General features: G+C 38.2%; 5 protein-coding genes and 1 pseudogene across 5 annotated transcripts; 4 read left to right on the forward strand and 2 right to left on the reverse strand.

Annotated features, from left to right (window-relative positions):
- Positions 1-6725: 6725 nt before the first annotated feature.
- On the forward strand, positions 6726-11676 carry LOC117289611. The gene is made up of 3 exons (XM_033770813.1): positions 6726-7214; positions 8828-8873; positions 10307-11676. Exons 1-3 carry the CDS (start codon positions 6891-6893, stop codon positions 11188-11190), a joined length of 1254 nt encoding a protein of 417 aa, XP_033626704.1. The 5' UTR covers positions 6726-6890; the 3' UTR covers positions 11191-11676.
- A 4738-nt stretch (positions 11677-16414) lies between these two features.
- LOC117288761 lies at positions 16415-43094 on the reverse strand (annotated as a pseudogene).
- An 8845-nt stretch (positions 43095-51939) lies between these two features.
- Positions 51940-68117, forward strand: LOC117288752 (cytochrome P450 3A31-like). Its single transcript, XM_033769580.1, has 13 exons — positions 51940-52080; positions 53185-53278; positions 54030-54082; positions 55078-55174; positions 60814-60930; positions 62714-62820; positions 63425-63573; positions 64042-64172; positions 64774-64893; positions 65587-65804; positions 66000-66137; positions 66284-66446; positions 67984-68117. The coding sequence occupies exons 1-13, from the start codon at positions 52028-52030 to the stop codon at positions 68074-68076; spliced, it is 1533 nt and encodes a 510-aa protein (XP_033625471.1). The 5' UTR covers positions 51940-52027; the 3' UTR covers positions 68077-68117.
- A 9520-nt stretch (positions 68118-77637) lies between these two features.
- LOC117288974 (C-type lectin domain family 18 member C-like) lies at positions 77638-97270 on the reverse strand. Its single transcript, XM_033769853.1, has 11 exons — positions 97100-97270; positions 94325-94582; positions 93871-93980; positions 93473-93564; positions 92561-92590; positions 89631-89756; positions 88948-88974; positions 87697-87819; positions 87015-87073; positions 80459-80565; positions 77638-77920 (listed from the first exon to the last, which is right to left on the reverse strand). Exons 1-11 carry the CDS (start codon positions 97268-97270, stop codon positions 77638-77640), a joined length of 1386 nt encoding a protein of 461 aa, XP_033625744.1.
- A 3920-nt stretch (positions 97271-101190) lies between these two features.
- Positions 101191-108934, forward strand: LOC117288978 (peptidase inhibitor 16-like). The gene is made up of 9 exons (XM_033769856.1): positions 101191-101202; positions 101579-101830; positions 102615-102724; positions 103380-103471; positions 104066-104098; positions 104870-104962; positions 106127-106234; positions 107987-108019; positions 108754-108934. The coding sequence occupies exons 1-9, from the start codon at positions 101191-101193 to the stop codon at positions 108765-108767; spliced, it is 747 nt and encodes a 248-aa protein (XP_033625747.1). The 3' UTR covers positions 108768-108934.
- A 7127-nt stretch (positions 108935-116061) lies between these two features.
- LOC117288979 lies at positions 116062-142961 on the forward strand. The gene is made up of 14 exons (XM_033769857.1): positions 116062-116301; positions 123901-124152; positions 127069-127178; positions 128697-128788; positions 129405-129434; positions 130276-130368; positions 131190-131306; positions 132158-132184; positions 133650-133943; positions 135293-135351; positions 135781-135890; positions 136227-136450; positions 137082-137310; positions 142757-142961. The coding sequence occupies exons 1-14, from the start codon at positions 116062-116064 to the stop codon at positions 142800-142802; spliced, it is 1923 nt and encodes a 640-aa protein (XP_033625748.1). The 3' UTR covers positions 142803-142961.
- Positions 142962-144179: the final 1218 nt, after the last annotated feature.

The raw sequence follows: 144179 nt of genomic DNA on the forward strand, positions 1-144179 counted from the left end.
GTAAAGGGGATGTGGGTTGTCAGACAAAATACAGTGGAACTTACTCATAAGTCTATTCTTAACTAATTCCTGAAGACCTCGGGAAAATAGAACGCTCCCGGGGATCACCTCGGGAGTCATAGTTTTAACCATATAGCACTCTAATCAGTCAATATTTGTATAATATGGGCCAGCCACTGCAAGTGATGGGGGACTAGCGCCCATGATGACGTCAGATGGCCGCTGGATGACGTCAATGCATAAGGTCTATAGGATGCGTCTGCCTAGTGCATTTTGCAACTGCGTTAAAACGCGCCATTAGCTGTCTTGTCAACAGCAATGCACCAATCAACAACAATGTTTGCGTTACGTTGCTAAAACCGTGTGCGTAAAACAGTTCACTCGTGGTTCCTACGTCACACTACTTGACAACCACAGAAACATTCGATTCATTGTGACGTCACAAGGTAAAAGTTTCGCGCTCTCACTCAAAAAGAACAAGTTGCCATGTGCGTGCAGCTGCATGCAATACATAAACACAACATGAAGCACATACTCTCTGTTCTTGTTTAAAACTTCGTGCGATAAACAGGGAATTTTTGTGCTACATTCTTCGAGTGTATCCAGCGAGATTTTTCTACGGAAGATTCTAAAAACTTAAAAAGCGAAAATGATTACAGTTCTACGATTAGCTGAGCAGCTTATGTCGGTGGAGTACCGGTAAGCTATTGTTTTAATTTATTCATTTAGTCGAGTTATATAGTGTTCTGTAAACATCAAATTTTGCCAAACGATTCCTGTATAGATTTACATACAGCTCATTATTTGTTTTATAACACCCCAAACATTTCTAAATACTGTACTATTATTATTAAGTTACAGACCTGAATGCTACAATCCACGGACGACGCGAATACAGATTGCAACCACTTTTACTGTGCTGCATGTAGTGTCGTGCAATCCGAAATGTTTACAGACTATTAATTTATCATCCTCGTACACGCAACGGACGTCTGGGTACTGCACGCCGTGTGCTAGTCTTCGGACTCGCGCATGGCAAACCGGCGCACTATCACACGGCCGTCGTCTGCAAAACTAAGACATGTCATGTGACGCGCTCTAAACCAGTGAGCAGGCAGAATACTTGCAAGGGGTGTTAAAGGACGCATTATAAACACCCTGGTGCGTCAAGCCACCATCCACACCATACAACATACAACATAATATATTACAGTTTTCGTGCCAGCTACGTGAATGTTTTCAACGGAAATAGTAATTTAACTTGTTTATGATGAACTTGTTCACAATTTTAATGAAATTTGGATATGTGTACACTTCTGAATGTTTCGTAATATTATGGATTAAAAATTTAGGCCCCAGCAACCTAAAGGTTTTGAAAAACTAAAAACACTTCTGCCGTTGACGGCGCGCGTTAAAGGACAATGCCGCTGACGTCATGTCTGTTGCTTTGTTATACCACCCACGCTGCAACAAACGGCTTTTACAAACTGGAGCTCCCGACTATGACGTTTTGAGAGTGGTTACGTAACGGGCTTTTCGCAAATCTCTCAGAAAAGCGCCGGATATGGGCATTCAAAATTATTCTTACAATTGAAATCTATATAATCATATGACTCGATTTCCTTACTCATTGAAAACATTTTAAGTGAAATTCAGCAATGTTCACGACTTGACATTTTCGTTCAAGCAGGTCTTTATAGGCAGTGGACAATATTGGTAGTTACTCTAAATATATTTAAATAATTATTAGCTTAAAATCTTACATGGTAATGAGTAATGGGGAGAGGTTGATAGTATAACACATTGTGAGAAACGGCTCCCTCTGAAGTAAGGTAGTTTTTGAGAAAGAAGTACATTTCCATGAATTTGGTTTTGAGACCTCAGATTTAGAATTTTAGGTCTCGAAATCAATCATCTGAAAGCACACAACATCGTGTGACAAGGGTGTTTTTTCTTTCATTATTATGTTATGCCTAGGCCTATGTTGAGATGCACCAATTTGAGAGGACTGGTCTTTGACAATTACCAATAGTGTCCAGTTTCTTGAGACGCCTTTTAGACGGAACTGAAACCTGATCATTTCTACTAACCGACCAGTCAATCAATGTCTCTCTGTGAGGCCTGGCCCATCTTTATAGAGCTGCTTAAGCACACGAAATGAGCTAAGCAAATACAAGTTATGCTGACCAGAATGAGGTTACCAACCAAAATGCCTTGTCACGTGCGCAACTTGTGACTGGCACCCTGCTTATTTTTGCTAAGCAGAGATTTAAGGCAGTATCTTCTGCTCTATGTTCTCTTAATGTAAAATAGTAAAAAACACCACTTTTCACATTTCGAGTTGTTCCTAAAATTGCTCTTTAAAAAGAGTGGTGGTTATTTCACTCTTTTAGAAGGGTTTCACACCAGGACAGAGGGAAATATCACTCACAAGAAGAACACTTTAGTCAATAACAGAGTGTAAGACCACCGAAAAGGAGTTGTCCCTCAAATAGCTCTTCACAGAGTAATTTTTTTTTGCATTTAGAGAGTGGGCCCTGATGAATTGGTTAACAGGTTAGTAGGAGGATGCGTCTGAGTGGGGACACACAAAGGAAAATAGTATTGGAAATTGATAAAAACACAAAGGAATGAATGGAATAATTAATGAGGACACACAAAGACAAGGGATTAAAATTTTGGGGACACACAAAGGAAAGGGATTAAGATTTTGGGGACACACAAAGGAAGACAAAAGGTTGAATGGAATATTTAATGAGGACACACAATGGAAGACTGAAGGAGAAGGGATTAAAATTTTGGGGACACACAAAGGAAAGGGATTAAGATTTTGGGGACACACAAAGGAAGACGAAAGGTTGAATGAAATATTTAATGAGGACACACAAAGGAAGACGGAAGGAGAAGGGATTACAATTTTGGGGACACACAAAGGAAGACGGAAGGTTGAATGAAATATTTAATGAGGACACAATAGGAAGATGGAGTTTCATCATACCTAAATTAAACGTAAACAGAACTATAGTATACAGGATTAAAATGATCCCCCCATCATAGGTAACTAACAGCTTAGTCAACTATATTGACCTTTTATTTTCTACCCTCACCTGAAAAAGGAAATATTCCATCTGTTGTTAATGTTTTATTTATTTTTTCAGCAGGACTCCTACGTGTCTTAAAACATTAATGCAGTTAAAGTAATCTTAGTAAATTCACTAAGTTCAACTGAAGTTATTAAATATAATAATATTTGATTTTATGTTATGTTACTTACACTTTTAGTGTTTAAAACCATTATGCAATTACACGTCGAATATAATGCGAGCTTATTACTGTATTTAGTTTGTATAAAACGAATTATCATTGGAATAAAAAAAAAACGAACCCCATAATTTGAGATTACCTACATGAAACGCGTACAGTAAATTTGATTCTTTATAATCGAATATTTGGATGTTACTTGTAAAGAAAATATTCCATCAGTTATTTACTCAGTAGGACTCCTACGTGTCTTAAAACATTAATGCAGTTAAAGTAATCTTAGTAAATTCACTAAGTTCAACTGAAGTTATAAAACATAATAACATTTGTTTTTATGTTATGTTACTTACACTTTTAGTGTTTAAAACCATTATGCAATTACACGTCGAATATGAAGCGAGCTTATTTCTGTATTTAGTTTTTATAAAACAAATTATCATTGGAATAAAAAAAACGAACTCCATAATTTGAGATTACCTACATGAAACGCGTACAGTAAATTCGATTCTTTATAATCAAATATTCGGATGTTACTTGAAAAGAAAATATTCCATCAGTTGTTAATTACTTTTTTCATTCAGTAGGACTCCTACGTGTCTTAAAACATTCATGCAGTTAAAGTTGTCCTAGTAAATTCACTAAGTTTAACTGAAGTCATATAATAGTATCGAGTGATAGGTAGACAAAATTAAGACAGTTTGGTTATTTCACTTTTCGGAAGATGTTGGGGGCTCTTAAAAGAACCGGTTGGTTTTGACGCGTACACATTCACCGTCTATTTGAAGATGACGAACTTTGTGATAGCCTTGATTCGTAATGCACTTGCTTTATCACTTTGTAGATGTAGGTCCTTTACATTTCTACGTCTTTTCTTGTTGCCATATGGTAATGTTCCCTTAGCCTGACAGGCCTTCTTCCTTCCCTCTCCACTTGGCTTTGATGACATGGTTGTATTCGGTTGTTCGCAAAGTTTGCAGAATGACGATTATCAAAAATATCTGGCCTTAAATACTTATCCCGTATGTAAATTACGATCCTACGAAGATTTTTAGTAATTGTGAGGGGAATTTTCCGCGGGCGGTATGATATTTAAACAGAGTGTGAAAGATTAAAATAATCCCCGTTATAGTAAAAATAATACATGTAATTTTTAGTATTTCATGCTGTTGTGTTTTCTCGACTTATGTATAACCTGTGTTATTGTTAATGGAACCCCTACGCTTAATCCTATTATGTACTGTTCTTATAGTTGCATCACTCTGAAGTCACTTCATCAATCTGTCCGTTTATATTGTTCTAAATTGGTTAATGTTTTATCAGTACTGTTTGAATCAAGGCCAGTTTTACTTTTCACCCAGTGTGGGCAATAAAGTTCTTATATAGAGTCTATTCTGTCGTAGTTAAAAAACGTAGAGTCAATTTGTGTTTTTGTTTGTCTGTGCGTGTCACCACAAGCTTTGGCTTTTCTGGTTATGCCCCCATTTCCAGTTCTCCTCCAGACTGTTCTTTGTTAGTGTTCTTTACTGTCGGAATGGAAGTAAACATATTGAAATGAAATTACCATGAGTAGGGCCTATACTGTGCTGACACACATTAGAGTAATAAGGGTCAAACCAAATGCACCTAATGATAAAATCCGAAATGGCCTATCGTTACCATGGCAGTCGTTTATTTGCTCATCTTGTTGCTTCTTTTTTAAATAGCACTTGTGTCCTTGAGCAAGACACTTAACCACAAGCGTTAGGCGTAGGGGTTCCATTAATAATAACACAGGTTATACATAAGTCGAGAAAACACAACAGCATGAAATACTAAAAATTACATGTATTATTTTTACTATAACGGGGATTATTTTAATCTTTCACACTCTGTTTAAATATCATATCGCCCGCGGAAAATTCCCCTCACAATTACTAAAAATCTTCGTAGGATCGTAATTTACATACAGGATAAGTATTTAAGGCCATATATTTTTGATAATCGTCATTCTGCAAATTTTGCGAACAACCGAATACAACCATGTCATCAAAGCCAAGTGGAGAGGGACGGAAGAAGGCCTGTCAGGCTAAGGGAACATTACCATATGGCAACAAGAAAAGACGTAGAAATGTAAAGGACCTACATCTACAAAGTGATAAAGCAAGTGCATCACGAATCAAGGCTATCACAAAGTTCATCATCTTCAAATAGACGTTGAATGTGTACGCGTCAAAACCAACCGGTTCTTTTAAGAGCCCCCAACATCTTCCAAAAAGAGAAATAACCAAACTGTCTTAATTTTGTCTACCTATCACTCGATACTATTATATGACTTCAGTTAAACTTCGTGAATTTACTAGGACAACTTTAACTGCATGAATGTTTTAAGACACGTAGGAGTCCTACTGAATGAAAAAAATAATTAACAACTGATGGAATATTTTCTTTTCAAGTAACATCAGAATATTCGATTATAAAGAATCGAATTTACTGTACGCGTTTCATGTAGGTAATCTCAAACTATGGGGTTCGTTTTTTTTTTATTCCAATGATAATTTGTTTTATAAAAACTAAATACAGATATAAGCTCGCATTATATTCGACGTGTAATTGCATAATGGTTTTAAACACTAAAAGTGTAAGTAACATAACATCAAATCAAATATTATTATATTTAATAACTTCAGTTGAACTTAGTGAATTTACTAAGATTACTTTAACTGCATTAATGTTTTAAGACACGTAGGAGTCCTGCTGAAAAAATAAATAAAACATTAACAACTGATGGAATATTTCCTTTTTCAGGTGAGGGTAGAAAATAATAGGTCAATATATAGTTGACTAAGCTGTTAGTTACCTATGATGGGGGGATTATTTTAATCCTGTATACTATAGTTCTGTTTACGTTTAATTTAGGTATGATGAAACTCCATCTTCCTATTGTGTGTCCTCATTAAATATTTCATTCAACCTTCCGTCTTCCTTTGTGTGTCCTCATTAAATATTTAATTCAACCTTCCGTCTTCCTTTGTGTGTCCCCAACATTTTAATCCCTTCTCCTTCCGTCTTCCTTTGTGTGTCCTGATTAAATATTTCATTCAACCTTTCGTCTTCTTTGTGTGTCCCCAAAATCTTAATCCCTTTCCTTTGTGTGTCCCCTAAATTTTAATCCCTTCTCCTTCCGTCTTCCAATGTGTGTCCTCATTAAATATTCCATTCAACCTTTCGTCTTCCTTTGTGTGTCCCCAAAATCTTAATCCCTTTCCTTTGTGTGTCCCCATCAGACGCATCCTTCTACTCAGGCTAAACCTTGCCGCATAGTGATCCAAGGCCCTATATAATGCACAATTAATGAGAGGGACAGATTGCGATCGTTAGCGAAGCTAATTATTATTGACAACACTCTTCGTCTTTTGGATTGGACGACAACATCCAATCGTCACTAGATCCATCAGAGATTTCACAGCGTTGTACGAGGGAGCATGGTGAAAATGAGATTCTTGTCCCACGCGATGTTCTCATGTTTCCTTACTTACATTTTTTGTGAAAACGGTTTTAAAGTTTACTAATAAACGCGACCATTCGAAAGTTGAATGCGATTGAATTTGCTTCTGAACAAACAATATTAAATAAACAATAACCAGTAGAAAATGAAGATGTTTTGCCTCATCATGTTATTGATCATGACCTGCCTTTCCTCCGGTGATGCTAAGCAATGCAAAGACGCAACCATCGCCTCCTCTCGAAGTCTGTACTTCAGTGGCGTGGCCAATCGGATCTTACACGGATATGGATACCGTAACTTGACGGGCATTTCGGCAATCAGCTGTGGCAATTTGTGCATGTCTGATACACGGTGTATGTCTATCAACTACTATGAGCGGGAAAAGCTGTGTGAGCTGAACGGGGCTACAGCGTCGCAACACCCGGGCGCGGTGACTGAGATGACTGGTAGCTACTACGGGTCGGAAGAGGTAAATGTTTCTTTTTAAACTCCTTCTGAAACATTCACTAGATACTTAGAATTTATTGACGAGCAGTGCAATGTGAAGAGCTCATAAATTTGGTTTAATATATTAAGCTGTTTTGTTCCATCATGCAAGAAGTTCATATAAAAGGCTGGTAAAATATCAACTTATCAACTTTATCAACTTATCAAGTTATCAACTTAGTATGACTAGTGATACTAGTCGAAACGTAAACGAAATGTACTGAAGTATTGGCTGTGTTATGTAGACAAATCGTTTGATAAGTTGTTTTGTTTAAATGTGTACGTTACGTCATCCACTCGTCTGTTTGTCCGTTTATCTTGTCCACAGGCTGATTGTTACAAGCCTCGGCTTACCAAATAGGCCTCCATACTGCTCATTTTATTTGACTTTATGATTCTTAAAGGCACTGTACACGTTTGGTAATTGTCAAAATGCAGTGGTCTCACTTGGTGTATCCCATCATAAGCATAAAATAACAAACCTGTGAAAATTTGGGCTCAATCGGTCATCGAAGTTGCGAGAAAATGATGAAAGAAAAAAACACCCTTGTTAGACGAATTTGTGTGCTTTCAGATAGGAATAAAAGACTTCTATAGCTAGAAGTCCTTTATTATTTTAGTGAGCAATTCCCATTGTCTCAAAAACTACGTTACTTCAGAGGGAGTCGTTTCCCCACAACGTTTTATACCATCAACAGCTCTCCAATGCTCGTCACCAAGTTGTTTTGAGTAATTACCAAACGTGTACCTTCCCTTTAAACTACTCTGTTCGCTATTCAATTCAATTGAACTTATATGTATTTCCACAAAACATTTCCACAATATTTCAGAACTACATTGTATATGCGTTCCAATGATGTGTTTTGGACAGTATGGAAATGAATGTCAATTGAATTGGAAATCTCAGTTATCGACAAGATTGTTGAATTATAGGCGCACCATATCGCGCCAATGTGCAAAAAGGCAAAGCGCAGAGCAAGATTTTGACCGGTTTGCATTTTAGTATTATGTAACCCGCTCTGTGAAAAGTGTCTGTGTCAGATGTTGACAATTAAAAAAAAAAGGAGATAGTAATATGCATGGCTGGAAAGAACTCACCAGCAATATTGCGTTGCTGAGTTACTCCCATTTGAAATTAGCCAGTATATCATTTTTTTGTTAAAAACGAATTACAAGCAAAGTGGTGTTTTCTCAACTACCATTTCGCGCAAAAGGATACAAAATTGATGTATTCATAGCTTTATTGCCTAAAAAATAAGTGTTCTAAAGGTTTAACATGCAAATATGAATCTAAAAAACAATAATAAAAAAATCGTTAACGCATTGGGCGACATCTGACTCATTTTCACAGAGTGAGCCACACAGTTAAAAGCAACAACACTGTGATGCTGATAACGGTACATTTTAAGTTTGTGCAACGTTGTTACAATTACATTATTAAATAATCATCATAAATAACCATCAACCTGTTATTTCTGATTTTTTTTTATATTATTAAACAATGTCGCGTTCAAAAGCTGGGTAAACCATCTTGGAGTTAGTGTCTCTATTTTTATTCAAAACAAATTAGGTTTTGATTTGTTTCATTTCTTGCAGCCAATTGTCTTCTGCCAGCTTCATATGAAAGGGGTAGGATCGGGAGGTAGGATAAAAAATCTTTTTGGTTTTATTTTAAAAGTATGTGAAAATATATTTTGTATGTACATTGTACACAAAAAAAAGAACCTGTAACCATAAGTCACGATACAAATTGATCGCAAAATGAGAGCGGGAATTGAAAATAATAGAGTTGTACGCCCCAATTTAAAGGGACACGTTGCCTTGCATCGGGCAAGTTGGTCAATGAAAAGCGTTTGAAATGCTTATGGGCAGAAACGTGTTTCAAAAGTAGAATTTAAGGATCCACACAATCATGCCTCAAAATTGCACCATTTTCCCCATGCGTCGTGAACTAAACACGGCACGCCAATTTGTGGAGTAAGAGTGTTTGACTCTTAAAAATTGCTGTCCGTGTTAGTTGGCAAAGTAAAATGAAAACCACGCAGTTTTAAGACATGTTTGTGTGGATAATTATGTTCCATTTTCAAAAAAAACATCCTTCCAACCATAATGCGCTTAATAAAAAACGGTACAATTTCACAAAGATTAACAATATTATTTGCAAACAAAAGTTTAACTTCAGGGTATACAAGTTACAACTACATGTAGGCCACAAAGACTATAGCAACTAAAGCACTGGTCCTGAATGAGGATGACTGACAGCAAGGTTTGGATACAAGATGTATAAGATTAGATGAGAGATGAGTGTAGATTGGGTAAGGACAGTCAATGGGGTGGGAGAGGGAACAGTAGGGAATTAGGAAAAGAGACAACACAGTTTAAGCTGGCCGGGATTAACAAAAAGTGTACTCAAACGCTTTTCATAGACGAACTCGCCCCGATTCAAGGCAACGTGTCCCTTTAAACAAAAACTCATTCATTTTTATCACACGCGTCATTCGTTTTCGTTTGCAGACGAATGCTCCTTTATTTTGTATCAGTATTCGTCGGTCATAAGGAGTAAGCCTCATTCACTTACTATTACAAATTTTAAGCATGATAAGCTAATTCCAACTAAGCAGACAAAATTGCCTAATACGTAAGCGTTTACTGGTAAGACATAAATTTACAACAATGCTTCTAGCTTGTACGTTGACGGTGGATTTACATTACACGGTTTATAGATAATGGTGGTAGACAGATTCCCTTCAAATCACTGGACACTATTGGTAAATACTCGTCCCAAAATAATTGTCAGCATAGCATAACAACTTCTTGGCGACAAGCACGGGAGAGTGGTTGACAGTATAAAACATTTTTAGAAACCCTGAAGTAACATTACTTTTGCGAAAGAGGTAATTTCTCACTCAAAATATTAATAAAATTCACGCCTGAATCCACACAAAGTGAGAATACTAGTCTTTGACAATTACCAAAGGTGATTTAAAGTGTATTGTATAGGATACATTACGTGTTGCCAATATTAAAAGGAAGTCTGATCACAAACTACAAGTTTATTTGATAATTTATCATCAGATATTCAAAGTCAAACAAACCCTGCATACCCTTACCACTCTATGGCTTCTTCTGGATGCGAGGCAGCCGGCTACCACCTCTGCCAACCGTGGGAGATTCAGCAGGCATTCCAGGCGGGCTACCGGTACGACTCGCCTGACGCTGACACAGGCTTCTGGTACGCCGTGCCCCTAGCTCTGACCACGTTGACTACCAACGGGGCCCTGTATCAAGACCTACCGGCTCCGACTGTCTCAACTGATACTTTCGCGGTCTCTGACCGTAATGGCATGATAGAATCTTGCGTTTCACTACAAGCTCACCTCTGCACCTTGGTCGAGCTGAAAGAGGCATTCTTAAGAGGATATCGTCAACCCTTTGAAAACTTCGGGATGTGGTTCGAGTTGCCCAACACCACCGCTCACATGAAAGTACAAGGTTGTGGATTGCCGACTGCAAGTTGCTACGCTGGTGTTGTGTCTGTATCTACTACCCAAACGGAAGCAACTCGTGTATTTTGCTGTCCGGAATGGAGTGCTGTGGATTCCCTTTCACTCTGCTGCCCCGGGCTGGTGAGCCTTCGAGACCCCATCGTCACCCAAGAGCGGCACGCTAAGGAAGACCGTGCGGGGATGGAGAGTGCCTGCTCTGCTCTAGGGGCTCACATCTGCACCCTAGCCGAGCTGAAAGAGGCTTACTTGAGTGGTTACCGCCAACCGGAGGGTGGTTGGTGGTACTACTCGGTCTCCAACAGAGAAGCTCAACTATTTGCGACTGGGTGTGGATACTACAGTAACGACGAATGCTACGAGGGTATCGTGGCAAACACACCGAGACCCGGTGATACTGCTCGGGTATTCTGTTGCCTTTCGACATCGGCGACATCGCAGATGTGTTCGAAATAATATTTTGACAAAGAAGGTGACAAAGAGGGCGCGTTGCCCTAAATAATAACACGTGACCATATTTCACGAATCTGCTTTAAATAATAGTTTATGCTTAACCAAATGAGGTAACCAGACAAAATAATAGTCACTGGTATTCTGCTCTACTTAAACTGCACCCTGTTTCCCAAAATGACGCCTCAATCTACCCTTTCATATGACGTCACGAGCCTTAAACAGTTCCCTCGGTGATAGACTTGATTCGAGTCCCTTTCTCGTGTGAGAGGCCCGTTAGCATATCGCACCAACTAGCAAACAAGCCGTGTAGCAGTGCACACTCCCTGTCAAAATATAGCTACAGTGGTCTAAGAATTTGTTAGTAGTAGTAGTAGTAGTGGTCCCGAGAATGGAACAGGTTGGGGAATCTAGAGCCTTACAAAACAATATAGTTTTCTGGCGATGGCACGAGATTTGGACTTGAGTCAAGTCTACCTCAGTGAGGACCATAATGGGTGCGTTCGATTAGCTTCCCCGGGTCGACCCCGGTGTGTGGCGGCGTTTTTTCCCAGGACGAACGTGGGTAATTGTCTGCACACGTTCGTCCTGGGAAAAAAACCGCCACACACCGGGGTCGACCCGGGGAAGCTAATCGAACGCACCCATAATTAAGACCCATCATTGGCCGAGAGTATTGCGCAGCGCGTAGTACCACGCGTACATTGCCATTTCGCCAGAAGACGATCAGATACTGATCGAAACGTCGAGTTGAAACCAACGGTTCAGAACCACCCCACCTCATTAGAGATAATCATTACATGGTGTTACCGCAAACCTTTCTATATCGTATTTCCGCCATGCAAAGTTTCAAATCCTACTTAACATTGCCATTGTTTCATACCAAAGACGGTGGCAAATGATGGGGGTCTATAAAAGTGCAGTTCGATGTTTACACGTAATATTAGTGGACCTTTTTTTCTGGAGCGCATATGGTGCAAACTTATCAATTTGCTTGAAAGGAAGTAACATTTCAAAGCTGAAACTGCCAATTGAGGCAGTGAATATGCAACATCATGCTACACAGAAATTTGAAAAACGTTTGGGAACACTTACTTACATGGCTATTTCGATTGCACAGTGATAAATAATTTGTTAAAATTGAGAAGGATATATTGATCTCTGAAAGATTTGTACTAGTTTAAAAAGTTCAAGTATTTTCTCGATGTTGTCAGTAGTTAAAATCAAGTTGCAATAATAAATTGGGTTATTAAAGTGGTTTTTCCCCAAGTGGAAAGGGTTTTTGTTTTTTTCATTTAATGAAAGATAACATTCAAATGTTATCTATATCTTGTTACACTTCATGCTATCTTTACAAGTTTCGAATTCTATTCACGAACTTACACTTTCTCGTCCATTTCCCGTAATAAAGAAACACAAAGAGACACTGTGAGGTTTGCTTTTATCGTGTTTTTGTTTGATGTCCATCTAGCATGGTAACCACAATTTATAATCTTTATATGTGGGAAGTTATGGCATTGAATCGCGCTCCAAGTAATGAATAACTAAAATAATGTTTTTATTTGATATCACGGGCTTTTACAGTATATAAACTTCAATTACTCAAAATTGATATTGTAGAAAGCATAACAACGAAGATTGTATAACGCCTAACATAATTGCCAAAGGCCTTGCCAGTCAGCCGATCTACTCAGTCCCAAACCATCATTAAAATTAATATGCCATGCTTTGGCCTTTTAGCTTAATACTCATTATTAACTTATTGCAGACACGAAGTTGTAGACGAGGATCGTTGATGGAAAACGTAAATATTACTAACACGACCTTAAAGGGACACGTTGCCTTGGATCGGTCGAGTTGGTTTATGAAAATTGCGTTTGTAACCGTTTGTTATGAAATGCATATTATGGTTAGAAAGATGTTTTAAAAGCAGAATAAGGCAACCCACACAATATTGTCTGGAAATCGCGTGGTTTTCCTTTAAGGTTGCAAACTAACACGGTCTGTCATTTTATGGTAGTCAAAAACTTGACAAAATGACGACCAGTGTTAAATCACAACGTATAAGGAAAACCATTAGGCATATTTGTGTGCATCATTATATTCTACTTTTAAAACATCTTTCTAACTATTCATAGACCAACTCGACAAATTCAAGGCACATTGTCCCTTTAACAAGGATCTTATTGTTTTCACCATACAACCAAAGTCTATAAGCATTACTGGTAAATTCATGTCAGTATAATTTTTCTCTTTTTGCTCTTTGCTAGCCTGAGCCAGTCTGTTTTTTCCTCGTTAAGGAAATCACTGCAACTAAAGCCCTGTTCGTATTGGACTTAATTTGGGTAAACTAACCGAGCCAATGGAACAGCCCAGGAAGTTTTCCTCCCAGGTAATTTACCCGACCCGAATGGGTAGTTTAACCGAGCTAAAGGTGCCCAGGAAGATTGACCAGGTCAGTTTAACCAAGCCAGAAAGTATAATGCGGACGCGACGACTCGGTTAAATCTCCCATCCGTCCGTGGCCCGAAGAAGCTGACATGTTTTGTCAAGGAAGAATAAGATTTGCGTGATTATCAAACTATTCTAAATCCAAGTGCGGACGTTGGGAAAGTTAACCCGTCGGAATGTTACCAAGCGTCATAAGTCTAATTTATTGGATGTTGGGGGTGGGGGGGGGGGGGGCATCCTAGGATTATTTTGTTGTGAAACATTGCCACGCCGTCGCTGTTCTTAATCCGAGTTAGGCACTTGACATTATTGGTAATTTCTCCAAATAGTTGTTGGCAATGGCATAACAAACTACTTGGTAGCGAACAATGTAGAACTGTTGATAGTATAACACATAGTGAGAAACAGTTCCCTCCGAAGTAACGTAGTTTTTGAGAAAGAGGTGATTTCTCACTCAAATAGTAAAAGGCTTATCTGAAAAACACAAAATAATACGGCCGGGTGTTTTATTCCTTCTTTATTCTTTTGAAAATTCGATGACCAATAAATGTGCCAAAATTTTCACAGGTTTGTTGTTTGATGCATAAATTGGGATAACCAAGTGAGAGTTCAGGTCTTTGACAATTTACCGAACACGTCCAGTGCCTTTGACAATCAACCATCCACTTCAATTAATCAATCAATCAATATTGGAGAGGTGATTGCTTAATGTCTACATTGATCAAGTCACACACCGATAACTCCTATAATGGATAACCTTCTATAAGTCAATGGAGCAAAAGGTTTTGCAATTAAAGTGTTGACCTTATGTTTCTAAGGACATCGTTTGATTAATTTAATGATCAATAATTGTTAAAAGTGCATTTTATTGGCCACCCCCCCCCCCCCCTGAGGTCGATACGGTCATGGCCTTGTATACTCTGAGCATGGAGGAAGGAACCATGCTCTGAGACAGATTCAAGCGTAATTTACACCCAAAATAAACGTCTGAACCAATTCGCTCAGCCCCAGCGGCCAGTCTACCCAGGACCGCTGGGATGGGCTAATCGCTTGCACAGATTCTTGTTCAGGAAGTACGTCATGCGTACAGTGCATATGGTGCAGTGTGAGTGTGATGCATGATGGGACTGCGCATTAAAAACCAATGACAGTGCATGATACGTTTGCCCATCCCAGCGCCTTTGGTTAAGGCGCTGGGGACGAGCGAGCTGAACCAATACTTTTACGAAAACATACTGAACCTTTTCGAAATCACGGCTTCGGTTCCAGATACGGCTCAGGTTATAGCTTGGCCCAGCGGTTGTTTTGCCAATTGCGGGTGCTTTTTGCAGTACGTGCTCATCAGGGCTTCAGACAAAAGAACGGAGCCTGGAGCCGAATCCAAAGCCAAAGCCGTGGATTTAACAAAGGGACGCTGACCATTGTGCGACACAGGGGAGGGGGGGGGGGGCGGTATTATTATTATTATTTTTTTTTTGGAGGGGGGGGGGTTCTAAGACTACAGACAACAATAATTTTGTGTTCAGTTATTGAAAACCTACATTATATGCAGATTATAAGCACTATTCTAAAATGTAAATATTTTGTTTTGTTTTGTGCTTTTGATTATGTCGTGTGTAAACATGGCGCAAAAACTAGCCAACTATTTTTGAGTTAAAAAAGACTAAAAGTAAACTTCACACAATAAATTGGAGATCAAACGCTATTTATTCTTAGCTTCTACAATTTAATATTGGTTAAGTTTACAAGTTAAAAAATAAAGCTAATGACTTTTAAGAGTCATATTTAAGATGCTGAAAAAATAAATCTTATATTTTTTAAAAATACAAAGTATATTGTTACTTTCTGATACAAAACAACCAAAAACAATTTTTAAAACATTCATCCCCTTACCCCGTACATTGACCACACTATTTTGAACTTTAAATTGTAAACATTTGAGTAACATTCATAGTGTTAGTAATATTATTTCTTATATGTGTGTGAACCATTTATTGTTCACTATAGGTTTTCTCGGTCGAATTCGGCAAATGAGCAGTCAGTTTCATTTCCATGCGTTCGAATTAAAGCTGTTTTGCCTTTCCAGTTGTTACTGCGTTTAAATTCAGAATTCAGCCATTTAGTTTCGTTTTGATTCGAGTCAAATTCCTTTAGCACTCCGTTCAATTTAGCGTATCGTCATTCGTTTGCGTGACACACACGCCTCAAGAAGCGTCTGTGAATTTGAATGCTGCTTTGATGAAGTGTTAAATTGAATTATTATTTTGTTAAATCGAATGACGCAACATTACATTTGAATAATCATAAAACGAAATCGAATGACCCTTTTCAGTTGCATTCGATTTCGCGCGAGGTTAAATTGGCTGCTCATTTGCCGAAATTGACCGAGAAAACCTATATTAAAGCCAATTAAAAACCTTGTTTTTAAAAAAACGTTTTAATCCAATCTAAATGTTTACTACAATAAAAATAACTTGAACAATGTGGTCACATTTGTTGAGATAAGACAAAGTATCTGAAGCAATTATCTGACATTAGTAACGTTTTCAAGATTCAAATTCAAGGGGATAAGAACAGACTATTTTTCAAATAGCACACTTCTTGGAAGTGAAACCAGTCTAAGACACTGGACACTATTGGTAATTGTCAAAGACTATATTCTCAGTTGCTGTTTCTCAACATATGCGTAAAGTAACAAACCTGAGAAAAATTTAGCTCAATCGGTCATCGAAGTTACGAGATTATACAGAAAGAAAAAAACACCCTTGTCACACGAAGTTGTGTGCTTTCAGATGCTTGACTTTCGAGACTTCAAATTCTTAATCTGAGGTCTCGAAATCAAATTCGTTGAAAATATCTTCTTTCTTGGAACTACTCCTGACAACTTCAGAGGGAGCTGTTTCTTAAAATGTTTTATACCATACTCTTTACCAAGTAAGTTTTTATGCTAATAATTATTTTGAGTATTTACCAATAGTGTCCAGTGCCTTTAAGAGTGACTGCTTAGTGCATGCCTTTCCTTTAAACGAGAAAACACCTAAACAAAATTGAATGTGAAAGAGAGATAAAAAAATAAAAAAAACGATTGGACGGACTAAAACAAAACATACTATGAATAATTTGTAATAAAACCACAGTGTATCTTTCATTAACATAAAGTTAAACTGTAATTATTATTAACCGCATGTATCTAAAAAAATAAATAAAAAAAACCCACATTTTTAAATAAGAAGCGTTACAAAAATATATTATTTCTTTTGCAGGGAACTATGTTTTTATCTCAGTCTTAAAAGTGTTTACTTTCTAGTAACAAAATAATAAGATTAAAAAACACAAAACAAAATTGTTTATTATAGGAAAATTAGGAATGTTATGACTCACGAAATATACGTTCTGTGCGTAAAAAATATCTGTACACTATCTGACTTTTTGGAAAGACATTTTCTTCAAGGTCTATTTCTAATAATACTCACACATTTGAAGAACATATCTGACAGTATTTTCTGATACACTCTAAATACTCTCAGTTCAGAACTGACACAGATTTTAGGCCAGTGGGGTCTGACCCACATTTGGGTCAATATGACCCGGAATGTTTTTTAGAAATGCCCCTTAAGATTGTAAAGCTGATGCAGCATCCGATAAGGACCAGGAACCTGGTCAATTCTGATCAGGAACCGAGTCGATTCTGACTAGGAACCGGTTAACTTCTGACCAAGAACCGGGTATATATTCTAAACTTGAACCGGAATTTAGGTTCTGATCCAGGAACCGGGTCAATTATGACCAGGTACCAGGTCCATTCTGACCAGAACCACGTTCATTTATGACCAGAAACCAGATAAATTGTGACCAGGAACAGGGTAAATTTTGACCGGGAACTGGGTCAATTCTGACCAAGAACCGGGTCAGTTATGACCAGGAACCGGGTCAATTCTGACCAGAAATCCGGTCAATTATACCACTTCTGACCATGAACTATGTAAATTATGACCAACAACCATGTCTCAGTTCAGACCAGAAACCGGGTGAATTCTAACAAGGAACAGAGTCGATCCTGACCAGGAACATTGTCAATTATGACCAGGAACCAGGTCAATTCTGACCCAGGAGTTTTTTTTAGATTGTATCAGATAAGGTGATGTTATCGCCAACTCGTCTCCACACACCCGACGATTCTTTGCCAATGAACACCAAACTTCTAGGCTACCGGGTCCATGCCAATGTTATCACGGCCAGTGTTGTTGTCTGGAAATAGTTTGGAATCAATTTTGTTATAGAATTATAGATTTACGAAACACACTAGGACAATAACATTCCTATTACATAGCTTCTAAACATGTACCAAGCATGTCGCTTAAGTATAGGAAAAACAATACCAAACAATGTTGTTAATATAATTGCAGACAGAAGCAGCTATGTTCACAGTGGCCCCTTTTTTTTTTCTTGTTTTTTTTTTATTACTCCTTCCCTACCTTTCACATGGTTCCCTCCATCTTAAAATCTAGACCGTGTTATGAGGAATATCAATTCCTACTTTTAGCTTCTCTGAACTTGTTTCGCATTATACCGTTTTTATTCTCGTAGCCCCTCTTTAGAATGCATTGTGGCTCTATGATATAGCTAGAATTGCACTGATATAGCCTAATTGTTTTGGGCAAGCTTGCAAAAAAAATATATAAAAAAAACATGATAATGCAATTGCCCTCCACTTTAAGATCTTAATTAGCAAATAAATGTCTACTTACTTGTCTTCTGAGTTTTCTTATCCGGTCCAATCTTCGACTTCTTTGAAACCCTAAAAGGTGACACAAAACAAAATTGTCAAATACTTTTCTAAAATATCATGTTTATAGTTTACTCTCGTTAATGTAAGTCCGCAATACCACTGTTTCATAGAGTCATACAGCAGACAATCCTTATTACAGTGAAAGGCGGGAACTTTCACCTCGATTTGGAGTTAAGTTTGTTTCGCTCAAAAAAGACTAACACAGACTGACTACCAGTCTCAAAAAACGCGAAACTGACACCACTCAGACATTATCACTCTTTTAGATTAAGAGAGTAACATTAAGAGAAGTTGTATGATTTTGTTTACTTACTTCATGCAAACAACAACAACCATAACGATGAAAGCCACCAGAACAACGACTGCTACAACGATAGCTATGATGACTGCAGTGGAGATACCCGTGGGGGCAGGCGCAGCGGTAGACGGTACCACCGTAGCGACGGGCTCCTCCTGACCAGCTTCTACTCCCTGAACAGACACGCTGACATTCAACGACGAAAGTGACATGGTCAGATTGTCCATGTTCTCCTCGATGGCTTCAAGTAGAACATCCTGGTCCAAATATGGCACTGGAACAGAAAATAAACGCGTTATGGCAATTCAAAGCACATAATATAATCATTTAGTTTGTGGGTGGGACAGTTTGGTTGCTTCAATTCAAATGTAGATATTAGCGAATCTAACCTGTGATGATTTCATTTCAAAAGACAAATTTGGTTACCCCCCCCCCCCCCCACCCTTAGATGTGTTAAATGATCCAGTGTATCATTGATATCAAGGACGGCTAAATCCCACTTTGATTTGCAAATAATTATGAAAAACGATGAAATACTTAAACTCACTACGGGCATGCAACTTTTCAGATGATGAGCTGATTTCTACCTTTTCTTTTCAAAACAGTGTCATAGAAAGTTGCAAAACACTGTACAAAACTGATAGGTATGAGATCGGCCATTCAGTTGTTTTTTCATCCTATTATAAAGTTGTCCGACTCTATGATTTCCAAAAGGGTTTCAAAGCAACCGAGCGATTCTTTCACCTGTTGCACGCTTTCGAATCGTATGCCGCCCTCCCCAGTCCAGCAAGGTTTCGGCTTCACGCCGTCTGCGTCCCGTCGACCCCGCACTGCACAGTTCCGTAGTAGCTGGCGGAGTGACCAAGAACATGACCAAGAAAGCATCGGAGTCACTCGAGTAGGGCTCGGGGTAACCGCTCGCCGTGACGGTGTGGGTTTCGTTCACATAAGACAACATATCAGCTCTGGTTTGATAAAGGTTAATATTCTGATATTACAACTTGGAAATTGTATATTTGGTTTGCGGTAACACCATGTGTGTATCTACTTGCCAGGTAGAGTTGTTCTTAGGGAACTGTCTTGCTTTATTCTACTGCCGTGGAGTAGATAATCGGAGATTCGGGAGACTTCTCAGTTCTGAAAAGAACTGTCCTGCTTTTTAACTATTACCAGGGCGGATGGTATAGAAATTAGACTGGACTACTACTTTAGCTTATAGGATCGTAATAACTGTACTGCCGCGGAGTCAATTCTGAATTGGTCTCAACGTTTCGACTAGCTTGCTCTTGTCATCGTCAGGAGACAGACGTCTGTCTCCTGACGATGACTAGAGCAAGCTAGTCATTACTTCTCTAACATTACTTGTTTTGTACGTTTTACAATGCGGAAATAAAAGTTCCAGTTGAAAAAAGTTACTTTCGTCATTCTTCCAAGTGTTACTTTTAGCAAATGACAGACATGATTACAGACTTACGTGTTTTTGGATCCCTCACCAGGACAGCAAAGTTCAAACCTATCATTACAGAATGACGTCACTATGTAGGCAATGAAGCGTATAAGATATGGCTCTATGTAGTCCCACTAAAAGTAAAAACAAGAGATGCGGGACTCGAATAAAGAGAAGGTCAAATTCAGTGTTCTTTTTAGTCCCCCATATTTTATTAGAATCCTTGTAGAAAAAAGTGACAAGTCACTAATCTCCCGTTAAAACGTTTTCAAAAGAGATTCATAGTTTGGTGCTGTTTTTATTATATATAAATACATGTAGCCTGCTTTGTATGTATTATTTTGTGCACGAAGTATAAACGAGTGATCATGTTTTTCACCCCCTAAAAAACCCGGACACAACCCCAGGACCTGCTCAGATCCCCCCCCCCCCTCTTGGGTGTGTGGAATATTCCAGATATGATATCAAGGATCCAATGATCGGAATAGCAGTTTGGCCAACATAGAGAAAACAGGTGTAAGTTGTCAGATGAAAAGGATGTACTTGTTAAAACCTCTTTCTCCATGGAGCATTCCCGGAATGCAGCCCGCCGTCATAACAAGGGGTAACAAACGCTGTCTTAACAACAAAAAATTGTCAGTAAATTCCACTCACATCATTGATATCGGCTAGAAGGATGACGATTACCCCGTACCGTGCTTGTTCCCGCTCATCTGCAGATTAAAACATTAACATAATGTTGTTAATACCACATTTTTTTTGTAGCAAAATAATTGTCCTTGTTTCTGAGTCACTATTCATGAATCACCTGAGAAAGAATTGAGTGCAATTTAAGAGATTTTTACAGCTTAAAATAAAAGTTGAGCAAAGCAAATAAACCCAATTCGATCTGCATCTTCCCTTCAAGATAACAAGTTTAGCATCGTTTACAAAATAATAGTTCCATAATGTTATAATGTTGTACCCTGTCCACATTTCTAATACCTTGTTCTTGTTATTATTCATTCCAAATTGTTATCTCTTCTATACTCTATTACACATCTGGACAAATTGACAATTGCCTCAGCGTCCCGTTTGTTGCGTCTGGTTTCGAACATTTTTGATAGAGTTGTTGTGAGCACCGGTCTCTTGGGAACACCTTTATTGTGTGTTCTTCTCATAAGTTTGGGAACATTTATAGACCGAAACTCGCCAGGGCGCAAGTGAGTCCAAAGGCAGCCACATCACAGCAATCAACTAACATCACAGGATACTCACGTTGGCAAGTGTCTCCTTGGTATTCGGATGCACATTGACATGCACACGATGATGAATCAAAGGTCCCACCATTTGAGCAAGTCAGGGACGGGCATGCGGTTGTTGGTGCTTGTGTCGTCAGAGCAGCTAATTAAGCACAATCGAAAAAAAGATGGGAACAAAATAGTAAACAGAATTTGTATGAGAAAAATAAAAAATAAACAAATAAAAAACAGCGTTCGCATCGAAACTTCGTACTTTTGAATAAAGATGTTCGTTTTTACTTTAGCTAGTTACGTGTTACTATAAGAAAGGTATTAAGGCAGTTGAGCGTTGGACATGGTCACCAGTCTGAAGAAGCTCCTAGCTTAGGAGTGAAACAGAATTAACTGAAAAATATATGCAAAGTAAAATGTCTTTATTTTTGGATTTGTAGAAACTAACCTCTCAATTCTTGATTATCAACAATCCAGAAAAACTTATACTTAATGAAATGCAGGCCTGATACTTCACTGAGGCAACGAGGGCAATAGGAGACTTTCCAACGCTAGGTGGCAGCAGACTTACCGGGTAAATGTCCATAGACCTTATTGCAGATAGCGATTTTGAACAACTGCGCATGTGCGCGCAAAGGACTGTGGGAAAAATTTGGCACCTCGCTCAAAAAAGTAAACAACGTTCAACGTTCGTACACGATCGATCGGTTTGCAAAATGGATGTGGCAGGAGTGAACGAGAAAGAGCTGATTGATAGAATAAATAGTTCTGGCATAGACGAACTAAGGTAATCTTTAGCTAGAGTGAATGTGCCAAGACACAGTAGTTAAAGACAAACTCCAAAGGCGACATTTTTTCGTGATAAAATTACTGTTTTTAGGTTTGCCCGTCTACGTCTGTAGGGCGTTGGAAGACTGACATTGACAAGGTCAATGGCGAAAAGTTGCAACACGGATCAGTGACCCTCCCGCAACCATCAGTCACCCTCGAAGGATCGGAAATAACAACCAAAACTTCCCACCAGTGACTCCGATTTGTGCTGATAAATACTTCGACAAAAGCATGGACGACCTCCATGACAAAAGTAAGACATTTTGTTCTGTTACAAAACAGAGAAACATTGCCAAGGTCATGATGATCGAGGACTGTCATGACTGTTTTACAAAAAATAAAAACGTTTCTTATTCCTGGTCTAGATAGAGTCTAGATATAGCTCTGTGGATAAAGCCCATCAATGGTTACATTGTCTTGATTCGATTGTTTCTGTAATTGTATGCCACTAATCAGCAATGACGTGGACGTAAATAGAATAGCTTGGTAGTTAGTTGTACATTTTTAAAACTTTATGTGGCAGATGATACTTTTTCCTTATTTCTCACACCATCAACTTTTTAGGTCTACCACTGATATGGTTCAAAATTACAGTGACCAAAAGTGACTAAGTAATTGTGGTTTATACTTATATTTATTAATATAAATCTATTTCTACCTCCATGGTTATACCGTAGATCATGACATGACAAGTACGACAAGGTTCTGGTGTAGGTCCTAGCATACTTCTAGTTTCTAGAACTTAGAAGTAGTCCTAGCATAAACATTTTTTATTCAAGGGTTCAGTTTATACAAGTTTGATGTACACGTATTGTACGAACATGATTCTGTGCATAATATAATTACATACTTTGTGCTTTGTTTTGTGCATGTATTACAAAAATGATACTTTTAGTACACTGTACCATAAAGCATCAAGTTGTAAGCTTTATTGTTAGACCCTACTGGTACTGTAATAATGGTATGTTTGTTATGTCTATAATTTTATCATATGATATGAGACTATGAGTTTTTGTAGTTTTGTAATTTGAAAAGCAAGGACTAGGTCACATGAGCGAAACCCTTCTTAAGGTAGGAATTTGAAAAAAGAATATAACTTCTTTTAAATTTTTGTTTTCAAATAAGTTTGATTTATTCAATAAAAAAAATAGATTCTGCATTGGGCATACTCAAAAAATAAATCCTTTTAGTTTTACTTGGAAATTGTCACCATTTAACTTTATTATTTTGGGGGCAACTATCCCAATTAATACATTTTTGGTTATGATAGACTAATAAAAAGCCATATTGAGAAGACTATTTATACAGTAACTCGCTTTTATATTCTTTATAAATAATCTATATTTGTACATCTGTTAAACCTGATTCTAAACTTATATACTGATAGGTCTCATTTTGTAGTTTAAGTGGGTGAAAAGTCATTTCAAACCTTGCCATCAAAGAAGAAGTATTGTGAGCACTTAAATGTGATTCTCTGCAAACTCTGCATCTTCAAAATTTGGATTTAAATTAACAAGTAAGTAGACTGGCACTGTGGTCAGGTGGTTCAGGGCCCACTAATAATGGGTTCAGTACTGCCAGAGGCAATTTGTTATGTATTAAGCTGTCTCATGACTTCACAAAGCCATTATTAAAACAATTGATATTTATTAAGCTGCAGCCACCTTTGGCAAACACGTCATGCATGTCAGAGTCCTTGTTCACAAAAGACTCTAGAAGAGGGGTCAGACTATCTGCTACACCCACAGGTTGGAATGGAATCTAAAGATGACAGTGCCATGATAAAACTGCAGCTATGTATAAAACCTATGACAAACTCTAGTTTGTGAATGCTACATCATGCATGTTGTGAATTTAACTCCTGGGGTTGGTGTGAAAACAATTGTTCACAATCTAACAAGCATCTGTAATTATTTGACCCATTTTATGGTGAGAGTTTAAAGGTTTCATTGATAACTGTGGGTACACATAATTTAACTCTTGCTGAAAATAAATCCAAACCTGTCACACTTTTTGTTCCATATATTTGTTTACAAACAATTTTTTATTTACAATTTCCATCCTTTAATTTTTTTTCTTCAAATATTTAAATTGGTAATATTAACTTTATAACACACTTGGTATTTTCATGGCCCCTTAAAACACTTACATTGCAGTTTACTTTACTCAATTATTATCTACCCTTGTTTGCCTCAGGTATTGTTCATGTTGACTGTACTGAGGCGGTTAACTACAACCCTCTAGATCTTTGCAATTGCAACCCTTGGTATTATTTAAATCTTTGCATTATGAAGTATTATTGTATGATTTAAGTAACCAGAATAAATGAAGCTTTAAACTCTTCAAGACAGTGGAAATGGACGTTTGGACAGTGGTGAGTGTTATTGTTTGTATTGTATTGTATTATTCTACTTTCTCTGAGAATTGTAGCCTACAACCGCAGGACGCCACGCACAGGCATATTAAGAAGCACTTGCGATACCTTTAGGTGTTTTCAAAGCCCAACAGCCGACAGAACGCTTGCGTCACAGTTCACTCTGCAATTAACATTTATCTTTTCATCGCCAATTTACGTGTCATCAGTCAAAAATGGCCTCAAGAGCATGAAGACACACATACACACACACAGCCTTTAGTCAATTCAGAAGATGGTCAATGAGCTCTCCTGCAGCAAAAGAAGTAGGATGTGGTTGGTCGAGTCCACAAAACAACAGTACAGATCACATCTTTGGAGTGAACACAGAACTGGGAGAATAACTGCTTCCAATATGAGTGCTGTCACGAAGCATGTTGATGCACAAGTAATTATCTGAAAGATAAAGCAGACAAAAACTAAGGGAATAAATGAGTGGTTACAAGTTCTTAAAAAGGCGTTTAAAACAGGCAGGGTCATGGTCGTTCAGCCCTTGTTCCTCTTTTACCTATCTTACTTGATGACCTGACATGTGTTGCATTTTAATGACTGAGACAATTTTCGGATGCACTGTGTGGTGTGTGCGTAGTTAGTCTTGGTGCAAGACGTTTCTTGTTTTGCTTTCATACCCAGCGCGGCCAACTCACAAACATCGCCCGTATCGGTGAAACATCTAGCACCAAGACCAGCACATATTATGCATAAACATATCCGAAAACAACCGGTTATAAACAGCTCCAGCTGGTCTTTACTTTATCACTCGTTAACTTTAAACACCCTGACCCCACGTGAAGCGCTTTCCACCACAACAGGAATGCAGATAGCGAAACTGATTGAGGCATTTATGAATGATCTTTTGCCTTGTAAATCATAACCAAACACTCTGCCCTGAAAGTCGGTCATGACTAATATGACTATGAGCTAATTAATGAGCAGTATCATTATCAGAATATTGATATTATATTCTGAATATAATATCAATATCTGTTATCTGTAAAAAATGTCGAGGAATATATAATTGAATAGGCCTATGTTTCTTTTTTAGTTTCTACCACCAATCACACATAAATCTAGCCTATACAATGCTCAAATTGTAGCCTACAGCTTGTTGGGTTTGACATGCTTGATGATTTAATCATGACCCGGTCATGATTAAATCATCAACAAGCTTTATTGATATTTTATTAAACTATTTTGTGTTCATTCAAAGTCAAAAGAACATGCATGGACCTACCTACGTATGTACGTACATGTACACTCCCTCGTTCTTCCGTTGAGTCGCAAAGCACACACACTGGTCCGATGGCATTATTGTCGTAGTTTTTTATATTGATAATACACATCTGACATGGCTAAATAAAGCATGGAGGTACACCCATTCGTGGGTGAAACTGTCTTCCGCCACAGAAGCATGACCGTCCACCACAAACAATGTCAATGTTTACAAACTTATTGTTTACAAAAAAACTTTGTAGAACACGTTACGTGACGACCGTATAACTGGAGGTGCCAAATATCTCCCACAATCCTTTGCGGGACGTCGGACTTTTGCTATCTGCAATAAGGTCTATTGTTTACATAGTTCTAAACGTGCGCACATGAGCGAGAACAATGGATTTTACCTGGTAAGTCTGCTGCCACCAAGCGTCCCAAAAGTCTCCCACTGTCTTCATTCCCCCCAGTTATAGCACTGGTGTTGAAATGCTCAAGTTCCAATTTACAAATTCCTCACAGGGTGCCCTTTACCGAGGAGAAAACGCATTGGTGCCCTTGCCCCTTTAAAGACAAAACATACAGGCCTGGAGATGGTACCTACTTTGACACGTGCTTCCCTGGTACCCGGATGAACATTGACACTCGCAGGACGATGTATCGAAAGTGCCACCGTTAGAGCAAGTTACTGATGGACAGTTGGTAGTAGTGGGTTGGGTGGTTGCCGCAACCGTAGTGGCAGCGTTCGTCTGTGCAGGACCTGCTGTTGACGGGTCTACTCTTTCACAGATGAAAATAAGAATCCATTAAATTTTAAACGCTTTGTAAACTGTAACACGTATGAACAAGCTATTCCTTATTCTGAATTGTTGATATTACACCATTAGTTTTATTATAATTTACTTGTCATCAAACATAAAAAAGGGAAACAAAAGAAGCAAACAGTACAACATACACCCACTCAGTAGCTCCCGAAGACATCACGACATAAATCTATATTTATTTATCAATTAATTTGTGTTATAGTGGACGTTCCCCGAGTTTGTTTTTGCAAAGAACTAAGGATCTAAAGAAGATTTGTGAACCTAACCATTATACTGATTTGTATTTTGACAGTTTAAATAAGGGAATCAATGTGTGGTGAAAAGGTTTTCAACTAGTGGTTTAATCCCAACGAGGCCTGGTTCTTGATAATTTTACCGAGACGAAGTCGAGGTAAATTATCAAGAACCAAGCCTCGGCGGGTTTCAACCACTAGTTGAAAACCGATTCAACACACTTTGATTCCCATTCATAAATACCTTTTCGGTCAAAAAACATTAACACTTATTGTCAAAAAGTAAAATAAATGCAAACATTATAATATTTGAATGATTTCTTTCAACACAACACCCCTCCAGCTATGAAATGGTATTAGGATCAGTCAAGGCCCTTGGGTAAACAACTCCTTATAAGGGAATTCTGTGCGCGTCGCGCGTATCGCGTGATGTGGCACAACTGTCTCGGCCGTTGCTCTCCACCAATAGGAATGAAGAAACTGTCTTATAAGCACAGGTGCAAACTCGTGTGTCACGCCTATGTTTCACAGTTTTTACTGGTCATAAACAAAGGTTTTTACACACCCACGTGACGCGATCTCCACCAATAGGAATAGCGAAACTATATGAGGTGTTTATGAATAAAGATTTATTCGCAGTTAGTAAAATCAAGGTTTTTGACTTGTTAACCCATCAAGAATAAGGGGAGAAAAAAATATGATTTGTTCATTACAAAATATAATGGAAAATATCTAAAGGCAGAAAACTCTCGCTAAATTTATTTTTATTAAATACATACCGCAGGAATATCCTGGATCTTGATCAGCTGTATATAAATACAAAAGACAAATTTAAAAATACTTATTATACAAAAAACATCAAATATACAATAGAACACAATACAATAATCTTTATTAGATCCCCAAAAGGGTAATTCAAATGCTCGCAAACAGTAAAAACATTCAAACAAAGATAAAACAAACGATGTGTAAACTCAGCCAACTTTGCTTTTGATGTGAGACAACAGGTTTAAGACAATATACAGAAAATAAATAGAAATGGAGGAATTTGTGTGCTTTCAGATAGGAATAAAGGACTTTACCTCTTTCTCAAAATCTATGTTACTTCAGAGGGAGCCGTTTCTCACAATGTTTTATACTATCAACAGCTCTCCGTGCTCGTTACCAAGTCAGTTTTTAAGTTACTATTTGTTTTGAGTAATTACCAAACGTGTACCTTCCCTTTAAACGATTCGGCTTTTGTTAGAAGTAATCAAACGTATGAACTCACCTTCGCATAGGTCACACAGTGCAGGGCAATTAGTCAGCACGTAGCTATGATCATCATCACACCAACTCTTGGGCCAGCCAGGAATTAGCTCCGCAGTAGTTGTGGGTGTTCTCACACACCGCTGAAATCGTACACAAAAATGTTACCACTGCAATTTAGATAAGGTGCCACAAAAGGTGTGTTGAGAGTAAAAACTACGGTGCGTTCGATTAGCCTCCCTGGGTCGACCCCAGTCTGTCCCCGGTGCGTTCGAACAGCTTTTGATGTCATTCCAGGGACTCACCCGGATCAGCCCCAAATGCCCTACTTGTGGAGTTGGTCACTAGGGGGGTGACCCGAGGTGCATGACGGTCACCACGAGAGGCCGAGTGTGATCGTTCGATTAGCGCATGGCAATTGGGCTCACCCGAGTGAGCACCGCGGGGTCGACCCAGGGAAACTATGCCGAACGCTCCCACTGTATGTAAAAACAATATTTGGAGTACCTATAAGCATAAGTTTTGTTCCCACTTTTTCACATGTATAACCTGAAACATGTTTAGCATTGTGTGTTTTTAAATCCTTTACGAGCAATTTTAGCAGGTGGCAAATTGATAAGCATGTTTATAATCTTAAACAGGTTTAAACAGAGGATGCAGCATTTGTGTTTAAACACTCAACGCTGTTTTTAGGCCGCTGTACCACAATCTGCCTAGGACTTTAAAAGGCAGTAGACACTATTGGTAATTACTCAAAATAATTATTAGTATAAAACCTTTCTTGGTGACGAGTAATGGGGAGAGGTTAATGGTATGAAACATTGTGAGAACCGACACTATCTGAAGTGCCATAGTTTTTGAGAAAGAAGTAATTTTCCACCAATTTGATTTCGAGACCTCAGATTTAGAACTTGAGGTCTCGAAATCAACCATCTAAACGCACACAACTTCGTGTGACAAAGGTGTTTTTTCTGTCATTGTTATCTCGCAACTTCGATGACCGATTGAGCTAAAATTTTCACAGGTTTGTTATATTATGCATATGTTGAGAAACATCAACTGTGAAGGCTAGTCTTTGACAATTACCAATAGTGTACACTGCCTTTAAAGATGTACAGAGTCAATAAACTCTTTATATTTGCAGCTATCTTTGATACCATATGCGACTTTAAATTATATGAAGTGGCTCAGAAGTACTGAGACCATAAAGAGACAGGTAAACATTATATTGAACATGTGAACGGTTGAAGAAACTATTTTGTTCCCTCTAAGTATTTCATAACCTCGAAATACTATTAAGTTCCCTCGTGGGGATGAAATACCATTCCCAGGGGACGGAATATAAATTCGAGGGAACAAAATAACTTACTATTTCATGGGAACAAAATACTGTTTCAAATGTATGGGCAAACAAATGAGATGAAGCCAACCACACAAACAACTATCTGCATTTAAATATTATACATGAACCCATTTAAAGGCCTAATTAGTTTTGTCCCCCTAAAGCAAAACAACAACAACAACAACAAAAAACAACAACATGGATGTTATTCTTACTTCCACAATCGGATCCGTAGAAACCATTCGGGCAGGAACACGAACAAGCACTGCTGTCTAACGTCCCGCAGTTCTCACAAACCTGTGCACAGACTGGCCCAATCAATCAATCAATCAAGAAAAGAAGAAAAAATTATACGAAGGCATACATCCATAAATTAATCTGACCTCATTTTGATTCTTGTCAAATAAAAAACACAACAGTTATACAGTCTATACATACATTTTAGACCTGACTATAAATTATATAAATAAACCCCCAAAACCAACACCAACAACGGCATAACGGATTTTTTCCCCACAGAATTTGATTATACAGTGTAAAAACCATTTTAATATATATTCTTCATCCCGAATGCAAATGAAAAACAGTGTATATTCAAACAACAATACATTGGCAGCTAAATAACAATGGAAAGCAATATAAAAGATGGAAATTTACACGGGGAAAAAATGTAAATAATATAGGACTAAACGGATAATGAACAAGAATCAAACTGAAAATTTCCAAACAGATTCAATTCAGGTCCAACATGCTAATTCAAAACTTACCGCATTCTTCAGAATGGGTGGAACATAGCCCTGTATATGTAGACATTGAATATAAGACAAAAAAATACTAAGGAATTCATCAAACATTCATAATCAGCTACCTACAAATACTTAAAGACACTGGACATTATTGGTAGTTGTCAGTCTTTTTACTTGCTGTATCTCAACATTATGTATATATGATATACATAAAATTGCAAACCTGCGAAAATTTGGGCTCAATCGGTCATCGAAGTTGCGAGATAATAATAAAAGAACAAACACCCTTGTCACACGAAGTAGTGTGCTATCAGATGATTGATTTCGAGACCTGAAATTTTTAATCTGAGGTTTCGAAATCAAATTCGTGGAAAATTACTTCTTTCTTACAAATTATGGCACTTCAGAGGGAGCCGTTTCTCACAATGGTTTATACTACCAACAGCTCCCCCATAGCTCGTTACCAAGTAAGGTTTTATGCTAATAATTATTTTGAGTAATTACCGATAGTAAAACTGCCTGTAATACTCTAAAATAAAAAGTTCTGACTCATATCCGTGCCCGGAAACCCAGGTCACAAAGAAGTTATCCGAAACATATAACATCGGATAGATTGCAGTAGCTTCCAAAGTATAGGGTAACATGTAAAACAGAGCAAAAGTATGACTGCACCTACGGTCAAAATTATACATCTGGGTCATAAGGCTGACTCGGAAACTGGAATTGAACTTGGATTCTGGATCAATTTGTAAGTGTCTGGCTTAATTTGACACAGTTTCTGGGTCAAACTGACTCTAAATTGGGTCAGGATCCATGTGATCCATATCATGACCCGATAATTTATAGAGTGTAGCGAAAGACAATTATAAATGTTCCTTTAAACAAGATTAGGCTACGCTCGATGAAGACTCACACAACTTGGAAACAGTTTTTTATTTCAGGTTATTAGCGAGACTTGCCAAACGAGTTTCTGAAGGTCACTATACTTACGGCATTGGTTTGCATAACACTGGCCGATCCCTCCATCACATTGTGTACAAGGTGTGCCCGTCAAAAATGGTTTAGTCCCGGCATAATTTCCCCTGTAAAATAACAGAGTATATGTTTTTAGTGGCAAATGATACTAACAACTTGGTCTGCTGCCACCTAGTGTTCAGTGTTACTAGTTAGTTGTACAGCATTAATGTGGATTGACTTGTCCCCTGTCTTTATCTGCAAGGACAAAGACAGGGACTTGCTTTTCAGAACGACTTCATTGAATACAATCACTTCATTGGATAAACTAGAAGTGACGTTAAAAGAATTATATGTGTTTTGATTGGTCCGAAGTGACGTTCGGCAGCTGCACTTTCGGTCGGATGCTTATGGATCTAGGTAAAAGGTGAAGATTGACAGGGATTGAGCTGTAGCTAGAGGCCACTCTCTGACGTTATTTTCAAGCCTCGAAGTGTGACGTCATGTTCAGCCCAAACAACATCTCTGAGTAGAGATTAATGTATGGCTCAAACAGTCTGACGTCATTGGAGACTCGTAAATTACGCCGGATATCGGCGTTAAGAAACTGGCTGGCAGTTGCCTACCAGTTGTAACTTTGACCTTGCATGACATGTCAAACACACTTTGGCCGTTGGTTAAAGACGCTGGACACAATGGTAATTGTCAAAGACCAGTCTTCTCACTTGGTGTATCTCAACATATGCACAAAATAACAAACCTTTGAAAATTTGAGCTCAATTGGTCGTCGAAGTTGCGAGATAATAATGAAATAAAAAACACCCTTGTCACACGAAGTTGTGTACTTTCATGTGCTTGATTTCGATACCTCAAATTCTAAATTTGAGGTCTCGAAATCAAATTCGTGGAAAATGACTTCTTTCTCGAAAACTAAGTCACTTCCGAGGGAGCCGTTTCTCACAATGTTTTATACTATCAACCGCACCCCATTACTCGTTACCAAAGTAAGGTTTTATGCTAATAATTTTTTTTGAGTAATTACCAATAGTGTCCGCTGCCTTTAAGCGCTGATTAACAGCCAAAGCATTCCTCGATGTTTGTGTTTCTATTTTTACATGGGTTGCAATATCTGAGTCAACTATCTAGTAATTTTTTGACTTACGGAGGACCGTAGTTGCACGTAACGATCCAGTTATTGGTCCATGATATTCCAGATGCCGTTGGACAGAATGACATCGCACATCCAACTGCGTAGCTATTGGCCCACACGACCTAAGAATACATGATCAGACTAATTTAAACTTCCGGATTGTTTCACAATTTTATGTTGGCACGATCTGGTTAAAGGGTTTGAGAAGCCCCCTGCTTTTTGTACTACACAAAACATAGTGTCCGTAGATTTACATTAAATTTACACAAATTGAAGATAATGACGGAAGACAGCTTCCCTTAAACTAATGACTTGCTAATGCGCTGTATTTTTTGAGAAATTTGTAAAACAATGTCAAGAAAAAAGAATTCGTCAAGAAGTCGACTATTACTTTAAGCATACACCATATTTACCAGTACTAGTATTTACGCGACTCTCTGAAAACATCGCTCTGTGATTTTCACGAATTTTGACGACTAATGAAGCTGCAACTTATACAGGTAAATTACACTCATTCACAGTGACTATAGATTGATGTCATGCCACAAATGGTGATCTACAAAAGGTATCAAAACCGTTTAATATTGAATTTACTGGTTTAATCACTGAACGGTGAAGGTTTTGAACATAGCGATGAGAGATTGTTAAGTTAGAAATCCGCTTATTTGTTGCACCATTTTGTATAAGAAGAGCCAAACAAGTAGAGTATAACAACTTGCTTCACAATTTGATTGTCCACAGACAAATTGACCCAAACCAAAAAAGTGCCCAGATAATGCCTTCCACCATAAAACCCCATCTAATAAATAAGCACTATCTTGTAAAGACACTGGACACCTTTGGTAAATGTAAAAGACCAGTCTTCTCACTTGGTGTATCTCAACATATGCACAAAATAACAAACCTTGAGCTCAATTGGTCGTCGAAGTTGCGAGATAATAATGAAGGAAAAAACACACTTGTCACACAAAGTTGTGTGCTTTCAGATACTTGATTTCGAGACCTCATCAACATCTAATTCTGAGGTCTCGAAATAAAATTCGTGGAAAATAACTTCTTTCTCAAAAACTACGTAATACTCCAGAGGGAGCCGTTTCTCAACAGCTCCCCATTACTCGTTTCCAAGTAAGGTTTTATGCTGATACCTGCGTGTAGTGGCCACAAACTTGGTTCGTCTGACATGCATTTGTGTCGTATGTGTAGAACTGATCCTCGTCGTACCAAGCCTGAACAGCGCCACCACCGTCTACTCGATTGGATTGAGAACCGTAACCAGAGATGTAAAGGTTTTGCCCGAGCGACGAGAAGGGACTGATGTTCTCCGGTTGGCCATGGTCCCATGTGCACGTATCAGACCACTGCTGGGCCATGGTGGCTAAGGTGTCATCCCATACCTGGAAAAAGGCAAAAGTATAGTTTAATTAAATAATAGCGAGTTGTATTTTGAAAATTTGCATGGTGGAAATACGATAAAGATATTGGGTAACACCATAGTATGATAATCTCTAAATGATCTGGGGTGGTTCTGGAGAAAGCTTTCGCCAGAAGCTAAGTTAAAATCCAATGCTCTTTTCAAAACAACCCCCAACTCGTTGATAGATTATCAGTACATGGTGTTATATAGCGCTCTTATCCGTCACTCAGTAACGCTCAAGACGCTTAAAGTCATATCCAGCAGAATATGGGGGAAAATAGGTTGAAATAATATTTCAAACTATGTCCCTCATAATATGGTGAGACCTCTTCCTTTTGCATAGCACCATGAAATGGTTTTCAGGATACTGTGTTGGCCCAAAATATGTGCAGCAAATCAAACCAGGAACACCAGGGGGACCCCTTTTCTTCACCATAAGTGGACTGTGTTATCTTCGTGTATAACACAACACACGGGACCAACGGCTTTACGTCCCATCCGTAGGACGAAGCATCATAACATGCGACCAAAAATAGCAAACCGTGTATAAATTGATAATTTGTTTTGGGTTTAGGCATTACATACATGCTGAGTTAATTATTTGTGAAACAGTTTGCCCTTTCGTAGATTTTGCATGTGGGTTATAATATCAAAAGCTTTATATCCAACGGGGCAGGAGTCATTCCCTTTCGGCTGTTTAGTTGCTCAGGGTGTTGTTAAAGACACTAGACACTATTGGTTAATTTCAAAGACTAGTCTTCATTTAAACTTATGCATAAAATAACAAAACCTTTGAAAAATTGGGATGACACACGAAGTTGTGTGCTTTCTGATGCTTGATTTCGAGACATCAAATTCTAAATCTAAGGTCCCGAAATCAAATTCGTTGAAAATTACTTCTTTCTCGAAAACTTAGTCACTTCAGAAGGAGCTGTTTCTCACAATGTTTATAACCATTAACAACTTCCTATTACTTGTAATCACGTAATGTTTTATGCTGATAATTGTTTTGAGTAATTACCAATAGTGTCCACTGCCTTTAAGGACGTCAACGCATACTGACGCGGACGTAGCCGTAGACGTAGCCGCATCCGCCATTCCGAGCGTCTAAAGTTATACACACCCTATACATATCCTCTGCTAGCGCTCTCTTTTGAATAAACTTTTTCCATGCAAGTCTCGCGCGAATATTCGAGGTGCCACTTGGATGAAGCATATGGTGCATGCGTTCGTTTAGCTTCCCTGGGTCGACCACGGTCTGCCCCGGTACGTCCGAATACCTTGACGTCATTCCATCAGGGGCTCACCCGGGTCAGCCCCCAGTGCCCTGCCTGTGGAGTGGGTCACTGTGGCCTGAAGGTGCACGACGTCGCCACGATAGGGCGAGTGTGATCGTTCGATTAGCTCATGAGTGGCGTGCATGGTCTCATCGGAGTGAGCTTCGCGGGGACGACACGGGGAAGCTAATCGAACGCACCCGTTATTTCTCTATGGGTCAAGTACACTGTTCTACGCACGTACGCCTTTTGTGGACACACACGCTGGGGGACACAATCCCCCCTGTGACACCTGCCCAAAACCCCTCTCCCACCAAACGTGTTCATTTGCATGCAGCGGTCGCACCTAATTGTGTACCCAACAATGCTTTATTTACCAAGAAAGCCCCCCCCCCTGTCCACACACAACAGTGTATAAATCAGATCGATATAACACAGTGCTGAAGAAGTTAAACTAATAAACCGAATTGTTAAGGAATCGACGGACGTGCAGACTACTTTAATGAGAGTATTACACTGTATGAGGAAACGGTTCCACACTGACAGCTAATTGATTACTGTACCAGCGTTCTTTTCACACATCTTTAACATCATATTTACCTTGTGCTGAGATTTATTTAATCGATCTAATTTTGTCTGAGAAGGTGCTTGGCATAATGTAAGGAGCTTTTTGAAGAAAAGCAATCAATAAAGCAGTTGATGAAGTACAGATAGTTTTAGATCGTCTATGCATACCATAGATAGCCCAAAGGTCTTGGTGCGTGAACATGCCGTCGCAAGGGATAGAAATAGTCTTTCCGAATCCAATATTTTCAAAAGTTAGGTACATAACTAAAAGTAAAAGAAAAGCTTTGCGCAGGCGAAAGAATTAAACGTCCATATTGATGATCTTATATGTTCTTTAACAACTCGTCCATGCACACCATGTACAGCCCAAAGATTTTCATGTGGACATGCCATAGCAAGAGAAAGAAGGTGTATTGAGTTCAAAGTAAGACGCACATAAAGCGACATAAAAAAGCTTACAGCAATCTACATGAATATAACGTTAGAAGTGATGATCTTGTACGTTCTTCTTTAAACAACCCATTCTTAACCTCAGTCATTTGCATACAGCGGTGGCACCTAATTGTTTACCCAACAAAACTTTATTTACAAAGAAAGCTCCCTTGTCCACACACAGGATGTATAAATCAGATCGATATAACACAGTGCTGAAGAAGTTAAACCAATAAACCGAATTGTTGAGGAATCGACGGACGTGCAGACCACTCTAAAGTGGGTATTAGACTGTATGAGGAAACGGCTCCACACTTGCAGATAATTGAATACTGTACCAGAGTTATAATCACACATCTTTAACATCATATGCACCTTGTACTGAGATTTATTTAATCGATATAATTTTGTCTGAGAAAGTGCTGTACATGTAGGGAGTATTAAACTATGAGGAAACGGTTCCACACTTGCAGCTAATTGAACAATATCAATTCTCGATAGCGAGAATTACGGATTTATTTTAAACACATGTCATGACACGGCGAAACGTGCGGAAACAAGAGTGGGTTTTCCCGTTATTTTCTCCCGACTCCGATGACCAATTGAGCCTAAATTTTCACAGGTTTGTTATTTTATATATAAGCTGTGATACACGAAGTGTGGGACTTCGACAATACTGTTTAGAATGTTTTTATTATTTTTTTTTTTTTGGGGGGGGACAGATTCAACACACTTTGATTCCCATTCATACATACCTTTTCGGTCAAAATCATCATCACTTTTTTGTCAAAAAGTAAAATAAATGCAACAATTATAATTGTTGAATGATTTCTTTCAACACAACACCCCTCCAGCTATCAAATGGTAAAGCCCTTCGCCGCCCTCGGGTATTGAAACACACAATCTGAGAAACATGTCTGACAGTAACGATTCTCAGGTTCATTTTTTTTTTTTTTCGGGGGGGGGGGACCGATTCAACACACTTTGATTCCCATTCATACATACCTTTTCGGTCAAAAATCATCATCACTCTTTTGTCAAAAAGTAAAATAAATGCAACAATTATAATTGTTGAATGATTTCTTTCAACACAACACCCCTCCAGCTATCAAATGGTAAAGCCCTTCGCCGCCCTCGGGTAAACAACTCATTATAAGGAAATGATGTGGGCGTCGCGCGTATCGCGTGATTTTGCACGACTGTTTCAGCTGTTGCTCTCGACCAATATGAATGAAGAAACTGTCCTATAAGAACAGGTGCAAGGTCGCGTGTCACGCCCATGAATTAACACTTTTTACCGGTCACAAACAATCGTTTATACACACCCACGTGACGCGCTCTCCACCAATAGGAATAGCGAAACTGTCTGAGGTATTTATGCATATAGATTTAACATAATAAAGTACACAAAGCAATAATAAAAGCAGATAATTATACAATCAATAGTAAACAAATTAAATATCTAATAAAAATAAAATAAAAAAAATATCTAATAAGAATAAAAAATAAATTAAAAATAAATAAGTAAGTAAAAATAACAGATACGGCTGGTAATGATAAACAATAAAAGGAAGACAACCTGGGATGACCATAAGTTTTTATTGCCATTGAATTTAAGAGTGATTACCAAACGTGTACCTTCCCTTTGAAGGCACTAGATACATTTGGTAATAAATTGTCAACATTAGGCATACACTAACAAACCTGTGAACATTTCGGCTCAATTGGTCATCGAGTGTTCAAGATAATAATGCAAGAAAAAAAACATTGTTGCATTTCTTAGTGTTCTTTCAGATGCATAATAAAACGCTTCAGCTAGCTGAAGTCTTGTAGTATTTGAGTGAGTAATTAACTCTTTCTCAAAAACTACATTACTTCAGAGGGAGCCTTTTCTCGCAATGGTGTATACCATCAACAGCTCACTGCCGTTGCTCGCTAACAAGTAGGTGTGTATGCTAACAATATTATTTTTGAGTGATTAACAATAATGTCCTGGGGCCAATTTCACAAACATCTAAGATTGATCGTAATTGCTAAGTGGAGTGTGATGTCACAATACATATCACTATGGAGATACTGAACATGTGTCTTATGAGCTTTACTTCTTTGTGAAATCGACCCGTGCCTTCAAAGCACCCAAAGGAGAAAGGTAAAGCTGTATTATGTTTTAAATAAGATTCTGCCTCAATGGTCTAGACTTCACCAGATAGTTTAATACATGTATATAATGAGGTCTGCCCACGAGCCTTTCAACAAAAGAGAGGCAGCAACCAACGAGCTTGGGGATTATTTATTTGAATAAACTTTAAGGATTAGTGCACGCATGTTGGTTTTGATCCCGGTTGTGTCGTCTGATCTCAGATTATTTGGATTTCATGTCAATCAGGAACAATCTTAACTTAGAGTAAATGCGATCAATGCGATTAGCGACAGGGAAACTCGACTATAATGAAACAAGGTTGTGCTAAAAAAACATTGCGACAAGGTGGATACAGTTCGTTTTTTCGAGCATAGCCAAATAATTAAGACTACACTCTAAAACCATTGTTTAAATTTTTAACGCATAGGTTTTGTATCCACTTGTGTACATGTAAAACCTAAAACATTCTCTTGAAGACGAGCAGAGTATATTGTTCGAAACGTCGAGACAAAACCGGCTCTTCTCAGAGCCATCACCCACACAAAAGGAAATTTACACTAACTTGGTGGTACCTGCAAGTTTACTATTTATTTACAGTTTCTTCCTATTAAACCTCAAACGCGCTTAGATCTGGCCTGGGTCGGTATTAACCCAAATTCTGGTCCGAAAGTGGTAAAACAAGAAGGTAATTTTAACTCGGATTATGCAACCGTAGTTTTTATCCCATTTCATGGGTTATTTGGACAAACATTTCGGGTCATTTCAAGTCTAACCACGTGTTAGACTTGAACCTGTTCCGGGTCAGAAAGGTCTGACCCGTTACTGGGTCAGAGTGACCCGAAACCTGTGTCAAAATTACCCATATTTTGAGTCCCTACGGAAAGTGCCCCTACCCTTGAAGGATGAGAATCAAGTTCTTCTTTCGAAGACGTAGGCACTTTACCATGTTTACATAACTGTTAGTGTTAATTGAAGCAATCAACCGAGAGAGAAAACATGTCTTGCATGAATGAAGTCTAATTAACGGCGGTTCACTATGCAGCCTTGGAGCTATTGTAAAAAACCGACAACGGGTAACAAATTATACTTGACGTGTGGGAAGGTCGTTTAATCCATCTAAGGATTACAAACCCCTATACTTTATCTGTCAAACTTTCAATGAGTATAAAAGGCATTGAAAACTATTGGTAATTACTGGAAATAATTGTTAGCATAAAAATGGTGGTCACTATGGCGTTGCACTGTTTTGTTTATTTCTATCTGAGATGTCATAATTTGATGAGGAATACATTAAAACCAGGCACAAAAAACTGCCTGCCTAAAGCTCAACTCAGCAAACAACTCATTGGGCAGTACCATCAAGACCCGAAAAGGTGCTCCTCTATAGAGGTAATTAAAGAATATAAATACCTCATAAATAAGACCAATTTAGAGTGAGATAAGAGTACGACCATCAGAGTTTCCCGAGAAGGCGTCGGCTAAAAACATCTGCTCACTCAACTCTATACTCTATATCAAATTATTCTAAAGTCCAGTTTGGAGTGTATCGCTCAGTGGGTGTGTTATTCCCCCCTTTTTTTTTTTGAAGAATAAGAATTATAATTATTTTTTAAGAATAAGAATTATAATTATTTTATTTGTTAAGGGACATAATTTAACAGCCCTGGCCGTCATCACCTGCTTTCATGACGGCTTAATGGAATGGCCGTCAAACACACATCGTCGTTAACGCCCTTCCACAAAGGTTTAATCAATACTTTGTATTGTAACCTTGGCAACATCAAACAACGTTGTTGTTGTTGTTGTCTATTTTTAAGTGCCTCAACACGTGCCCAGTACAAGACTCGACCAACATCAATGTTATTCTTTTCGTTGGAATGAATTTATTGTTGATATAGCTGTATTGAACGTGATTATTTTTAACGAATTTTGTGCAGGCCTGGAGGCATTTACTTTACCTATAAAAAGAAAGAACGCTTCAGCGATTCCTTATAAAAGCACAGGACTCTATTGGTAGTTACTCAAAATAATTGATAGCTTAAAAACTTACTTGGCAACAAGCAATGGAGAGCTGTTGATGGTATAAAACATTGTGAGAAATGGTCTCGAAATCAAGCATCTGAATGTTTTAAGGCGAAACACTATTTGTAATTACTCAAAATAATATTCAAAAGCAATGGCAAAACACTATTTGTAATTACTCAAAATAATTGTTATCATTAAAAGTTATTTGGTATTAAGCAATGGAGAGCTGTTGATAGTATAAAACATTTTGAGAAACGGCTCCCTCTGAAAACATAGTTTTCGAGAAATAAATAATTTTCCAATGTCAATTGAGCCTAACCATAACACGCCATGTTTTATTGTTCTTTACTTAATACTGAACGCCGCTTCCTTGCTATTACCAGTTTTATTAACTTGTTGTTGCATAGTTCCATTGGTTGACCAAAGATCATATAAAGTACTCGTACAATATATATCCCGAAAAGTAAAAAAAAAAAAAACAAGGTAAACTTGTCTAATTGCTTACTGTAGTTCCATTGATAGTATGCAAGTTATAAAGTCTGGGTCATAAAACAGCACTGAATTGTATGGCTTTACTGGGAAAACCTATACAAAGGATTCGATGAAAGAAAACAAACAAGAACACTGGAGGGGAACAAGGAGAGAAATTTAGCAAAATATTTTGCAACAACAACCATTATGGTATAGTAACGCTTAAATGATCTATGTACTACTTGTAGGAAAAGAAACCCACAATGTCAACAAATTTACACTAAATTTACACAGTTTAAAGGAAGGTATTGATATTAGAAAACTTCCCTGTATTACCTGCTGAGGTGACGCACTTTTTGAGAAATGAGTAAACAATGTCATGAAAATAATTTTCGTCTCAGTGATCATGAGACGAAAGTTATTTTAGCGTGTAAATAGTGTTTTCATGACATCGTTAACTCGTTTCTCATAAACTACAGCATTTCAGCAACAGAAATTCTAATGTACGCTTTCTACTATCATTTTCTTCAAACGGTTTATATTGAATGTATCTGTGGACATTGTGTTTTGTGTTACAAAAAGTACCCAAATTCGTTAACTAAATCATATACCTTACGCGTGGGAAGGTCGTTAAATCCAACAAAGGATTACCTACCCATATATTTTATCTGTCAAACTTTCAATATTTAAGGGCAAAACACCAATTGTAATTACTCAAAATAATTGTTATCGTAAAAAGTTACTTGGTTACGAGCAATGGAGAGCTGTTGATAGTATAAAACATTGTGAGAAACGACTCCCTCTGAAGTATCAACGTTTTTTAGAAAGATGTATTAACATACTACAGCTGAAGGGTGTTTTCCCTTCATTATTCTCTTGCAACTTCGATGCCCAATGGAGCCCAAATTTTGACATAATTGTTTATTAAATGCATATTAAACCTTGAACTGGAGACTAGACTTGAGTTTTTAGTATCTGCTGGACTAGTCTTAACTCCTTGTGAAATCTACCCCTAGGGTGGATTTTAAGAGTTAAGGCTAGTCATATCTCGAGTTAGGACGAGTTACTCATCCTAACTTAGGACTAGCCAAACCTGTCAACATATCTCAGGACTATTCCTTGGTTAGGACCAGTCTTAACTCTTTGTGAGTCGACCTCAGGCCTTCTAGTTATGACCATGATGAATAATCTATACCAATCTATCTTGATACTTTGATAACTTAATTGTTCACTCTCGTCAGCAAAAAACTTGCTGTCCCCGGGCGCGATTTTGTTTTCTTCCAAAACGACATTGCACTATTTTGTTCTCCGTCAAAATTGGCTCTCTCCGTCAAAATAACGTCATAATGAAATTGGCCTGCTCGTTTACCAAATCATTTCAATGTCGTTTGGAAAAATAAATAATAAATAGCTCCCCGGGCATTTAGCGGTGCAGTGACAACCGTACCAATGCAAAAATGGAGGTATATTTTGTAACTACCAGCAGAAAACCATGGGCTTGCTGGCCTATACTAGTTTTGATCAATCTGTCATCTTGCTACAGTGTACTTGATAGCCTACTTGATCATCCTTGTAAGCAAATCTTGCTGCCCCGTGTGTCTAGCGCTGCAGTTATTATGTAAACAAGTTCACAAGTAAAAAAAGTTCACTCCCTTGTCCGAGCAGTGTCAGTTTTGCTTTTTTAGAGTGGAAAACAGTCTTTGTCACCTTTGTTATGTGTGAAATTGGAACGAACTTCACTGTAAATCGAGTTAAAAGTACCCGTATTTCACTCTAAATATGTGACTGTTTTGCAAGAGTGGTATGGCGGACCAAACGAGTGATTTTTGTTTGCACTTTTTTACCTAGATACTAGGTAGGTTTTTCCTCCTGAAACTTCCGCTGGGGAACTTAACACCAGGGAGGGTGTCTGGTGATGAGCCCGGTCATCGGGGCCAGTATAGTATAACAAGCGAGTATAGTAATAGTAACAACAACAACGAGTATATATAGTAACAACTACATTAATTAACAAAAAAGACACAATAAGTGTAATTACCATGAACTTCATGTTGGAAGCTTGCGGCACTGTCTGTCCCCGTAGCTCGTTATGTTTGTCCAAGAAGTCCGCGATTTCATCAGCGGAGAGGTCGGCCGATGTAGCGGTCCTCCTCTCCCGATGGCCCTGATGACCGGGCTCATCACCAGGAACCGCTCCGTGACCCAAGTCAAAGAATGACTTATTGGACAGGCGAATGTTTCTCGCAGATGCTTGGATCCCTACGAAGAATACTAGGTACAGTACTGTAGCGAGAAGTATGAGTTTTACCCCAAACGGTCGCAACATTTTGAAAGTCGATGAGTTTAAACCAGTGTTGACTTCCAAATATGTTGTAGGTTAAATCATTCTAAAACATGTTTAGAGTGTTACTTCGTGGTCGCTTGGATCTGCACCGAAGCAAGACATTATAATACCCCACTGACTTATCGCCAACAATGTCATGCCTTGCACGCCGTACGGTTTTTTTTTAAAGGCATTGTTTGCCGTCTTTTGTTAACACTATACATGTACAGAGATCCACACGATGTCCCTATGGTCACACAGGACTAAATGGTACTTTGTCAATAAAAAGTACGTATACAGCCATTTGTATGAAGAAGAAAAAATAGGTTGGTTTAATCATGGAGGAATAAATTAATTCCTCCATGGTTTAATCAGAATTGCAATATTTCAAGGCACTGGACACCTTTGGTAGTTGTCAAAGACTAGTCTTCTCCTCAACTCGGTGTAGACCTCCCAACATATCCATAATAACAAACCTAAACTCAATTGATCGTCGAAGTTGCGCGAGAATAACGAAAGGAAAAAATAAAACCTTGTCGCACATGTTTTTTGGTTTCAGACGGTCGCTTGAATTCGTGACCCAAGCTGATGAGGTCTCGAATTCTATTCAAATATTTTAGTGAGAAGTTACTTCTTTTTCAAAAACTACGTTATCTGAGGGAGCCGTTTCTCGCAATGTTTTATACTTTTAAAGGCAGTGGACACTATTGGTAATTACTCAAAATAATTATAATCATGAAACCTTTCTTGACTACAAGTGATGGGGAGAGGTTGATAGTATAAAACATTGTGAGAAACAGCTCCCTCTGAAGTGTTGTAGTTTTCGTGAAAGAAGTAATTTCCAACGAATTTGATTTCGAGACCTCAGATTTAGAACTTGAGGTCTCGAAATCAACCATCTAAACGCACACAACTTCGTGTCACGAGAAAATAGTGAAAACCGATAAACATTTTAAAACGTTTTACACTTTGGCTCATTTAGTCATCAGAGTTGCAAAAGAATAATGAAGAAAAACTCACCCTTGTTTGCACATCTTTGTGTTATTTCAGATGCACCGACGTCTTTTTCTATTTTGAGTGGGAAATTATCTCAAAACGCCGTTGCTCGTTACCAAGTAATTTTTTATTGTAACAAGTATTTTGAGTAATTACAATTAGTGTTTTGCCTTTAAATTGAAAGTTTGACAGATAAAGTATATGGGTTGGATCCTCAACATACAAGATTGATACATTCAAAAGGTCAACAACCACACGTTGAGAGTCCTGGACACTTTCTGAACAGAACAAAACTTAAAAGTTCACAGATATTACAAATAACTTACAGGGCTTACAGAAAGTAATGGTGAAAGACTTCCCTTGAAATATTATTCAATGGAATGCTTTACTTTTTGAGAAAACATTTAAATAATTTTAAACACATGTCATGACACGGCGGAACGTGCGGAAACAAGCGTGGGTTTCCCGTTATTTTCTCCCGACTCCGATGACCGATTGAGCCTAAATTTCCACGGTTCGTTATTTTATATATAAATTGGGATACACGAAGTGTGGGCCTATCGACAACACTATTAACCGATGTTGTGCGATTGCTTTAAGACACTGGAGACTATTGGTAATTGTAAAATACCAGTCTTCTCACTTGGTGTACCTCAACATGCATACAATAAACCTGTAAAAATTTGAGCTCATTTGGTCGTCGAAGTTGCGAGATAATAATGAAAGAAAAAATACACTTGTCACACGAAGTTCTGTGCTTTCAGATGCTTGATTTCGAGACCTCAAGTTCTAAATCTGAGGTCTCGAAATCAAATTCGTGGAACTCGAAAACTACATCACTTCAGAGAGTCGTTTCGACTACCTGTTTGGTGAACCAGTTGTGTTGCTTACTACTACTCGCATCATAATTAATATCGCCCTTGCGGCACATATCGGCACAAATCTTGAGAATCCGTATGTTATCTCGACAAGTGTCGTAGTTAGGTTGAGGTGCGACTAGTCGAGTAGTAAATTTCACTAGTCGCCCATTCGCAACATAATTAATATTGCCCTTGCGGCACATCGCGACACAATCTTGAGAATCTGTATTTTTTTATCTCGACAAGTGTCGTAGTTAGGTTTGAGGTGCGACTAGTCGAGTAGTAAATTTCACTAGTCACCCAGGCCTATCATGATGGGAACTTGCTTAATGAAAAAGATTCAGTGCTTAGTAGAAGCAGTGAATTCTGCGCTTACGTCAAGCGAAATAGACTGCTTAGCAGGGATTTCTTTTGTTTGTGTGCTTCCAAGCTCGCACATTATATTCCGCGCTTGCACAGTAAGCGGAAAATGGTGATCGTAAGCGCAGACTTTGGTGGTTATGAGAACCATCAAATTTTGCCCTGTAAGTAGGTTTGGTAAGGCCTACACTTCAAACATGTAAAAGTCAAAAAACATTGTTAGTACATGACGGGAAATCTTGTGAGACTGGTCCAATTTGACTCTGCTTCACTGCGTAAGCAAAGAATTGACACTTCAGAAGCGCAGATATTATTTATATTTCACAGCTTAGCAGGGATATTTTTGCGCGAGGAAACTTATCATATGCAATCTTTGCTTTGAACTTGCACAGATATTTCAGCGCTTGCACAGTAAGTGGAGAATGGTGGTTGTATAATAAATGGGCAGAGTTTGGTTGAAGCAGACAGAGCCATCAAACTGGGCCGTGTTCTATAGGGGAAATTATAGCTTGACATTTTATGACGGGTTTGGTCTCTGCGACGTACACATACAAATACAGAGTCAGATACGGACGTTACGGTGCAGAAATCCTGCAATTGAAATGTTCCATAAGAGCGCCCCCTATCGGCAAGAGTAGGAAAGATGTATCCTGCAAATTATTTTGTGTTTTTAAACACGTATAATAATATCAAATGGACGCTTTAGGATGTTTAGCTTATTTCATATCATAACAAATATTAAAATTCTTTATTAATTAACCATGCGACCCTCATTTGCATATTAGTTAGGAATTCTTTGCAGCATCATTTTCTCAAGAACTGAACGGTCGATTTTTCAACCGTTTGTTGTTAAAGACTCCTTGGGGGATGGAGATTAATTTGAAAAAAAAACTGTGACCTCAAGTTGACCTCTACTTCCGCGTCAACCGGAAGTGGGACCATATCTCAAGAACTATACAGCAGATTTCCAAACTCTTTTCAGTTGTAAACTAAAATATTAACTTTGAAAACCGTGACCTCAAGTTGACCCCCACTTCCTGGTCAACCGGACGTGGGACCATATCTCAAGTTCTATACAACAGATATTCAACTTTTTTTCAGTTTTAGACTCCTATGCATTAAAAATAAACTATGAAAAACCGTGACCCCAAGTTGTCCTCTACTTCCGGGTCAACCGAAAGTGGGACCATCTCAAGAACTACACAACCGATTGTCAAACTTTTTTTCAATATAGGCTCCTTGGGCATTCAAGATTAGTTTGAAACAACTTTTACCCCATGTTGACCTTTACTTCCGGGTCAACCGGAAGTGGGCCCATATCTCAAAAAGTACAAAGCCAGTGTTCAAACTTCAGTTATAGACTTTTAGGCAATAAATATTAACTTTGGAAAACTGTGACCCCATGTTGACCTCTACTTCTGGGTCAACCGGAAGTGGGACTATCAAGATCTACACATCCGATTTTGTTTTAACTGTTTCAGTTATAGACTCTTTGGCATTGCAGATTAGTCTTTGGTAGCTGTGGGCCCATGTTGACCTTTACTTATACGGGTCAACTGGGAAGTGTGACCTTATATCAAGAGCTACACAATTTTTTGCAAACCTTATTTCAGTTATAAATTCCTTGGGCAATGAAGCACATAATCCAAGCAAAACAACACGGAACAGCTTCGTGTTTGTTCGCAAACACTTAATGTCTAGTTTGAATTGAATTCGAGACCTCAGATGAGGTCCCGAAAACAAGAATCTTAAAGCACATAACTTGTGCGACTAGGGTGTTTTTTCGTTCATTATTCTCTCGCAACTTCGACGTCCAATTGAGTTAAAATTTTCGCATGTTTATTGTTTCGTGCTTATGTTGGGATACTCCAAGTGACCAGTGCCTCTAACTATACATTTGTTGTTACACACATCACTAAACGGTTTTTGATTCATTTAGTTATTACTTTTTTTGTCACGATGTGAAAGACGTGATCTAGGATCGACAGGTGTTTCTGAATAATTCAGCTTTGTTTTTAAAGTTAATAACAAAAATTAAAAAAAAACATTAAAGGTGTACAGTGTCTGTGGGGCTAAAAACGGAAAAAAATATTAACTAATTTTATTTGTACACATTATAACACATAGGGTGTGCACGTTGCTATCAAGAAATGGACAGCGGACTACGGCAAAGTATTTGGGTGAGATATCTTTTAGCAGAAGTTAAAACCTAATCAATTCCCCTCCACATTTCTATAAGTAAAAACAATATTATTTCAAACGGGAAAAACAAGCGCTTTTGAGCAATTATTAAAACAATATGTCACGAAAATAAATTTCGCATCAGGACACATACATTATTTTAGCATGTACAATTCGTGTTAACCAGTGCTGGTGTTAAAGGCAGTGGACACTATTGGTAATTACTCAAAATAATTATTAGCATAAAACCTTACTTGGCGACGAGTAATGGGGAGAGGTTGATGGTATAAAACATTGTGAGAAGCGGCTCCCTCTGAAGTAATGTAGTTTTCGAGAAAGAAGTAATTTTCCACGAATTTGAGACCACAGAATTAGAACTCGAGGTCTCAAAATCAACCGTCTCAAAGCACACAACTTCGAGTGACACGAATTTGTTGGCTTTCAGATGCTTCAATTAGAGAGCTACGTTATTTCAGAAAACTACGTTACTTCAGAGGGAGCCGTTTCTCACAATGTTTTATACCATCAACAGCTCACCATTACTTGTTACCAATAAGGTTTCATGCTAATAATTATTTTGAGTAATTACCAGAAGTGTTCACTGCCTTACCCTCCTTGTACAATGTGCTACCTTGGGTCTTATAATAAAAACAACATGTCCGGTTATAAATAAGGCGCAACGTCAAACAAGTTGTTAATATATTTGTTGTGTCTTTCTTGATTGTTAATTCGTTTGGTGAATGCAGTTATTTTCGAGGAAGTAAGAAAGCTATAGTTACTAGTGATTTGGAGTTTGTCAAGGAGGTAATGGTGAGGAAATTTGCTAACTTCATTGATCGAGAGGTAAGTCCCTCGGATCTATAATGTACACAAAGGAAATATGTTTTTGGATTTTGAATATCTCACTTCCAAATAACTGCCATAGTTATTTAAGGGCACTGGACACTATTGGTATAATTATAGTTGATAGCATGGTAACTTGGTACGGAACAATGGAGAGCTGTTGTTAGTATTTATAACACATTGTGATAAACGGTTACCTCTGAAAATACAGTTATTAATAAAGAGGTAATTTCTCACTCAATTAATAATACAAATTGTTCAAAGTAATGCAACAGGGGTGTTCCTCTGTCATTCTTCTTTTGGAAATTCGAGGACCATTTGAGTCCATTATTTTATGCATGGTTATGTTGAGGTACACCTAGTTAGAAAACTGGTCTGTGACAATTACTAAACGTGTCCAATGCCTTTAAAAAATAAAAAGTAACCACCTTGCCAAACAAAGTTCTTTGTATGAACGGTTTTATCCAATATTGTTAAAATAATGGATGCATAATGTTGCCGTTACACAAGGGCCCAATTGCATGGCGCTGCTTAACGGTTACCAAATGTGCGTGCTTATTGTAGCCGGCCTTTTTTTTTTGCTTAAAGGCAGTGGACACTATTGGTAATTACTCAAAATAATTATCAGCAAAAGACCTCACTTTGTAATGAATAATGGGGAGAGGCTGATAGTATAAAACATTTTGAGAAACGGCTCCCTCTGAAGTGACGTGGTTTTCGAGAAAGAAGTTTTTTCCCACGAATTTGATTTCGAGACCTTAAGTTTAGAACTTGAGGTCTCGAAATCAAGTGTTTGAAAGTACACAACATCAAGTGGCAAGTTTCTTTTTTCTTTCATAGTTATCTCGCAACTCCGACGACCAACCGAGCTCAAACTTTCACAGGTTTGTTATTTTATGCATATGTTGATATACACCAAGTAAGAAGACTGGTCTTTGACATTCACCAATAGCGTCCATTGTCCTTAAGCCTTAGCGTAGTTCACAGATTAGCAGAACAAAATGGGCGGCCATATTGCGTGTTTACCGTGGATTTGCATTGTGACGTCATTTATTTTCGTGCGATAAGCATCGGAAAGTTAGCATGCCTTTTCGTATGCTTACAGTTAGCAGCGCTATGAAATAGAAACTGCACAGTAAGCACAAAATCGGCCGCTTAGCAGCGCTATGAAATTGGGCCCAGGTGAGAATCCTGGTATTTGACACTTAACAAACGTGTACAGTGCCTTTAATGTTTTACCCTTGCTTTCAAAACATCGTCATTGTACGATCGGCTCTTTGTCTCAAAAGAACCCATGACTAAATCTAGGAAATCTCAAACTGTTTTTATAACCAAGCATGCAGGTACTACTCAAGGACCAGTTCATGTGATTAAATTGTGTTTTTTTGTAATAAATCCGACGATGTCCTCGATTATAAAGCGAGATATTGTTTTCATTACTTTTTTTGTATGATTGTTTATTTTTGTTTGGTTGGGCAGTGGGACAACCACCCGTAAGTGAACGTTTAAGTAAATAGCTTACACACTTCACCGGGTATACTGTTTCTTATACCAGCATAACATCTGAAGTCAATACAAATTACTCTTCCTGTGTCTTTACATATTTTTACAATTCTACAGCGAACTTTTTGTAGGGGGCACCCTGTGTGTGCAGCTATCATAAAAACTTTAATACCAAACTTTTTCCTATACCGGCAGAAAAGGTGAAGTGATTAAAACTGTTTCCTTTTTTTTTCTTTCGAGTGGAGTTATCCGTTTATTCAACAAACGACAACCTACAAGTGGAGTTATTCTACTCCGTTTATTCAACAAACGACAACCTACATCACTTAATCCACATTAATAAAGAATTAGCATAATAATTACTACTATTTTAAAGCAAATACAAACATTAAATAAATAAACAAATAATATACACAGAAACAAATAAAAACAATTTAGCGTGACATTTTCACGAAATAAGGAAAAACAAAGGGACTAAATTAAGTTAAAGACAAAAACCGAAAACAAAACAATCATCAAAGGTTCTTCCTGTGTCCTTAATATTACAACAAACAGGTTGTGGACAAAAAGGGGGGAAAATAATAATCGTAGGTATGCATAATAACAGGGTGATCTCTTCTGATTATTTTTTGTCCTAGCCATTTCCACTTCGTCCCAAAGTCATGAATGAAGATCTTCTTGGTTTACAAGGTGCCAGATGGAAGCATTAGAGAGAGGCATGCAGTTGCACTTGCCTTCTCAAAGTCCAAAGTACAACAGGTGATTTGTTTCAATTGAACACTATTGGAATTGTTAACATACAATATTACTTGGTAACGAGTATGGTGAGCTGTTGATGGTATAAAACATTGTGAGAAACGGCTCCCTGATAGTCTTCGAGAAAAACAATTGAAGTAATATTATCCACGGATTTAATTTCGGGCCCTCAGAATTATATTTTGAGGTACCGAAACCAAGCATCTGAAAGCACACAACTTCGCCGGTGACAAGTGTTTTTTTTTTACATAGTTATTTTGCAACTTCGACGAAAACATTTCACAGGTTTGTTATTTTATGCACACGTTGATACACAGCAAGTGAGATGACTGGTCTTTAACAATTACCAATAGTGTCCAGTGTCTTTAAACTCCTCCTGTTGCATTCACTCACTATCTGAAAGCACACATCTTCGTGTGACAAGGGTGTTTATTCTCCATTTAGTATCTCGCAACTTCGACGACCAATTTAATTTTCTCAGGTTTGGTATTTTAAGCATATGTTGAGATATGCCGAGTGAGAAGACTGGACATTACTAAAGGTGTCCAGTGCCTTTAAAAGATTGGTACCTCATCGAACTCGGACTAAACTTACGCTCGTAATGTTCATAATGTTCGTTTGTATCTATATAAGAAGTTAAAATTTAAAAGGTTTGATGCCAGCTTTAATTCGAACGCATGAAAATGAAATTGTTTGCTCATTTGCCAAATTTGACCGAAAAAAAATATATTTGCGGGTACAACCATCTTCTCCTGAAGACGACCAGAGTTTACTGTTCGTAACATCGAGACCCAGCCAGCTCTAACAATGCACTTTGAAGGTCTACGAACTTTGGCTTAATCGTCAAGGCGGTAAGTCAACTGAAAAACGTTGGACAATCATTTCGGGAAATATATTTATAGATAGGCGTACGTGTCAGTTGGATTGCGATACGCTTAAAGGCAGTGGCGTAACGCATACTCTCTTAAAGACACTGGACACTTCTGATAATTGTCAAAGATCATTCTTTTCACTTGCTTTATCTCAACATATGCATAAAATAGGAACCTGAGAAAATTTGAGCTCAATCGGTCTTCGAAGTTGCGAGATAATGATGAAAGAAAAAAACACCCTTGTCACACGAAGTTGTGTGCGTTTAGATGGTTGATTTCGAGACCTCAAGTTCTAAACTTGAGGTCTTGAAATCAAATTCGTGGAAAATTACTTTTTTCTCGAAAACTATGGCACTTCAGAGGGAGCCGTTTCTCACAATGTTTCATACCATCAACCTCTCCCCATTACACGTCACCAAGCAAGGTTTCATGCTAATAACTATTTTGATTAATTACCAATAGTGTCCACTGCCTTTAACGATGCGCACATTCTACTGTTTCATAAATTGAGACCAACCCGCACATTACTGCAACCTCGAAAAAACACCGGAAATTGCAAATCGCTCGGCATAACAAAAGTGAGGAATTGCTGGCTTGACGCAGTAGGCTTTTATTTCTTACTTGACAGGTATCGTATCTGGATCGTCGCCAATATGCTGGGGGTTGTCTTAACATTGTTCGGCATCCTTGCTGCTTGGCTTGCATGGTAAGATATTTATTCACACGGTCTTTATATCATTCTTATTTGACGATTGTAGTTTCTTCTGTTTATCTCAAAACTAGTTTGTGTTTTTAGTGCACGTTTACCTCCATCCTACAATCTATACTGTTTTAAGAGGAATATCAATTCCTACCCTCACTTGCCCTGAGTTCGTTCCACTTCCAAGAGTGGCTTTTACCCTAGTTTTAGGCGGATTTTCATTAAAGGATTGGGTACCTTTTCAAAATGTCCATAGATTTACATTAAACTTACAGGGTTCAAATTTTACTTACTGGGGTGCTGTAGTTTTTGAGAAATGAGTAAAACAATGTCATGAAAATACGTTTGTAAATGATTAAAATCATTTTCGTCTCATGAAACGAAATTATTTTCATGACATTGTTTTACTCATTTCCCAAAAACTGCAGCACCTCAGCACATAATATTTTCAGGGAAGCTTTCTACTATCATTATCTTCAAACTGTGTTAGTTTAGTGTAAATCTGTGGACATTGTGTTCTTGTCCTACAAAAGTTACATAGACCCTTTAAACAAATATTACAAAAATAATATAGGTTTTCTTGGTCAATTTCAGAAAATGAGCAGCCAATTCATTTCCATGCGTTCGAGTTAAAGCTGTGTTGCCTCTCGAGTTGTTACTGCGTTTCAAATTCAGAATTCGGCCATTCAATTTCGTTTTGAGTCTAGTCAAATTCCTTTAGCACTCTGTTCAATTTAGCGTATCGTCATTCTTTATCGTGACACACACGCCTCAAGAGGCGTCTGCGAGTTTGAATGCTGCTTTGATGAATTGTTAAATTTAATGATTATTTTGTTAAATCGAATGACGCAACATTACATTTGACTAATCATAAAACGAAATCGAATGACCCTTTTCAGTAGCACTCGATTTCGCGCAAAACAGAATAGCTTGATGGTTAAATTGGCTGCTCATCTGCCGAAATTGATCGAGAAAACTTATAATAAAAACCAACCAAAAGGACCTATGGTATAAATGGATAAAATCAGAGGCCTGACGTTTCGACCATAACAGAGTCCCCCTCAAAGTCAAATGATGTAACACAAACTTTGTACCTCTGTCACCATTTAGGAGCACATACAGCCGCCGCACTTACTATGCCAAGCTTGGGTTGAAGGGTCCGCCGCCTCTGCCCATATTTGGAAACATGTTTCACTTCAGAGATGTAAGTTTTTAGCCAGACTAAAATAATTAGTTCATCAATAACTTACTGCAACAGTTTCAGTTTTGAACTACAAGTATAAATATTTCACTTTTTTTTTTACACTCGTGACTAATGGGCAAATGACAGTAAAAGCTGCACGTTATACAACAACAGTTTACAAACAAACAATTTGTATATACAGTTTACATTTAAAATATTCATCGCTGTTGGAAGCTACATTAAAGTCACCTGGAAATATTTTTTTTCTTCTTCAAACATTCGAGTATAATTATGTTTATGAACAATAAAATATGTTTTTGAGAATTTGTTTGTAACGATTTATATGTTTATAGAATGGATAAAAGTGTTTGGGGGTGACTCCGCCTACCCCCTTTTTTTAAAGTAAGAAATTGGTGCACAAATCAAGCCAAAAAGGAGAAAGGGACATAATTCAAGAATTTATTTTTTATCCCTTGTTCCTCGAACCCAGCCGAAAAGTTGAAGGAATAGATTTCGTTACCCCTTGTAATATTTTAAGGGAAGCTTTCTGTCATCAATAACTTCAAACCGTGGTTAATCAATGTAAATCTGTGGAGATTGTTTTTTTTGTGTCCTACAAAAGGTACCTTTTAACAATAGTTTGAATAAAAGAAAACTCCAAACGCGATTGGGGGCACTTATGTGGGCTACCAGGATAAATTGCCGCTTTGCTAAAAACGGCAACGACATAGTCTAATGATTTTTTTGTTTGTATTTTACCAATCGTATCCAGGGTGTGCACATTGCTATCCAGAAATGGACAAAGGAGTACGGAAGAGTCTTTGGGTAAGATTGTTGGTCTTTAGTCAATTTATTCGATCATTAGATAGATAGATAGATATCAATAAATATGGTCTATTAAAAAACTGTCCTCGCAGCACAAAGGCTGATCCGCAAATACCTGACCCGTCCAGCCACTGAGAAAATAGTCCTTGCTCTCATTTCTTCTCGGCTGGATTTCGGTAATGGTCTTCTTTTTCACTTACCCCAAACTCAACTTTCTAAACTATAAAAATTACAAAAACGCAGCTGCTCGCATTGTCCCTCTTACCAGGAAACACACTCACATTACACCGGTTCTGAAGTCACTACACTGGCTACCAGTAGAATCTCGTATTACTTTCAAACTTCTGTTGCTTATCTTTCATTGCATCAATGGTTCTGCTCCTATGTATAACATTTCTTTGGTTAAAGCTTATACTCCTGTGCGATCTCTCCGATCTTCCAATACATGCATGCTTCAAGTTACTAAGAGTAGCAAGTCATGGGGCGATAGGTCATTTTCCCATGCTGGACCCACACTCTAGAATGACTTGCCTCTACAAAATCCGGTTCTTTTCAGAATCACCCCAACTCTTTAGTGGAGTTGAAACCAACGGTTCTTTTCAGAACCACCCCACCTCTTTAGAGATAGTCGTTACATGGTGTTACCGCAACCTTTCTATATCGTATTTCCACCATGCAAAGTTTCAAATCCTACTTTAAAAAAAAGAAATAATACAAATTGAAATGAAATGGTAGGCTTGGATAGAACACTATTAATTTACCCACTTTTTACATTTCACTGGACACTATTTGTAATTAATTGTTAGCATAACATCTTACTTGGTAGCGAGTAATCGAGAGCTGTTGATAAAACAATGTGAGAAACAGCTACCTCTGAGGCAAGGTAGTTTAGTGAAAGAAGCATTTTTTGACTAACATATTTGAATTTGATTTCGAGACCCTTATATAAAAACAAGTTATTATTAAGTATTCCTTTTTTTTTTTTTTTAATGCAGCATTTTTCGTGGAAGCAAGAAAGCAATAATCACGAGTGATTTGGAGTTTGTCAAGGAGGTAATGGTGAAGAAGTTCTCAAACTTTACCGATCGAGAGGTAAGTCCTTCGTCCAAAGAGAAATGCTATTTTGAAATATTTCCCCCTCAAAAAAAATACAATGTGATTTTAATTATTGATAGACCATATTTATTGTATTTTACCAATCATATCCAGGGTGTCCATATTGGATACATTTGGTAATTGTCAATGACAAGTTTAATCACTTGCACCATCCCAACATACGCATAACTTGAAATCTGTATATCAAGAAATTGAAGCAATAATGAAAGAAAAAACACCTTTGTTGCACACATGTTTGTGCTTTAAGGTATCGTATTTTTGTATGTGAAGTAAAATCTAACCCTTTTTTTAAAGAAAAAGAAGTTGCTTTAGGAGGAAGCAGTTTCTCACAATGCTTTCTACTATCAAGAGCTCTAAATCGCTCGTAGTCAAGTAAGTTTTTATGCTAACATTTTTCTTTGAGTAATTACCAAAATTGTCAAGTGCCTTTAATACAAACCCTTTCCTACAAAGTCACGTGTCGCAGCATTTTTCCGTCGCCTTGTACCAGCACAAACGGTAAAATCATAAGAAAAATCTATTCCGGTGTTATTGATATTAAGAACCAGCACATTTATTGTGATTTGTTGTCGGATGCTAGGAGTCCACTGGGCCAGCGCCAGTTGGTGCCAGTTCGCGCCAAAGATTATGTGATTGGCGCGTAGTGGCTCACTGTGGCGCCGAATTAATGTCCGCTCGACACGAGTCGCCAAGTGGAATAAACTGGTTGCCATATGGCGTGCGCCAAATGCCACCTGGCTTGCTCCAAAATGTTGCGCCAGTTTGCGCCAATTCGTGCCATTACACGACCATTTAATTCCCAAATTCACCCTGTTGGCGTCATTCGCGCCAATAGACGGCTACTTTGCGCCACTTGGTGATTAGTTTGTGCCAAAGGTCGCCAAATTGGTTTGAACTTGCCGCCGCTTGGCGCTCCTTTCCGACTATATAATTACCGGCGATCGGCTACCTGGTTCAGACCCTCCTCAGCTGCATCTTCGTTGAAAATTGTGTGAAATCTTGTAGAAATTGTGAAGGAAAAACTGCGTGGAGGTGTTGTCGAGTCAAATCTTGAAAGATGTGTGAGAGAGTCCTGCGATGCCGCCTTGCTTTTATAGGCGGTAAGTGGCGCCGAATGGCGGGCAACCAGGTGGCAATTGGCGCGAAGTAGTCACCCATCGGGTGCCATTTGGCGCGCTTTGGCGGGCTATCCGCCTCTGTTGGAATTATTTGGCGCCATGTGGCGCGAAATCTCATTGGCGCAACATTCCAGTGGATTCCAACTGTGTTATTGTAATTGATTTTTACTGACATTTAACCATCTTTTCATAAATTGAGTCGTAAGAGTCAGTTCAGGTAAATAATTCACATAGTTGCTCACGGTCAAAAAATGATTTTTTTTTTATACTTTGTGGGTGGAAGGGCCTTGGGGTGCAAGTTAAAAAAATTGCATTTTCAATTCTATATATAGCCCGTTGCCATGGTTACGGCTCATTTTGTTTTTTGGTCATTTTAGGCAGATTTTGGGGTTTGAAAAACTGTTTTTTAGCTCATATTTACAACTCCACCCCACCAAAATGCAACATTATTTCAAAAAAACTTTTATATCACTACAAAGTATCATCCTTGGCCTTCCTTGAGAAAAAAAATTATTGCTTTAAATATCACCCTTGTGCTATTTTTGCTAAAATGTCAACTTGCCAGGGGTCTCAGAAAATTTTTCTTTCGGCTGTGATTAGGGCCAATATTGGTCTTTCCATATCTGGTGTCAAAAACTTGGGCAATTATATCCTGTTTTGACAGTACTGCCTCAAAACTAGACTTTTTTCCCCAAAACGTGAAAAATGACTTTTTAAGGGTCTTTTCACATAATATCGACATACGTGTCCACGGTAAAAAAAAAGAATATTTTTCTTATACTTTGTGGATGGTAGGGACTTGGGGTCCAAATAAACAACATTTACATTTCAAATCATAATATAACACGTTGCCATGGTAACAGTTCATTTGTGTTTTTTGGCCATTTTAGGCCGATTTTGGGGTCTGAAAAACCGTTTTTTGTTAATATTTACAACTCCATCCCACCAAAAAACAAAAATATTTCATAAAACCTTTTCCATCACTACAAATTATCATCCTTGGCTTTACTTGAGACAAAAAAATATTTAATAGATGTTAAATTTGCATCGGGGATAAAGAATATTAATTTTTGGTTTTTACCCATATACACCGATGTGTGTAGCACTGTATACTCAGTACTTTTTCACAGGACTCGGGAAAGTACTGAGTATACAGTGCTACACATATCGGTGTATATGGGTAAAAACCAAAAATCAAAAAAATATTGCTATAAATTTCACCCTTGTGCTATTTTAAGAACGTGCATTAGAGTATGTTTTTAGAACTTGCAAAATCAACATTTTTACCAGAATTTTTTTCCTCAAAATTTCATTTTTTTTCAGGGGTCTCAGAATATTTTCCTTTCAGTTTTGATCAGGGCCAAAATTTGTCTTTTTATTTCTGGTAAGAAAAACTCGGGCAATTGTATCCTGATGTAACAGAACTGTCTCAAAAATAGACCCTTTTCCCCGAAAAACATAGAGAAATGCATTTTGAAATATTTGCTTCATTTTGAATTTATAACATTAAGAAGTTAGTAATAATTCCATCGATCTGGCAGCTTTTCATTGTAAGCTTAGTGCATTACCAAACATTGATCAGGACTTGTTGATGACCTAAATCTTAGAATTTGCCCCGGCCCCGGCCCCGGCCCAATCATATTTCTTGACATTGCATTAAAAAAACAAAGTTTTGTGAACAGCGCCTCTTTTTTGAAAGTCACATTTTTTAATTCCCCTTGCACATCAAGAAAGTTTGTTGGGAAAATAGAACGCTCCGGGGATCACCTCGGGAGTCATAGTTTTAACCATTGCACTCGAAGCAGTCAATATTTGTATACTATTCCTGTCTATACATGGCCTTATAACAGTCTTCTTGGTCCCCTGCCCGCTACCAAACTAAACATTTTCATCCCTATCAGAACAAAGAGGCTCTAAAAGTGAGCAAGTACTGTATCCAAAGTATCTAAATGGCCATTCACCTGCTTTGGCCTTCTGTAAGTAGTTCCCCCATCCATGGTGGGGTTCCTTTCAATTGTACTGTTGCAAACAATAAAAGAGTTGGTTTATTTAACGTGATAAACAGTTCAGCAGGTAATGTTTTACAATGATTTTTGTTGATCGTTCTCAGAGACATATATAATAATTATGAATTAGTAAGATAGTGAATGGAAAAAATAATCAAACTAGCCTGAATAAACTTTTGTCACTGCAAATGCATCTTACTTATTTATGTTGAGCAGGTGCAAGTATTTACAACTTCTTTCAATGTTGTTTCATTAAAGGAACACGTTGCCTTGGATCGGTCGAGTTGGTCTTTGAAAAGCGTTTGTAAACGTTGATTACAAAATGCATATGATTAGAAAGATATTTTAAAAGTAGAATATAATGATCCACACAAGTATCACTCAAAAACATCTTTCTAACCATGCATTTTATAACAAACGGTTACAAACGCATTTCAAAGACCAACTTGACCGATCCCAGGCAACGTGTTCCTTTTAAATGATCTCTTACGCTCATCTTGCAAATCGTTAGTATCATTGTTTTTAATGAGATCTTGGCAAACTTTTCCAACACTTTTAAGCGTTCTTTTTAATTTCCCACATTTGTGTTGGACATGATTGGATGCTCCAAACCATCTGCCTCAAGCACAGACACTATAGACGTTGTTTATGATCTCTATCTCTACGAAAAGTTTTACATTTGGTAGCAGGCAGGGACCAAGGAGAGTAGGCCCTGTATGAAAGACAACTTGTAAAGAATGCTCATCGCACTCTACTTGCAATGGGAATCATACCTGTACAATAGGTAAAGTAGCAAAATCACGAACTCTCAGTGGCAAAGCATTGGTTATGGTTTGGTTGGATACCATTATGTTTAAATAAAAACTTTGTATTCATTACTCAAAGGGCATGGAAACAGTGCCAGATTTTTAACAAGCATGCATTGTTTTTGGAAAAATTTCTATACTTAAGGCATGATCAGTCACAACAGGATACAATAAACACAGTGTTTCTACCCAGAAGACATGAAAACACCAATAACAACCGAAAGGGAACACTTTCAAAAAAAGAGGCGCTATTCACAAAACATTGTTTTATGCAATGTCAAGAAATATGATTGGGGCTGGGCCGGGCAAAATCTAAAATTAAGGTCATTAACAGTTCCTGATCAATGTTGGGTAATCCACTAGTGCTTAGGAAAAGCTGCAAGATTGATAGAATTATTACTTTTTAATTTTTTAATTTTAAGACAGTACTGTTAACATCAGGATACACTTGCCCAAGTTTTTCTTACCAGAAATAAAAAGAAAAATTTTGGCCCTGATCAAAACCGAAAGGAAAATATTCTGAGCTCCCTGAAAAAATGAAATTTTTAGGGCAAAAAATATGGTAAAAATGTTGATTTTGTTCTGAAAAACATACTCTAATGCACGTTCGAAAAATAGCACAAGGGTGAAATTTATAGCAATATTTTTTTGTCTCAAGTAAAGCCAAGGATGATACTTTGTAGTGATGTAAAAGGTTTTATGAAATATTTTTGTTTTTTGGTGGGGTGGAGTTGTAAATATTAACTCAAAAAACAGTTTTTCAGACCCCAAAGTCGGCCTAAAATGGCCAAAAAACAAAATGAGCCGTAACCATGGCAACGGGCTATATATAGAATTGAAAATGCAATTTTGTTTACTTGCACCCCAAGGCCCTTCCACCAATAAAGTATAACAAAAAATCATGTTTTGACCGTGAGCAACTATGTCAATTATTTACCTGAACTGACTCGTAAGAGTTGATTTTGGTTGGACAGTCAGATGGTTAACTTCATTGCAATTGCCAAGTAGAAACTCGTAACTTAGTTATTGTCTGTAGGATTTGAGGTATTGCATGGTGGGATATCAATATGTATTTGGTTTGCGGTAACACCATGTGTGTATCTACTTGCCAGGTAGAGTTTGTTCTTAGAGAACTGTCTTTCTTCATTCTACTGCCGCGGAGTAGATGTTCGGGGGTTCGGGAGACTTCTCAGTTCTGAAAAGAACTGTCCTGCTTTTTAACTATTACCCGGTCAGATGGTATAGAAAAACGGCTGGGACTATACTACTTTAGCTTATAGAACCGTGATTAGCTGTACTACCGCGCAGTCAGTTCTTGAATTGCTCTCAACGTTTAGACTAGCTTGCTCTATAGCTGACGATGACGATAACCAAGATGATTCATCCCTCGGCAGGGTCCTAAAGCCGTTGGTCCCGCGTATTATGTAATGCACGTAAAAGAGCACAGTGCGCTTATCGACAAGATACGGGGGTTCGTCCCGGTGTTCATGGTTTGTTGGCAGCAAATTGCCCCACAGCATCTTGTAAACCATTACACGGTTGTATGTCGAAGGCGTCATAAGGTCTCATTATTCAAACGTAGTCCCCACATACATTGCATTTGAAGAAAAAAAAACGAGAAAAAAAACGTACGCCTCATAATTGTTGTGTTTTATTTATTAATACTTGGTTTTATTTTGGGGCAGCAATTTCCACTTCGTCCCAAAGTCATGAATGAAGATCTTCTTGGTCTACAAGGTGCCAGATGGAAGCATATGAGAGAGGCAGTTGCGCTTGCCTTCTCGAAGTCCAAAGTACAGCAGGTGAGTGTTTTTTCTTTTCTTTTCTTTTTTCGTTTCTTCTTTTATTTTTTTTGCAAGTCGGCCTACACACAAGTCCCGGAGGCCACTTCAAGGTGTGCGTTTGAATAACTTTCCGGAGCTGTTGTCATCTACTCTTGGGGCTGAAACAGGGTTACCCCTTTTACAGTCCTGATGGATGTAGGCTTGGGTACCATCTAGGCCTACCAGAATCCTAGCCCTAATAGCAAAAGGCACTTACTCTCCAAATAAAACCTTTAAAAAAAAATCAGTATCTCATCGAACTCATATTCGACTTGGACAACAACTTATACGCTCGTATAAATATACTCATAAATTTCATTTGTACCTCTGACAGATATAAACAATGGCTTCCCCCACCTAGAAACAACAACCTGAGAAACTCCAATAAACTTTGTTCAATTAAAATGTAGGACTAACCGTTTCAAAAACAGTTGCATCCCCTCCCTAGTTGAGCTGCTCAATCACCAATAATTTTTTGGCCTGTAGATAACTTGTTTTCATTGTGTAAATATGTGTATTGTATATCTTCTTACTTTTTAAATGTTTATATTCAAATTTAACCTATTTTTATAATCTCTTATTGTATATTTGCTGGTTTTTGATGTTTGAATGAATTTTTATATTGTAAACCTAAACACAATTCAGCCTTTTGGCTGCTACATTTGATTTTTAATAAACCAATAATAATAATATTAATAGCGATCATGATGTCATTGTGGTGTTTGATGGTTTCCATGATGTTCTTTGTTATATGCAAGAGATTTGTTTTTTACAATTCTGGTACACTCCCGGTAGATTCTTGTTCATTGATGTCTTGATTCACATTTATAATAATAATAATAATGCATTTATAATGCGCCATCTATCTAGTGTACAAGACCCTATTCCGAGGCGCAGAACAAAAAAACAATACATACAACAAAAAAGAAATGTAGAACATAATACAAAATTATAAATTCATTCAAGAACACCCTTGATGTAATCCGGTGTTTGGAGCTGTATGGGGGTCTATAAAGGATGACAAGTTTAACAGGAGATAATTGACCTTTAAATGTAAGATCACAGCAAAGGCTTTCAAACGAGGTTGCACGGTAGTTGGATGTGGAACTTCTTGATATGGAGACCTTATGAATAACCGCAACCCCCCCCCCCTCCCCCACCAGATCTATTGAGGCGGGGAACATGGTAAAAGTCGTAACCGGGTAATGACAATTCACCAATAGTCTTCTTGTGCTTATCGGTATTAGACAACCATGTTTCTGTCAGAGCAACAATATCCAAATCATGTTCCAATATGTAGTCAGACAAAGCAGCAGTTTTGTTACATACTGACTGCGCATTTAGAAGACACAAATGAGTATGAGTGTTAAGGATAGCACGGGGGGTAGTCGCTATTCTTTTCTCTATGGAGATAATAGCCAGTGGGTGGACATCGGTAGTTACAGAGGAAGATTGCAGACAGCGTTTCGATGAGGATCTCCCTCTGTGGGTTCGGGGCTGACTCTCATTTAGAGAGTAGCAAAAGAGCAGATTTTTTTTTTTTTACTTTCATTTTATATAAAATGGAACCGGCAAATCAGAAGAAAAGGGTTTTAATTACATCGGCTTGGCTTTAGTTCTGCAAGGTAATTTATTATTATTTTTTTTTAATAAATATTCAACAATTATTGGTCCTCAGCCCATGTAAATACTGACTTACAGAAGGTGTCAGTGATGGAACCGCAACAAAATTAACTTCAAGTGCTTTATGTTTTCTTTCAAGATGGTGTCAATGGTTAATGATTGCACCGACGCCACGTTGAAGGATATCGAAAGCGAGAACGAGACCAAAAACGACGAGACGAAGAAAGTTTCCCTCGACATCAACTCGTGAGTCAACGTGCTTTATTTCATTTTACTTCTGTACACGCCTATTTTAAAGATGTACAATGTGCTCACTTTATTTTTGAACTTATAACTTTTATAACTTTGTCTGGGAACTCATTTCTTGTATTATTCAAAACAAATTGATTCTTCTGACGGCAGTCTCGGATACAGTAGAAGGCCACCCCATTCATACTGTCTTGTATTGTTCTTAAATATATAAAACATTTTTTAGTGATTTATTCATTATTTATCTGCATGTATGATTGTATGAATAAACAAACAACCAAGAAACAAACAACATCTTAACACCCCAATACCCCCCCCCCCCAATAAAAAATATATATCTATTACATTATACATTGGCAAATTAATCGAAACCCGTTAACTTTAAAACCTTCTCATAACGTTATCAGCGTAGAAATAAGAAACTTTGTTAACTCTATTAAGAGTGAAGTTCGTCCAAATACAGTGACACAGATTGACTTTCACTCTTACAAGAGCAAAACTATATAACACCACTCGGACAAGAGAGTGAACGTTTTACTCTTGTGCAAGAGGGTACAGTATATGTAATAAAATTTAAGTGTTTATTTTTGATTTTCTACAGTTACATGGCAAGGTTTGGAATGGACGTCAGTTCACTCTGTTTCTTCGCTTCCAAGCTGGGCTCACAAGAGGAAAGGTCAATACTCATGCACCATTCCCGGGAAATGTGGAAACATTTTAAGACTGCCTACCCGCCGTGGATTATCACAAGTAAGTAAAAGGTGTTTTTTTTTCTTTGTTTTTTTTTACACAAAACGTAGTGACCACAGAACCAACGTATAACAGAATATATGTTTATTAACAAAACAGTATCCGGCAGTGTAAGCACTGTATATAATCCACCATTTTATACATAAACTGACAAACCTTGAGATCGATCGGCAATCTGGGTCACGAGAAAATAGTGGAACCGATTACAAATTTTTGCATGAAATCGATTAAAAGAATAAATGAAAAAAAGGCTTATTGAGTGAACAGAAAATTAGTTTTATTTATTTCTCATCAATAATGTAGTATTTAAGACAGAGTTATTTCAAGGGATGTTTTCTACGACCATCATCATTATATATAGACCGTGAATCTCTTATCTTAGATGAGTTCTGTTCTGTTATTAATTCTGCAATATTCCTTTAAAATTAACCAGTTATTTGTTTTGTGTAATCCATTTGAATCACGCAGTGCTCTTTCCATGGCTGGAATCCGTCTTTCTATACTTTGGATGTGCCGTTCACCCGCATGAGTCAATCAACTTCTTTGGTGATCTCGTCAATGGCATTATGGACGTGAGAAAGATCGAGAAAAACTCAACGGTAAGATTATTGGTAGTCACTGTTAACGTAAGAACTTATAATGGTAATGAGCAATGGAGAGCTGCTGACATTATGAAACATTGTGGGAAACGGCTCCTTTTTAAGTTACGTACTTTTTGAGGTAGAAGTAATTTCCCACTAAAATATTTGAACTCAAGACCTCAGAATTTGATTTTGAGGTATCGACATAAGTAAGCATCGGGAAGCACACAACTTTGTATGACAAGGGTGTTTTCCCTCTCTATTGTTATCTCGCAGCTTCGACGACAAATTGAGTTCTAATTTTCACGGGACTGTTATTTTTTTATGCATAATAGGTTGAGATACATACAAGTGGGAAACCTGGTCTTCGACAATTACCAATAGTGTCCAGTGTCTTTAACCTGAGATTTTGTACAAACAATATGGGTCTGAAGATTAGTTGGTCAACTGCATGTCTTTTGCTTTAAGAATGTCTTTTCTGACCTAATCAAAGTATATTCTGTCCTGATCAAGATTTTAAAATAAAGTCATGTAATTATCATGTGTTTTTTTTCTGGAGAAACCCGGTAAAAAATGCTGGTATGAAAATAATAAAATTGATTTCTTTTTCTTTTGACAGAAATACAAAGATTTCCTGCAACTCATGGTGAACTCCCACAAGGATCCTGAAGCAGAAAACAAGTCGAATGGCCACCTGATTCAACGAGCTTCCCTGACAAAAACCGAGATCTTCTCAATGGTATGTAAAATAAGACAAATCTTTTAAAATAATTATATACAATACTATGTGCAATTAACCATGACAGACAACCACAAACGATACGGCCTTTGCTTCATAAGAAACATCATAGCACTTGTCAGCAGCCACATAACTTCACAATAGCCCATAAATTGTTATAGTGTAAAACATCGTGAGAAGCGAAACCCTCTGAAGTAACGTAGTTTTTGAGAAAGAAGTAATCTCTCAATATTTGAATCGAATTCGACCTCAGCTGCGGCGGTCTCGATTTCTTTGCATCTGAAAGCACGCAACTTGTGCGACAATGGGTTTTTTTCTTACACTTTTCTCTCGCAACTTTGACGACCGAATGAGTTTTTCACAGGTTTGTCATTTTATGCATTAGATACACCAAAAGGTGTCCAGTGCTTTTAGCATAACTTAAAGAAGCAGAAACTACTCAATGTATTAAGACAAAGTAAGATCACTGTTTTCTTGGGTTTTCCTCCACACAGCTCCATAATTTGAATAACAGTGTATAGACTGTCGTTTGTCTGTCTTGACCTTGTTCACCATTATTTCCCTACTCGGACTTTACGATTATCTCAGCAGTCACTGCTATCAACTACCATACCTTCTTCCATTTTAAATGGTCCAAGATCTTGTCCATATGCTGCACAATTTCTTTGGAATATTCTTGGTTTTCCTCCACAGTGCATGAGTTTCTTCACAGGCAACCTTGAGACCAGTCCGGCTACATTATCCTACTGCTTCTACCTTCTCGCCCTTCATCCAGAAATCCAAGAGCGAGTCATTCAAGAAATCGATGAGGTCATGAACTCGTCAGATATCACCCTTGAGAAAACCAGTCAGTTGGTCTACACTGACATGGTGATCCGTGAGACCCTTCGATTGTACCCGACAGTTGCTTCGTGAGTTGATGCCCCGCTGTGCATAAATGACCCAATGTCACAATTTTTACTTTTCGGGTTTTTAGGCCAATTCTTTGCGCTCCAAATAATTACCCGGGGCATGGGAAACAGAGTTTCACTTTTTTTTTCCATGATAATTGCTTGGTTTTGTCTTGCTCCATGTTTTTCTAAATAATTTTGTTTCTCGTGTGGTAGGCTCAACCGTATCTGCAAGGAGGACTGTGTAATCCAGGGAGTTACAGTTCCAAAGGGAGTCACAGTTGAGATTGCTGTTCATGCGATCCAGAACGATCCGGAATATTGGCCGGATCCAGAGAAATTCGACCCCGAGAGGTAAGCGGTACCAATGTACCCCTGGTTCAGAATTGGCACGGACCGTTATCACGGTGCACTGATCACTTCTCATCATTGAGTTATTTTCACAAACAGTAGAATAAACTTCATATTGAATTGAATTTAATACTTCTTGTAATATTCAGGTTCGCTCCGGAGAAGAGGGACCAAATCCACCCCTCTGCCTGGCTTGCTTTTGGCCAGGGACCCCGGATGTGCATCGGGTACCGGTTCGCCATGATGGAAATATTCGTTGTCCTCACACGTGTATTTCAAATTTACCGCGTGGAGGTATCCGGACAAACTGAGGTAGGTTCCGTTTTTGTATTTTGTCAGGCATTTAAAAACAATTAAGCCTTTCGGGGTCTGTAAATGCCGTCATATTGGTTTGCTCTCCTAATCATTAAGTTATATTTGTTCGTTTCATTTTAATTAACGTTTTAATTTTTAATTTTCTTGACCTGTTCTTGAATGTCTTTGATATTAGTTGTGCTTTATTTGTTTATTGTTCCTTTTATTTTACCAATATGAAAATACATTTTGATTGAGTTGAATTGAAATGCATTGAAGTCCAGCGCCCGACAATCGAAAGTTCAGAATAAGAAAACGTTAGTAACAACCGTAGAAGTAAGTTAACATTGTAATATTGTTTACTAAGTACACCAGCCGCCGATTTCACCAAACTATTTGCTAACTTAGGATTAATCTTAGGACTTAGGACGGGTTAAGTTCCACATCCAAATACATATGACGCATTGAACACATCCTAAGTTAGGACGGGTTACTCATCCTAACTCGAGATGGGATTAATCCTAGCTTTTGTTTGTAAATCCCATTAATCAAAGACTTATCTTTGTTCTCCCACTGTTTTGTTTTTTGTTTTTTTGACCTTCCCATTGGTTTTGAACACGAAGACGGGAGCGAGGACGTCGCTCTGTTATACCCAGATCCCTTTTGTTAAAGGGTATTTTTTTATGTACTTTTTCCTAACAAAAAACACAATGTCAACAGATTTACATTAAACTTACACAGTTTGAAGATTATGATAAAAGAAAGCTTCCCTTGAAATTTTACTTACTAAGGTGCTGTAGTTTTTTTTTGAAATGAGTAAAAGTAATAATTTTCGTCTCAGTTTTAGCATGTAAAAACGTATTAACCAGTTATGCTTTGGTTCTGGTATAATTATCATAACTGGTAAGGGGGTTTTACATGCTAAAATAATTTTGGTCTCATGAGGCCAACACTATTTTGTGACTTGTTTTACTCATTGCTCAAAAACTACACAACCTTAGTTAGTAATATTTGAAGGGAAGCTTTCCACTATCATTATCTTCAAACCCTGTAAGTTTAATGTAAATCTGTGGACATTTTGAAAAAGTACCCGAATCCTTTAAAGTCCTCTGTTTCAACGGGTAGACACGCCTATCATTTGAACTTATAATTCGATAAGTTAATCCAATACTCTAAACTATATAGAGAGCATGCAGTTCGAAAACAAGCACGCTCGCATTTTAAACGTTAAAAATCTAGCAGAAAATGTTTTGCCATGTTACATAAGAGGTGACAAGAGGTCGTCAAAAAGGGGGTTGGCAAAAAACTATAGTGGAGGATGTATCCCCAAATTCTTCTTGTTTTGATTTAGGGTTAACAAACAAATGTATAATAATATTAACTTTGGGTTAACCATTATACATGTACTCCGATGGGTAAAGCCAAAATGAATATTCTCTATCCCCGATGCAAATTTCACATCTGTTAAATATTATACGAACAAAACCACCAATAACCAATGTATTGATCAACACTTATTCGATGTTTTTGTATGTGCTTTTTTATTCTTCTTCAGATTCCACCGAAGCGAGGAACTCGTGGTCTCCTGACACCTGAGAACGGCATCAACATCCGCCTCGTTCCCAGGAAAGATGTGACAGTCAATTAAATATCAAACCCTCATTTCAGCTGACGGTATATCAGACCACATGTAAAGTACAAGGCAATTCGAATTTAATAGCCTGAACATGCTCAAAATAACAAACCTGTGAAAATTTGAACTCATGGTCGTCGAAGTTGCGAGATAATAATGGATGGGAAAAAACCTTGTCACGGCGAAGTTGTGTACTTTCAGATGCTCGATTTCGGGACCTCAATATCTAATTATGAGGTCTCGAAATCATACTCAAATATTTAAGTTGAAAATTACTTCTTTCCCGAAAACGACGTTTCTTCAGAGGGAGCCAGCTCTCACCATGCTTTATACTATCAATTGCTCTCTATCGCTTGTTACCAAGTAAGGTTTTATGCTAACAATTATTTTGAGTAATCACCAATAATGTCCAGTGACTTTTAGGCACAATTCACTCGAACAATTCTGGACACATAGTGGGCGGACAATTAAGATTTTGATTTCATGGTGATGGTTATGTTATGATAGTTGTATATAACTTCACTAGAATAATTTGACACTAATTAAGTTTGACAGCAACTATATAAATATAAATATAAATATGAATAGTAAACTTGCGGGTACAACCATGGGTAAAAACTCTTTAGAAGGAGTGTTGGCTCTGAAAAGAGCCGGTTTGGTCTCGACGTTTCGAACAGTATACTCTGCTCGTCTTCGGGAGAATGCTCAAGACGAGCAGAGTACACACCATGCAAAGATTCAAACACCATTAAGTGAATCTGCATAGACATGACCGCAAATACTTGGTACGGGGATCGTTATGCGTGGAATGAGGTGCATGCTGGTCTAGCTAGTGATCAAGTTAGCGCTTGCGCAATGGGTATTCGCGAAAAGTTATATGTATCGTAATGCTGATTTCCTTGTAAATTGTAATGGTGATATCGGACATTGTATTATCATAAACTCAACAGGTCAAGGGTCACTAGCCATGACGTGTGGATACATCATGAATATTCAACAAGCGTTTTCATCATTGTTGATTTCCGAAAACTGTTTAGAAGAAAATCCAAAGATACAATTAATATATTTGAACTATTCTGATAGAAATATACAAACTTTGTCTACTTGCCGGTCTAATAATTCCATAGGTTAACACGTTATTTTTTATGAGTAAAATATTATTGCTGGTTTTGTTGATTTTTGCTCGAACTACCTGTAAAAAAAATTGCTATCTTGTGAATAATATTCATTTACACATTTGAGAGGTGAACTAACTAAACATGCCAGCTTACGGTCGGGAAAAAAGTACCTGCATTATATAGAAAAGTTTGCGGTAACACCATGTAATAACAATCTCTAAATGAGTTGGGGTGGTTCTGAAAAGAACCGTTGGATTAACTCGACGTTTCGATCAGTATGCTCTGATCGTCTTCTGGAGAATGCTGGACTCTGATGCTGCATGCTGCTTAAGTACTGGGCGGTGGATCAGCGGTGATGCATTATAAACTCAGCCTTATAAGTGCCTTATATGTGGGTCAATCCATGTCAGACCAATGCACTTTTTTACCTCATGTCTTCCGATTTTGATAAAAATTGCTGTGCTTGTAGGTCCTAATGAGCAATGAATGCACACCAATTTTCAGCCCGATCGGACTTTCCATGTGGTCAGGGCAGAAACCACTAAAATCTGACATTTTTAGGGTAAAATACCACCTTTTTGGTAAAAATATGTCATAACCATGTAAATTTTTATCACATATATGCAAATTTGGTATCAAATTGATGATAATTGCATGCTCAAATCAATTCTTTCATCAAAAATAAATTTTCTGAACTTTAGGTCACTGTAATCTTTAAAAAATCAACGAAATAAAAATCATTTGATAGAGCATGTCTTCCTCTATCAGAATCCACTAAGAAACAGTTGGGCTCTTCAAAATTTACAAGTTTATGACTATTTTTGTACAAGTCACTATGATCTTTAATATGTTATCGTGACCTTTGACCCAATTTTTGAAATAACGCATCATTCCAATTCTGATAAAATACCCTGCCGATGTAATGCATTTTAGCGACATTTATGCAGTTTCTGCGTCTTTGACCCCTAACTCGCCTAAGACAAGCACCTTTTTCAAGATGATTCGGCTTATTTTTTGTGTGCAAACATTTGTGGTCAGTGATCTACATTGGTATATCATGGTGTCCTGTTAAGGAAATTGTGTTATTCGTTGAGGAAAACATTTAATTCCCATAAAGAGTGAAAATAAACATGATTTCCTCATGTCTTTGTGCACAGAACTGGGCACATGTACACCTCAGCAATGGCGCGCGGTGCTAAACACTTGCGCGCCCGGTGCGCGTCGGATCGGTCTTTAGCAAAGACCTTCCTTCGAGAAAGACTTAGGCCCCTTAAGATTCCACGGCTTTGGCTTTGGATTCGGCTTCGGGCTCCGTTCTCTCGTCTGAAGCCCCGAGCACGTATACGCAAAGCACGCGCACATGCCAAAACCAACCGCGGGGCCAAGTTAGCCTGAGCCGAATCTTGAGCATACTTACGGTCGAAACGTCAGGCCATTAACTACTTGCGGTGTTTAAAGACCTTTATCACGGTGTGGCCATCATGATTTTAATCCATTCCAACCCATTGTCAAGTCACCAAGCTGAGGCTGGACGGTTTTTTTTCTTTTTCTTATCACACGCTGGCCACGGGGTCAACAGTGAAGGGATTCGGGAAAGCGCCCATACCTTATGCGTGTCTGCGATGGCCAACGTGTGGTACGGAGAAAAAAAATGCAGGCTGGGCGAAATAATAGTCTGGTGCCATCCGCAATGAATGTTAGCATTCAATACTGATACTGGAAATAGGGAACATGACCAAGATGGTGTGACAGCGTGATTAAGGTCTGTACCGTAGATCCTTACGGTTGGTATTGGCAATTTCCAAAAGCTACTTCTATGTTCTCTATTAAATACAATTAGCAACAAAAATTGATAACAATAGAACAGAAGAAAAGTATTCAGTGTAGGCTATACAAAGTTACTTAAGATATAGTTATAATTAAATAGCCTTTATTGTTTGCAGAGGTGTATTATTCATGCAATAGAAAGTTCCCTTTTACTTGCAATTTCGTTTTATGCACATTACTGACGGTCTGGGTTCTTTATTTACTTCTATCATCTAACATCATAGTATATGTAGACTTTAATTATATGAATAATTAATCTTGCAAATATATAAAAAACAAATTGAAATGGAACCTGTTAATCTGGTCTGAAGCCATTTAAAATGCAGTGTTGTTGTTTATTTAAAAAGACTGTTTGATGTGTTCACCCGAGTGTTTTAGTAAGATGGAAGTTGGGATTAATCTCACGACCTCCGCCAATCAGTCCTCAAAAATACTAACTTCCAATTAAGCCATTTCCAAACTATGCCGAGTCAAGTCGTGAACTTTGCTGGATTTCACTAAAATGTTTTCAATGAATAAGGAAATCGAGTCATATGATTATATAGTGAAATCTATGTAAACAAAAACCCAATCATTTCGAATGTCCTTATCCAGCGCTTTTCTGAGAGATTTGCGAAAAGCCCTTACGTAACCACTCTCAAAACGTCATAGTTGGGAGCTCCAATTTGTAAAGTTGCTTTTTTTTTTGCAGCGTGGATGTATAACAAAGCAAACTCACAGACATGACGTCAGCGGCGTATAGTCCTGTGACTCGTTTTTGACTCGAAGTGTTTTTAGTTTTTCAAAACAGGTTGGGGTCTGATTTTTTAATCGATAATTACGAATAATCAGAAGTGTATACACATTTCAAATTTACATTAAAATGGTAAACAAGTGCTTCATAAGCAATTCAAAATACCATTTCCGTTAAAAACATTCCGCTCAGGTAGCTGTTTAAAAAATGTCAAGTGCAGTCCTGCCATTTTTTTAAATGTGGATCCTGCCCTTTATTTTGGTTCACTCCTTACTCAACTTAAACAAGTTTATCAACCGCTTGTTTTTATGGGTTTTCCAAGGGAATAAAATCAGTTGTTTTATCTATTGATACATGAATATTTATTACCAATACACTGATGCTTCACATGATAACGGGATATAATATCTAGGCATACAGGAGGAAACGTACCCGCATTAAAATCAAACAAATCGTGTAGTCTCTCATAATGTCAACCTGGGGATTTCCATGGTAAATCAAGAGAGAGAGAAACGTGATTGTAGGTTTATGTAAACAAGTAAGTAAGAACTTCATGGTAGGACTAAAAGACTAACTGAATGAGCTTTTGTAGCAACAACGACTTATTCAGATGAAATGAAGGGGGGGGGGGTCAAGAAAGTCCAAGAAGTTTATCCCTTGCATTGCATATGATGTAGTAGTTGTTGCTACATGCAGTTTTTCTACTATAAGTTAGTATCTAAGTGCTAACATTACATAATTTGTTTTGCTAACAGACAGTTGCTGACAGTGTTAGGACTTTATGTAATCCACCATATTATAACTAAACTGACAAACCTGTAAAAATTTGAGATCGATCGGCTATCTGGGTCACGAGAAAATAGTGAAAAGCCGACTAGGCCTACACACTTTTTTTGCATGACATTGATGAAAAATGAATAAAAATAATGCTCACTGAGCGATAAACTCCAAACGCAAAGTTGAATTATTTATTTCTCATCAAAATACGACATTTCAGGCAGAAATATTTCGAGGGATTTTTTTCTACTATCATCATCATTAGACCATGTAAGTTTGATGCATATCTGTGTCTTCACGATTTTGTTTTCTTATCAATTTTGTAACGTTCCTTTAAGCTCTTGGTCCATCTTATAGACTAAACATGGTTGTTTATATTATACCTAAACAAGTAAGACACGATTCATAAGATAAGGAAGAACAAATAACAACCTGTTTGAAAAAATCAAAGACTTGTGACACTTTTGACAAGAAAAACAAAAACAACGGCATGATAAGAGGAGAAAAATGGAGAGAAGAGAATATTGTTTTTACAGGCAGTGGACACTATTGGTAATTGTCGAAGACTAGCCTTCACAGTTGGTGTATCTCAACATATGCATAAATTAACAAACCTGTGAAAATTTGAGCTCAATCGGTCATCGAACTTGCGAGATAATAACGAAAGAAAATAAAACACCCTTGTCACACGAAGTTGCGTGCATTTAGATGGTTGATTTCGAGACCTCAAGTTCTAAATCTGAGGTCTCGAAATCAAATAAGTGGAAAATTACTTCTTTCTCGAAAACTATGGCACTTCAGAGGGAGCCGTTTCTCACAATGTTTTATACTATCAACCTCTCCCCATTAATCTTTACCAAGCGAGGTTTTATGCTAATAATTATTTTCAGTAATTACCAATAGTGTCCACTGCCTTTAAAACTAAAATGATTTAGGCCTATAACAACAAGATATATTAGTACTGTACTATACGGTTTGTGCAATTTATGGATAGTAATTAAGAAATGCCCTAAAATATCGCCTTCGCATGGAGAATTTTCTGCGCACATAAATTTTGTATTTGTTGTTTTGGTTCAGATTTAAACTATAAAAAAAAATTATCAATCAGCTTTCAGTAAAATATAATATGCCTACTGGTTTGTGTACAGCCTAGAAAAAGTGACAGACTATTACATCCAAGTAGCATGATGAAACATTCGCCTCTCTTAAGACTTATGCATGACGTCATAGTTCTTACCCAAAATGAGGCTGGGCGCACGTTCCCCATCACTTGCAGTGGCTGCGCCCATTGCCTCGTTTTGAGTTAGCATTGTGACGTACATTACGCATAAATACTAAGAGATGCGTATAATGATGCAACATGACATTGGATAACAACGTGGGATCTAAGATTAACTATAGATATAATTATGAAAAGTAAACTTGCGGGTACAACCACGAGTAAAATCTCTTTTGAAGGAGTGGTGGCTCTGAATAAAAGAGCCGGTTTGGTCTGGACGTTTAGAACAGTATACTCTTCGGGAGAACATGTGATATATGTGTTGCTCTCTTTAAAGCACTCGCTTGTTGGTCTCATCTGTAAAATAAAACAATATATTTATCACTTTTGATAGATAAAAACACTTAAAGTGTTTTGGTATGTCTATTTGCTCTGTTTAATTGGAACCCACTGCTGCATAAGAAAACAACTTCATAGTCTCATTCTAAAATCACATTTCTAAACACTATACACAATAATTCAAAGGCACTGGACACCTTTGGTAATATTGTAAAAGACCAGTACCACTTGGTGTATCCCTACAACAAATCTGTGAACATTTTGACTCAACTGGTCATCTGAAAAAAAGAGAGAAAAAAAACCCACCATTGTTGCATTTGTTACTTGAGTGAGAAAATGCCTCTTTCTCAATAACTGTATACGTTTCTTCAGAGGGAGCCTTTTCTCACAATGTTTTATATTTAATTAACAGCTCTCCATTGCTCGTTACTAAGTAAGGTTTCCAGCTAATAATGAGTAATTACCATTAGTGCCAGTTTGCTAAACTTAATTGTATATTAATACTCTGCTCCTTCTAAATGAAGATTGTGGGGCTTTTTCAGAAACGGGGTTTAGCTGAGCTAAAAGGTTATGAAGGACTCTTCCTATGATTGCACTGCGCACGTGCGCACACTACTGACAAATGGAGGGAACATTTTCGCCTGTCTGTATGGAGTTGATGGTGGCGTAACGCATACTCTCTTAAAGACACTGGACACTTTTGATAATTGTCAAAGATCAATTGTGCATAAAACAACAAACCTGTGAAAATTTGAACTCAATCGGTCATCGAAGTTGCGAGATATAATAATAATTGATAAACACCCTTGTCACACAAAGTTGTGTGCGTTCAGAAGATTGGTTTCGAGACCTCAAATTCTAAATCTGATGCGGTCTCGAAACCAAGTTTGTGGAAAATTACTTCTTTCTCGAAAACTACTCCACTTCAGAGGGAGCCGTTTCTCACAACGTTTTATACTACCAACCTCTCCCTATAAACTCGTTTTCAAGTAAGGTTTTATGCTAATAAATATTTTGAGTAATTACCAACAGTGTCCACTGGCTTTAGAGTGTAAAGTAGTAAAAAATAAAATCACTCGCTTGACTGAGTGGTGTAAGTTTTGCTCTGTTGAGAGCAAAAAATCTTTGTCACTCTTTTTGGGTGAAATTAGGACGAACTAAGTCGAGTTGAAAGTACCCGTCTTTCACTCTGAAAAGAGTTCCCCACCACATGGCTATTGGCGAGAGTGGTGTGGCGTTCAAAACGAGTGTACGCATGCTTGGCTTTAATTAGCATACGGAAGTGCTACTGATCAAGCAGTTAATTCTTATGACTCTATAAATCAGGGTATAAATAGCAAGGTCGTCACTCTGTCACTTACTTTTTTCATCTTTTTACCTGGCTTGGTGATGCTCACTTGCTTCTGGCATGACCTTAACACTATTGAAGCATGGTAGCATGAACCGTCTAAAGAGCAAACATACAAACAACAACCCGCATTATTATAACCAGCGACCTTTTACGACCTATATACTCTGTAATTCTTCAACTAGCCAATGTATTACCAAATAACGTAGATTCGCGGATTTGGTTTTAACAACTCCCACTTTCAAATCCCACTTTTTAGTGGTTGGTGACACCAAAACTAAGCAAATCTGCAGGTGAGGGCTGTTAACACAAAGTCATGGCATGTGGTATTGTTTTAATTCAAGTAATTTATATCCTATATTGGATATTGTTTTCCACACATCTAAGAGGGGGCAGAGAAGTCAGGTCCCAGTGTAATCTTGTAAGGGCTCAGGAGATACAAAAGGCAGAAAAAAACACCCGTGTCACACGAAGTTGTGTGCTTTCAGATGCTTGATTTCGGGACCTCAAATTCTAATTCTGAGGTATCGAAATCAAATTCGTGGGAAATTACTTCTTTCTCAAAAACTACTCCACTTCAGAGGGAGCCGTTTCCCACAGTGGTTTATGCCATCAACAGCTCTCCAATGTTCGTTACCAAATAAGTTTTTATGCTAACAATTGTTTTGAGTAAATACCAATAGTGTCCACTGCTTTCAAAGTCATATCATGTTTATCATACAAAATGAAAATCAAAAACTGAAAAGTAAAACTCATAGAGCTATTAGCTCTATATGTAAAACTCAGTTCTTACTTTGAGTACGCAACTACGGCCAAAGTGACGCATAGTGCCAGCAGGAGAATGCAACCGATGACGATACCTGTTATGGCCCCTGCTGAAAGACCGTCTTGCCCCGGAGGTGTTATGGGCTCTATCTTGCCTGGTTCTACACTATCTAAAGATATGCCCAGAGTATCCAACTCCTGCCGTAGAACATCTTGATTTCCTTGCATTGCCTTCAAGAAGACGTCTTGATCCAGGTATGGACCTAATAGTGGGTGGAATAGTCGATGTCATCCCAGTGTATCTCATGCATTCATTCATTCATTTATTAATTCATTAATTGTCACTTTGGTTTAAGACAACATGCAATTCTTACTCCTGTGATGTGAACAAATAAAAAGGAATTGTATTTATTTATCTTTGGTTTTTAAATATTATTCATAAATACCTCAGACAGTTTCGCTATTCCTATATTGGCGGAGAGCGCGTCACGTGTGTGTGTGTAAACCTTTGTTTATGATCAGTAAAAAGTGTTGAAACATGGGCGTGACACGCGAGCTTGCACCTGTGCTTAGTAGACAGTTTCTTCATTCATATTGGTCGAGAGCAACGGCTGGAACAGTTGTGCCACATCACGCGATACGCGCGACGCGCACAGCATTCCCTTATAAGGAGTTGTTTACCCGAGGGCCATACCATTTTATAGCTGGAGGGGGGTTGTGTTGAAATAAATCATTGAACACTTTTAATGTTTGCATTAGCTTTACTTATCGACCAAAAAATGTTAATGTTTTTTTGACCGAAAAGGTATTTATGAATCGGAATCAATGTGTTGAATCGGTTTTCAACTAGTGGTTTAAACCCGCCGAGCCCTGGTACTTGATTAATTTACCTCGACTTCGTCTCGGTTCGTCTCGGTAAAAGAACCAGGCCTCGTTGGGATTAAACCACTAGTTGAAAAACCTCTTCACCACACATTGCTTCCCTTATTTTATTGTATTTGTCATAATTATAAAAAGTCACAAGGGAAACTGACGGGGTAAATATCATCATACTTTGGGGCTGATCAAAGACATACTAGGGCGGGACTTGAAGCAACGTCCTCCGTTTTTTTTTCTGATAGCGCGCTCTTTGAATCCCCCAACGAGCTAATTTAGTATCCCCCTTTTTGGGGAGAGGGGGGTGGGAAGTGGGCGCTAAAATTCCATAGACTGTGGCGGCGCTCTTCAAACGCCGACCTATTTTTCCGATGGTATTTGGTATTGGATACCACTCAGAAGCCATTTTAACCGCAAACTGCTGTCAAGCCAGGGATCGCATCCAAGTTTTGGATATAACCATTTTTATAATTATTATTTTACCAAAAAGTTGTCCCAGTAGGTCTATGAGCTCCAATCAGTAAAATTTTAGACTACATTTATAAACAGTTATTTTGTCTACTACTTAGCAATCCTAAGACACCTTTAATCCATTCTTGAGAGGAGTCTTTAACTTCTTCGTAATCATACCTTTAGTTGTTTCCCTTTTACGAACAACGTGACGTGTTTCATCATCAATGTCGAAAGCTGCTCGTCTGCGAGCTTTGGGTTTCCCGCCATTTCTGCACAGGTCGTTATTCTCTGGCGGTGTGACGGTGAACATCGCAGCAAACGCGCCCTCTATTGCCTCTCTTGGCTCAGGGTAGCCGTCTCCTAGCTGGACATGAGATTCATTGACGTATGACAGCCTTTCTGTTCTGCAGGACCAATTTGATCAAGTCAGTTAAACATTTTGAACAAAGTGACAACATTTGTTTTTGTTAAATGTCATTCGTAACACAATGAGTACTGAATATGAGAGTAGGCTTACAGCTAAATATAAACTCCTTAAGACAGTGGACACCATTGGTACTTGTCAAAGACCAGTCTTCTCACTAGGGTGTATCTCAACATATTTTTTTATGCATAAAATAACAAACCTGTGTAAATTTGAGCTCACTCAGTCGTCGAAGTTGCGAGATAGTAAAAAAAGAAAAAACACCGTTGTCACTCGAAGTTGTGTGATTTTAGATGCTTGATTTCGAGACCTCAAATTCCAAATCTGAGGTCTCGAAAATCGAAATCAAATTCGTGGAAACTACTTCTGTCTCGGAAACTTCAGAGGGAGCCGTTTCTAGCAAAGTTTTATACCACCATAACTCGTTACCAAGTATGGTTTTATGCTAATAATTATTTTGAGTACTTACCAAAAGTGTCCACTGCCTTTAAGAAATCATTATTAAATTTCATGATTAAAATGCTAAAAACAAAATCAGTAAGCTAATCGGAACACCTCAGCTCACTAGCTATCAGCCTTTAAAGGGTGTATGTAACTTTTGTAGGACAAAAAAAAACAATGTCCACAGATTTACGCTAAACTTACACAGTTTTAAGATACAGTGTAATGATAGTAGAAAGCTTCCCTGAAAATATTACGTGCTGAGGTGCTGTGGTTTTTGGGAAATAAGTAAAACAATGTCATGAAAATAATTTTCAGTCTCATGAGACGAAAATTATTTCAATCATTTACAAACGTATTTTCATGACATTGTTTTACTCATTTCTCAAAAACTACAGCACCTCAGTAAGTAATATTTGAGGGGAAGCTTTCCACTATCATTATCTTCAAACCCTGTAAGTTCAATGTAAATCTACGGACATTTTGAAAAGGTACCCAAATCCTTTAAAGTCAATTCTAAAGCAAGGCTGTACAGCGTACATATCCTTCACTCAGTGACGCTCAAGGCGCTTGAACAGTATTTTCCTGCAAGGTATGTTGGACAATGTTGGAATTATGAGACATAGCACCATTTAATGGTTACAAGGTGCTGTATAAGCACAATATACTGGCAATCAAACCAGGAACAGCGGGGCGAACCCCTTCTCTGTTCGATAAGTGCACTGGGTTCTTTTACGTGCGTTACAATTACATACATATTAATTCACTGGTCTTTTATAATTATTATGGCGCCACTTACACAACACACTAATCGAGGCATCATGGTTTTAAGGCCTGGGGTGGATTTCACAAAGAGTTAGGACCAGTCTTATCTCGAGTTAGGACCAGTTACTCGTCCTAACTTAGGACTAACCATGCAATTTGTATATCTCCTAGGACTAGTCCTAAGTTAGGACTAGTCCTAACTCTTTGTGAAATCGACCCCCGGTCACACAGGGCTCGAGAACGAGAACGAGAACGAGAATGAAAACGTTATCAATACACACGCCCTCTATTGGTTGAATAAGCGTGGGCAATGCGAAGCAATTCAACCATTAGGGTGCGTTCGTTTAGCTTCCCTGGGTCTACCCCGCGGTGCTCACTCGAGTGAGCCCCTGATATGATGACAAGAGCCAAACGAACGATCACTCACTGCTCTCGTAGTGCAGCGTTTACCCGGGGCCAGCCCCCAAGTGACCCACTCCACAAGCAGGGCACTGTGGGCTGACCCGGGCGAGCCCCTGGAATGACGTAAAAGCTATTCGAACGCACCGGGGCAGTCCAGGGTCGACCCAGGGAAGCTAAACGAACGTACCCATAATGTTTTCTCTTTGCGTCGTTATCGTTATCGTTATCGTTATCGTTCTCGTTATCGCTGCACTGGGACCGGGCCTTAATTGTACCTTGTTTATAGACACAGGTGTCGCGACTGGGACTCGAACCCACACTCTGCTGATCAGAAACACCAGACTTTGATCCCGGCGCTCTTCCAATATTCAATCATTTTTGTATTTACTTAATAATAATAATAATAATAATAATAATAATAATAATAATAATAATAATAATAATAATAATAATAATAATAATAATAATAATAATAATAATAATAATAATAATAATAATAATAATAATAATAATAATAATAATAATAATAATAATAATAATAATAGTAATAATAACATCGAAGTCTTATATAGCGCACGTATCTACCAAACAAGGTACTCAAGGCGCTGAATTATAAACAAACTTTCAGAGAGATAGGTTAATGCAGTGATGAATTTTGAGACCCAAATTTAGCACATTATAAGGTTTTACAAGGTGCTATGGCGCATTAAGCAGCCACAGCCAGGAACACCGGGGCGTACCCATTCTCTTTCCAATAAGTGCACTGGGTTCTTTTGCATGCGTTACACAACACATGGGACCAACGGCTTTACGTCCCATCCGAAGGACGAAGCAATGGTGAAGTGTCTATCAAGTGCCTTGTTATTGTTTCTTCTTTAGGGAGAGCACACTCAACCCTGTTTAAACTCACGGTGTTTCCAAGTCCCCCTGCAGGCAGCATGACTCAAAGTTGTCGTTGCAAAATGTTGTCAAGATTGTGGCGATACTGGTTGTAAGAGTCGGATGGACGCTGGGCCACTGTGAAATTCAATTTAAAAATTTACCCAGTCAGTTTCTCTTGTTGTTTATATTGATAATTTCAATTAACAAAACAAAAATGGTTCAATTAAAGGATTCGGGTACTTTTTCAAAATGTCCACAGATTTACATTAAACTTACAGGGTTTGAAGATAATGATAGTGGAAAGCTTCCCTTCAAATATTACTTACTAAGGTTGTGTAGTTTTTGAGAAATGAGTAAAACAAGTCACAAAATCATTTTGGTCTCATGAGACCAAAATTATTTTAGCATGTAAAATCCCCTTAACCAGTTATGATATTATACCAAAACCATTGCATAACTGGTTGATACGTTTTTACATGCTAAAACTGAGACGAAAATTATTACTTTTACTCATTTCTCAAAAACTACAGCACCTCAGTAAGTAAAATTTCAAGGGAAGCTTTCTACTATCATAATCTCAAAACCGTGTAAGTTTAATGTTGATCTGTGGACATAGTGTTTTTTGTTAGGAAAAAGTACATATACCCTTTAATAAAGACTCCAGTTGAGATGAGATCAAACAAAATGTTGTTGTCATTATTTTGTTTTATCAAGCTTCTTGCTGTTTCCTCTAGTTTATTCAGAGTCTACTTCTAGCGTACGTTTTTTAAGACCTGCCCTTCTTGCGAATGCGAAGCAAATGATGACGTCACAAATTCCTTACGAATTAATTGCGAGGGTTGAGCTGTGCTCAAATCTTGTCACGTCAATGTTTTTATTATTTATTTGTTAAATCATTTCAAACGTCACAGCTGACTTGTATTTTGAATCACATCCATTATGTAAAAACATAAATATAATATATAAAAGGCACGAAGGCCACTAAAGACCTACTGAAAAAAAAACATGGAACACCAAGAGAAAAAAAAAGAAGATTATAATTAGTTAAAACTTCGGGAAAATTAAATATTCGTATTGCAATCGCATTTTACATGAAGTTTTAATGTTTTTAATTACGTGTCATAAAATTGTATTACTTTAACCGTTTCTGATAGCCATTTTCTTACATGCAGAAGTTTTCGCTTCATTAGTCGTCAAGTTTTGGAAAAAAGGGGATCACAGAGCAATATTTTCAGGGGAGTCGCGCTAAAATACACTGAACATTATAATAATTGTGAGCTTGTTTTACTAATTTCACAAAAACTGCAGCGCCTCGGCAAGTAATATTTCAACGTCAGCTTTCATGCATCATTATCGTTATTAAGGCGTTCATGCATCACTTGATTTGTGGAAAACTATTTGTTGCCTGAATAACGAAGCACGCAGCTTTTACGGTTATACGTAAAAGCTGCGTGCTTCCGACATGTGTAATTTTAATTATCAACCAGCAACGCCCTTCATTATTGTAACGTTTCTATGGTAACCTTTGCGTTGTCAGCCAAGCAAAACAAACTGGGCTTGTGTGGTTGGATACAATCTGCAAACCAACAGACTCCATTTTGCAGTGCAAAAGAGTGGATCGAAGGAAACGGACCCCCTTTATTAACAAGATCTGGCTATGCAGACGATTTACTTGTCGCGATTTGCATTTTGACTGTTCATTTTTGTATAAGATAAATAATAACTGTGACTGACAACTTATTCAGCTTCTGCATCAAAGTTCTCCTTTTCGTGTAGATATCTGAGACGATTACTATAACATCATGGGAGCTCTTGTCTTAACTTTGTCTTTGTTACTCATGGTACTTTATTGTCAGAGTGAGGATCCACAGAGATTTATCTCAACCATGTATCAAGCTACAAACCGAGCATTACAGAATCACGTATTAAACTGGAAGACTGTATCTTCTCCCGTAATCTGTGGACGAGACTGCTCCATGGATCCACAATGTGCATCATTCAACTACCAAATAGATAAACATATTTGTGAAATTAACAATATCACGAGAGCAAACAGGTCTGATCACTTCATCGAATCGCAAGGAAGTGTTTACTATGATGGAAATGTGGACACTCTTTCATTTGCCGTTCCGGATGTAAAGAGGTATAGCAGTTGTATGGAGTTCTATCAAGATGGTTACCTCGAAACTGGCATGTACACAATCTACCCTACAAGTTTGCTAGATGGGTTACATGTCTACTGTGATATGGAGACAGATGGAGGAGGCTGGATCGTGTTCCAGAGGAGACAAGATGGTTCTGTTGACTTTTACCGTACCTGGGCCGAATACCAATCTGGGTTTGGTGATCTACAGAATGAATTCTGGTTGGGGAATGATATCCTGCGTGACCTTACAGGATCTGGTCGATGGCAACTCAGAGTAGATATTGAAGATGGGGAGTCCATCCCAGCTTGGGCTTCTTATGGTGAGTTTTCGGTTACAGGTGACAAGTACACTCTCCATGTTGATTCATATGATGCTCAGAGTACAGCAGGTGATTCAATGTCATATCATAATGGTCACCGATTCACAACGAAGGATCATGACAATGATGCACATTCTAACAGTTGTGCCGAGTTATCTGAAGGTGCCTGGTGGTTTAATGGCTGCTTTCTGGCTCATCTGAATGGTAAATACTTTCCACAGGGGAGAGTGTCAGTGTATGAGGGCGTACAATGGTACAGGTGGAAAGGATTTGATTACTCCCTGAAGAAATGCAGCATGAAAATACGACAACTTGTGTAAACTACTGACTCATTTAACAATTATTACGCTTTAATTGATATAATTATTATTTGGTTTGTGGTGACACCATTGTGTGTGTCTACTTGCCAGGTAGAGTTTGTTCTTTTACTGCCGTACTGCCGCGGAGTAGATTCATCAGATTGTTTGGAAGACCTCTCAGTTCTGAACAGAACTGTCCTACTTATTGACTACTACCTGGGCGGAAGGTAGACAATCGACCGGGACTACTACTACTTTAGCTTAATAACGATCTTATATAATAAGCTAAAGTAGTACTCCCAGCCAATTGTTTAATTTCAAAAATAATCAGTATGGTAGAGGATGAAGGGGGTATAACATTAATAGTTTGGACTGCTTATTAAAACATTTGGTGTTATAATAGCGTTTTAAGAAAGTTCATTTTTAAGAAGGTTGTTTTCTTTTAAAGGATTTTGGTAATTGTTTTTTGAACACAAAACACAATGTCCACAGATTTGCATTAAACTTACACCGTTTGAAGATAATGACAGTAGAAAGCATACCTTAAAATATTAGTTGCTGAGGTGCTGTAGTTTTTGAGAAATGAGTAAAAAGAATTCATGATCATACGTTTGTACATGCTAAAATAATTTTCGTCTCATGATCACTGAGACGAAAATTATTTTCATGACATTGTTTACTAATTTCTCAAAAACTACAGCACCTCAACATTAGTAATATTTTCAGGGAAGCTTTCTTCTATCATTATCATCAAACTGAGTAAGTTAAGTGTAATTCTGTGGACATTGTGTTTTTTGTCCTACAAAAAGTAAATAGACCCTTTAATATACTTATTATTTTGTCTTAATCTGTGTGTGAACATTAGATTATAAATACAACAACATCTTGAAAGACTATGAACATATACTCATCCAAGAAAATAAAAAGATGTATCCGAGACATGATTGGGAAGATCAGTACACCAGAAAAATTCCTGTTCATAAATAAGAAATTTCTGGTAAAGGATTTAGAGGATATGGCAAATATTGTGAACTGCTAATTCAAACATTTGTTGAAATCAGAGCGTTTTAAGAAAGTACATTTTTAAAGAAGGTTGTTATCTTATAATATGCTTATTTGTCTTAATCTTATATTTCGTGTGTTATGATCTTAGATTAGAATGAGAACAAAAAGTTGGATTAAGAAAATCTTGCAAAGTTCAATAAAACAACAACATTCCTTTCCAGGAATAATTAATTAAGTGATGATAAGATGGACTGCTAATTCAAATAATGTTTGTTGTCTGCGTGTTTTAGAAAGTACATTTTGAAGAAGGAACGTTGTTATCGTATAATATAAGTTATTTTCTTTATTTTATATTATGTCTTTAAAGGCAGTATGGACACTATTGGACACTATAGGCGTTCATGCATCACTGGATTTGTGGAAAACTATTTGTTGCCTGAATAACGAAGCACGCAGCTTTTACGGTTATACGTAAAAGCTGCGTGCTTCCGACATGTGCAATTTTAATTATCAACCAGCAACGCCCTTCATTTAATGTAACGTTTCTATGGTAACCTTTGCGTTGTCAGCCAAGCAAAACAAACTGGGCTTGTGTGGTTGGATACAATCTGCAAACCAACAGACTCCATTTTGCAGTGCAAAAGAGTGGATCGAAGGAAACGGACCCCCTTTATTAACAAGATCTGGCTATGCAGACGATTTAGGGTAGAGGATGAAGGGGGTATAACATTAATAGTTTGGACTGCTTATTAAAACATTTGTTGTCATAATAGCGTTTTAAGAAAGTTCATTTTTAAGAAGGTTGTTTTCTTTTAAAGGATTTTGGTAATTGTTTTTTGAACACAAAACACAATGTCCACAGATTTGCATTAAACTTACACCGTTTGAAGATAATGACAGTAGAAAGCATACCTTAAAATATTAGTTGCTGAGGTGCTGTGGTTTTTGAGAAATGAGTAAACAAAATTCATGATCATACGTTTGTACATGCTAAAATAATTTTCGTCTCATGATCACTGAGACGAAAATTATTTTCATGACATTGTTTACTAATTTCTCAAAAACTACAGCACCTCAGCAAGTAATATTTTCAGTGAAGCTTTCTTCTATCATTATCATCAAACTGAGTAAGTTAAGTGTAATTCTGTGGACATTGTGTTTTTTGTCCTACAAAAAGTAAATAGACCCTTTAATATACTTATTTGTCTTAATCTGTGTGTGAACATTAGATTATAAATACAACAACATCTTGAAAGACTATGAACATATACTCATCCAAGAAAATAAAAAGATGTATCCGAGACATGATTGGGAAGATCAGTACACCAGAAAAATTCCTGTTCATAAATAAGAAATTTCTGGTATAGGATTTAGTGGATATGGCAAATATTGTGAACTGCTAATTCAAACATTTGTTGAAATCAGAGCGTTTTAAGAAAGTACATTTTTAAAGAAGGTTTTTCTCTTATAATATACTTATTTGTCTTAATCTTATATTTCGTGTGTTATGATCTTAGATTAGAATGAGAACAAAAAGTTGGATTCAGAAAATCTTGCAAAGCTCAATAAAACAACAACATTCCTTTTACAGGAATAATTAATTAAGTGATGATAAGATGGACTGCTAATTCAAATAATGTTTGTTGTCTGCGTGTTTTAGAAAGTACATTTTGAAGAAGGAACGTTGTTATCGTATAATATAAGTTATTTTCTTTATTTTATATTATGTCTTTAAAGGCAGTGGACACTATTGGTAATTGTCAAAGACTTGTCTTCACAGTTGGTGTATCTCAACATATGCATTTAATAACTAACCTGTGAAAATTTGAGCTCAAAAACACCCTTGTCACACGAAGTTGTGTGCGTTTAGATGGTTGATTTCGAGACCTAAAGTTCTAAATTATGAGATCTCGAAATCAAATTCGTGGAAAATTACTTCTTCCTCGAAAACTATGGCACTTCAGAGGGAGCCGTTTCTCACAATGTTTTATACTATCAACCTCTCCCCATTACTCGTCACCAAGAAAGGATTTATGATAATAATTATTTTGAGTAATTACCAATAGTGTCCACTGCCTTTAATGACCTTAGATTAGAAAAAAAATCAACAATTATTGGATGACAACAAACATGTTTTCATCCAAGGAAACAACAGGATGGATCAGAATAAATGATTGCAATGATCAGTACAACAGCAATATTCCTGTTCATGAATAATCAATAAAATGTTTTAAAATAAAGAGGATGTCACAATTATTGTGAACTGCTAATTCAACCGATTTATACTGTCAGAACGTTTAAACAGTGTAAATTTAATATACATCTGTGGACGTTTGTGTTTTGTGTCCTACAAAACGTGCCCATACCCTTTAATTTTAGCGTAGCACCGGCGGAATAGACGGTGTGACCTGTGACATCACATTGTTATTGTTTACAAAAGAGCCACAGGGCACGATTTGTACACAGCCCAATGAAAGTAAACATAACATCTTACATTTTATAATGGAGATTGCACTGTCACACTTATTGTAATCAAAGTTCACATGGTCTATAGATGACTATAATAGAACAAATTATTGGGAAAGCTAAATAATTGCCGTGAAATAATGAAAGCGATTTTTTTTTAGCAAACCATAAAATTGAGAATAAGACTTGATGTCATTTTTTTAATTACTCGCATCAATTAGGATTGTTGCCCAACTGACGGCCATGGGCGTGATACGCAAATGGGTGTCTATAAAAATGTAAGCATCCTCGTCCCGGGATTTAACTTTGTTTCGATAATAACTGCAACAAAGTATGTTTTTTTCTTACCAAAGTTAAGTCTCCCCGCAGATTAAGAATAACACCAGCTTCTGCCTGCTCACGGTTATCTAGGGCAAAATAACAAGGGTTGATTGGAAAGAGTAATTATGTGTTTAGTTTTTTTGTTGAAATTAATGAGCTATACATACACCATCATCAGAGACACAAAGCTCAATCCAAAACGAGATCCAACCGCCCATGAGAGATAATTCAACCTGGTACCTGGCACCATGGGCTGCCGATTCAGAAGAGGGCGCTACAGAACTTGTTTGGTACACAGTTCGCCGTTTGGGTGACAGAATATCCGGCCCATCGGGTCATATAGGTCGCTGCATAAAATAACAAACCTGTGAACGTTTGAGCTTGTTTGGTTGTCGGAGTTGCGAGATAAACTATGACAGAAAAAACACCCATGTCACACGAAGTTGTGTACTTTCAAATTCTAAACTTGAGGTCTCGAAATCAAATTCGTGGAAAGTTAACTTCTTTCTCGAAAACTACGTCACTTCAGAGGGAGCCGTTTCTCACAATATTGTATACTGTCAACCTCTCCCCATAACTCGTTAGCAAGTGAGGTTTTATGCTGATAATTATTTTGAGTAATTACCAATAGTGTCCACTGCCTTTAAATATATTAGGATCTCATTTAAGTCATAATGAAACTTTCAGAACTCCGTATACCAACACTTACGTTGACACATGTTCCCTTGATACTGTGGCGTACATCTGCACGTACAGCTAGAATCCCCATCGAAGCTTCCACCATTCTGGCATTCTATATTTGGACAAGTGGACGGCTGCGGCATGACCGTGTCTTTTTAGGGGGAGAAACATTTGAATTTACATGAAGGAAAGCACTTTAAAGACCTGCTTGAACGAAAATGTCAAGTCGTGAACTTTGCTGAATTCCACTTAAAATGTTTTCGATGAATAAGGAAATCGAGTCATATGATTATAAATAGGTTTCAATTGTGTAAAAAAACAATCGTTTTGTATGCCCTTGTCCAGAGCTTTTCTGCGAGATTTGCGAAAAGCCCCGTTACGTAATCACTCTCAAAAAGTAGATAAAGCCGCTTTGTTGCAGCGTGGATGTATAACAAAGCAAACTCCCACAAATGACGTCAGCGGCATTGTCCTTTGACGCCCGCTCTCAACGGCAGAAGTGTTTTTAGTTTTTCAAAAAACCTTTCGGTAGGGGCCTGATTTTTTAATCGATAATTACGAAAAGTTCAGAAGTGTACACATATCAAAATTACATTAAAATGGTGAACAAGTGCATTATAAACAAGTAAAAATAACATTCCGCTCAGGTAGCTGTTTAACCATAACAAAACAACAACACACCGAAAACACTTTAGTGTATGGAAACATGGTGTATGCCTACCCAAACTGTCTATACAGGGTGCGTGCGTTTAGCTTCCCTGGGTCGACCCCGATGTTGCGTATTTTATTTTTGTCCAGGACGAAAGTGGGCACACAATTCGGGGCCAGCCCCAAGTGACCCTATCCTCAAGTGGGGCTCTAGGGGCTGGCCCGACGTGCACTGACGTCACCACGGGAAGGCTCACGTGGTGACGTGTCTGGGGTTTTTTCCTGGTTCGAGGACGAACGTGGGGTAATTGTGTGCCCACGTTCGTCCTAGAAAAAAATAAAATACGCAACATCGGGGTCGACCCAGGGAGCTAAACGAACGCACCCACAAATTCATCACTGCACAGTCATAAACTGTGGTGTTTAAAGTTGATTAATTTCGGTCAGGCAGAGCCAATGACCACCTACACTGGGTCCCTGTCTTTATCCGCAGGGATACTAGAAGAATGACGTCAGATGTTCAGGCTAATGACCACCCAAACTTTGTTTACCAACTAGAGGGCGCCCTACTGCAGTGATATGACGTCATGTGAACAAAGTATAATAATAAACAAACATTGTGTTTACTTACCACACTCGAAGCCTGGATCCTGTTCCGCTGCACACACGGAAATAAACACAAGAAAATATCGTCAATTTGAAAATAATTATAGTAACACATACAGCACTAATAATCAATAAATTATAGTAAAAATAATGTTGAAGTGCTCGTGAGGAAATTCACACATAATAATGCCTTAAAAAAAGGAACAGAGAAACAAAAATAATTGTCTTCATACGGTATAAATTGGTACTATGTATTTCTTATCTCCTAACAACTTCGGGTACCCCCCCCCCTTTTTTTAAAGACAAAAAGTCCGTTTAAGTATGCGGATACACTGCAGTGGCTTTTCATAAACAGCGGTCCTAAATCGATGACTATTGATAGTTATCTTGTTAATAAAACCACTCAAAATTTGAGAATTTGAGGTCTCGAAACCAAGCATCTGAAAGCACACAACCTCGTGTGACAAGGGTGTTTTTGTCTTTCACTATTAATTATCTCGCAAATTCGATGACCGATTGAGCTAAAATTGTCAAAGGTTTATTATTTTATGCATATATTTTGAGATACACCAAGTGAGAAGTCTGGTCTTTGACAATTACCAATAGTGTTCAGTGTCTTTAAGAGCAATTGAAACTGAGTTACGGGGAAGAAAAAGAGAAACACAAAATGAAAGAAACAGATACCTGGACATTAGCAGATATACTCACCGACACAAAGTCCGCACGTTACTGGACATAAGTTGAGAATGAATTTATGTTTGTCATCATCACACCAGAATGGTGGATAGCCGCCATTGAAGCTGCCGCATTTCTCGTCCTTGTCCTCACAGATGGCTGTCACAAATATTATTACAAAGGGGAAAATTAAAGACACTGGAGTGGATTTCACAAAAGAGTTCATGGAGTGGATTTCACAAAAGAGTTAAAGGATTTGGATACTTTTTGTAACACAAAACACAATGTCCACAGATTTACATCAAACTTACACCGTTTGAAGATAATAATGCTGTAGTTTTTGAGAAATGAGTAAAACGATGTCATGAAAATGCGTTTGTTTTTACATGCTAAACAAAAATCGTCTCATGATCACTGAGACAAAAATTATTTTCATGACATTGTTTTACTCATTTCTCAAAAACTACAGCACCTTAGCAAGTAATATTTTCAGGGAAGCTTTCTACAATCATTTTCTTCAAACTGTGTAAGGTTAATGTAAATCTGTAGAAATTGTCCTACAAAAAGTACATAGACCATTTAAGCATTGAGTTGAAATCAGGTATAAAGATTTCAAATTCCGATTGTAGTATAAAAATACATGAAATTCAAATTCCAAGTGGGACAGAAACTTATAAAACGGGTGTGCGGACCCTACATGTAGACCGGGCCCTTACTGTCGCCTGGCCTAAAATGTGGGGCTATACATTTACATCCGGGCAACATTTAGATACAGGTTTGGAGCTACATTAGGTCAGGCGACATTTAGGGCTCGGGCTACATTTAGGGGCCGCACAAACGGGAGCTGTACAAAAGGTGGTCGCCGCGGTGCAGCGTAGACTAGTCTTATCTCGAGCTAGGACGAGTAATCCGTCCTAACTTAGGACTAGCCTGAAGTTTTAATATCTCCTATATAGGACTAGTCGTAAGTCTTTGTAAAATTAACAAATGGACACGTTTGGTACTTAGTCAGACAAGCATAACAAACGAACACAAACGAGCAACCGATAGCTGGTGATATACAAAATATTGTGAGAAACGACTCCCCCTGATGTAACAGTTTTTTAAAAGAGGTAATTTCTCACCAATACATTTGATTCTGAGAAAGACTTCAAAATACAGGAAGAAGAAAAACAATTTTATTCTCACCGGAGCAGTCTGTTTCGTGGAACCCGTTTGCACATGCGCAGGAACACGCAATAGTATTCAGATCCCCACAGTTATTGCATATCTGAGCACAGACTAGTAACCAGGGGGAAAAATCACTTTCGATAAATTAATAGTATTGATTAGTGGTATAGTTTGTAAGTAAGAAAGACAACTCGAATAAGAGAGATCATAATAATAATTAAACAAGCTAAATGGAGATGAGCTGGACACACTTCTCGAAGAAATGACAACAAGAATATTTGGTTGGAAACCATGGGACAGGAAAAAGGAAAAGAGGTAGACAGAGAAGAAGATGGAGAGATGACATAAGGGTATAAAATAGCAGAACTGCAAGAAATAGAAATGAATGGCATTTACATGATTGCTCAACATAATTGTTTGTTAGCATCTAAACTTACTTGTTAACGATCAATGGAGAGATGTTGATAGTATAAGACATTGTGAGAAACGGCTCTCTCTGAAGTAACGTCGTTTTCGAGAAAGAAGTAATCTATCACTAAAATATTTGATTTCGATTTTGAGACCTCAGATATTGATTTTGAGATATCGAACTCAAAATGAACTGATTCTCAAAAATGCTTCATACTTTATCGAAAATTTGTTTACTTCTAAAACAAATAAGTTTATATTTGCCATTGACTTTAAGTGTGATTACAAAACGTAAACCTTCCCTAAAAAGTTGCATAAATTAATGCTCTCATCATAAGACCTTTTCGAAATCACGGCTTGACTTTGGCGGCTGAACCAAAGGCGTCATTAGTTATTTAGGAAATGAGCTTGTTTTGTCGTACGGGGCTTCAAAAGAGCAGACAAGCCCAAGCTTGATCCGTGGTTTCGAAAAGACCCGTATTGTTAAAGGCACTGGACACTATTGGTAATTGTCAGAGACTAAGCCTTCACAGTTCGTTTCTCACAATGTTTTATACCATCAACCTCTCCCAATTACTCGTCACCAAGAAAGGTTTGTTGCTAATAATTATTTTGAGTAATTACCAATAGTGTCCACTGCCTTTAAAGGAATACGATGCAATGGATCGGTCGAGTTGGTCTTTGAAAAGCGTTTGTTACCGTTTGTTATAAAATGCATATGGGTAGAAAGATGTTTAAAAAGAAGAATACAATGATCCACACACATTTGCCTCGAAATTGAGTGGTTTTCCTTTTACTTTGAGAACTAACACGGTCGGCCATTATGGGAGTACAAAATTTGACTCGCATAATTGGCCGACCGTGTTTGTCGACGAGGTAAAAGGAAAACCACGTAATTTCGAGTGATACTTGTGTGGATCACTATATACTACTTTTAAAATAGCTTTCTAATCATATGCATTCTTATAACAAACCGTTAAATACGCTTTTCAAAGACCAACTCGACCGATCCAAGGCAACGTGTTCCTTTAAATATGATGGGAGATTGAAGCTAGGTGGTAGCAAACTTGCCAGGTAATGTCTACGTAATTCTGAGCATGCGCACATAACTGATAACAATTAGATGACCCCTCTAAAGTCCCATGCCACCTAGCGTCCCAAAGGCCACAATAACTCCATCCCTAGCATCATACCACCTAGCGTCCCAAAGGCAACAATAACTCCATCCCTAGCATCATGCCACCTAGCGTCCCAAAGGCAACAATAACTCCATCCCTAGCATCATGCCACCTAGCGTCCCAAAGGCAACAATAAGTCCATCCCTAGCATCATGCCACCTAGCGTCCCAAAGGCAACAATAACTCCATCCCTAGCATCATACTTACCGCAATCTTCGGTGTGTTCTGAACAAGGACCTGTAATAAATCCAAAGAAGGACATTGCTGACTAAGGTTGCACCTTATCATCATCATTTCTGTACTTTGTGTGGATCCGATCTTTAACATGCTGGTGTTAAAAATAAACTTTAAAAAACGAACAGGTCAAAATTGACCAAGATTTCGGTGTGGCAGGAAATTTTGTGGTCCCCCCAGAGGTTCTGTCGGCTCATACGCCTCTCTTTAATATTTATGCATGACGTCATAATTCTTATCCAAATGAGGGCTATGGTTGGGCGCACGTTCCCCATCAGTTGCAGTGGCTGCGCCCATGGCCTCGTTCTGAGTTAGCATTGTGATGTACCTCATGCATTACTATTAAGAGATGCGTATAGACCTTATGCATTGACGTCATCCAGCGGCCATCTTAGTGGAAAAACGGTGACGAAACAATCGAAATGCACAGATTTGTACGCGCGGCGCACAGGGTTGGCCAATGAAAAACCTCCTTTTGACCTCTAGGTGAGGGCGCCCTACTGAAATGACGTCATGTGCATAAGGTCTATACGGCGAACTGCGTACAAACCACAAACAAATTACACTATTCAGACGTTAATTTCCATAGGTGCTGTTGGTCTATAGGTATTATATGTCTGTGGTACAAACTGCTTCTAATAGCGCTCTCTATTGAAACATACTCCTTCAGCCAATGTTTCCCATGGAGCCAGAATCTCGGTCGGACAGGGTGACCCACAAACTTGTCGAAAAAGGGATTTGGGGCCTGGATTTTGGGTAAGTCTGACCCATGTCTCGGTTATTTCCACGGTTATTTCCACTGGACCCGGATCTGGGTCAATTCTGACCCAGATCTAGAGGAAAATTTGGAGTCAGGAGAGTCCTTAGAGTGTGGCTGTAACTTACGACAAAGGTTGTTGTAGCATTGCCCAATTCCGGTGGAACATTTGGTGCAGCTCGGGCCCACTGCATACGGCTTTGCTCCTCTGACGTTTCCGCTGAAAATAAGAAAACATTCATTTAATCTTATCATCCGAGCTGATATGTAACAACATGGCAACTGTTTAATGGATATACGACTAGCAATTATAACAACCAGCAAGTACTAAAAAGGGACGCATCTTATAAAGGGACACGTTTCCCGGGTTTTGGTGAAATGGTCTTCGAAAAGCGTTCTAAACCGTTCGTTATGAAATGCACCGGTTACGATTATATTTTAAAAGTAGAATATAATGATCAACAATTAATAAGCCTCCATATTAACGTCTTGTCCTCAAGTCCAATTCGGACATGGAGTGACTTACTTCGGACCATAGTTACACGTCGCAATCCACACATTGTCGTGGCTCGTTTTGTCGGCAGTTTCACAGAAACTCATCCCACAACCAACTGCGTAGGTGGAAGCCCACGCAATCTGTAAACATAAACAATGGTCAAAGTTAAAAAATTAAATAAAAATATAAATCGACAGATTACGTTGATAGAAATACTCACGCTGGTATCGTGCACGTACACGGTAACTATCATGTACGTACAAAATCACTTCCGTGTACGTCCACAAAAATTGCGTACAAATACTGTGTACGTACATGATGTTTATCGTGTACGTACATATTTCGTCCACGTATATGATCTCGTGTACGTGCATGGTCAATAAGGCCACACGTTGGGTATTGCGTACGTACATGGTAACTATGGTGTACGAACAAAATAACTATCGTGTATGTACATGGTAAATAAGGCCACGACATGGCTAACCTGTGTATAATGTCCACACTTCTTGCCATCCTGGCAGCTACCCGTCTCGTAAGAGTAGTATCGGATCTCGTTAAACCAGGCATTCACGATGCCCTCAGCGTTTGGCCGTCTCCCCTGACCACTTGTCGACAGGAAAAGGTTCTGGCCGATCTTGTTGATGGCGAAGTCTGGGCTGAGGTTTGGGGTTGGCTGGCCGTGGTCGAAAATGCACATGTCGGACCACTGTTGGGCCATGGCTGCAAGGTTAACATCCCACTCCTAAGATTAAAAGAAAACAAGAAAAGGTTTTATTCAGCAACTGAATGGAGATTGGTTGGGCACACTGCCCGAAGAAACGACAATAGATAGACAACACAGAAGAACATGGAGAGATGACATCAGGGTATATGCAGGAACAACATGGACCAGAACTGCAATGATTAGACAAGAATGTCAATTACATAGAGCTATACACCTTACACTTGATGAACCCAATATGGTGATCAGAGGGGGGGGGGGGGGGCAGGAGGTTATCTAGGTACAATGCTGTATAAGGAAGGGCACAATGTGTTTGTTAATGTGGGTTAGCGTTTCATACAGTTTGTGCACCTGAGCAAATGGGTTCACACAACGCAGGGTTCTGTAGCACCATGTGGACATAAACATGTTTACACAGTTTCTTCGCCAGTGTTGAGAACAAAAAAGTTGTCCACAGAGTGCATAAGTGTGTTTTTGTATCTTTCGGATGGACTCGGGTTGTATAAAAGTCTGACTGCTTTCCATAAACAAACTATGTACTTGAACTTTGTCTGGTACCTGTGCCCCCCATTGGCGCCCATTAAGAAATAACTAATTTCTGCTCTCGTTGGTTACCGTGACTTTCAATTGAAAAGATTATTTAAACTTCCAATTGATCAATAGTTCCGAACAAGATAAATTGTGTCGTACCAATCATCGTCAAGTGTTACCCTTTTGTGTGCCACTCAAGGGTTCCTTAGCGGTTTAGATAGCATTCTTGTAGGTCCTTTGATCAGTAAATATTCAACTTTTGTAACGACTTCAAGCTTTGCTGTTTCAATGTTTTGATAGTTAATTCTCTTCATTGTGAACCAAACACGAACTTTTTATGTGTATTGTAAGTACATTTTCTCAAATTAATGGTTACTTAGTGATTAAACAAAAGCTTGTTAGAGCCATAAGATTGACAACAACTTTTGGAATCCGTTCAACAGAGTTTTTGCATACATAAACTGTTGCAAAAAAAAATGTGTTTATGATCAGACAATATTGAGTTATTAATTCATCAAAACATAAATTGGTGAAACCTTTTTGATGTTCATTTTGATCTTTTCGTACTATCAAATCTAAACTTTAAATGAAGATAATTATATGTTTTGTATAATAAAGCGTGTACTAAATCGGCTTGATAAAGTTTTCACGATTTGGTTGCGTTGTTAATTACAATACAAATTTGAATAAAAAATGAACCTTCCGAAACACTAAATGAGGTACACAATTGAGTTGTTTCCTGACTGTTAACACTTTCAATCGGAAGATAGCACTATTTGAGAAAGTGTCGAGAGAGACTTATATGTTGGATTTAAAATAATTTAGAATCACTGTTTTAATAAAAAAGCAGTGTGTATTATTTTGTTATAATTCTCAAAGACCAATCTCAAAGACCAGTACCAGAGCCGGTGTTAAGACCAAAGCATGGTTTTCTCATGGTCAAGTTCGTGAAGATCCGGAGCACACGTCTTTGTCTACTGGTTATCATTCTAAGACTGTTCATCATCAGTCTCCTGTGAATGATACTTGTTTCCCACTTGGAGGAGAGTTGGACAGTCATCCGATTCCAGACAACCGGTAAAAGGACTTTCTTCTCCGGAGAATACATTTAAGCTTTGCATCCTGAATGTTCGGTCATCACATAATAAATCGGCTGTCGTGTGTGACTATGTCTGTGCATGGTCTGTGACAGTAAAGCTGATTCGTTCGCTGTCACAGAAACTTGGCTGACTAAGAATGATTCCGCTGTCATCCATGACGTTGTGCCAACGGGCTATACAAACTCAACCACTGTCCTAGATTAGGTACACTGCACTTTTCTACAAAGACACTTTAGACATTCGTAAGATTAACACTGGTGCTTATGAGTCTTTTGAATTTAGTGTGCACCTTGTCATTCTCAAGTCTATACAGTTATAGACTGATTAACATTTATAACACTCCTTATGCTGTAAATAACCGGGTTCCATTCAGAGTATTTCTCACAGAGTTCAGTGAATTTATTCTTCATTAAAAACAAGATCGCATCTATATCTCCAAATAACCTTAATCATCATTGCAACAATACCCCTGGACACAAACGACAGATTGGTGCTACAAATTATAGAACAATCAGTTAAACAAACTAAACTACAACCAATTTGTTTTATAATTAAATGTTCAACGTATAACCAGGGTCCAATCGCTGTTTTGCAGTATAAAAACAAGTGCTCAGTAGTTTCAGTTGCAGAATTACAGAGAGGACACTCAACTTTATCAGTAATTCCCGTATGAACAAGTTTGTCCCGGGCTGGAAGGATCCTGTGAACAAAGTCTAACAAAAATCACAGCTTTATCTTAACATCCTAACAATTGTTTTGGTGAATTTTCCCCCAAACACCAGTCCAGTTAAAATCGTCCGAAAGGTTTAAAATCTGAGCCCCCTTTTCTTGGGCCTATAAGGCCGGACAAATCCATCATAGTTCGGTGGATCAGCACTATAAACTTTTACTGTATCTTACAGCTTACCATGAACTTCATGTCGGCTGCCTCTGGTTCAACTTTTCCGCGGACAACATTATGGGTCTCCAAGAACAGAAGTTGTTCGTCCTGGGTTAGTTGTGACTTAGCACAGTCCAGTAAAATAAAAACAAGTAAAAGGCCTAATAAGCGTCCACGAATACATCCGATACTTGCCATCTCTCAACCGCTCTTGAGTATTGCTGTTCCGTCTCTATGGTTGAATGTCACACCAAGAACCGAACCTTTGGACCAGGGCGTTTCGGTATTCTTGTTTTATTGTCGAGAAACAATATTATTTGAGGGGAAAAAATGGGTGCACATCTGGGTCCAATTTCACAGAGCTGCGTAAGCAGAAAATAATTCCGGCTTAGCAACAATTAGCAGGATACCAGTCACACATTGTGCATGTGGCATGGAATTTTGGCTTATGCCTCATTCTGTTTAGCTTATTTTGGTGCTTAAAGGGAAGGTACACGTTTAGTAATTTTCAAAGACCAGTGTCCGCACTTGCTGTATCCCATCATCAGCATAAAATAACAAGCCTGTGAAAATTTAGCTCAATTGGTCATCGGAGTTGCGAGAAAATTATGAAAGAAAAACACACTTAGTGGACGAATTTGTGTGCTTTCAGATAGTATTTTATTATTTTAGTGAGAAATTACCTCTTTCTCAAAAACTACGTTACTTCAGAGGGAGTTGTTTCCCACAATGTTTTATATTACCAACAGCTCCCCAATGCTCGTTACCAAGTCAGTTTTTAAGTTAATTATTTGTTTTGAGTAATTACCAAACGTGTACCTTCCCTTTAAGCGGCTGTATGAAACTTGGCCCTGGCCGAATTTAACTGTGCTCGGCAGAAACGAATGGTTTCAACTTGGTTCAATGTTTACCCATTGTCTTTGCCTTTTGTTCTTAAAGGGTCTGGCTACTTTTTGTAGGACACAAAATGAAACCCTCCACAGATTTACATCTAAATTAGCTTGAAAACAAAGATAGTAAAAAGCTTGCCTTTTGCCGAGTCGCTGTCATTTTTGAGAAATGAGTAACAAACAATTCCATGGCAATGTGTAAAGCATGTACAAGGGATTTAGGTGACTCTCCTGAAAGCATCGCTTTGAGATTTTCATTTTTTTTTTGCTCAAAACTTGACGACTAACAAAGCTGAAACTTCTACATGTAAATTATAATACATATCATTCACAGTGAGTAGGGATTTATGTCATGGCCAAAAACTTGATCTACAAAGGGTATCAAAACCCTTTAACGCAAATACTTTTTGTAGCCACGTCGGTTAAAATGCGGATTTCCGGGTATTAATATTTTGAAGATTGCAATTATATTAAAAGGTAAATATAAGTAGTTTTGATTGTCTTCCTGTGGGTTGATCGAGGGATGTACATTTGTGTTCGTACGTCAGAGGTTTCCGTTTTGATGATTAATATCCTACTTTTTTGCGCATGGATAATTTCATAATTTGTTTTTACCCAATACTATTGCCATCTTTAAATTGAATCGACTTCTTTGATTTGAGTAGGGCTTTATTAAGGGATTCATTTCAGTAATTAATTGAAGTCTATTAAAGGGAGGCAAGGATGTTCATCGTATATAATAACGAAAATGATTGCCTTTGTTGTCGGCATTTTTATGCAGGCAGTCTGTCTGTCTGTCTGACTGACTGTTTCACAGACAATCGGTTCCGATATGCCGCCACTTGAGTACAAAAAATCCCACCCTTATAATGTACGTACACGATCTTTATAATATACATATTGTGTACGTACATGCTTACTCCAGAGTAATATTACGTACATATGGCAAATATGGTGTATGTACATGCCACATTTAGTGTACGTACATAATAACAATAGTTTTTTTTAAGTCATTCCACGACCCGGTAAACTTCACCTTTTAACGTTTCTGTTGATATTGTTGAGTCGATACCAAATGTGCCATCAGCGGACCCGAAACTAACATAGAGTGTTCTTCAATGCTAGGGACACACTTTGAGTCAACAACAAATTTTGATGAAAACAAAATGTGTTCTCTGTTTACCAGTTGTTGTAGAGAAAAGCGAGTTTTAGTCACTCTACTAACCAAGAATCCACTGGTGAAAAGATGTGGGAGGAACATTCAAGAGAAAATAGCACACTCAGTTAGTCTTTGAAAAGCGCTTGTTACCGTTTGTTATAAATGGCATTTAGGTGGATAGATGTTGTCAAAGTAAATTACAATGATCCAACCAAACATGCTTTGAAATGGCAAGGTTTTCATTTTACTTCGTCGACTAACACGGTCGGCCATGTGTGGGAGTCAAGAATAATTTGAGAAATGCTGTCAAAGTAGAATACAACCATCCAACCAAACATGCTTTGAAATTGCACGTTTTTTTCATTTTACTTCGTCGACTAACACGATCGGTCATTTATGGGAATCACATTTGACTCCCATAAGTGGCCGACAGTGTTAGTTCGTAAAATAAAAGAAAACCACGCAATGTCGGGGTAAATTTGTGTGGATCATTGTATTCTACTTTAAACTATCTTTCTTGCCATTATGCTTTTATAATAATAATAATAATAATAATAATAATAATAATAATAATAATAATAATAATAATAATAATAATAATAATAATATAATAATAATAATAATAATAATAATAATAATAATAATAATAATAATAATAATAATAATAATAATAATAATAATAATAATAATAATAATAATAATAATAATAATAATAATAATAATAATAATAATAATAATAATAATAATAATAATAATAATAATAATAATAATAATAATAATAATAATAAAAATAATAATAACAAATGGTTACAAACGCTTTTTATAGACCAACTCGTCCGATCCAAGGCAATGTGTCCCTGGTGTCCCTGGTTCCTTTAATCAGGAGAGTAACCCACGCAGTCCAGTAGGGACTGAAAACCCAATGCCAATCCACATTAAAGACTTAAAGATATTGACTTGATTCAAGTCCCGTTCTCGTGTGAGAGGTCCCTAAAAAAACATGCCCGCAGTCAAACATAACAAGTAATTAATAGTGGTCCCGTTCTGGGGATGGCACGGAATTGGGACTTGAGTCAAGTCTAGGGCAAGATACCACTACGCCAACCTGATCAACCAACCTCCTAACCACTGTGTTGTCATAATTTCCGATTAAAACTACAGCACTCGTCAGCAGCACATTGTCAACAATTACATGTTGCTAAAAAGTAGGACTCATAAATCAAACATGGTCCAACATACCTTTCCGAAATTATTGTATGTTAGAGCGTATTGTTTTATTAAAAGTAGAATATGGTTTCCATTTGTAGAGAATATTTGCACACCTGTTGTTATATTTTCCATCCTTCATATTGGAGTTCAAATCTCGGCCCCGGCACTTGTGTCCTTGAGCAAGATTGCTTGACTATAATTACTCCTTGTTTGTCTTTATCCTGATTCCTGGCCGATGTATCCTTGCCGAACAACGATAGTAAAAGTAGAAGTAATCAATTCACTAATTAATTTGTTATTATTTTATTGATGGAGATTTGGTGCGATCCGTGCGTTCAATCTTTAGATCAAGGAGAGTCTAGTCAAGAGTTTTATCAAAAACGAAAAATTCAATTTCCTTTCAAGGATTTTCCAAATTGAAAAGGAAAGACCAAAGCGAAGTATTTTATATATTTTTAATAACAAACTAATTAATATCAGTTTTTATTTAATGGTCTAGACAATTAAATTAGTCTGCAAACGTTTCCCGGAAACTAATATAAAGTTGCTCTTCGCTCCCGATTCTACTCAATTCTGGTTGACTTGTTTGAAAGGCAACGTTATATTTTACAATCATGGCTAGCATTTGCATGTTTGTCCTCATTGTTACACAAATTTATTGTGCTCTATCTTTGAGGCAAAACATCCCCCTAGAAGTGGGTAATGGCGACCTATCCCTAGGAAAGCAGAACCGAGTACCACGAGGCCCGCCTCTAGTTAAAAGGCTTGCAACTCAATCTGCACTGACCGAAGATGAAAAGCTTGCTTTCTTGGCCAAACACAACGAGTTGCGTGGTCAGACAATCCCTTCGGCCGCGAATATGGAATACATGGTAAGTTTTGTTGTTCTTACTTCTTAGCTTTCTTTTCTCTGACTGCCTTTGCCAGGTATATCACCATATATTTTTGTTCTTTTCTAAATTTATATAAATCACATTTTAATTTTAGTTAATTGGGCGTTTGTTGTTGTTTGAGAGATGTTTAGTTCCCATTTGTACTCTCTTTAATGTAAAAGAGTGAAAACTTCACTCACTTGTCCAAGTGGTGTCAGTTTCGCTGTAGGCAACCTGTGTCCCTCTTTTGGGGTGAAATTGAAACATACTTTACTTATACTACTATTAAGCACTTTTCACATAGTCACCGAGTGTATTTGTGGGCGGAGGAGGGGGGGTTACCAGTCTAATGTTGTGCATTTCTATCCCCTGGCAGGAATGGGACGACACTCTAGCCACCCATGCTCAGCAATATTCCGATATGTGCATCTGGGCCCACGGTTTTCCCGACGTGAACATCACACCGTTCAACCCCGTGGGGCAGAACCTCTGGAACGCCGGGCCGGTCACAGAGTCTGACAGGCCCAACCCGGCATACGTCGTACAATCATGGTTCAACGAAAGGGACTACTACGACTACTCTAGTGGCACATGCGACGATGGGTATGATTGTGGCCATTACACACAGGTGAATATGACATTGGTGAACATTTTAAAAGTTGCTAAGCACGGAAAAGTCTTGCTTCACAGAAACAAGTTGCCAGCCAACATTACACTAGGTCGACTATACACAGGTTAAAATGGCAAGGATCTAATACAAACAAACTATGCACGGAAAAGTCTTGCTGGATTTGTGTATTTTTTTAACACAAACATAATGTCCACATATTATTCACGTTAAACTTACTCAGTGTGAAAATAATGATGGTAGAAAGCTTCCGTTAAAATATTACTTGCCGGGGTGCTGTAGTGTTGAGAAATTAGCTAGATGGAAAAAAAAAAATAAAAAAAAAAAATGAAATAATAATTTCCGTCTCACTCTCAGTAAGACGACAATTATTTTGACAGTTATGGTATAATATGGAAAAACACCATAACTGGTTAAAACATTGCTAAAACTGAGAGTCATTTCTCAAAAAGTACAGCACCTCATCAAGTAATAATTTAAGGGAAGATTTCTACTATCATTTTATTCAAACTGTTAAAGCGTTATGTACATCTGTGGACACTGTGTATAAAGTACCCATACCCTTTGTCGTTATCGTGGACCAAGATTTAAATGAGAAAAGTCAAATTTTTTATTTTATAAAGCCTGTAAGCACAAAAAGCACAACCCCTACCCAATACGCATTACAAGTCTTATTATTATTATTTAATACAAGAAAATAAAATAAATAAGTAAAGCAACATATACAAATCTAAAATCAAATTTGACAGATTAAACAACAATGATTTACCCCCCCCCCCCCCAGGTCGTTTGGCACAGCAGCTCTGCAGTTGGGTGTGGACTAACCTTTTGTCCAACAGCATCTGAAACAGAAGACACTAACATCATGCTAGTAGTATGCCACTATGGTGAAGCGTAAGTACCGCTTCATATAGACCTTTATCATGGTGCAGCCATCTTGAATTTTTCCCCATTGATAATCAATGCAATGCAACCAATAGACCTTTCTTTTGTTGATTAACAAACCGCCTTGGTTGGCATGGTCGGCCGAATGTTAGTAAAACATTCATGTTTTAACAAAATGCAACACTTTCTGCAAACGTTCAATTGAACAAAATACCTCTTATAATTAGTTGTTTTATTTTAAACAAAATCAACAAAATGTTGTTACATTGTTACCAAAAATAGCGATCTTTTTTTTATTTGCACATATGGCTTTCCATAGTTTTTTAATCTGGGTTGGCAAAAACTCGGGCTGTGACGTTGCAAAAGAAAGGTCTATACGAGGCTGGAAGAACAAAATAGTCTGGTTCCTATGTGCATAACGACCATGAGCATTATTAGCATGCAAGGAACATGACCAAGATGGAGGCAGCATGATAAATGTGTACAAACCTCGACCGTGCTAAAAACTAGCCTTTTTGTCAAGACCTTCATGGCTTGGAGAGACACTTGTATCATATTACTTTATTCAAAACGTAACCAAAAGGGAGGACATTTTTAGTACTTTTGAATAATATACCTTTATACACTATAATTATAGAAAAGATTTTTTTTTTTGTTATTTCAGTGGGAACTATGCTGGGGAAAAGCCGTACACGAGTGGGACACCCTGTACGAAATGTGCTTCAGGAATCGGGCAATGTTACGAGAATAATTGCCGTAAGTACATTTTTGTAATAATTCTGTTCGTCCTCTTTGAGGTTATATTTTCTTTGTTTGTTGCTCAAATATTTTGTTCTTGACAAGCATTTCACAATAAGCCTTTTTTTTTGCTTTTGTAAATGCCCGAATATGGGTTTGCTCCGTGTCCATTTCATTACATTACTATTCTACTCGGATGGGATTCGAACCCACGACCTTCGCAATGGGAATTACAAGGGTATATATAGTATAATTTACCCCGATGGCCGGTTTCATGTGACAGTCTGTCCCCGGAGATCCTGCCCCCCCCCCCCCCGTAATTGGGAATTTAACATAGGCTGCAGGAGGAAGATTCAAAAGAGGGCGCAATTAGAGTTCACCAAAATGGGGGGGGGGGCGGTGGATGGCTTAATCCCCAGGAGTCAAAGTCTTCTGACTGGCGTCAACAAGAAACTTACGTTAAAATATAAAGGGTTCAAATTTTCAGGCTGTTTGTATGCGGTACTTCTGAATACCGTTGATAATTTCCGTACAGTGCCAACACACAGCAGTAATTATAATGGGTGAAAACCAAAATAAATAATCTCATTATGATTTTCTTTTTGTTTATAGGGCCTTGCTCAGATCCCAACGATGCATCATGTGGTAAGACATTAATGTATTATGCTTAGAATTCAATGTTGTTCTAGTTGATAAATTATGAATCAGTACCATTGAAATACTCCATCGACGCTAGGTGGCAGCAGACTCGGTAAATTCATTGTTATCGTTATAGGTGCATGCTCAGAGTTACATTAACATTTCAAATGTACCAGATGTTACAATGGAGTGCTCCACTGTCTTTGGATTTTTTTGTTGTGGAAACAACCATAACAACAGTAAAGAAGGCGAGAGGATAATTTTATTCTTCTTTCTTTTTCAAAATCCAAATCAGTACAAGTAATTCTTCAGTTGCGGATCCATGATTTCTAGAAACGGGTTTGTGCGCAAACTTTGGGAGCTAACGATTTTTACAGTTTGTCAACAACGTTACTATGGATTTGTTTTAACATAAGTTGATCATGGCGTGGCTTCTGAGGCCCGCTTCAGGGCCACGGATTTTGATAATCTTTAGATGCTCTCTGCTGCATTCTATAGGCAATAATAATATAAGCATTTTTACATGGTAAAACAGTTAGTTATTTCATTTATTGATGAATACGGTGAAAATAAGGTGGCAGGAGGTCGTATGCTGCGTGACTACACTGCTGCATGTGTCTACTTGCCAGGTAGAGTTTGTTCTTTGCAGAACTGTCTCGCTATATTATATTCCCAGAACAAATTTTCTGACTAACAAAAGATTTCCCAGTTCTGAAAAGAACTGTCCTGCTTGTTTAATTAACTACAATACCTGGACTAATTTGAAATTATGGACAGTTTGCGCTCAGGTTTGTGAGAACTGTGGGACACTGGACGTCACTGCATGCAAGTGCGATTGCTTTTGGGGATACAATCTGGCTGATTGTAGTGGTAAGTGATAATAACTGTCAGTCTGTCACACAAGGCATTATTTTATTTTTTTGAGTGGAGCTCTAAGCTCTAATTTTTGCAAGACAAACGTTAAACTTAAAATGAACGTAAAGGACAGTAACTGGAAAGATGAAACACAAGGCATTTTACAGACATATAGTTCCAATCCATTCACATTTAAATGTTCACATATTTTTTTGATGGGTCGTATTAAGGCCATTGGACACTTTCGGTAAACAGTATTGTCTAAGGCCCACACTTCGTGTATCACAACTTCTATATAGAATAACAAACCTGTGAAAATTTAGGCTTAATCGGTCATCGGAGTCGGGAGAAAATAACGCAAAAACCCACTCTTGTTTCCGCACGTTTTGCCGTGTCATGACATGTGTTTAAAATAAATCCGTAATTCTCGATATCGAGAATTGATAAATGTTTTAATGTTTTCTCAAAAAGTAAAGCATTTCATGGATATAATGCTTCAAAAGAAGTCTTTTACGTTTACCTTATGTAAACCCTATAAGCTATTTGTACAATTCTGTGAACTTTTTGTTTTTCTGTTCCGAAAGTGTCCAATGGCTTTAAGTCTTGTTGGAAATTAGCATGCGAAGTTATTCTTATAAGTTTGCATCAAAGTCTTTTTTTTTTTTCTTCTTTTTTTTCAAAAATCTAGCTGGTAGACTTATCGTTTTGTATCAAACAATATTGAAGTAGAGAAGTAACTCATTCCTTTACGAAAAACGTTCTCTTTCTTCTTAATAAGGGGAATGGACACTATCGGTAAATTCTCAAAATAATTATTAAGCATACACATTTACTAACAAGTAACGGGGAGCTGTTGGTAGTGAGAAAAGCGTCCCTCTGGTGGAAAACAGTTTTTGGGAAAGAGGTAATTTCACACTCCAATACCTAAATACTTCAGCTGAAGCTTGTTGTTATGCATCTGAAAGCACACAAAGTTGTGCAACAAGGGTGCTTTTTTACTATTGTCATTATTATATCGTATCTTCGACGACCAATTGAGCTCACATTTTCAAACGATTGATATTTTATGCATATGTTGAGATACACCAAAGAAGACTGGTCTTTGACAATTACTAAACGTGTCCAGTTTCTTTAGATCTATTTATTGTGTGCCTTTGTTTGTCTGTCCATTGATGACAGCTAGATGCATTGACAACGCTCTGTGTGGAACTGCACTGACCTACTCCCGATGTAATACAGACGCTTCCGTAAGACAAAACTGTCCGGCCATGTGTGGAGATTGCTTTGGTAAGATATTTATTCTACAATCTTTACTTATCTATGCATTTATTTATTGCTTTTTTCTTTGTTTTCTCTCTTGATTGGAGTTATACGACTCCGTTTATTCACACTCAAAAATATATCATCATTCACAAACAAAACACTCAGCAACTTATTTTCAAATTAAAGGAATGAAAGTAATTAATATATACAAAGATTAGGTTGCCTAGAGATAAAAACAAAACAAATTAGAGGGAAGTCATTAATTAGGTGTGTAAGAAGTACACAAATAATGCAGATTGCGTATATACAATTGAGACGAAAATTAATAGTTGAATTCCATTTGATTGATTGTCCTTATTAATATAGCACGAGGTATTATTTCTAGCGTTAAACGTACACATTCATTTATTATTTCATTTATTTATTTATTTATTTATTTATTTTATTTCGCTTCATAAAACCAGTGTTATAGCCCATCAGTCGGCAATGAACCGTTCTCTATGTATGCCCTGATTACCTTTACAATAGTATTATACAAAAGTCATGGCCTGGGCCGAATTTCATAGAGGTGCTAAGCACTAAAATTTGCTTAGCATGAAATTTCTTCCTTGATAAACACAGGATTGCCAACCAAATTTCCATTTTGTTACCTTTCCTTGTTACTGGTAGTCACCTGTTTTAATGCTTATCTTGAAAATCACGTAGAAATTTCGTTGGGAAATCTTGTTTTTGTTAAGGCAAACATGTCATGCTAAGCAAATTCTTGTGCTTAGCAGCTCTATGAAATTGGACCCTGGTGTGGTTAAGAGCGCCGGATTCAACTGATCAGCGGAGTGTGGGTTTGAATACAAGCCTTGACAAAGGTGTCCCTTGGAAAGACAATTAAATTAAGCCTTGATGCTTCGTCATTTGGACGGGACGTGAAGCCGTTGATCCCGTGTATTGTGTTATGAACGTTAAACAAAAACAGCGCACGTAATCGAAGAGAGAAGGGGTTCGCCCCAGTGTTCCTTGATTGATTGGCAGCATTGATTGAGCCACAGCACTTTGTAAATCATTCCATGGTACTATGTCTGACAATTCAAACGTACCAACAAACTTTGGATGACAATACTGTATGCTAACAGTGCCTTGAGCATCACTGGGCGACAGATATGCGTGCTATAAGCCAAAACAAATATTGTTATTAAAGGGAAGGTACACGTTTGGTAGTTACTCAAAACAAATATGAAATTAAAAACTGACTTTGGTAACGAGCATTGGAGAGATGTTGATAGTATAAAACATTGTGAGAAACTGCTCCCTCTGAAGAAGGGGGTAATTTCTCACTAAAATAAAATAAAAACTTCTAGCTAGAATTCTTTAATTCCTATCTGAAAGCACACAAATTCGTCCAACAAGGGTGTGTTCTCTTTCATCATTTTCTCCCAGCTCTGATGACTAATTGAGCTCAAATGTTCACAGGTTTGTTATTATGCATATGTTGAGGTACACCAAGTGAGACCACTGGTCTTTGACAATTACCAATAGTGTCCACAGCCTTTAATAGAGCAGCTAAAACTTACCTATAGTTCTGCATAATAGTTGTTAACACTTGGATCGAGGCTAATCATGTAGAAGCCCCAAAGAAAAGACGGAACGTTTCCCATATTAGCAAATCCATAACAACAAAACAACCACCAACAGCAACCAAAGTAGGTATGCGATAAAAAATATGTTTGAGTAGTTTGATTGCTAAGATGATTATGTCATTTGTTTGTTTGTTTTTATTAACAGAGTATCTACCACAGTTTTTCGCATGTGATGCTGGTGAGTAGGTTTTAATAATGATCACTCATGTAGCTTCCTCTTAGTTTTTGCTTTATTGTGATTTTTGTTTTTCTCTTGTGCGTTGGGAAAAGTTTTGTGTTTACACGAAAATATAGTAAAATAAAAACAATTATCAAGGCAAAATTGCAACGTTGAAGGCACTGGACACGTTTCGGTAATTGTCAAGACCAAAATCTCTCACTTAGTGTATCCGAACATAATTACTAATTTACTAATTACTACTTTTGAAATGTTCTGCTCAATCGGTCATCGAATTTGCAAGAGAATATTGAAAGAAAAAAATCCGGTCTTGTTCAAAAAATGTGTGTGCTTTCAGATGCTAATAAAAGGCTTTATTATCAAAGTGAGAGATTACCCTCTTTCTAAAGAAAAAAAAACATTCAGAGGGAGCTGTTTCACACAATCAGCATGTTATACTATCTATACTATCAATAGCTCTTCGTGGCTCTTATACCAAGTCAATTTGTAAGGCAACATTTATTTTGAGTGATAACCAATAATGTCCAGTGTTCGAAACGTCGAGACCAAACCGAATCTTTTCCATAGCCATCACTCACTTATAAGAGATTTACAAATGGTTGTACCCGAAAGTTTACTATATATAGTTCTTTCTTATTTCTCCACACTATGCAAAGCTTCAAACAATACTTAGTGTCAAGTGCCTTTATAATTATACAAAACTTATAAGTTTTATTTTGTTTCCTCCCCTTTAGATACTGCTGACTAAATGTTGAAATCTAGACAGCGTCAACCAACGAGATTCCCATCTTGAATGGCAGTGTAGACTGTTGGTTATTGCAAAAACCATCCTGTACTTGATGTATCACAACATAGCCACAACAAACCTTCGAAAGTTAAGACATAATCATCGAAGCTTCGAGATAAAAAAAGAGAGAAAATATTTACAGACAAGAATCGTTTGCTTCGAGGTTGCTGAGAATCATTTTTCGGGTGAAAAATACCTCTCTCTCTAAAACTGCGTTACTTACAAAGGAGGTGTTTTGGACTAGTTAACGTACACCCTCCCTTTAAAGTCAGTGGACACTAATTGTTTTTACTCAAAATAGTAAGTTGCATAAAACCTCACTTGGTATAGCGAGTAATGTGGAGAGGTTGATTGTATAAAAAAAAATGTGAGAAACGTCTCCCTCTGAAGTGACGTAGTTTTCGAGAAAGATGTAATTTGTCACGAATTTCATCAGTTGAGACCTCAGAACTAGATTGTGAGGTGTGAAAGCACACAACTTAGTATGACAACTGTGTTTTTTTTTCTTTTCTTTCATTACTATCTCGCCACTTCGACGACCAGTTGAGCTCAAATTTTCACAGGTTTGTTATTTTATATGCACACTGTTAAGATACAATAAGTGAGAAGACTTGTTTTATGACAATATTACCAGTAGGGTCTTTCACTCACTTATATACTTCAATTTCTAGAGCAGTTCTTGTATGACATCATTTTTGCACATTTAGTAGAACTATTAGAAACTTTATGCGGTGACATGTACATAAATCTAAATTATTTCAGGAGATGTAGCATGGCTTATAAGCACTGGACACTATTGGTGATTACTCAAAATATTGTGTTAGCATAAAAACTTACTTGGTAACGAGCAATGGAGAAACAACTTACCCCTAAAGTAAAGCATTTTTGAGAGAGAGCTAATTTCTCTAAGACAGTTCTCTGAGAACAAACTGTACCCAAGTAGACACACACACATGGTGTTACCGCAAAACAAATAATAAAGCTAATTTCTCACTCAAATAATATAATACTTCAGCTGAAGCCTTTAAGCTAATGTGCAACATGTGTGCTTTTCTTTCATTATTCTCTCGCAACTTCGATGACCAATTGATCCCAAGTTGTCATGTTAATTGTTTTATGCATATTGTGCTGGGAAACCTCAAGTCACTGGTCTTTGACAATTACCAAAGGTGGCCAGTGCCTTAAAGCATTATGCAATCCCTATAACAACATTAACTTTGAGTTACTAAAACCATACAAAGAAGCTAGAAAAAAGACAAGATTACTAGAGTGGGACTTGAACATGTGACCATCGGACTAACGTGACTGTGTCATGGGCCCTTTTTGAATCAACGGCTTCGGCTTTTGGATTCGGCTTCGGCCTCCGTTCTCAAGTCTGAAGCCCTGAGCGCGTATCTAAAGCACGGGCAATATTGTCAGAACAACCGCGGGCCAAGCTAGCCTCAGCCGAAGCCGTGGAGCCCAAGCCATGGATTCGAAAAGGTCCATTAGGGCAATCTGTCCTGCTGAGGATCTGTTCCACAATGATGGGATATCACCATCGGCAGCAGCCAAAGGTTGGTTCAACAGAGGGCGCTATTAAAGGCTTGTATACAGAGTTCGCCGTAAGGCGGGAATTAGAGGGGGAAGGGGAGGGGGGGGGCCACCAGAATCTCTCTGAGGGTCACAGATGTTCCCTGCATATAAATTCCTTCTGATAACGCCCTCTATTGAATCACCCTCTTTTAGTCCATGCTAATTTTGCTCGGAGTTTCTTTCAATTTTGAAAGTTCAGTTTGGCAAAAATTGCTGTATTGTGACAACCTTTTCATACTTCTAATATAATGTAACTGCAATGTGTTCAGTTGTAGAATAAAAGGCTGCTCAAGCCACTCAGTACAAACGAATGGTCTATACATGTCGTTAGGCAGTATTAACAATACTAAAATTAATAATAATAATTAGTTCATACATAGCGCGTTTCACATTCTAATAATTTATTTTGTAGATTTGTTCAATTTAAACTGCTTTCACGATATACACCTCTTGCCAAAACTTCACATTATAAACCTAACCTGTAATTCCGTCTATAGTTACGCGTTTAATTGGATTTGCTTAAATTTAGTTTCAATATAAATGATTCTATTAATTTCAATTTCAAGGTCAAGTGGCGCCGTAGTCACATAAAGCGCGAATCGGCTGAAAGCCACGCGACCGGTTGTGTTTCTTTGATGAAATTGCTGGACTTAACTTTGGATTGATTTGTAAAAAATCCACAACTTGGAAAATGTTGGACTAAACCTTTTTCATTTTTTTTCCCCGAAATCGGATAAAAATGCTGGACTTACACAACTTTCTTAGAGATTGATAAGACATTAACTATACCCATTCAAACTACCACAACTTATCTGCCTCTTTGTTTTGGCTGGGTGTTTGTGAAAACATTATGAACGTTTTCATCTACCAATATCTGATAAAAGTTAGTGACAGAACTGTTTCTCAGAATGTATACTCCGGATTATCCTTCCTGCGTGAGAGTAACCGCTCAAAGTTCTCGGCGATATTATTTCAAAAAATACTTACCTCCTTTTGAAATGAATTTTCACAGGTAAACGTTTTATTGTTTTTGATAATAATGGTATAGAAAAGTTATGCTCTGATCGTCTTCTGTTTTATTATCCTTAAGACTGGACACTATTGGTAATTGTCAAAGACCAGTCTTCACAGTTGGTGTATCTCAACATATGCATAAAACAACAAACCTGTGAAAATTTTAGCTCGATTGGTTGTCAGAGTTGCGAGATAATAATGAAAGAAAAAACACCGTTGTCCCACGAAGTTGAGTGCTTTCAGATGCTTGATTTCGAGACCTCAAATTCTAAAGTTGAGGTCTCAAAATCAAATTCGTTGAAAATTACTTCTTCCTCGAAAATTACGTCACTTCAACGGGAGCCGTTTCTCACAATGTTTTATACTATCAACCTCTCCTCATTACTCGTTAGCAAGTGAGGTTTTATGCTGATAACTATTTTGAGTAATTACCAATAGTGTCCACTGCCTTTAATCTACAAGAACGGAACGTATACAACACTACAAATTTCCTTTATATTCCTTTACCATTATCATGATCATAATGGGTTTTTTTTCTTGCCAATTACCGTAGCATGTACCGCTCCATTAAAGGCAGTGGACACTATTGGTAATTGTCAAAGACTAGCCTTCACAGTTGGTGTATCTCAACATCTGCATAAAATAACAAACCTGTGAAAATTTGAACTCAATCGGTCATCAAAGTTGCGAGATAATAATGAAAGAAGAAAACACCCTTGTCACACGAAGTTGTGTGCGTTTAGATGGTTGATTTCGAGTTCTACACTTGAGGTCTCGAAATAAAATTCGTGGAAAATTACTTCTTTCTCCAAAACTATGGCACTTCAGAGGGAGTTGTTTCTCACAATGTTTTATACCACCAACCTCTCCCCATTACTTGTCACCAAGAAAGGTTTCATGCGAATAATTATTTTGAGTAATTACCAATAGTGTCCACTGCCTTTAATTGAAAATATCGATCAATATTCAAGGGAATATATAACCTCTCCATCTTGCCGATAATAAGTCATACGGCCTTTTACCCAGGGACGAGGGTTTTGTGTTGCTGTTCCGGCCAGTATAATAATACCTGGGTAAGCTATTACAACAAAATTATATTGAGTGGTAAACCTATCTGTTGTATTCGTTAATCCGGGGGGGAAACGTCCTTTGACAGCTCTAGACAGTTGCCTTATAAATAATTAATCTAGTCACAAGGTTACAGTCAATGTATAGAAGGTGAAAATCACAGATCCGGAACTCGCTGTGTTAATCGAGAGGTAAAAATAACTTTGTTGAATGGCTGGGCAGTTTATCGCTAGACCTATAGTAAAGTGGGATAAAAGTATGTTGATGAAAACAAATCTCCTGACGATGACAAGAGCAAGCTAGTCGAAACGTAGAGACTCCGTGGTAGTGAAGTTATTAATACTAAAGTTTTTACTGAGTCCCTACTTTCTGCACCTGGTATTAGTTCAAAAGCAGGACAGATCTTTTTAGAACTGAGAAGTCTCCCGAACACCCGATAATCTACTCTGTGGTAGTATAGACCTAGACGGTTAAAATCAATGGTTTAATTGAATCAAAAACAACCAGAACTTGACACCATTCAAATTTACAACCTTTTTTACAAAGTTCGGAAAAATGTACAATTAATTGGTAAAACTACAAATAAAAAGCTCTACCAGGCAAGTACTACACAAACGGTGTTTCCGCAAACAAAATACCTCACCATGCAATGCCTCAAATCCCCTAAACATGACCAGGGACATTGGTAATGTTTATGGACCACCGCCCTAACCAATGGTTCGTCTTCAGCAATACAAAGTAATAGCTCATACTAAACGAGAAACTTCATTCCAGAAACAAGTTTTATTAACTTAAACTATTTTAACGACGTTTCAGACACTGGTTCAGCCAAACTTTAATAGAGGATAGCCATGTGACCTTGAAACGTATAAGCCCAAATCCATCATGGTTGGTTTCAGCAATTGTATGGACACTATGAAAGCAATCACTGGTGCCCGATACTATGCATGAAATAATTATAAATAGAAAATAGACGCAACTTTTTTTCAGGACCTCGCGAGGCGTTAAAGGGTCTACGTACTTTTTGTAGGACAAAAAAAAACACAATGTCTACAGATTTTAAACTAAACTTACCCAGTTTGAAGGTAATGATAGAAGAAAGCTCCCCTGAAAATATTACTTGCTGAAGTGCTGTAGTTTTTGAGAAATGAGTACAACAATGTCATGAAAATAATTTTCGCCTCAGTGACCATGAGACGAAAATTATTTTAGCATGTAAAACACGTATTTTCATGATATTGGTTTACTCATTTTCTCAAAAATTACAGCACGTCAGCAACTAATGTTTTCAGGTACGCTTTCTACTATCATTATCTTTAAATGGTGTAAAGTTTAATGTAAATCTGTTGACATTGTGTTTTGCGTTGCAAAAAAGTACCAAAATCCTTTAATAGTTAAAATTAATATCAAGTAGCCGTTACAAGTAAGCTTTATAAGATGTTAACAGTACATTTTAGAAGTGACCCCGTTGTTTTATTAAACACCCGTAAACATGATGCAACAATGCAAAAAAAGGTCAAGGTTGCACTGGACACCTTTGGTAATTTTCAAAGACCAGTCTTCTCACTTGGTGTATCCAAACATATGCATACAGTAACAACCTGCGAAAATTTGAACTCAATTGGTCATCGAAGTTGCAGGGAATAATGAAGAAGAAAAAAGTACCATTGCACACACAATTTCAGATACATAATAACATTGTTCAGGCCTAAAAATTAATTGAGTGGAAAATTCCTTTTTTTTCTTCTCAAAACTACGTTACTTCAGAGGGAGCCGTTTCTCAAAACATTTCATACTATCAACAGCTTTGCATTTTGTTCGCTACCACGTCAGTCAATGTGTTAAAAGTTGTCTGTAGGTGTTCAGTGCCTTTAACTTACAGGGCTAATTTTGTTATGCTTAGCTACTTTGTGTCATTAATAAGCAGCTTCATATGAAGTTGGGCCCTAGACTTGAACCATGTTTACGTCTCCCCAAAATGACATCAATACTTTTAAACGACTCGAATTCTTTAGAAGTGGCTTGAATTGGAATTCAATAAAAAACACCGAATAAAATGTCTTCATACAATTCAATGCCTGCTCTGGTGTGTGTTAACCTATCAATGCCACTGCTACCATGTAGGCCTTAAATAATAATAAACAAAATTCACGTTTTATAAAAATAGAGTTCGTTGTGCGCTAGCCATCATTCATTTTGTGTACCAGAAAGTGAATAAGTTACCACCTACGATGCGCTACGTTGCCCTAGGCTTAGTGCAGTCTGCCACCTAAACCTAATTCTATCATTTTGACTTCCATTATTAATTTTGATGAAATACTTTACCAGTTGGACTACTTTTAAAAGGTATCAAAATATCATCGCGTAAGGGAACTATACCATTGGAACCAATCTTGTTTAAGGGCACTTCGCTATAGGCTTACCAACATTTCAAAAACTTAATTGGTTCAAATTTTCTTAGGGGACGTTAAGACAACATGTACACGTGTGTTGTCTATCAGACTTTCGCTTCCCGCGTAAACTGTCTAGAGCGCGCTCGAGTGCTAAACAACGACAGATGCGTAGTGTGGTACCTCGAAGTCGTCAAGGTACCTCCCCTGTATACGTTGCCCTTCTATGGCACTGGGACTATAGCGACAGAATATTACATGTAATGAGTCTTTACCAGACTATGTATGTAGAACACAAAAGCAAATGAAGTTTTAAATGAACTGGGTAAATTCTGACTTAAGGGGGGGGGGGGAGGGGTGTTACTAAAAAGAAGGGGAAGGGTTTGTGACAACGAAAGAGAATAAACACATGTCTTGTTTGGTATGACAGTCTGTCATAGTTCTTATTTTCTTTACGTCACTATCTTTGAAAGACGTGAAAGAATGACACAACTCTCTTCCATAAGCCATTTTGAGAATGTGGACACACTCATGACATTGGGTAAATTTCTGTGTGTAAACACCAAGGCCAAAAAGTGCACCCATATAGTCTCCGCATATCTCAAAAAGACTAATTGAGTTGTTGGTGGTGAGGGGGGGGGGTCAGTCTGTCTTCATTGTTATTAGCTCAGTCACATTATCGGAACAGACGTTCTTCCTTATGGCATATCCCTCCCCCCCCCCACCTCAGCTTTTGGTGATATTTCGACCCCGCCCCCATAAAAAAATGCACGCTCTACAGTACAGTTGTGTGCGAAAGCCAATAAAGGACCGCTCCTGGCAATACTTCTAGGTATACAATGGCCAACTCTAATAAAGGTAGAATTTTGCAATAATTGTTTATTTCATCTGTTGGTGACTACGTCGAGAACCAGATCGGCACTGATCCGTAACCGTCGCGTTACCACCCCACAGCACGCATCATGCACAGCTATCAAAATATGTTGCCGGGTAATGAAGTGCAATCTGGGGTTAAACGTGCGTGTGTTTGTGGGCATGGTATGCTTTGAGGAGTGGTCAATGTCACCGAGTCTGGCTGTCAGGCCGGTCGCTGCCAAGGCAACGAGTACTACCAAACTATATACTACATGGTAACAGAGAAGCAATTCTGCTTTATATTATAGCAGAGAGGCAAAGGCGCGCAACGGACATTATCGAAGTCAAACACCATGGCAATGGTACAGTATGTAGTTCTGTTAGTGGTGGTTCTGCATGCTTTAACGACCCATGCATCAACGGAAGAGACCGGGGAACTGACCATGAGACTACCGGGCCTTGAGGGTCACCGGCGAGTCCGGAGGCTGGCCAGTGAATCTGTCATGAATCAGGCTGAAAAGACTGCAATTTTGGACAAGCATAACGAGTTGAGGGGTCAGACAATTCCATCGGCGGCTAATATGAGATTCATGGTAAGTTACAGATCATTCCTGAACGGCTTCCACCGGATTGGCTTTCCAAATGGTTGAAGATAATGATCATTTTTATTAACAACCATAATCGGGTTGGATTTGATATAAATTATATCAAAACTCATAAAATACATCACATAAACTTAAACACAAAACACTAAAATCACACACACAAAAAATGTACTTACTTTACGAACTTTTTAGCTGAAGAAAAAAAAAGTATAAGTGTTGGTGTTAAAAAAAGGCAGGATAAATCAATATACAATGGATCCGTAACAGTAAAACGTTCCTGCCCCGCATAGAGTAGGTCAGGTCGACGTAGTGGTGTCTTGACTCGCCTCTCAATTCCCTGGGACCCCCGGTTCGAATCCAACCGGGGTCACTATGTGGAGTGGATGGTCTCGGTGCCTATAACTTGACTGCGTGGCTTTTAAGAGGAATGTCAACTCATACCTTCAGCTCCACTGAGTTTCTGAATGTCTATGTTTCCTTCCGTGTAGCCATTATCCTATATAGAGTGGCTTTTAGCCTAGTTTTGGGCGACTTGCATAAAGCAAATATTTAAAAAAATTAAAGCGTCGAGGATTATTTATCCCGATCCAGATCCAGATATCCTCATTATTATAGGTCTGGTAATCTACACCATTTGATCTGGATGGGCCCAGTTTTATAGAGCTGCTAAGCACAAATTTTGCTTAGCATGAAATTTCTTCCATGTAATACCAACCACATTACCACGTGATTGTCAGGACAAGCAAACAACAGCTGAATACCAGTAACAAGAAATATGCAACAAACGGAAATTTGATTGGTAATCCTGTTTTTATTAAAGCCGTTAGACACTTTCGGTAAACAGTATTGTCCAGAGACGCACACTTCGTGTATCACAACTTATATATAAAATAACAAACCTGTGAAAATTTAGGCTCAATCGGTCATCGGAGTCGGGAGAAACTAACGGGAAAACCCGCCCTTGTTTCCGCACGTTTCGCCGTGTCATGACATGTGTTTAAAATAAATCCGTAATTCTAGATAATCGAGATTTTATAATTGTTTTAAAGTTTTCTCAATAAGTAATGCATTTCATTGAATAATATTTCAAGAGAAGTATTTCACCATTACCTTCTGTAAACACTGTAAGTTATTTGTAAATCTGTGAACTTTTATTTTGTTTTCTGTTCCGAAAGTGTATAATGGCTTTAAGGAAGGCATTTTATGCTAAGCAAATGTTTGTGCTTAGCAGTTTTATTAAATTTGGCCCTGTACTTATCTGCAATGTCTAGCAAAGTCGGGTTTTCTTCTTTCAGATCATTTTGTTGTTTTGTTTAAGGTAGTTGTAATTATAGGAATTATAAACTTAAGGATACTAAGTTAGGACCATTTCGTCATATCTCGAGATAAGATCATGTCTTAACGCTTTCTGAAGTCCACCCCAGGTAAAGCACCCATGTACAGGGACGTTTTATTTTTTTGCCTTTCTGGTCAATATTTCGAGTAGCCACCAAAAAGCATTTGTTTTATACGTTACAAGGAATACTCTTATATTCAGCTCTTTTTAGTATAGGCCGGATTCCCAAAATTGTGCTTTTTGCGACCCTGCCTTGCAAAGTCTCCTATAGTCTGTCCGCATTCGTGCTACTCCTAGATATTTAAAGGAACACGTTGCCTTGGATCGGTCGAGTTGGTCTTGGCAAAGCGTTTGAAGCCGTTTGTTATGAAATGCAAATGGTTAGATAGATATTTTAAAAGTAGAATCTAATGATCCACACAAACATGCCTCGAAATTGCACGGTTTTCAAAATGTTGACTCCATAAAACGGCCGACCGTGTTAGTTCGCGACGTAAACGGAAAACCGTGCAATTTCGAGAGATACAGGGGATCAGTATTCTACTTTTAAATCATCAGACTCTTCAAACTCTTTTCCAAGACTAACTCGACCAATCCAAGGAAACGTTTTTCAAGACTAGTTCCATCCTTAGTTCTTATATCTGTCTTATCATGGTGGTTATACATAATGTACTCTTTCAGTTTATATGCAATCCAACTCCGAGAACAGCATCAACAGTGCCAGCTAAATTAAATAATCAAGTGATAGGCGAAGTAAGTTATTGGTTCAAATAAATCAATAAAGAGTGCAGTCTTTGAAAACTCTAAACGTAATAAGATGAAACAGTAAAAATTTAATATTGCCGAAGTTAAATCTAACATCATTATGCTTTGATCCCCTTTTAATCAGATGGATTTAACTTTAAGTAAATATTATGTGTGATCTGAGAAGACACAAAAAGTCTTACAAACTCTGTAATGTTCCTTTTGAATTTTAAGATTATTAGTATTATATCTAATTTTTCTTTTTTTTATAAAGTCAATGTTTGCATAGCGTTTTACAGCGTGGTCCGTGTAGGTTTCCCATTGAACTTTTTAGCGGTCATGATAAAGTTACCGTAGTTGCGTAGAAGTTTTCTGCGACCTCTTTCGGCCTGTTTGTTTTATACATCACGATCGCGTCAAGTTGACATCAGGGAGGTCAGTTTACTAAGCTTGCCCGTTGGATTTAAGTTTGTCGTTCTACAGAACAGTCGCAGTGTTTTAACAGTTCAATGGTAACTGCCTTGAGTTGGACATAGGGTGCGCTCGTTTAGCTTCCCTAGGTCTACCCCGCGGTGCTCACTCGGGTGAGCCCCTGACAAGAGCTAAACGAACGACCACTCACCGCTCTCGTAGTGACGTCGTTTACCTGGGGCAAGCCCCCAAGTGACCCACTCCACAAGCAGGGCACTGGGGGCTGACCTGGGTGAGCCCTTCGAATGACCTCAAAAGCTATTCGAACGCACCGGGACAGACTGGGGATGACCCAGGGAAGCTAAACGAACGCACCCTTTAAAAAGCGTTCTGTAAACCGTTGGTAATAATGTCGCGAAATTGCGTGGTTTTCTTTGTACCTCGTCGTCTTACACGGTCGGCCACATACTCCCAATGGCTGACCGTGTTAGATCACCACGTAAAATGAAAACCGCACAATTTTGAGTGATACTTGTGTAGATCATATACATTCTACTTTCAAAAAATCTTTCTAACCATATGCATTTCATATCAAATGATTTCAAACGCTTATAATAGATTAACTCGTCCGATCCAATGCAACGTGTTCCTTTAATACATCAGTCAATCTGAACCACAGGAAAGTAAGACGGACAGATACAAATATAACAAGTTTTCCTTGAATATATTGTGATTGGTATTAAATAATACAATAAACTACCGCGTAGCCCCAAGTCTTCATAATAGTATTCAAATCGCCTGGTGTAGAATAACAAATCTCTGCTCGATTTACAGAACGATTTAGATAATAGTTCTTGCGTCCATAAGTCCATAAACAAAAAACAACTCAAGGTGGCCGAATTATGTTGCTCTGGGGAAGGACAGTGAGGCCAGTTTGGGGTGGCTTGTCACCAAACGAGAAGGACAGAAATCTCCGTGTTGCACGAGAGTCAAGATATTGTTGAAAAAATCCAGACAAACAAACAAACATACAGACAGACAGACAGACAGACAGACAGACAGACAGACAGACAGACAGACAGACAGACAGACAGACAGACAGACAGACAGACAGACAGACAGACAGACAGACAGACAGACAGACAGACAGACAGACAGACAGACAGACAGACAGACAGACAGACAGACAGACAGACAGACAGACAGACAGACAGACAGACAGACAGACAGACAGACAGACAGACAGACAGACAGACAGACAGACAGACAGACAAACAAACAAACAAACATAAACCGTGTACCTGTATGGGATACGTTGAACGTGGCGATTACAGAATCACCCATACAGGGGTGGGGAGGGTGGGTTCGGGGGGGGGGGGGGGGGGGTAATGCTAAAACCGACATGCATACAAATTATTTACTGTTCTGGATCCAGTTGTTTGTTACCGGTATTCAAATAAATACCAGCATAAACTGGTTGTTAAGCAAACTAGTTGTTGTTGTCGTGTGCACGGGAGAGTGACATAACGAAAGTGTTAACACTAGTAACACGGTGTAGTCAATTATTGTTTTTTGCAAAGGACAATCGAACGTGAAAGTGTGACCGATTTTCTGACGTTCTCTGGCTATGGATACGGCCAGTGCCCAATTTCATAGAGCAGCTTTAGCAGGAAAAACAGCCAAGCACAACAAAATTATGCTTACCATAATAAGGTTACCTGCCAAACTACCATGTCGCATGTCAATTTGGTAATCCCGCTTATTTCTGCTTTAGTATATAGTAGCAGAAATGTGTCAAGCAATATGTTCTGCTTAAGCAGCTCTATGGAAATGCGCCATGATCAATGTCAAAGTGCAAGTCGAGTATAGCAACAATCTTAGTAACAGACATAGTAACTTCAGAAATTGCACTGGCTGCCCATAGCAAACAGAATTGACTTCAAACTTTGTGTAATGTCTTCAAATCCCTTGATCACCAGTCACAATCATACTTATTATCTGACATGCTACATCCATATGCCCCTACTCGTTCCCTACGCTCTTCTTCAGAGAACCTATTGGCCGAACATCGCATCGTCTCTGGAGCTGGTTCACGTGTTTTTTTCCTGCTGATCAAAACCTATAGAACTCATTACCATCACATCTTCGCAATGCAAAATTACTTCGACAATTCAAGAAGCTACTTAAGACTCACTTACAGAAATAGCCGACTGTTTTACTTGACTATTCATTGGAACATCTTGAATTTGGACTTCCTTTGTTTCATCTTCTGTAGGTGCTTTTCCCTTGGGGAAAGGGCGCCTCATACTGATAATGTATGTATGTATAGCCTTAGCCTTATTCGTAGCTACAGTTCGGAAACGGTAACACTCTTCAATGATCCCAGCACTACAATCGAACTGCCTGTGAGTTGTATCCGTGTGCAGCTACAGTCACGGCTACGGCTGTTGCTAATACCTCAACGCAAAATGAAGCAAAAATATAGACCATGCTATACTACAAAGGCATTAATAAAGCGCTCTTACAAAACATGTGTCACAGTGCTTTACACAAAAAGAAAAATAGCAAATAAAAAACAAGATAAACATACAACAAGATTTAAGAGTCATATAAATAGGTTTTGAGAGCTTTTCTGAAGGCTGTCAATGAAGATGAATGTCGTATTTTGTAAGGTAGTCGGTCCCACAAAGTAGGCCCTGCAGCAGGGAAACCCCATCACCATGTGAACTTTGTTTGTAATAAGTGTGACCTCGTACATTCTTTAAGTATTCGGGCAGGCAAGATACTGTACTCTTCATTTATGGGAAAGTTTAAATTTTGTGTCATAACTTCCACAAAAATCCAAGAGTTATGAAAGTAAAAGCTGGACAAGTTTTCAGATGTGCCCCCTTTCATCATATCAAAGGTTGATAAGGATTAGATAAGACTGTATGTTTTCCTCTGTGTACAAATCGTGCCTGCAGGAAGTCCAGGCTATGTGGCTGTTTGGTAAACATGTGATATCACAGGTCACGTCGTCTACTGCTTTAGTCGTCGTATCTGCCAATTCGGACACGGCCCTTATAGTCTTATTATAATTATCGATCTGATCATGAAAGTCTACCTTAATTGCTTTTACTCATTATGAAACCACCTGCAGCGGATGCATGGTCACGCATGAGGTCAACTGCCGCTACTAAATAAACCACAAAGCTCATTAAAGGTCCTGGGCAATATTGGTAACCACTCAACAAAATATTGTTATCGTAACAACTGACCTTGGCTCAATGTCATAGAGCTACTTAAGCAGAAAAACTGCTGAACAACTTCCTTTTTTTAGGCAGAAATGAGCAGGATACCAGTCATAAATTGTACACGTGACATGGTATTTTGGCTGGAAGTCTTAGTGTGGTAAGCATGATTTGTTTTTGCTTAAAAGCAGCTCTTTGAAACGAGCAATGGAGAGTAATGGAGAGCTCCTTTCTCAACACTAAATTTTAGAGAAAGAGGTATTTTTTTCAAAGAAAAAGTAAAATACATCAGACTCGAAGCCGTCCATTTTTTTCATCTGAAAGCACACAAATTTTGTACAACAAACCTTTTTTTTTTCTTCTTCTATATTATTCCCTTGCTCTTAGATGACCAATTGAGTCAAAGTTTGCTCAGGTTTGTTATTTTATGCAAATGTTGGAATACACCAATAAAGAAGACTGGTCTTTGACAAGTTACCCAACGTGTCCAGTGCCCTTTAAACTGCATCCATTGGACTTATGTAATGAATTATTTATTTTTTCTCCATGAACGATTTCTGACGGATGAAAGCTGTTAGCAAAACAGAAAAACATTAGTTTGCCTCTTAGACAATGCACAAACATGTGCCACTGTTGTTTGCACGTAAATGCTGGTACCGGCAAACTCAAAAATTGATAAGGTATGCAGGATCGGTGTAGCTGGAAAAAAAATAACCCACAGACAGAATTCATGAAATGACAAACCTGTGAAAGTTTGGGCTTAATTCGTTGTACAAGTCGGGAGCAAACTCTGGAAAAAGAAACATGAATTATTTTCTGCATGTAAACACGGGTCCTCAATTTTGTTAACCAAAATCAATTGTTGCTTTTTTTTTGTATTTCAATATGTTTTTAAATGGAGTTTTCAAAATATGACTTCTTTTCAGACGGAAATATTTCACCGAAAAGAATATACTAGGTATAAACTTCATAATGCTCTGAGACCAAAACTAAACAATTGTCTATCCTTCCAATTCTTTACAACACATAAGGATTTTTTTTTTCTTTTTTTTTTTCAAGTTGTCTCAAAATGAAAGCTTTTAATTTCACGGACTACAGTAAATAATTTATATTGAAATATATTTTGTTGTATCAATCTTTTTTAGAATTTTCGAGCGATGTTTCTTAAATGAAATTCCGTGTTCACACTTCCACCACACTGTACACTGCATGGTCAATCAACCAACTGAATCAGTTACAAGCTCTACTGGTCACTTTCAATGCTACAAGGACATACTAAATTCAGCCACTTTATAATTGCACTTTTTCCCCTCGCTCCTTCCACCATTAACAACCACACCTTAGGCCAAACAAATGGATTAATCGCTAATAAATGTGAGTGTGGAGAACCCTGGCATGTTTTTAGGGATTTCGATATTCTGCTCTTCGATAATAATATTTTTAATTAAAGCCATTGGACACTTTCGGTAAACAGTGTTGTCAAAAGGCCCACACTTCGTGTATCACAACTTATATATAAAATAACAAACCTGTGAAAATTTAGGATCAATTGGTCATCGACGGAAAACCCACCCTTGTGTCCGCACGTTTCGCCGTGTCATGACATGTGTTTAAAATAAATCCGTAATTCTCGACAACGAGAGTTGATAACTGTTTTAATGTTTTCTCAAAAAGTAAAGCATTTCATGGAATAATATTTCAAGAAAAGTCTTTCACATGACCTTCTGTAAACCCTGTAAGTTATTTGTAAATCTATGAACTTGTTTTTTTTTGTCCCGAAAGTGTATAATGGCTTTTAATTTTGTTGTCATGCTAAGGGGTGATAATTAACTACAAGTCTAATTTTATGCATTTCTATCCTGTCAGGAATGGGACGACACCTTGGCCACCCATGCTCAACAATATTCCGATATGTGCATCTGGGCCCACGGTTTTCCCGATGTGAACATCACACCGTTCAACCCAGTTGGGCAGAACCTCTGGCTGGTCGGGCCAGTCAGCGAGTCGTACCGGCCCAACGGGGCGGCCGTGACTCAGTCGTGGTTTAACGAGGACCGCTTCTATGATTACGAAACTCACGCGTGTGAGCCGGGCAGAATGTGTGGACATTACACTCAGGTAAAATGCCTTTTTAAAGCCCTTCTTATACAAAGTTATAAAATTTAAACACTTTAAACTTACACACATTCTTAAATATGGATCATTGTGTATTGCAAAAGAAATTGTGTATTGCAAAAAATTGAGAGTTAAAATTGACACTTTGGGTGATATCACGATACTGAAGAAAGAGTCAAATTTAGCACCCTGGAGACAACTTTTGTTCTTTCCGTTGTCCCTTTGTTGAATATTTTTGGCATAGACTTTGTAAACACAATTCTTTGTGGAGCACCAAGTTCATCTATGAAGGTAACGAAAAGGGGGAAAAATGTGTGTAATAATTATACCTGAGCATGTAAAAGGTAACATATGTAATAAGAACCAGAGCATGGTTTACTGAATTTACACCCCGTCTAAATTATATTCTTATAAACGGTTCACTAGTGCAGATAAGAGAAGGGATCTGGAATTGTTAAAATGATTTTTATTTTTTTGTTTATTTATTTTATGTACAACACACAACAACTGACACTCATAACCCCAGTGAGGCACACATTAAACAAGTATTTGTTTTGCTTTTCTGAATAAAAACAAAGAATGAAACAAAGTTTTCATTTCAGAGAGAAAATATGCCTGATTTACTGAAAGCTCTAATTTTGTAGCAGTCCATGGAATTTCAATGCTTGACTGAATCTAAACATCTGTATAAGCGAAGGAAATTAGTAAATATTCCGTGGACAGCTTGCAATTTCTTTCATTCTTTTTTGTTTCTATTCAATAAGCAGGATAGAGTGCCTGAATATGCTTTACTGAACTTTAAAGAGTCATTATTTTGTTTGTTTGTTTTGAAAAACATCACCGATCTCGGTCAACTTCTTTTTGACTCACCGTGTACTTAAAAGAACCTGTGCATGGTTTTTGATCGTTGGCATACACCTCCCTATAAACTCTTCCCTTTATAAAAGGTTCTCTAGTGCAGATCTTTCGGGGTGGATCCCGATTCACGATTCAGATAATTCTCTCTAAAACTAGGAAAGTCAAAAAGGGATTCACCATAGGCCTTTAAAACCTTGACCTTGACATTCCTCTTCATTCTATTGGTGTCTGTTTGTAACTTTCGGCTTGCTCCATGAACCGTAGCAACCTATCACCAATGTCATTACCACGCAGGAACTTCCTGGACACAATGTTAGTTATTTTATGCATATGTTGAGATACACCAACTGTGAAGGCTAGTCTTTGACAATTAACAATAGTGTCCACTGCCTTTAAGGGAAAACTTCTGCTTGAAAAATATCTTTGCTAAGCAAAATATGAGTTGGGTGCCAATCATAACAATGTAAACTTAATGTAATAATTTGGCTGGTCTGCTGTTCCTGTCAATCTGTGCTTAGCACGTTTTTTGGGTTGGGTCATTACATTGGTAATCGCTAATTAGCTGTTCCATACATTAGAAGAATATACCGTTTTGCGTATAGATTTCTAGTTGTTGTCTCGTCCCTCATAAAAATCCCATAGCATTTATACACATATCAATGTATAGTAGGTATCGATGTACAGGGTAGACATTCACTGTACAAACTTCGGGGAATGTCCAGTGTCCAATATCTATAATAAAAAACGGTAATAAAAAATATTCGCTGCACAGATATAATGTGAATGTCCAATATTCAATGTCAAACTAACTTAATTGTAATGCGAATGTTGCATTTGATTTCTACATGTTGTATGGGCAGCTCGCTTAAGCACCATTGATATTCGCTGTACAGACATAATGTGAATGTCAATTGACTGGTGCCCCACTTATATTTTGCTTAGCAAAGACATTTTTTAAGCAGAAAATTATCGTTAACAGCTTTATGAAAATAGGTCCCGGGAGTCATTGCGTGGTAATGACCTTTGGTTGGCGGTTGGGCTGCCTGCTAATGGACCAAACCGAAGGTAACAAACAAACACCAATAGAATGAAGAACAATGTCAAGGTCATGGTTTTAAAGGCCGATGGTAAATCCCTTTTTGACTTTCCTAGTTTTTGAGAGAATTATCTGAAGCGTGAATCGGGATCCACCCTGCAGGATCTGCACTAGTGAACCTTTTATAAAGAGAAGGGTTTAGAGGGAGGGGGTGTAGGCCAACTCAACCATGCACTGGTTATTCCCAGTACATGGTGAGTCCAAAAGAAGTTGACCGGGATTTGTGAGGTTAAAACAAAAATCAGTCAGTGTATACAGTAAAGCATATTCATGCACTCTATCATGTTTATTTAAAAAAAAATAGCTGTCCACAGAATATTGATTGTTTAACAGGTTGATTGTTTAAACAGGTTTTAGCCCAAATTACGAGTTTACATTGTTATGACTGGTGCCCCACTCATATTTTGCTTAGCAAAGACTTTTTTTTAAGCAGACAATTCTCGTTAACAGCTTTATGAAAATGGTCACGGGAGTCATTGCGTGGTAGTTTTGGCTGGTAACCTGTTTCTGCTAAACTGTACGCTCCTTTGCTTAGCAAGTTCTGTGCTTGCATGCTTTATGAAATTGGGCCCCGGTCATCACATTATTCCATTATAATAAGCTGTTCCATATAGCAGTCGGAAGGGCTTGTTTTGCGTCAAAATTTGTATTCGTTTTTCTTCTTTTTGTTATTCCCTTTCCTTAATAAATCCTATAGGAATTTGTACACATATTATTCAAGTAGTTGATGATATCGATGTACAAGGTAGACATTCACTGTACAAACCTATGGGAATGTCCAAAGTGTGATGTATCCAATGTCAAACCATGGTCATACGAATGTTGCATTTAATTTCTACATGTTGTGTGGGCAGCTCGCTAAAGCACCATTGATATTCCCTGTATACAGACATACTGTGAATATCCAATATTCAATGTCAAACTAACTTCACTGTCATACGAATGTTGCATTTGAATTTGTACAGGTTGTGTGGGCAACTAGCTATGCAGTTGGGTGCGGCATGACTTTCTGCCCTACCACGGCTCATTTTACTACACCTAATGTAATGATCGTCAATTGTCACTACGGCCCTGCGTAAGTATAAGTAGTGGGTTATTTTCCCCGTACGGAAAATATTATTGTTCTATACACTTTGTGCGGATGATGTCATAGTATCAATAGGGCGCCCTCACCTAGAGGTCTCAAATGCGATTGTGGCACATAACCCCCTAGCCTGAACATCAGACGGCAGAGACTGACCTCCAGCCGCCGTGTATCTTCACCAACATTCTTCACCAACATTACATGCGTGTACAAAGTGTAAACGTATTACGTGTGCCCACGTGTGCATTAAATGCACACGTGAGCACACGTAAACAGACGACCGAAAGTAAGCTTTCCATATCTGTGTTTTTAATGGTGTTATGTCAGAGGCATCCAAATCACCTCCAACAAAGCAAAGCACAGCTATGGAAAGCTCATGTCACTGCGCGTTTATCCAATGACAGCATTGTGTCCAATGGCATCACTGGATCTGAATGGCATGTAGGGCCTACTTTTTTTTATCCTTGCGGATAAAGACAAGACCCCAGACTAACGCGTTTGTGGCACATCACCCCCAATCTGTGTCACACCTTCTACGATGCCAAGCCCTGGAGGAGCGTTGCCACCTTTAAGGCCTTATGGCAGCAAACAAGATGGCTTTGAGATGTGCCGAATCTCGGTCAATTAATTGAACTATTATAGTCGATTGTGGACTCGAAAGAAGAGTGACGTGAGGTCAAAAAACGGCCGTTCATTGGCCAAACATGTGCGCCACGCGTACAAATATGTGCTGATTTGTTTGATTCGTCATCGTTTAAAGGCAGTGGACACTATTGGTAATTAGTCAAAATAATTATTGGCATAAAACTATTCTTGGTGACGAGTAATGGGGAGAGGTTGATGGTAAAACATTGTGAGAAACGGCTCCCTCTGAAGTGCCATAGTTTTCGAGAAAGAAGTAATTTTCCACGAATTTGATTTCGAGACCTCAGATTTAGAACTTGAGGTCTCGAAATCAACCATCTAAACGCACAAAAGTTCGTGTGACAAGGTTGTTTTTTTCCTTTCATTATTATCTCGCAAGTTTGACGACCAATTGAGCTCAAATTTTCACAGGTTTGTTATTTTATGCATATGTTGAGATACACCAACTGTGAAGGCTAGTCTTTGACAATTACCAATAGTGTCCACTGCCTTTAACCCCCTCCAAGATGGCGGCTGGATCATGACCTCAATGAATACTATTCACACATTAAAATGAAAACAAAGTGTTGATATGTGTATAAGTATTAGTTATACTCTCCTTGTATTACAAAGCATAATGGTTATTATTCACTGGGAATATTTTTTATCTACACAATTCCTAACGTCTCCTGATGGAGACGATCAGAAACATACCGATCGAAACGTCAAGTCGTCAACCGGTTCTGTTAAGAATCAACACCACTCAAAGGAGATATTATATTCGCACGGTGTTACCACACACGTCCCTTAGTTATACTTTCACATTCTCTTCCCTACCCAACATAAAGCTCAATGTTTAGTTTTGACTTTTCATTTGTATTTCAGTGGCAACTTCGCTGGAGCTCGGCCCTTCATCTCGGGGATGCCTTGCACGCAATGCCTTACCAATATTGGTCAGTGCTACAACAATCAGTGTCGTAAGTTATCCACAGATCTCCGACGAGAAAACTGAGGCCCTTCTCGAAACCACGGCTTCGGCTCCAGATGCGGCCCAGGCTAGATTGGCCCCTTGGGTGTTTGGACAATATTGAGCGTGCTCAGCAGGGCTTCGGAGCGTGAAGCCGCAACATAAAGCTAAAGCCGTGGATTCGAAAAGTGTCTGAGTAAAGATTATTCGTTGTCATTTAGAAAACAAGCTCATTCTGGCAACTCAAAGCTGGCTGCTTATTGAGAAAGTTGCAAAACTGATGGACCAGTTTACCTTGGTTATGCAGGACGCCATTTTTGGTCCAAAAGTACCGTACACACAATAATTACACTAATGATTGGTGTATAGTTTGGCACCCTGTGTGCGCTCATGCACACAAATTACTTCTAATCGCAGGTTGTCACAACTCTACCAATATGCAACTCTTGGTGCACAACTCTAACTAAGGGACATAGCACCAACGCTTAAAAAAATTCCAATAATATTCACAATTACTCAATATTCTTGAAAGACCCTTAGCTTCTTGAACACCAATCAAATACATTTTCCCATGACCAAAATTTTTGAACTACTTTTAAATTCTTGTTGTATCATTTTGTTCACAGGGTTATGTTCAACTCACAGCGAAGAGTGTGGTAAGACAACGCTCATAATATTTGAATACAATAGCAAGCTTGTCAGAACCGAAAGGTGGATTCAAACTTTGGTTTAATTCGACTTTGACCGCGAAATTATTTGATCTGAAAGGGCCCCGTTGATACAAAACAAACTTAAAGTAAAAGGGTTATCAAACAATTTGAATCTCCAAAAACACCCTTTGGGTCTTCAAATTTCCTCGGTGTCATTTTGTTACTTTTTGTGTGGTATCTTTCTTGATAATGTTTCAAGGGCATTGAATCTTGTCAGCGGTTGCCAACTATAGCAAAAGTCAACTTAAAGAAAACGTTTTACAAAGAAGTGACTCGTGCGGACTCCCCTGGGTGCATAGTGGGGGACTTTTAAGACGCTAGATGGCAGCAGTCTTACCATCAGGTAAATCATTTTACCTGGTAAGTCTGCTGCCACCAAGCACTCCAAAGCATCGCATTTAACCCAAGGTTGTATCCTTGTCATTGTTACCATTTATGTTTACCCTTTATTACTGAGCGGGGTTCGAATCCAATCCGAATGATTTGCCGGTGAATTGTGTTGTTCTTCATGGAAATTGGGGACAGTATGACTATGCGGTGCTTTATGCGCGTCGGTGTAAGGGTTGAACAAAATTATATTCTTTATCCCCGATGCAAAGCTAACAATAGTCTTGACCCAAGACGTCAATGATCGATTGTGGATAATGTACTACGCTCAGCTGTAAATCACTAGTGTGCGCCCTCCTATCTTTGTTTCTTTGTTTACAACTGAGCGGAATACACTATCCAATATCGATCACTAACTTCTTGACCCAAGACTAAACTGACCATTTTTATTTTGTTACAGTTTGTAGCCAGACTTGTGAGAATTGCGGAACCTTGGACGCCGATATGTGTAAATGCGCTTGCCCATTTGGGTACACGGGGAGCGATTGCAGCAGTAAGTATAGCCTGAACATTATGACGTCTGTGCGGCACCTAAATGTAGCCCGAGCCCTAAATGTAGCCAGATCGAAATGTAGCCCCAAACTAAGGCCGTGTCCGAAACGGCGACTTCGGCTACAGCTACGGCTAGATCGCGCGCGTCTGCCTCTTCTTCAACACTGATGGACGCGCTGATCTAGACGTAGCTGTGGCCGAAGTCGTCGTTAAGGCTAGTGAATAAAGTCAGAGACGGGCATCAAAACCGACGCAAACCGGCGTGTTATTACCTGCATTTCAGATAGAGATACGCAGTCCAGTTCTATTGCGGACGTGATAGGAATTAACTATTATTGTGGGCATCTATCGAAAGCTCATGTCACTGTGCACGTTTTATCCAATATCATTATATCCAGTGGAATCACTGGATCTGAGAAGTCGGGATCTGTCTCTATCATTGCGGATAAAGTTAAACTAAAGTAGAGGCCCAGATTACAGTCAGTATTGAAACACAGTTAAGGGCTTGAGTCCAGGCCGTCGATTTCTCAAAGAGTTAGGACTCGTCTTATCTCGAGTTAGGACGAGTAACTCTTCCTAACTTAGGATTAATCTTAAGGTCTGCATGCTACAGTGCAGGGTTGGGACTCGTCCTAAGTCCTAAGATTAGTCTTAAGTTAGGAAGAGTTTTGTGAAATCGACGGCAGTGTTCTTAACCGCTAGGCCATGACACCCTAAATCATAAATCATAACAAAAATAATGCTCAAGTTCATTATTATTATTAACCAACCAAGCATATGACCTTTTGACCTACGAACTTTGTTTGCCTTGAACCCACACAGAGGACTGTGAAGATACAAATGAAAATTGCGGGAACGGCAATTTAGTTTATTCTAACTGTAACGCAGAGCACCAAGCCGTTCTGGATCAATGTCCAGCGACCTGCGATTTATGTTTACGTGAGTATAATATCATAGCGAGGTTTAGCTGCACGTTACGCGAGCAAATACGTGAACGTGAACATCCAAAAAAATTGTGTTTTTTTCTTTGACGTCGCCACTTTGGGCTTATCGCATGCTCACGTTTGACGTCTGCGCGGTAACTTCACGTATGCTAATAACGTGAGATTTTAACGACACATCTTTCTGACGTTCACGTTTACGTTCACGCGGAACGTGCAGCTAAACCTCCCTAATGATGATGAGGAATTCAGCTTGAAGTAAGTTCTGTAAATCGTGCTCTCGTGCTTTTAGTATAGACGCACTGGTAGGTCTGTCCCAAACCATATCCCCCATCCCGATATTTTTAAACACTTAGATAGTGTGTCCGACCTAGTTCCTCCTTTTAGAATTTTTGAGCGTGGAACCATACTTTCTGCTTTGTGTCACCCATACAAGTTTTTTTGGCTGAAATATTATTAAACAAGGAGCCATAACAACAGCTGTATTCTACGTCATGCGTCTCTTTGGAACTCCTTGCCTGGTGCAAGTATCCCTCCATCCCACAATATTGACTGTTTTGAGAGATTCCCCAACTTCAGCTCGCCCGAGTTCCTTTCTCATTAAATAGTTGTTCTTCTTCAATGGATTTTAGTTCCTTTTTTGGGGGAGGGGGGGGGTTCGTCTGCTGGCACCAAGCGTTCTGAAAGTCCCTTAGTACATGTATTATTGTTAAACTATTCCATAAAAGTGTGGAACTAAAGGTGTATCTGAATTTTAATTAAATCAAAGGTTAGAAGTCGATGCAATAAACGCCCTCTGTAATCTAAAGCCTTTGTTTTACTGACTTTTGTTTTATTTTCTTTACACAGCGTTCAAGGATCCAAACTTCGTGTGTGGTACGTTCACTTTGTTTTCAAAAATATAAATCTTGGTATTACTGTCAGTAAAGCTTAGCCTGTGTGTTATGAAAACAAGACAATTATCATCAGTATCATCGTCAATAGCGCATTGTACTCGAGGTGACACAACGTGGTGTGCGGAGGCCGACGTAGTCTTGGTTCAAGACTCTCCTGGATTTGTCACAAGAGGTCGCGCTATCACCCCCAACGTGCTATCAACCACGAACCACTATCACCGAGAACTGCTATCACAGGAGAGTCTTGGCACATTCGTTAAATCTCACCCCAAATGAAGGGGCGGGCTCTGCGGGAAACGTACGCACGCGCATTATGTTTCCCCCCGATTTTGGGGGGAGATTTAACGAATGTGCCAAGATTCTCCTGTGATAGCGGTTCTCGGGTGTGATAGCGGTTCGTGGTTGATAGCGCGTTGGGGTGATGGCGCGCCCTTGTGTGACAAATCCAGGAGAGTATTGAACCAAGACTAAGGCCGACGGGGCTCTGCTCTTTTCTCAAAGGCACACAGAGTGTTTTTTTTTAGTAACCAAAGGCCGTGTGAAGCAATACACTTACTAGCTCATGCAAACATTAATGGCAGTTAAACTGCTACTTGATTGTTGCTACAAATATCGAAAAGACAAATTGTTCTTTTGCCATGCAGAACTTTAACAAACATTCCTTTACGCAGCAAACACGTAACGTCATCGTAATGTTACTGTTAAGTTGTATTTTGGTAATGTTATTTCCCAACTAAAACCCAACTAACCTGCCTAATGACTAGTGCATGACAAATATCTAGGCAAATTGTCACTCTCCCCTAGTTGATGTGCTAAAAATGTGGGCCTTGAACGGGAGAAAGGGGGGGGGGCAAATAGGAATAGTATATGCTTTTGGAGGGTATGGGTACTTTTGTGTAGTTACATAAAACTTATACAGTTTGAAGATTTTATATGTTGCTGTACAATAGGATTGTAAATTTCATGTATTTTTATATACTTGACGAATAAACCATTCAATTCAACTTGCTGAGGTGCTGTAGTTTTTGAGAAATCGTAAAAAACAATGTCATGGAAATAATTTTCGTCTCAGTGATCTTGAGACGAAAATTGTTTAAAACGTATTGTCATGACATTGTTTTAATGTTTTCTTAAATACTATAAAGCACCTCACCAACTAATATTTTAAAGTACGCTTCCTTCTATCATTGTCTTCAAACGGTGTAAGTTTTAGTGTAAATCTGTGGACTCTGTGTTTTGTGTTACAAAAAGTACCCACATCTTTTAAATAAAAAACTTACGTAATAATCGCACATTGTGCATCCATTTTCTGTGAGTAAATTTGTGCTTGGTTATCGTTCATTCTCTGATTACATGAGCTAATGGTTAAGAAAGAACTTCCGTTTTCAAAATTATACTATTTCAATGAACGATAATCAAACTTAAGATTGTTTCTTGTATTTTAGCGACAGTTCCTCCAGCGACAGATCCACCTACAACAACCCCGGCCTCAACAGTTGCACCGGTTCACCCATCTACAGTTGAAGCTTCTACAGTTTCTCCAACTACTGCTGTAGATATAGTTATAACATTTCCAGCAACCACATTGACGTCTACTAACACGTCAGCAACAACCGCTGGACCAACTACGACGTTATCACCGACTTGCCCGTCTCTAATTTGCGAGCATGGTGGTACCCTTCAACTCTCAGCCTGCAAATGTATCTGTAAAGCGGAGTACCAGGGAAAAGCTTGTGAACGTAAGATTGATTTGACTATACAGAGACTACGACAGACCAACCAACTCACAACTACAACTACGACGGACCAACTCACAACTACGACGGACCAACTTACAACTACGACAGACCCAACTCACAACTACAACGACCAACTGACAACTATGAAAGACCAACTCACAACTACGACAGACCAACTGACAACTACGACAGACCAACTCACAACTACGACGGACCAACTCACAACTACAGCATACAACTCACAACTATGACAGACCAACTCACAACTACGACAGACCAAACTCACAACTACGACGGACCAACTCACAACTACGAAAAACCAACTGACAGCTACGGCAGACCAGCTGACAACTACGACAGACCAACTCACAACGATGACAGACCAACTCACAACTACGACGGACCAACTCACAACTACGACGGACCAACTCACAACTACGTCAGACCCAACTCACAACTATGACAGACAAACTGACAAATACGACGGACCAACTCACAACTACAACAGACCAACTAACAACTACGACAGACCAACTCACAACTACGACAGCCCAACCCCAACTATGACAGACCAACTCACAACAACGAAATACCACCTCACAACTACGACAGACCCAACTTACAACTACACAACAGACGAACTCACAACTACGACAGACCCAACTCACAACTACACAACAGACAAACTCACAACTACGACGACGCACCAATTCAAACTACGACAGACCAACTCACAACCACGACAGACCCAACTCACAACTACGACAGACCATCTACGATGGACCCTCATGCAACCAAGACTTAACGCCGGCCTCAGATTGACCTTGCGTCAACAACAACAAAAGTTGGCGACTGACTTTTCTGGATCACACTGCGCCTGAGCTAGGACCATCGGGAACTTTTCAGTCGGCAATTATTTACGACCTGAGCGTAACTGCGATGATTTTCGCCGCTCGTAAAAGTCGGAAGAGTAGAACAATTTTATTTTGTACGACATGATCCCGACGGTCGGGAACCAATCGCAGGCGCACAATTTCTCAGTTGTTGTGACCTGAGCATTATTTTGTCTGCGCGTTGCCGACGGTTTTGTTGCGGGCGCAAGAAAATCGTACGTCGACGTCGACATGAGGCCGGCTTTACCCCTTAGGAACACCAAACCCAAACGTTCTCTTGCTAAATGTCAGATAGCAATGGATTTTGAACACGCACACAGGTAACATTGACTGAATATTGTGCCTGCCAAATTTGATTAGCGCCCTCTCTTTTATGTCCAGCTAGCCTATTACTGGATGCACAGGTATGTACTTTCAAAACGAATTCATTGTTTTGTGGTTTTTGTTTTGTTGCAGAGGTACGCTCAGAAGTACGAAGGGGGATAGCAATAGTCCTAAATGCTGATATTGCTGATGTAAGTTTATTTAGTTCATAACATCCCGATCATGCTGTCGTTTAAAATTAATGTTGATCCCTTCTAAATATGACAATTTGCGAACAAACATTTTGGTTTCTTATTCACAAATATGTTGACATAATTGGGAGACCTCCAACATGGATTGAGAAAAGATAGCTCAGTTGGTTGCGCGCCGGTGTGGCAGGAGATTCTGTTCCTTTTGTTTGTACCACCCAAATTGATGAAAAATTTGATTTGCAAGAACTGAGCTTGATATTGTGTATGAAAACAGCCTCTGGAGCACCGTGGTAGCAAAGGGCTGTAAACCACTCTTTGCTGAGAAAGAATGAACAGCGCATTGACACGTTCTTGTAAAAAAATAAGCTAGAAAGAACTTGTTGGTTTTATTGTTTTTGTTGTATAAGTTTGTTTTCGTATATTCTGCAGTGGCCGGTTATCAAGGTTGGTTTACTGGACGCAGTCGCTGAGGTTCTTACGACTTACTGCAACGGAGAGGGCTTTTCAAAATGCTGCAAGGGCAAGGGCACCAAAAAGAAGTAAGAAATAATTCAGTTCCTTAAAGCAGTTTTTTTGTTGTATGATGATTGGGTCCACATTTTCACAGATTTGTTATTTAATGCACAGTGTTGGGATACACCAAGTGATGTATATTGCCGTCGATTTCACAAAACTCTTCCTAACTTAAGACTAATCTTAGGACTTAGGACGAGTCCCAACACTGCACTGAAGCATGCAGACCTTAAGAGTTATCCTAAGTTTGGTCGAGTAACTCATCCTAACTCGAGAGAAAACGACCCTTGGTCTGTGAGCAAATTGTCAGAATGTAATCAGAAGCTGAACACCTCTTCACCGTTATCAACATTTTCTTACAGCGCCGTAAGGTTGGCCTTTGCCTCTTCTGGCAATTTCTTGATTGCAACGGGTTACCCAGCAGTCTCCCATCAGAGCACCAACAGACAGCCTGCGTTCGAGACCATGCTCTTATATTTAGCCCCTGATGTTACGTCTGACCTTTGTAATGGTGGTACTTTATCTCGGAAAAGGCGAGACGCCGAAAAGCTTAATCACGTGATCCATCGTAGGGAGACTCTCGAAGGTATGTGGCTCCCTCTTTTGGGTGTATCACTTCGATGATTAAACTTCTTTATTTATAGACCCATAGGCTGAGTTTCTTGGCCCAAGTCGCACGCCCGAACAATGAGAACACGACCCAAGAACAACACACTCGGAACAAGATCACACACCACCATTCATCGTGGGTGTCGGGAACACCAATGTACAAAATCGCAGCAGCATTACAAGACAAAGAGTGAACTGGGTGCAAAAGTCTCTCAACTAGATTGTTATAGTCAATTTCGACAAGTTGAAAGTTAACAAAATAATGTTTGTTTAATGCATTGGACTGATAAACATGTCATCCCAAAGAAAAAGGCCGAAAGTTAGGTTTCTCTGTACCGTCAGGTTTTTGACTACTACAAAACCAGCCTTTTTGACTGACCTACCGCGTTAGTCACATTTTGACAATGACCACTATCGAATCACTTTTGTTGCGCTAGATCACATCATCGTTTATTAGCGGATAAACAACAAGAACAGCGATCTTTTTTTGTTCTTTTTTTTTTAAGACGGAAAGGGAGGCTGTCTCTAAAAAGGAACTGAGCGGGGACGATAAGTACCCTATGTTCTTCATATCATGTTTCCTCATGTTATCCATTATTCTTGTTCAGATGTGTTCTTGGACCAAGACGTCCTGCTAGAAGCCGTGGAAGGTGGATTGGCGGATATCCGACAGGCTCTCACACAACTCAACGTGACCGTGACTTTGGAGAGCGTGGCTGCCGGGGAGGAGGAGCCTTTGCCCCCGGCTGATAACGGCTTACTCATCGCGGTCATCGTAGTTGTGTCTATCGTTGCACTGGCTGCTCTCATCCTGGTTGGGTACTTTGTTTCCAAATAGTAAGTATTTAAACGCTTTCTAGGGGCACTGGACACTATTGGTATAGTGCATTAAATGGGTCTACCATTTTATATAGCGTTAAAACAATTGAACATAATGCCGAAGGAATGGTTTGCCTTTGTGCCACAAGGTCAGCTTTCTCATTCTGGACACTAATGGCAATTATATTACTCAAAACAGTTGTTAGCAAGAAGATTATTGATAAGCAACGACCAATATTGGGAGCAGCGGTTGTTGACAATATCAAACATTTTGAGAAACGGCTTCCTCTAAAGTAACGTATAGTTTTTAAGAAAGTAGTATACTTCCTCACTCAATCATTAAAGGCAGTGGACACTATTGGTTATTGTCAAAGACTAGCCTTCACAGCTGGTGTATCTCAACATATGCATAAAATAACAAACCTGTGCATTTGAGCTCAATCGGTCATCGAACTTGCGAGATATGAATGAAAGAAAAAACACCCTTGTCACACGAAGGTGTGTGCGTTTAGATGATTGATTTCGGGATCTCAAATTCTAAACTTGAGGTCTCGAAACCAAATTCGATGAAAATTACTTCTTTCTCGAAAACTACGTCACTTCAGAGGGAGCTGTTTCTCACATTGTTTTATACTATCAACCTCTCCCCATAGACCTTATTGCAGATAGCAAAAATCCGACGTCCCGCAAAGGATTGTGGGAAATATTTTGCACCTCCAGTTAAGGCCGGTTTATAGTCGGTCGCACGATGGTCGCGCGATGGAAATCTTGACGCAAAATCATAAAAAGACACAGTTTTTAAGCCTCAGTCTTAGGATCGCGCGCAAGATTTCCATCGCACGACCATCGCGCGACCGACTATAAACCGGCCTTTATACGGTCGTCACGTAACGTGTTCTACAAAGTTTTTTTTGTAAACAATAAGTTTGTAAACATTGACATTGTTTGTGGTGGACGGTCATGCTTCTGTGGCGGAAGACAGTTTCACCCACGAATGCTTTATTTAGCCATGTCCGATGTGTATTATTAATATAAAAAAAATACGACAATAATGCCATCGGACCAGTGTGTGTGCTTTGCGACTCAACGGAAGAGCGAGGGACTGTACATGTACGTACATACGTAGGTAGGTCCATGCATGTTCTTTTGACTTTGAATGAACACAAAATAGTTTAATAAAATATCAATAAAGCTTGTTGATGATTTAATCATGACCGGGTCATGATTAAATCATCAAGCATGTCAAACCCAACAAGCTGTAGGCTACAATTTGAGTATTGTATAGGCTAGATTTATGTGTGATTGGTGGTAGAAACTAAAAAAGAAACATAGGCCTATTCAATTATATATTCCTCAACATTGTTTAGAGATGACAGATATTGATATTATATTCAGAATATAATATCAATATTCTGATAATGATACTGCTCATTAATTAGCTCATAGTCATATTAGTCATGACTGACTTTCAGGGCAGAGTGTTTGGTTATGATTTACAAGGCAAAAGATCATTCATAAATGCCTCAATCAGTTTCGCTATCTGCATAGCGAAATGGTGGAGAGCGCTTCACGTGGGGTCAGGGTGTTTAAAGTTAACGAGTAATAAAGACCAGCTGGAGCTGTTTATAACCGGTTGTTTTCGGATATGAGATGCATAATATGCGCTGGTCTTGGTGCTAGATGTTTCACCGATACGGGCGATGTTTGTGAGTTGGCCGCGCTGGGTGTGAAAGCAAAACAAGAAACGTCTTGCACCAAGACTAAGTACGCACACACCACACAATGCATCCGAAAACTGTCTCAGTCATTAAAATGCAACACATGTCAGGTCATCAAATAAGATACGTAAAAGAGGAAACAAGGGCTGAACGACCACGACCCTGCCTGGTTTAAACGCCTTTTTAAGAACTTGTAACCACTCATTTATTCCCTTAGTTTTTGTCTGCTTTATCTTTCAGATAATTACTTGTGCATCAACATGCTTCGTGACAGGACTCATATTGGAAGCAGTTATTCTCCCAGTTCTGTGTTCACTCCAAAGATGTGATCTGTACTGTTGTTTTGTGGACTCGACCAACCACATCCTATTTCTTTTGCTGCAGGAGAGCTCATTGACCATCTTCTGAATTGACTAAAGGCTGTGTGTGTGGGTGTGTGTGTGTCTTCATGCTCTTGAAGCCATTTTTGACTGATGACACGTAAATTGGCGATGAAGAGATAAATGTTAATTGCAGAGTGAACTGTGACGCAAGCGTTCTGTCGGCTGTTGGGCTTTGAAAACACCTAAAGGTATCGCAAGTGCTTCTTAACATGCCTGTGCGTGGCGTCCTGCGGTTGTAGGCTACAATTCTCAGAGAAAGTAGAATAATACAACACAATACAAACAATAACACTGTCCAAACGTCCGTTTCCACTGTCTTGAAGAGTTTAAAGCTTCATTTATTCTGGTTACTTAAATCATACAATAATACTTCATAATGCAAAGATTTAAATAATACCAAGGGTTGCAATTGCAAAGATCTAGAGGGTTGTAGTTAACCGCCTCAGTACAGTCAACATGAACAACAGGCAAACAAGGGTAGATAATAATTGAGTGAAGTAAACTGCAATGTAAGTGTTTTTAAGGGGCCATGAAAATACCAAGTGTGTTATAAAGTTAATAATATTACCAATTTAAATATTTGAAGAAAAAAATTAAAGGATGGAAATTGTAAATAAAAAAGTGTTTGTAAACAAATATATGGAACAAAAAGTGTGACAGGTTTGGATTTATTTTCAGCAAGAGTTAAATTATGTGTACCCACAGTTATCAATGAAACCTTTAAACTCTCACCATAAAATGGGTCAAATAATTACAGATGCTGGTTAGATTGTGAACAATTGTTTTCACACCAACCCCGAGAGTTAAATTCACAACATGCATGATATAGCATTCACAAACTAGAATTTGTCACAGGTTTTATACATAGCTGCAGTTTTATCATGGCGCCGTCATCTTTAGATTCCATTCCAACATGTGGGTGTAGCAGATAGTCTGACCCCTCTTCTAGAGTCTTTTTGTGAACAAGGACTCTGACATGCATGACGTGTTTGCCAAAGGTGGCTGCAGCTTAATAAATATCAATTGTTTTAATGTTGGCTTTGTGAAGTCATGAGACAGCTTAATACATTACCAATTGCCTCTGGCAGTACTGAACCCATTATTAGTGGGCCCTGAACCACCTGACCACAGTGCCAGTCTACTTACTTGTTAATTTAAATCCAAATTTTGAAGATGCAGAGTTTGCAGAGAATCACATTTAAGTGCTCACAATACTTCTTCTTTGATGGCAAGGTTTGAAATGACTTTTCACCCACTTAAACTACAAAATGAGACCTATCGGTATATAAGTTTAGAATCAGGTTTAACAGATGTACAAATATAGCCTATTATTTATAAAGAATATAAAAGTGAGTTACTGTATAAATAGTCCTCTCAATATGGCTTTTTATTAGTCTATCATAACAAAAAATGTATTAATTGGGATAGTTGCCCCCAAAATAATAAAGTTAAATGGTAACAATTTCCAAGTAAAACCAAAAGGATTTATTTTTTGAGGATGCCCAATGCAGAATCTATTTTTTTTATTGAATAAATCAAACTTATTTGAAAAAAAAAATTATATTTTTTTCTTCAAATTCATACCTTAAGAAGGGTTTCGCTCATGTGACCTAGTCCTTGCTTTTCGAATTACAAACCTACAAAAACTCATAGTCTCATATCATATATGATAAAATTATAGACATAACAAACATACCATTATTACAGTACCAGTAGGGTCTAACAATAAAGCTTACAACTTGATGCTTTATGGTACAGTGTGCTAAAAGTATCATTTTTGTAATACATGCACAAAACAAAGCACAAAGTATGTAATTATATTATGCACAGAATCATGTTCGTACAATACGTGTACATCAAACTTGTATAAACTGAACCCTTGATAAAAAAATTTTTTATGCTAGGACTACTTATAAGTTCTAGAAACTAGAAGTATGCTAGGACCTACACCAGAACCTTGTCGTACTTGTCATGTCATGATCTACGGTATAACCATGGAGGTAGAAATAGATTTATATTAATAAATATAAGTATAAACCACAATTACTTAGTCACTTTTGGTCACGTTAATTTTGAACCATATCAGTGGTAGACCTAAAAAGTTGATGGTGTGAGAAATAAGGAAAAAGTATCATCTGCCACATAAAGTTTTAAAAATGTACAACTACCATGTATGATTGAAAGCTATTCTATTTACGTTCACGTCATTGCTGATTAGTGGCATACAATTACAGATACAATCGAATCAAGACGATGTAACCATTGATGGGCTTTATCCATAGAGCTATATGTAGACTCTAGTCTATACCAGGAATAAGAAAATAATGATTGTATTTTTTGTAAAACAGTCATGACAGTCCTCGATCATGACCTTGGCAATGTTTCTCTGTTTTGTAACAGAAAAAAATGTCTTACTTTTGTCATGGAGGTCGTCCATGCTTTTCTCGAAGTATTTATCAGCACAAATCGGAGTCACTGGTGGGAAGTTTTGGTTGTTATTTCCGATCCCTCGAGGGTGACTGGTGGTTGCGGGAGGGTCACTGATCCGTGTTGCAACTTCTCGCCATTGACCTTGTCAATTTCAGTCTTCCGACGCCCTACAGACGTAGACGGGCAAACCTAAAAACAGTAATTTTATCGCGAAAAAAATGTCGCCTTTGGAGTTTGTCTTTAACTACTGTGTCTTGGCACATTCACTCTAGCTACAGATTACCTTAGTTCGTCTATGCCAGAACTATTTATTCTATCAAGCAGCTCTTTCTCGGTCACTCAGCTGCCACATCCATTTTGCAAACCGATCGATCGTGTACGAACGTTGAACGTTGTTTACTTTTTTGAGCGAGGTGCCAAATTTTTCCCACAGTCCTTTGCGCGCACATGCGCAGTTGTTCAAAATTGCTATCTTAAATAAGGTCTATTACTCCTAATCAAGAAAGGTTTTATGATGATATTTATTTTGAGTAATTACCAATAGTGTCCACTGCCTTTAAGAGACTTCAGCTGAAACCCTTTTTAGGCATCTTAAAGCATACACTGTGGAACAAGGGTGGTTTTTGGGGGTTTTTTTTTTTTTCTTGCAAGTTCGATGATTAAAATAAATTCAAAATAATTGAGTCAAATGTTTCACAGAGATGTTATTTTATGCATATGTTGGGATACAGCAAGTAAGCAAACTGGTCTTTGGGAAATACTAATCGTGTTTAGTGTCATGATGAAAGTATGACAACCATCAGAATAATTTCCCCTTGAAGCCTCGTATTTTGCTTGTTTTTTGTTCAACAGTTCCTTTGTTTCACAAGATCGATTTTGGTTGATTAATTTACAGATTTATACTGTACATGTATTTGGTTTGATTTTTTTCAGTATTTCGAGAAAACAAAAGGTTACACCACCAATGCCATTGAACTAAGATGCAGACGGATATTAGACTATAATCAACCGTGGTCTCACTTCATCGATCAGACAAAAGCAATTGTGGGGCTCTCTCTACATCATCATCATCATCATCATCATTCGGCATAGACTTGCGTCCGTGGCCGCCTCGTTCTCAGGTTGTAATGGGGGCGCACTCCTGGAGCTGCTGCCATCACCTGGTGTGCGCTTTTTGACCTAGAGTGCGTTTTGTCGACCCCAACCAAAAACTTTTTCGGTTGTTGGTCGTTGGTTCTGCTGTTCAGACTGAACGATAACCGATAACTCGGTTACCGTTTTGGTTATGACGTCAGAAACAGTTTTTGGTTGGGGTCGCCAAAACGTACTCCTTTAGTGAGGGTGTTTTTGACCTACCAGTGAGGCTGTATTTTAGCGTCTGACGTCACGTGCAAGGGGTCTGCTGTTATATTATCCTAAAAGCCAGTCTGTGCCTTCATAACAAAGAGTTAATTATTTTTACCACAATTATTATGTAGCTAACCCGGCCAATTAAGACAAAAATTACCATAAGTGTTGAAAACGAATGCCTCGTTGAATCAGCATCCAACAGTCTAAGGGAGTAGGCCTAATTCAATAATCACAAAGTTCAGGATTCACTGTTCAAAAAAAGGTCGTCCAATGAATTGAATACATTTTGGCTGGGAAAATCTATAACAAATGTCTTACAAATGTTAATCAGTTACAATTTTGTATTTTTTTTTACGTCCATGGCTTTTGATTAGTTGCTGAACACAACATCCAATGGTAAGTTAAAATTTGTTGTAAATATTGTTACTATAACGATTGCAGTTAGTAGTTGTACTATAATGTTACTGTTTTTATAGCGTAACGGACAATTTAGGATCTGTTATTTTGTACTTAGAGACTTTTGAACGCTAGATGGTAGCAGATACGTACCAGGTAATTTTCCATTGTTTACGTAATTCTGAGCATTCGCACATTACCGAGAACAATGTATTTTACCTGGTAAGTCTGCTGCCACCTAGCGCCCAAAAGTCTCCGATTATGCAACTGCTTGAAAACATTACGCAACCAATCACACTTGGGCCTAGATCAAAAAGGGTTGAATTTGAAATCGTCAAAATTTTTAAGTAGTGCCAGTAACATACGTTTTCTATGTTTTTATAGATGTAAATTTGTGTTTTTAAGTAATTGTGTTCATATTGATAGGCACGTTTTCCACGTAGATGTACACAATGTTTTTTATGTATTTATGGTTAAAGGCAGTGGACACTATTGGTAATTACTCAAAATAATTATTGGCGCAAAACCTTTCTTGGTGACGAGTAATGGGGAGAGGTTGATGGTATAAAACATTGTGAGAAACGGCTCCCTCTGAAGTGCCATAGTTTTC

The sequence above is a fragment of the Asterias rubens genome, chromosome 4, assembly GCF_902459465.1.
Source record: "Asterias rubens chromosome 4, eAstRub1.3, whole genome shotgun sequence".
Taxonomy (NCBI): Eukaryota; Metazoa; Echinodermata; class Asteroidea; order Forcipulatida; family Asteriidae; genus Asterias; species Asterias rubens.

Bases quoted from the DNA above. Each gene is read 5' to 3' on its own strand.
- LOC117289611 (XM_033770813.1), top strand. From the start codon at position 6,891: ATGAAGATGTTTTGCCTCATCATGTTATTGATCATGACCTGCCTTTCC. The intron at 7,215-8,827 runs GTAAATGTTTCT...CATTTCTTGCAG, and splicing joins GCTACTACGGGTCGGAAGAG to CCAATTGTCTTCTGCCAGCT. The intron at 8,874-10,306 runs GTAGGATAAAAA...ATTTATCATCAG, and splicing joins GAAAGGGGTAGGATCGGGAG to ATATTCAAAGTCAAACAAAC.
- LOC117288752 (XM_033769580.1), top strand. From the start codon at position 52,028: ATGCTGGGGGTTGTCTTAACATTGTTCGGCATCCTTGCTGCTTGGCTT. The intron at 53,279-54,029 runs GTAAGTTTTTAG...AATCGTATCCAG, and splicing joins ACATGTTTCACTTCAGAGAT to GGTGTGCACATTGCTATCCA. The intron at 65,805-65,999 runs GTGAGTTGATGC...CTCGTGTGGTAG, and splicing joins TTGTACCCGACAGTTGCTTC to GCTCAACCGTATCTGCAAGG.
- LOC117288974 (XM_033769853.1), bottom strand. From the start codon at position 97,270: ATGGCAAGTATCGGATGTATTCGTGGACGCTTATTAGGCCTTTTACTT. The intron at 89,757-92,560 runs GTAAGTATGATG...TATTTGTGACAG, and splicing joins AGAACACACCGAAGATTGCG to CCATCTGTGAGGACAAGGAC. The intron at 80,566-87,014 runs GTAAGAAAAAAA...TGAATTTCACAG, and splicing joins TGCGGGGAGACTTAACTTTG to TGGCCCAGCGTCCATCCGAC.
- LOC117288978 (XM_033769856.1), top strand. The intron at 103,472-104,065 runs GTAAGTACATTT...TTTTGTTTATAG, and splicing joins ATGTTACGAGAATAATTGCC to GGCCTTGCTCAGATCCCAAC. The intron at 104,099-104,869 runs GTAAGACATTAA...AATTATGGACAG, and splicing joins TCCCAACGATGCATCATGTG to TTTGCGCTCAGGTTTGTGAG.
- LOC117288979 (XM_033769857.1), top strand. From the start codon at position 116,062: ATGGCAATGGTACAGTATGTAGTTCTGTTAGTGGTGGTTCTGCATGCT. The intron at 131,307-132,157 runs GTGAGTATAATA...TTCTTTACACAG, and splicing joins GACCTGCGATTTATGTTTAC to CGTTCAAGGATCCAAACTTC. The intron at 132,185-133,649 runs GTACGTTCACTT...CTTGTATTTTAG, and splicing joins GGATCCAAACTTCGTGTGTG to CGACAGTTCCTCCAGCGACA.